The 137,970-nt window shown below is 43.6% G+C and overlaps 2 protein-coding genes across 16 annotated transcripts; one reads left to right on the forward strand and one right to left on the reverse strand.

Moving 5' to 3' along the window:
* The first annotated feature begins 1,797 nt into the window (after window positions 1-1,797).
* On the forward strand, window positions 1,798-12,240 carry LOC311133299 (uncharacterized protein). 5 transcript variants are annotated; one of them, XM_084166795.1, is made up of 15 exons: window positions 1,798-2,098; window positions 2,867-2,983; window positions 3,065-3,211; window positions 3,372-3,582; window positions 3,708-3,785; window positions 3,909-3,941; window positions 4,527-4,598; window positions 4,714-4,851; window positions 4,959-5,114; window positions 5,240-5,395; window positions 5,521-5,691; window positions 5,836-5,898; window positions 10,549-11,388; window positions 11,748-11,834; window positions 11,964-12,240. In XM_084166795.1, exons 1-12 carry the CDS (start codon window positions 2,087-2,089, stop codon window positions 5,895-5,897), a joined length of 1,353 nt encoding a protein of 450 aa, XP_084022921.1. In that variant the 5' UTR covers window positions 1,798-2,086; the 3' UTR covers window position 5,898; window positions 10,549-11,388; window positions 11,748-11,834; window positions 11,964-12,240. The 5 variants fall into 5 exon arrangements, with proteins under 5 accessions (XP_084022921.1, XP_084022920.1, XP_084022922.1 ...); XM_084166794.1 differs by having other exon boundaries at window positions 10,549-11,834; XM_084166796.1 differs by lacking the exon at window positions 10,549-11,388 and having other exon boundaries at window positions 1,889-2,098.
* Window positions 12,241-52,721: 40,481 nt separating this feature from the next.
* On the reverse strand, window positions 52,722-92,119 carry LOC311134382 (uncharacterized protein). Of its 11 annotated transcripts, XM_084168038.1 has the most exons (26): window positions 92,047-92,119; window positions 88,194-88,362; window positions 86,881-87,066; window positions 86,003-86,149; window positions 85,234-85,360; window positions 84,893-84,976; window positions 83,447-83,530; window positions 79,836-79,919; window positions 77,800-77,883; window positions 77,359-77,442; window positions 76,836-76,919; window positions 76,060-76,143; window positions 73,172-73,255; window positions 72,703-72,786; window positions 71,857-71,940; window positions 70,758-70,841; window positions 70,124-70,207; window positions 69,849-69,932; window positions 69,484-69,567; window positions 68,611-68,694; window positions 67,170-67,253; window positions 59,749-59,832; window positions 59,236-59,319; window positions 58,224-58,307; window positions 57,631-57,749; window positions 52,722-55,637 (listed from the first exon to the last, which is right to left on the reverse strand). In XM_084168038.1, exons 2-26 carry the CDS (start codon window positions 88,236-88,238, stop codon window positions 55,464-55,466), a joined length of 2,394 nt encoding a protein of 797 aa, XP_084024164.1. In that variant the 5' UTR covers window positions 88,239-88,362; window positions 92,047-92,119; the 3' UTR covers window positions 52,722-55,463. The 11 variants fall into 11 exon arrangements, with proteins under 11 accessions (XP_084024164.1, XP_084024167.1, XP_084024168.1 ...); XM_084168041.1 differs by lacking the exon at window positions 84,893-84,976; XM_084168042.1 differs by lacking the exon at window positions 59,749-59,832.
* Between the last annotated feature and the right edge of the window lie 45,851 nt (window positions 92,120-137,970).

Raw genomic sequence — 137,970 nt, forward strand, 5'->3', positions numbered from 1 at the left:
AGTGGAAGGTGTGGTGAAGAGCTCAGAGCCCGAGCCTTGCATCAATGGACATGATAAAGAAGAAGAATCAGGTCCAGTAGGAGTACCATTTTTGGAGAAAATGGATCCTTGACTTTTGGCAGATCCATTTGTGGTTTCAGGGTGTGTGGGAAAGGAGTTGGGTGCAGTTTAATCAGTGAAGGTAACCCGTAGTGGACTTGTGACATTTGTGTGTGTTTCTTCCGCCCAGAGGGAGTAGGCGCTCTGTGTCACGCAACTCAGGGCAAGATCGGTTTCTCTTAGGAACAGGGTGCCATTGAAAGGAGTGATTACTGGTGTGGCGGTAAATGTGAAGGTGGACCAGCTGAAGGGGAAGATTCCTGGTGTTTGTGATGCTCGTCGTTTGGTGCGATGTAGGCAGGGTGGCGTGAGCGGTGAGACAGAAGAGTCATTGTCTGTTCTTTTGAGTTTTGATGTTGAGTCTTTGCCCCGACAAAGTGATGTTAGGATTTTTCAGTTATCCTGTACAAGCTTTTGTGACAAACCCATTACGTTGTTACAGGTGTCAAGCTTATGGGCATGTGGCTGCAGTGTGTAGGAGGGAGGTGTGAGAAGTGTGCAGAAGGGCATGAGACAAAGGAATGTGTAGTATTGGTGAAATAAGTGTCTGGTGCAAGAGAGGCATGTTGAGGTTACCAGGTTTAGAGTAGTGCAGAGGGTGTCGTATGCTGAGGCAGTGAAGAAAGTACAGGAAGATGGGTCAAGGGTGATGGATCCTGAGAGGATCCCTGTGAGTAGTAGATCTGTGCCAGCACAGAGGGATAGGTCAATGAGTGATATACAGTATGTAGTGGTGCTGGAGAAGTGGGTATATTCTTATTCTGGCCAAAAAATATCTAACTGCCCGCCCGGCGAAGGAAAGGCACCCTGAAAGATTATATGAGAAACAGTGACAAACTCTGAATGACCTAAAAGGATCAATCCCATATTGGTATTTCACAGTCAGGCCAACCCAAGCTGTACTGTGCAGTAGGCTAATAGTAGGCCTATTATTGAAACAGATATACTGAGTCAGAAATTCACAGGCTTCAGATTTCCCCACATTTTTTCAGGTTTTCGTTCAATGTCACAATTTTGTTGTTTTTCTGTAAAAAAAAAAAAAAAAAAGAATAAGAAAAGTATGTTCTAAGTCCATAACAATGCTTAAACCACATCAGGAGACCACTTTTGAGGTCTGGGGAAAATCTACGAAATTGCACTTTTTTTTATAGAGTAGTTACCATTTAATTCAAGGCACCTAACACTGTTGTTTGATTAGCGGTGTTTCTGTAGCATATGAGATGGGGTTTGCTAAAGAAATGGCCACTGGATTGATGCAAATAATCCTCATGATATCATTCTGACAGGTAGGCATGAGCTACTTTGTAGCTAGTTAACATTTAATAGAGAAGGTTTATGGGTAAGCCTTTCCATCTACCAGAAGACGGTTAGGCCTATCATTAGCATCTCTATATTGTTTGAAACCTGGACGTTTTACTTCATATTATGAGGCACATATTACCTTGTTTCAAAGTAGCCTATAGCCAAAATCCCACCATAGACACGTGGAGGCAATACTTTTTTATAAAGATTTACTCATATGCGTTCTCCTGCCAAAGGCATTATCCTAATCATATTATCAACCCATGATTGGCAGCGTCCGATAAGTATTTGGGCGTATGAGATTTGACTTCACAAGAGTTACAGGGTGTGTTGATGAGTTGTGGTGTCCTCTCCTCCCAGGCCTGGGGTAGGGCCAGGGCCAGATAGGGTTAAATTGTGGAATAGGGGGGTGGGTTTTAATTAGGCTAGGGTTAGATGGTAAGGTATTCGTTTTTCCCCAGTTTGTGGATCAAAGTATAATGGATTTATACCCCAGTCTAGATGGTGGCGATTATGCAACTGAAAAAAGTGGGAAAACTGACCTATAACTGTGTTGGAGGGGGCGGATCACTTGGTTGTTGATTCCTATCATTCATACAGCAGTGCTGTTGTCGCTCTAGCTTGGCACGAGCTCTCGCATGAAGTAGCTCGATTTTTATCAAAGCTACGGCTGAACCATAAAAACATGTCGAAGGAGGTAACGTTAGCTACGTTTGTATTTATTGGATACTATTCCGTGTTAGCTAGCTAGTTAATTAACTTGATAGGTTGTAGCGTTTGTCATGTGTTATTTGTATGCGGCGCAGTGTTAGTTACCTAACTAGCTACCTAAACATGACAGTAGGCCATTTAGCTAGACTTCTGGCTAACTAACATTAGCTAGCGTAAAGCTCTTTGTCTGAATTGTTATATAGCGAATCATCAATATTTTAACAACTTATTATGAAGATACACTTTAGTAAAATCATTACCCCATTTGTTCACAATTGCAACTACATTTTTATGGGGCATGCATCAAATAAGGTGTACAGTTGCCATTAGCTAGCCTAAACTAGTAGTACTAACGTTAGTCGAGGGCGCGCAGTGACGCTAGCAAGAATGGCTGGCTAACGTTAGCGCTCTCTGCGAGATAACTTAGGCTTTTGTCGCTGACTTTAAATGCGCTAACTAAGGTAATTGCGTTACATTTTATGAAAACATTGCATTGTTTGTTAGCTAGTTTGTAGTACTGCTAGCTAACTATATAGTTGACCGCCCAGGCTCCCCATGTTTTCAAGCAGCCGCAGGCTTGGTTAGTAACGTTACAGTATACCATTTCTGGCCGTTGTAGTAACATATAGCTATAATGAAGATATGTTATCTATAATCATTACCTGTGAATGGAGACATGTCCTGCCGTGGGTAGTAGCTAATTATACCCATTTGCTTCTAAAACATTTTGTTTCCCTCCTATTATTCACTTCAGTCTCCCCGCGAGCCGGAGCAGCTCCGCAAGCTCTTCATTGGTGGGCTGAGTTTCGAGACCACCGAGGAGAGTTTGCGGAACCATTTTGAACGATGGGGATCCCTCACAGATTGTGTGGTGAGTATGAATTTTTCATAATATTAGGGTCTGGCTTTTCTAATTGTATCAGCAAATTAACAGTGCCATTTTTTCCCTCAGGTCATGAAAGATCCAGTCACAAAGAGATCTAGGGGCTTTGGCTTTGTCACATACAGCTCAGTGGATGAAGTTGATGCATCAATGGAGGCTCGTCCTCACAAGGTTGACGGCCGACAAGTAGAGCCCAAGAGAGCCGTGTCCAGAGAGGTAAGCTATGTCTGATGTGACACTACAAAACATAGAAACCTTTTTCACATATGTTGGGGTGGTGCTGGTGATTAATATGAAGTTGAACAATGGTGAAATGTCCTTTTTGAGGATCTTCTGATTGTCTTTGAAGTGATTGAATGTAATGTGTGTTGGACAGGAATCCTCTAGGCCAGGTGCTCACACGACGGTGAAGAAGATCTTTGTGGGTGGAATCAAGGAGGACACAGAGGAGCACCACCTTAGAGACTACTTTGATAAATTTGGCAAGATTGAAGTCATCGACATCATGACTGATAGAACCAGTGGGAAGAAGAGGGGATTTGCCTTTGTTACATTTGATGATCACGATTCAGTCGATAGGATTGTCAGTAAGTTCTCAAGTCAATACCATTGGTACAGAAAAGCTGCTGTTGTGTATTTGGATGTTTCATTTTTTTCAGTTCTCAAGTAATTTACTGATATGTTTTGAACAATTTCCTTTCTCCCCTTGCAGTCCAGAAGTATCAAACAGTGAATGGTCACAACTGTGAAGTGAGGAAGGCTCTGTCAAAGGAAGACATGAACCGGTCAGGTATGAATTGGAGAAGTTCCAGAGCAAAGCTCTTTTGCCAACTCCTTGCTTCCCAGCAACAACTGAAGGTTTAGACATGTGACTTTGAGAAAGTGACTGACCTGTTTGATGTTTGTCTTTCAGGGCCAAGAGGTGGAAACTTTGGTGGATATGGAGGTATGTAATGATGGGGGGGGGGGGGGGGATCGATACAGTTATGTATTGCGAAATTATTTTGGATGGTATTATAGTGATACTTTGTTTCCCAAGTATCGATTTGTAAAAAAAATAGTGTTTGTATTTATTTATTTTGATAGGTAGCATTAGCTGACGCTAGTTGGCTGTACCTGTGCCAAAACTCCAGTATTTTTAAAAAATCCTATAGCTTGTCCATCTTTTTAAAAAGTGAGCCAACTTATTTCCATGACTGATCAAAACTCATTTTCTCATGCTGTCTTGTCTCTGCAGCAGACACATACTGAGCAATATGTTTGGAACATCAAATTGCAATAAAATCGCAGTATCGAATCGCAATACATATAAAATCCTAATACGTATCGGCCCCTAAGTATCGTGATAATATAGTATCGTGAGGTCCCTGGCAATTCCCAGCCCTAGAGATATGCGCACTCGAGGGCTTTTATTACCATTTTAACCATATTCAGCCTCGTTAATTAATGTACTAGTTGGTTGCCCTGGTGCAATGCAGGTGGCTTCAAGTTAGTCTGACACCAGTAAAGATCAAACGTTTTTTTCCCCCAGGTGGTTTTGGTGGAGGGAGAGGAGGTGGAGGATATGGTGATAACGATGGATACAATAACTATGGAGGCAATGGTGACTTCCTCTGCCCTGTTTTTCAAAATATTCGAAAGGAGAATGTGGGGAACGCTGTCGGGGGAGGGTTTGGTGGTTTGTCCAAAAGCTTAACTTGTTATACTTTTTTCCTTAGGTGGCGGCTATGGTGGAGGCCACGGCAGGTATGGTGGCGGCAACTGGGGCTATGGCGGAGGAGGCAGCTATGGCAACCAGGGTGGTGGCTATGGAGGAGGAGGATACAACAATGGTGGTGGTGGAAACTACGGAGGTGGTAGGTCAATCAAGCAAGGGTGCGCTGCACATAGTTTTGAATCTGGGTAATTGTATGTAATGGATAGCTTGGAATTGTAAAACGCCTTTATCTGTGTCCTCTTGCAGGTAACTACGGCGCTAGCGGTGGCGGCAGCAGTGCAATTGGTGGTAGCGCTGGAGACTACAATGACATTGGCAATTACAGCAGCCAGTCGTCCTCCAGCTATGGCCCAATGAAAGGAGGTAGCAGCTATGGCGGTGGTGGAGGAAACTACGGAGGTGGTATGTAAATCAAGCAAGGGTGCACTGCACATATAAAAAGGGCCAACACTTAGTTTTGAATCTGGGTAGCTGTATGTAATGGATAGCTTGGATTGCAAAACGCCTTTATCTGTGTCCTCTTGCAGGTAATTACGGCGCTAGCGGTGGCGGCAGCAGTGCAGGTGGTGGTAGCGCTGGAGACTACAATGACATTGGCAATTACAACAGCCAGTCGTCCTCCAGCTATGGCCCAATGAAAGGAGGTAGCAGCTATGGCGGTGGTGGAGGAAACTACGGAGGTGGTATGTCAATCAAGCAAGGGTGCACTGTACATATAAAAAGGGCCAACACTTAGTTTTGAATCTGGGTAGCTGTATGTAATGGATAGCTTGGATTGCAAAACGCCTTTATCTGTGTCCTCTTGCAGGTAATTACGGCGCTAGCGGTGGCGGCAGCAGTGCAGGTGGTGGTAGCGCTGGAGACTACAATGACATTGGCAATTACAACAGCCAGTCGTCCTCCTGCTACGGCCCAATGAAAGGAGGTGGCAGCAATGGCAGTGACGGGGGCAGGAGCAGCGGCCCATATGGTGGTGGTGGTAAGTCCCATGTTGTTACACTTCCTTGAAGTTAAAATAACTAAACCTAAGTCCTTGGTGTTTTAAGGGAGCAATATAGAGGCTTTTCTCTAGTAGCTAGTCCCTTGAGTTGAGCATTTACGTGAGGTCTGGCCCATTCTCCAGGTGGTTATGGAGGAGGCTCCAGTGGTGGATATGGAGGGGACTCCGGAGGCCGACGGTTCTGAGGTAAGCACTATACTGCAAACATTGCATTCCACCTCTAGATTGGACTGTTAAATGTAGTCTTGGAGATCATACATTAGAGGAATTAAAAAATATTGCCATTTCCACTATGTGGCTTCCTTGACAGGTACAGCCTAGTACAAGATGCAGCATAGTTTTTAGAAAACAAAGCAGCACCTTCACATGTGGCCATTAAGCCTAGGCTCGAGGGCGATCATCATATACCGTGATACATGAACATTTGATTTGATACATGTGCTGAAATTGATTATTGGAGTTCTGTATGGGGGATCCAGCAGCAAACCTTTATTTTCACAGAATCTACAATCTACAGTGCATTCAGAAAGTATTCATACCCCTTGACTTATTCCACATTCTGTTGTTACAGCCTGAATTCAAAATTGATGAAATATATATTTTTCACCCATATATACACAATACCCCACAATGACAAAATGAAAGCATGCTTTTAGAAATGTTTGCAAATTTATTGAAAAATGAAATACAAAAATATCTAATTTACATAAGTATTCACACCCCTGAGAATCACATTTGGCAGTGATTACAGCTGTGAGTCTTTTGGGTAAGTCTCTAAGAGATTTGTACACCTGGATTGTACAATATTTGCTCAATATTCGTAAAAACATTATTCAAGCTCTGTCTAATTGGTTGTTGATCATTGCTATACACGGGCGGCAAGGCAGTTAACCCCCAACAACAACTGCTTCCCCGGGTGCCGATGACCTCGATTAAAGCAGCCCCCCACACCTCTCTGATTCAGAGGGGTTGGGTTAAATGCAGAAGACACATTTCGGTTGAATGCATTGTTGTGCAACTGATGAGGTATACCCTTTCCCTACAACCATTTTTCAAGTCTTGCCATAAATTTTCAAACAGATTTAAGTCAAAACTGTAACTCGGCCACTCAGGAACATTCACTGTCTTTTTTCTTGGTAAGCAACTCCAGTGTAGATTTGGCCTTGTTTTAGTTTGTCCTGCTGAAAAAATGCATTAATCTCCCAGTGTCTGGTGGAAAGCAGACTGAACCAGGTTTTCCACTTAAGATTTTGCCTGTGCTTAGCTCCATTCTGTTTCTTTTCATCCTGGAACTCCCCAGTCCTTAACGATTACAAGCATGTCCATTATGTCATGCAGCCACCACTATGCTTGAAAATATGGAGAGTGGTACTCAGTATTGTATCTGCCCCAAACATAACACTTTGTATTCAGGACAAAAGTGAATTGCTTTGTCACATTTTTTGCAGTATTACTTTAGTGCCTTGTTGCAAACAGGATGCATGTTTTGGATTATTTACAGTGGGGAAAAAAAAGTATTTGGTCACCTACAAACAAGCAAGATTTCTGGCTCTCACAGACCTGTAACTTCTTCTTTAAGAGGCTCCTCTGTCCTCCACTCGTTACCTGTATTAATGGCACCTGTTTGAACTTGTTATCAGTATAAAAGACACCTGTCCACAACCTCAAACAGTCACACTCCAAACTCCACTATGGCCAAGACCAAAGAGCTGTCAAAGGACACCAGAAACAAAATTGTAGACCTGCACCAGGCTGGGAAGACTGAATCTGCAATAGGTAAGCAGCTTGGTTTGAAGAAATCAACTGTGGGAGCAATTATTAGGAAATGGAAGACATACAAGACCACTGATAATCTCCCTCGATCTGGGGCTCCACGCAAGATCTCACCCCGTGGGGTCAAAATGATCACAAGAACGGTGAGCAAAAATCCCAGAACCACACGGGGGGACCTAGTGAATGACCTGCAGAGAGCTGGGACCAAAGTAGCAAAGCCTACCATCAGTAACACACTACGCCGCCAGGGACTCAAATCCTGCAGTGCCAGATGTGTCCCCCTGCTTAAGCCAGTACATGTCCAGGCCCGTCTGAAGTTTGCTAGAGTGCATTTGGATGATCGAGAAGAGTATTGGGAGAATGTCATATGGTCAGATGAAACCAAAATATAACTTTTTGGTAGAAACTCAACTCGTTGTGTTTGGAGGACAAAGAATGCTGAGTTGCATCCAAAGAACACCATACCTACTGTGAAGCATGGGGGTGGAAACATTATGCTTTGGGGCTGTTTTTCTGCAAAGGGACCAGGACGACTGATCCGTGTAAAGGAAAGAATGAATGGGGCCATGCATCGTGAGATTTTGAGTGAAAACCTCCTTCCATCAGCAAGGGCATTGAAGATGAAACGTGGCTGGGTCTTTCAGCATGACAATGATCCCAAACACACCGCCCGGGCAACGAAGGAGTGGCTTCGTAAGAAGCATTTCAAGGTCCTGGAGTGGCCTAGCCAGTCTCCAGATCTCAACCCCATAGAAAATCTTTGGAGGGAGTTGAAAGTCTGTGTTGCCCAGCGACAGCCCCAAAACATCACTGCTCTAGAGGAGATCTGCATGGAGGATTGGGCCAAAATACCAGCAACAGTGTGTGAAAACCTTGTGAAGACTTACAGAAAACATTTGACCTGTGTCATTGCCAACAAAGGGTATATAACAAAGTATTGAGAAACTTTTGTTATTGACCAAATACTTATTTTCCTCCATAATTTGCAAATAAATTCATAAAAAATCCTACAATGTGATTTTCTGGAGAGAAAAAAATCTCATTTTGTCTGTCATAGTTGACGTGTACCTAATGATGAAAATTACAGGCCTCTCATCTTTTTAAGTGGGAGAACTTGCACAATTGGTGGCTGACTAAATACTTTTTTCCATTTACGTCACATTTACGTCATTTAGCAGACGCTCTTATCCAGAGCGACTTACAAATAGGTGCATTCACCTTATAGCCAGTGGGATCACCACTTTACAATGTTATTTTTTTTCTATTTATTTTTATTTATTAAAAAAAAATGTTTTTCCTACTTTTTATTTTATTTTTATATATATATATATATATATTATTTATTTTTTGGGGGGGGGTTGGGGTTTGGGTTGGGGTAAGGGGGGGGGGGGGGGTAGAAGGATTACTTTATCCTATCCCAGGTATTCCTTAAAGAGGTGGGGTTTCAAATGTCTCTGGAAGGTGGTGAGTGAGTCCGCTGTCCTGGCGTCGTGAGGGAGCTTGTTCCACCATTGGGGTGCCAGAGCAGCGAACAGTTTTGACTGGGCTGAGCGGGAACTATGCTTCCGCAGAGGAAGGGGAGCCAGCAGGCCAGAGGTGGATGAACGCAATGCCCTCGTTTGGATGTAGGGACTGATCAGAGCCTGAAGGTACAGAGGTGCCGATCCCCTCACAGCTCCGTAGGCAAGCACCATGGTCTTGTAGCAGATGCGAGCTTCAACTGGAAGCCAGTGGAGTGTGCAGAGGAGCGGGGTGACGTGAGAGAACTTGGCAAGGTTGAACACCAGACGGGCTGCGGCATTCTGGATGAGTTGTAGGGGTTTAATGGCACAGGCAGGGAGCCCAGCCAACAGCGAGTTGCAGTAATCCAGACGGGAGATGACAAGTGCCTGGATTAGGACCTGTGCCGCTTCCTGTGTAAGGCAGGGTCGTACTCTCCGAATGTTGTAGAGCATGAACCTACAGGATCGGGTCACCGCCTTGATGTTAGCGGAGAACGACAGGGTGTTGTCCAGGGTCACACCAAGGCTCTTCGCACTCTGGGAAGAGGACACAACGGAGTTGTCAACCGTGATGGCGAAAATTACAGGCCTCTGTATAGGCTTCCTTCTTTTCACTCTGTCAATTAGGTTAGTATTGTGGAGTAACTACAATGTTGTTAATCCATCTTCAGTTTTCTATCACAGCCATTCAACTCTGTAACTGTTTTAAAGTCACCATTGGCGTCATGGTGAAATTCCTGAGCGGTTGGTGTCCTTCCTCTCCGGCTACTGAGTTAGGAGGGACACCTGTATCTTTGTAGTGGCTAGGTGTATTGATACACCATCCAAAGTGTAATAACTTCACCATGCTCAAAGGGGTATTCGATGTCAGCTTTTTTATTTTTACCCATCTACCAATAGGTGGCCTTTGCAAGGTATTGGAAAACCTCCCTGGTCTTTGTGGTTGAATCTGTGTTTGAAATTCACTGCTCGACCGAGGGATGTAACAGATGTGTGGGGTACAGAGATGAGGTAGTCATTCAAAAATCATGTTAAACACTATTATTGCACACTGAGTGAGTCCATGCAACTTATTATATGACTTGTTAAGAACATATTTACTCCTGAACTTATTTAGGCTTGACATAAAAAAGGGGTTGAATTCTTATTGACTCAAGACATTTCAGCTTTGAATATTTTTCATTAGTTTGTAAAAAAATATATATATATTTCCACTTTGACATTGGAGTATTGTGTGTAGGCCAGTGACCAAAAAATCTAAATGTAATCCATTTTAAATTCAGGCCTTAACACAACAACATTTTGAAAAAGTCAAGGGGTGTGAATACTTACTGAAGGCACTGTATTGAGCCCCTTGGCATATGGATTGGACTGAGTTCGAAACATCCCCCCCCAACTACACACACAATCTGCCCTCCTTGCCTTTGCTATGCAGTGTAATGGGCTTGAATTAAAGGCTTGCTCCTGGCTTTTCTCCTCTTGACCCCTCTCAAATGTAGCTGATAATGACGAAAGAAGAAAGGTGCAAAATTTAACAATGTTGTTCCGTATTATCCAACAGGCTACATTACTTAGGAGAGGCGAGCCAGAGATGTGACAGGGAAAGGAAGCAGCAGGTTTACCCCCTAGATCTGCTCAGCCAAGCACAGTTGTGGCAGGTTTACATCTGCCACATGAAGAGAAATGTACAGTAGACAAGGAAAAATCATGTGGGAAGGGGAGGAGGGGAATGGGTGGGTCAAACCGTTCTTGTCAAATGCTTCCCGGCAGGATTATATGATTTTGTTATTTTTGTTTATGTGAAGTGTAAAGCATTCCACTGAGGTTTTATGTAGGCATTTTGATTTCCCCCGCAACGATAGGGTGTTTCTTAAAGATTTAACTGCCACCAAATCAAGAGAAATCAACCGCTTTTCAGTTTTTACGTTGTATATTTTGGTTGATGGGTTCCTGTTGATTGTCTTACATGATGAGTAGTCCTCAACAGATGAGTAGATGGTATGAAGTGTTTTTGGAGAATCCTCAATGATCAGATGCTATGTTCCATATTCAGTATCAAAGCAGGTGTCATCGGGTCCGCCGGGTCGGTTTCTCCCCATAAGATTAGCATTGTTGCTAATGGACAAAATAAACGTTTTCTTAAAGGCTTTTCTGTTGGCTCATGGCTTCACAATCAATTGGAGTCTAGTTTACACACACAACTTGAGAATAGCCATTAATTTGGAGGAGCCAGCTGAGAGGCTAGCCAAGGAGGAACCAGCTGAGGGAGAGAAGTAGCAAGATCCCCACGAGGAGCCAGTGAAGCAGGGGACAGCAGCAGTCTTTGAGTACAGATGGTTGCTCTTGTAAGACTAGCGAGAGGCAGCTCGAGAAAGGAAGGGGTATTTTATATACCATGCTGGTAGGTAAAAATAGATTTTTGATCAACTCTTGTATGTGTAACTCTCACCTTTTTTGAATATGTTAGCAGTCCACATCTCAACAAATTAACTAACATGGGCTGCATAGGCATTTTATTTCAGCAAAAGTATTTAATCTTAGAATAAGAGGGCTTATAGCAGTGTTTTTGGATGCCCAATCAACTGAATGATGCAAACCTTGACCGCTACTCTTGTACTGTTGCATTTGTGACAACATAAGTGGCCCAATGTCCTCAACATTAATCACTAGGTCTGGTGTTTGTAGTGCATGAAAATTTAGAATAAAGTCACTCATTGCATTAATAATGTTTGTAAATCCTTTCTCTTTCTTCATTTTCAGGGCTGTAAGATATCTGCACCAGTGCACCTCATCTCTACACCTGTACTGGAATGACAGGTGGTTGAAGGACCAATCTTGACACCATGGGTATGCAGGATATATATATATATTTTTACATGTAGCCACCTCTGCTTGATGTGTTGGCCACACATCAGATTATTTAAAGTGTGTTTTCCCAAACTAATTTTTTAATTGCTTTAACCTTTTGTCTTTCAGTGTCATTTTAAATGGACAGAAGGGACACTACAGGAATGCTGCTGGACAGTTGTTTTTAAACTTTTGTACTAACTTGCAATAAATGTGGATTTTTTTTAAGCGTATGACTTTATTGTATAAGCTTTGCTATTGAGATCAGGTATGTTTCTAAAAAACAAGTATTGTTTGTATGTGGTGTAGAGGCAGTTCATTCTGTATAGTCAACTGTAGTACGTGGTGAGAAGAGACATCATTTTACTTGATTGAGAGTGTTATTAGACATTTTTATCACCTTCAATTTACTGGTCAAATTCCTGTGTAGGGGGTTTAACGGAAGTGGAGTAATGAGGTGTAGAGTAGCCGTAGCATTTTCAGACAAAGGAGGCATAATGTTGGGAAGAAATGCAAGCTAAGTGGGAAAGCATGCTGGAAAACTGCCCTTTTCGTCCTCATGCTAGCTAACAGCAGCCATTATGGAATGGCACGTCGTGTAGAACAACGAAGCTGATTAGCTGACACTGCGATTCCAAAAGGGCTGCGGTGGCTACTGCTAGCTAGCATGAGGATGAAAAGTGCGGTTTTCTGGGAAAACAAGCAGTATTTCAATCTTCTCGATGGAGCAGTGTGGTTAAAGTACAGTGGCATATCCCATCCCTGCATTGAGGTATGTTTTCCGACCCATATCTCGCTCCGGCTCCACAGTGTCTTAATGTAACCATGTTTGCGTTCCGACCCCAGTGCAGCTCTGTGTAAAGAAGCGTAAAAGTAGGCTCGGTATCTTCAGGCAACTACCTGGGGTGTGATGATGTCAGATTGGCACTGTCCCAGATCAGTCAACTCTTGCTGTTCAAGTTGTTTGACATTATGTTCACTGAACAAAAGTCAATATTCTCTTCATCAGGAACCGACACTGTACACTGAAAGTTGTCCTCATCCTGGACAATGAAGGGGAAAAGACTATGCCAGAGTAGCTAATCAACAGCAATGATTGGACTACCTGCTCCCACTGGCAGTGTGCTATGCATGCAGCATGTCAATATTAACAGAATATAATGATGAGTAGATGCAATGTAGCCTAAACAGGTTTGTGTCATTTTACATTCAGAAGACTACCAGGATAAAACATATTCTGAATGCTCCAACATTGACCTATTTTGTGACTCTGTTATATGATTTCTATTTGACTTCTGCCCTACAGTACTATGAAGAAACATATCCAACTGTTAAAGAGCAGAACGCATTTGAGAAAAACATCTTCAACAAGACACACTGCACAGACAATGTTTTCAAACGAATGAATCATATGCACATGAGGTTACATTATGGGCACAGGCACCAGTACTTGCTATTTCATCTCTTGCCAATAGCTTTGAGTGCTGATCTATGTTCAATTGCATGAAGGTGCCTGTATAGAACTGGTATAATGAAGAAGTTGTATCATAGACTAAACACACTTCTTCTTTACCCAGGTGAGATAGCACTCCTAGAAGGTCTTACCATTGTCTATAAAAGCAACATTGACCTCTACTTTTATGTATTTGCAGTTCACATGAAAATGAGGTAGGCTGATGGTGTTTTGCTAACAAAACACAGTGACAACATTGCCTATGTAGTAGTGTTTCTCCCACAATACACTGGTACGTTTTGTTGTTTGCTTCCCGAGTTGATACCGATGTCAGTGCTAAACTGTCTATTTGGTAAGGTATTTAGTTGTCGTACTGGTTGGACTGTGCTGTAAGCCACAGAATGAGACATTTCTAACACTGTTTGTTTCCATAGAGGTCCTAATGTGTGTTTAAGCTCCCTTTCTTTGTGTCCTGCAGGACAAATGTAGAGCGGCAGGCCTTTCTGGAGAACATGGAGGGCCTGTTCCTGGCAGTGGGTGAGATCATGGATGGGGGTAGGTAGAGAACTCCCCTCACCCCAAAGCAGGGGTCTCTGTATTCTCATCTCTACAGTGCCCTCTGACTCCCTGACCAAACCAACTTTTCCATCTAGACTATAGGACAATGGTAGAAGACATGGCTGGACAATCATACCTGGATACTGTCCACGACAGACATCACACCATGGGGTAGCCAATATAGAGGAAGACAGGAAACAATTTGTTGGCTGTTTACCACAGAGTTGACCAGTTAAATACTCTGTTACATCATTTTAGGTTTCTGAGACTGGATTGGTTCTCAGCCCAATATAAATCAACCGTCCTACTAGTCCCCATCACTAGACGATACAATAGCTCCTCAAAGTAAGGTTGTTTAGGGTAAGGGAGGAAGCCCATTTTTCTTAGCATTTAGATGTCAGCCATTGAGAGTGATATGTCCTCTTCTGTCTTTCAGAGTCATCCTGGAGAGCAACCCTTAGCAGGTGGTGTACTGTGTGGCCCTCAGGGTAAGACCACTGATGCTCTTCCTCCTCAGTCAAACACCATGGTTCTGTTATCATTGAGTACTGTGCTGCCCAGATGTCAACAACATTAAATTGATCTGGACTGTATTTGATAGTAATGTGATTTGGATATTAGTGAACAACATGGTTGAGTGCTGACTGGGTGGCTTGTCAGGCTGACAATCTTAAGCACGTACCTTTCTAATGCTTCCCGCTCTTTTTATCCCTGAAAAGCCCTCATTGTTCTGTTGGCTATTTCAACAATTATTTTATTTCACTGTTAGCTAGGTGGCGTCGCTCTACACTTGGCAGACTCTCTTGAGTGCAACGCTGATGGATGCTCCCATCTGAGAGGCATTTTACAGGCTGCAGATGTCTGCCTCTTCCACTCTGTCCATTAATCTTCATCGCCAACCATTGGCCCGCACGCCTCATAATGGTTACTGAGAGAATTTTGTCTGCAGAATTAAAATGATTAATTCATTTATGTATTTTTCCTGTAAAGTAGTATTACTGGTGTAACCACACCACCACTTTCCCCTTAAATATCACAGTTAGAAAGTCCTGGAAACTTCTGTCATTGTTTCATACTGTATGTTTTATTTTTCTAGCTGTAGTTGATGTTGAGGTGATGGACATTACCTAACTATGTTTTCCCTTATGTTTGTTGCTAATGGATTTCATCTGCTATAAAAAGGATAAGAAGGACACTTAACCAAACTGAGTTCTCACAAACTGAGTTCTTGTATTTCTCACTTTCAGGCGCTTCAGTCTGCAAAATAACAGATCAAGTGGTCCCTACTGTGATAAGAGTTGTATGCCGTCACATTCGCACCAACGCTTACTCATCTGATGATGACATTCCTCTTCCTATCCCTGTGTGTCCCAGAGATCATTGCACTGAAGTCTGATTGAGCCACCAATCAGAACCACCCAGGGACCCCACTGTGGTCTTTCTATCCTCCATTTCCTGTGTCTCATCGCCCAGGCAACAGTAAAGACTTAATTTCTCTGTTTCCATAACTGGACACATCCTTACTGTCTCTGGCTAGAGGTGATCCCAACATTTTCTTTTACATGGTGTAGTAGCTGTTAGCCATGTTAATTAATTGTATTGTGTGTGTATATATAACATGGCTATATGTTGTATTTGGCGCATGTGACAAAGATTTGATTTGAGGATGCATATGCTGCAGTTGAGAGGAATTATAATGCCACCTGTTGGGAAACAAAGCAACTACAGTGCACATGTCAGAATGGTGACGAATGATGTCTATAAACCCTTGCCTGGCTACCCAGACTCCTTGCTCTGGCCAAACGCTATGCCACGCCCACAGATGTTAGTTCCTTCTCCGCAATGAGTCTGGATCTGAGTACCTTCCCAACTCTTCACCGAATGCGAACACATTTCGGGCTGTCTGATTGGTCCAGAAACCGATGGGTTGGGCCAAAACACACGTTTAAAGTGGTGGTTTGAAAATTCGTCATTGGCTTTGATACTCTGATTGGTTAGAGACCATGCAATCACTGATTACTTTTTTTGTACAAATAATCCTGTTTACATGGACACATCAGAAATCAGGCTACCTGATGGCACTCTGATAAATGCAGAAAATCGCCAATCAAAATAAACATTCTACCACAGCGAACATGTTATTTTTGGGAAGCATATTTGATTCTGAGTTCGGACATATAAAGTTTGTATGTCTAAACAATTTCTAAGAAGCATACATTCAGTTGTTCCGAACACACTTCACTCGTGATAAAGATGGAGGCTCGCTCGGCTGGTGCTAGCATATGCGCTCATTAAATACACCGCTGGAAAGCCGATTTAAGGAGTTTACATGTCTTAATAATTCTAAAGATTGCTCAGAAAACCAGGTGTTTTAATCGGCGTATGCTTACTTTGATTTTGACCTTACGCCGATTAAGCAGAGTAAGGCGTTTACATGACTATTGCATAATATGCCTACTGCCATAATCAGTTTAATATCTAATTATTAGTGTGCATGTAAACATACTCAATGATGGAAGTCTCAGACATAGCGAAGGACAGAGCAGCGGAATAATTTAGTGTGAGTCGTCATGCTATATTAACCCTAACCCTGGATTGCTGATGCTATGTATTGGCAATTGATAGGCTTTGAAGCCACCGGTCTGCCATATTGGCCCTCCCCAGCAGGAGCAGTCCTCTATAGGAATGATTTAGAATTCTACAGTATTTCAATTAAACGTTTCAAAGACAAAATCACATGTATTTAAGTATGTTTTTGTTGTAAAAATTATAATTTAAGGAAAACATTTAAAATATATATATTTATGTTCAGCTCACATAAAATAATTTAAAAGTATGCATTAAGTTAAGATGTCTGTAATATAATAAATGTGGCAAAAACAAATTAACATTAATGAATGCATTTCTATAGCTTCCAAAATATTGATGATGGCACGGTGGCTTCAACACAGTGCCCCCAATTAGTCATCTTGTGTATATATAAATCATTGGTAGTGACAGAGGAGGAGGACACAGTATTCATACTGACTTGTGTTCAATCCAATGCATGTAGAAAAGATGCTTCACAGAAGATTTGGACACCATGAGCATGACACCTCAATAGAAAGTAGGCATGATTATTAGTCAGTAATGTCTATGTTAATGTATGTAAATTGTAAAGTATTTTTGTCCATAATGTCTTTTTCATTATGTGTTGGACCCCAGGAAGACTAGCTGTCGCCATTAGCTTTGGCTAATGGAGGTCCTAATAAAAAAATAATAATGATAAATGACAATCAGAACTGAATGATCTATCTGCTAGAATGTGTTACAGGCCGCCAGAAGAATCCCTGGTATATGGACAGCAGGCACATTTGCTCCGTGTGTGTGTGTTTCAAAATGTCTAAAATTAAGGCTGAGGGCTCTATTCAATCTGTATCGCAGAAATTCAGCATTACAGCGTGATTGAAATGTAAAGGTAATGTTCCTGCGTAAATGCTGCATATGTCAGCTCAATCAGAAATTACCTTTACATTTCTAGCTTGCAAAAGAGCCCCACAGTGGACACGTCATAATACCCATAAAACCTAGAGGTCAAACATGGAATTTCAGAACCACTTCAAACAAGGTCTGTGTTTCATGTAGGCGTTCTCTGGCGTGACAGTTTGATTTTGATAACCGTGTAAATCTCTCTCGGACAAGTTGACTTTTATCAATTAACATCATAGTAGACATCATGCAAGACTACAAATACCTGCAAGCTGCTGCACGTCATCTCTAGCTGACACCTTTGCTCTCAGCTAGCTAGCTATAGATACCTTGATCCAAAACGAAAGATATATTGAACATTTTAATTTACTGTTCCATATTTTAACTAACATTTGTTGGCTTATTTATGCATTTGGTCTTGTCTTGTACAGTCGTGGTCAAAAGTTTTGAGAATGACACAGGTATTGGTCTTCACAAAGTTTGCTGCTTCAGTGTTTTTAGATATTTTTGTCAGATGTTACTATGGTATACTGAAGTATAATTACAAGCATTCCATAAGTGTCAAAGGCTTTTATTGACAATTACATTAAGTTTATGCAAAGAGTCAATATTTGCAGTGTTGACCCTTCTTTTTCAAGACCTCTGCAATCCGCCCTGGCATGCTGTCAATTAACTTCTGGGCCACATCCTGACTGACGGCAGCCCATTCTTGCATAATCAATGCTTGGAGTTTGTCAGAATTTGTGGGTTTTTGTTTGTCCACCCGCCTCTTGAGGATTGACCACGAGTTCTCAATGGGATTAAGCTCTGGGGAGTTTCCTGGCCATGGACCCAAAATGTCGATGTTTTGTTCCCCGAGCCACTTAGTTCTCACTTTTGCCTTATGGTAAGGTGCTCCATCATGCTGGAAAAGGCATTGGTCGTCACCAAACTATTCTTGGATGGTTGGGAGAAGTTGCTCTCGGAGGATGTGTTGGTACCATTCTTTATTCATGGCTGTGTTCTTAGGCAAAATTGTGAGTGAGCCCACTCCCTTAGCTGAGAAGCAACCCCACACATGAATCGTCTCAGGATGCTTTACTGTTGGCATGACACAGGACAGATGGTAGCGGCACTTGTCTTCACCGGACAAGCTTTTTTCCGGATGCCCCAAGCAATCGGAAAGGGGATTCATCTGAGAAAATGACTTTACTCCAGTCCTCAGCAGTCCAATCCCTGTACCTTTTGCAGAATATCAGTCTGTCCCTGATGTTTTTCCTGGAGAGAAGTGGCTTCCTCGCTGCCCTTCTTGACACCAGGTCATCCTCCAAAAGTCTTTGCCTCACTGTGCGTGCAGATGCACTCACACCTGCCTGCTGCCATTCCTGAGCAAGCTCTGCACTGGTGGTGCCCCGATCCCGCAGCTGAATCAACTTTAGGAGACGGCCCTGGCGCTTGCTAGACTTTCTTGGGCGCCCTAAAGCCTTCTTCACAACAATTGAACCTCTCTCCTTGAAGTTCTTAATGATCCGATAAATGGTTGATTTAGGTGCAATCTTACTAGCAGCAATATCCTTGCCTGTGAAGCCCTTTTTGTGCAAAGCAATGATGAAGGCACGTGTTTCCTTGCAGGTAACCATGGTTAACAAGAGGAAGAACAATGATTTCAAGCACAACCCTCCTTTTAAAGCTTCCAGTCTGTTATTCTAACTCAACCCGCCTTGTCCTCGTCAACACTCTCACCTGTGTTAACGAGAGAATCACTGACATGATGTCAGCTGGTCCTTTTGTGGCAGGGCTGACATGCAGTGGAAATGTTTTTTGGGGATTAAGTTCATTTTCATGGCAAAGAGGGACTTTGCAATTAATTGCAATTCATCTGATCACTCTTCATAACATTCTGGAGTATATGCAAATTGCCATCATAAAAACTGAGGCAGCAGACTTTGTGAAAATTAATATTTGTGTCATTCTCTAAACTTTTGACCACGACTGTACATAATACTATCCTAGTAGCAGTCAGATATTTACAATGTTCCATGAATATAGGCTAGTTTATTTTTGCAAAGACGCTAGCTAGCTACCTAGAGGATATTAGCAACATACCCTTATTTTACCAGATCCTCTTCTCCTTCAGCCGGTGGAGGTCTATATTTAATACCTTACAATTTCTGCCAACTATATGAATGAGGTGAAATCTATTTAAATTCATGGTGTCAGAATGCACTGCTGTATTAAACCAATTCAGAACTAACTTGTTTGCATGTTCTGTTGCAGATTCAAAGCCAGATTAACTCATTGCAGAATGTATCCATAATCATGAATGAATAGGCATATACAGTGGGGGAAAAAAGTATTTAGTCAGCCACCAATTGTGCAAGTTCTCCCACTTAAAAAGATGAGAGAGGCCTGTAATTTTCATCATAGGTACACGTCAACTATGACAGACAAAATGAGAAAAAAAATTCCAGAGAATCACATTGTCGGATTTTTAATGAATTTATTTGCAAATTATGGTGGAAAATAAGTATTTGGTCAATAACAAAAGTTTCTCAATACTTTGTTTTATACCCTTTGTTGGCAATGACACAGGTCAAACGTTTTCTGTAAGTCTTTACAAGGTTTTCACACACTGTTGCTGGTATTTTGGCCAATTCCTCCATGCAGATCTCCTCTAGAGCAGTGATGTTTTGGGGCTGTCGCTGGGCAACACGGACTTTCAACTCCCTCCAAAGATTTTCTATGGGGTTGATATCTGGAGCCTGGCTAGGCCACTCCAGGACCTTGAAATGCTTCTTACGAAGCCACTCCTTTGTTGCCCGGGCGGTGTGTTTGGGATCATTGTCATGCTGAAAGACCCAGCCACGTTTCATCTTCAATGCCCTTGCTGATGGAAGGAGGTTTTCACTCAAAATCTCACGATACATGGCCCCATTCATTCTTTCCTTTACACGGATCAGTCGTCCTGGTCCCTTTGCAGAAAAACAGCCCCAAAGAATGATGTTTCCACCCCCATGCTTCACAGTAGGTATGGTATTCTTTGGATGCAACTCAGCATTCTTTGTCCTCCAAACACGACGAGTTGAGTTTTTACCAAAAATTTCTATTTTGGTTTCATCTGACCATATGACATTCTCCCAATCCTCTTCTGGGTCATCCAAATGCACTCTAGCAAACTTCAGACGGGCCTGGACATGTACTGGCTTAAGCAGGGGGACACGTCTGGCACTGCAGGATTTGAGTCCCTGGCGGCGTAGTGTGTTACTGATGGTAGGCTTTGTTACTTTGGTCCCAGCTCTCTGCAGGTCATTCACTAGGTCCCCCCGTGTGGTTCTGGGATTTTTGCTCACCGTTCTTGTGATCATTTTGACCCCACGGGGTGAGATCTTGCGTGGAGCCCCAGATCGAGGGAGATTATCAGTGGTCTTGTATGTCTTCCATTTCCTAATAATTGCTCCCACAGTTGATTTCTTCAAACCAAGCTGCTTACCTATTGCAGATTCATTCTTCCCAGCCTGGTGCAGGTCTACAATTTTGTTCCTGGTGTCCTTTGACAGCTCTTTGGTCTTGGCCATAATGGAGTTTGGAGTGTGACTGTTTGAGGTTGTGAACAGGTGTCTTTTATACTGATAACAAGTTCAAACAGGTGCCATAAATACAGGTAACGAGTGGAGGACAGAGGGGCCTCTTAAAGAAGAAGTTACAGGTCTGTGAGAGCCAGAAATCTTGCTTTTTTGTAGGTGACCAAATACTTATTTTCCACCATAATTTGCAAATAAATTCATTAAAAATCCTACAATGTGATTTTCTGGATTTTTTTTTCTCTATTTGTCTGTCATAGTTGACGTGTACCTATGATGAAAATTACAGGCCTCTCATCTTTATAAGTGGGAGAACATGCACAATTGGTGGCTGACTAAATACTTTTTTTCCCCACTGTATATATATATATATATATATGACACAGGACTGTCTCTATAAGCTTGGCACATCTAGCCACTGGAATTTTTGCCCATTCTTCAAGGCAAAACTGCTCCAGCTCCTTCAATTTGGATGGGTTCCGCCGGTGTACAGCAAACTTTAAGTCATACCACAGATTCTCAATTGGATTGAGTATGAAAATGTATGCACTCACTAACTGTAAGTCGCTCTGGATAAGAGCGTCTGCTAAGTGACTAAAATGTAAATGTAAAAAATGTCTGGCCTTTGATTAGGCCATTCGAGGACATTTAAATGTTTCCCCTTAAACCACTCAAGTGGTGCTTTAGCAGTATGCTTAGTTAGGGTCATTGTCCTGCTGGAAGGTGAACCTCTGTCCCACTCTCAAATCTCTGGAAGACTGAAACAGGTTTCCCTAAAAAATGTCCCTGTATTTAGCGTCATCCATCATTCCTTCAATTCTGACCAGTTTCCCAGTCCCTGCCGATGAAAAACCACCATGCTTCACTGTTGGGATGGTGTTCTTGGGGTGATGAGAGGTGTTGGGTTTGCACCAGACATAGCATTTTCCTTGATGGCCAAAAAGCTCAATTTTAATCTCATCAGACCAGAGTACCTTCTTCCATATGTTTGGGGAGTCTCCCACATGCCTTTTAGCGAACACCAAACGTGTTTTTTTCTGGCCACTCTTCCGTAAAGCCCAGCTCTGTGGAGTGTACGGCTTAAAGTGGTCCTATGGACAGATACTCCAATCTCCGCTGTGTAGCTTTGCAGCTCCTTCAGGGTTATCTTTTGGTCTCTTGTTGCCTCTGATTAATGCCCTCCTTGCCTGGTCTGTGAGTTTTGGTGGGCGGCCCTCTCTTGGCAGGTTTGTTGTGGTGCCATATTCGTTCAATTTTTTTATAATGGATTTAATGGTGCTCCGTGGGATGTTCAAAGTTTCAGATATTTTTTTATAACCCAACCCTGATCTGTACTTCTCCACAACTTTGTCCCTGGCCTGTTTGGAGAGCTCCTTGGTCTTCATTGCTTGGTGGTGCCCCTTGCTTAGTGGTGTTGCAGACTCTGGGGCCTTTCAAAACAGGTGTATATATACTGAGATCATGTGGCACTTAGATTGCTCACAGGTGGACTTTATTTAACTAATTATGTGACTTCTGAAGGTAATTGGTTGCACCAGATCTTATTTAGGGGCTTCGTAGCAAAGGGGGTGAATACATATGCACGCACCACTTTTCCGTTATTTTTTTTTTAAATTTTTTTTGAAACAAGTAACTATTTTCATTTCACTTCATCAATTTGGACTGTTTTGTGTATGTCCATTACATGAAATCCAAATAAAATCAATTTAAATTACAGGTTGTAATGCAACAAAATTGGAAAAATGCCAATGCACTGTGTATATATATATATATATATATATATAGTGAGGGAAAAAAGTATTTGATCCCCTGCTGATTTTGTACGTTTGCCCACTGACAAAGACATGATCAGTCTATAACTTTAATGGTAGGTTTATTTGAACAGTGAGAGACAGAATAACAACAACAAAATCCAGAAAAACGCATGTCAAAAATGTTATAAATTGATTTGCATTTTAATTAGGGAAATAAGTATTTGACCCCTCTGCAAAACATGACTTAGTACTTGGTGGCAAAACACTTGTTGGCAATCACAGAGGTCAGACGTTTCTTGTAGTTGGCCACCAGGTTTGCACACATCTCAGGAGGGATTTTGTCCCACTCCTCTTTGCAGATCTTCTCCAAGTCATTAAGGTTTCGAGGCTGACGTTTGGCAACTCGAACCTTCAGCTCCCTCCACAGATTTTCTATGGGATTAAGGTCTGGAGACTGGCTAGGCCACTCCAGGACCTTAATGTGCTTCTTCTTGAGCCACTCCTTTGTTGCCTTGGCCGTGTGTTTTGGGTCATTGTCATGCTGGAATACCCATCCACAACCCATTTTCAATGCCCTGGCTGAGGGAAGGAGGTTCTCACCCAAGATTTGACGGTACATGGCCCCGTCCATCGTCCCTTTGATGCGGTGAAGTTGTCCTGTCCCCTTAGCAGAAAAACACCCCCAAAGCATAATGTTTCCACCTCCATGTTTGACGGTGGGGATGGTGTTCTTGGGGTCATAGGCAGCATTCCTCCTCCTCCAAACACTGCGAGTTGAGTTGATGCCAAAGAGCTCGATTTTGGTCTCATCTGACCACAACACTTTCACCCAGTTCTCCTCTGAATCATTCAGATGTTCATTGGCAAACTTCAGACGGGCCTGTATATGTGCTTTCTTGAGCAGGGGGACCTTGCGGGCGCTGCAGGATTTCAGTCCTTCATGGCGTAGTGTGTTACCAATTGTTTTCTTGGTGACTATGGTCCCAGCTGCCTTGAGATCATTGACAAGATCCTCCCATGTAGTTCTGGGCTGATTCCTCACCGTTCTCATGATCATTGCAACTCCACGAGGTGAGATCTTGCATGGAGCCCCAGGCCGAGGGAGATTGACAGTTCTTTTGTGTTTCTTCCATTTGCGAATAATCGCACCAACTGTTGTCACCTTCTCACCAAGCTGCTTGGCGATGGTCTTGTAGCCCATTCCAGCCTTGTGTAGGTCTACAATCTTGTCCCTGACATCCTTGGAGAGCTCTTTGGTCTTGGCCATGGTGGAGAGTTTGGAATCTGATTGATTGATTGCTTCTGTGGACAGGCGTATTTTATACAGGTAACAAACTGAGATTAGCAGCACTCCCTTTAAGAGTGTGCTCCTAATCTCAGCTCGTTACCTGTATAAAAGACACCTGGGAGCCAGAAATCCTTCTGATTGAGAGGGGGTCAAATACTTATTTCCCTCATTAAAATGCAAATCAATTTATTACATTTTTGACATGCGTTTTTCTGGATTTTTTTGTTGTTATTCTGTCTCCCACTGTTCAAATAAACCTACCATTAAAATTATAGACTGATCATTTCTTTGTCAGTGGGCAAACGTACAAAATCAGCAGGGGATCAAATACTTTTTTCCCTCACTGTGTATATATATATATATATATATATATAATATAAATATATACACACACACACACACAGTGAGGGAAAAAAGTATTTGATCCCCTGCTGATTTTGTATGTTTGCCCACTGACAAAGAAATGATCAGTCTATAATTTTAATGGTAGGTTTATTTGAACAGTGAGAGACTGTCAACGCATGTCAAAAATGTTATAAATTGATTTGCATTTTAATGAGGGAAATAAGTATTTGACCCCCCCTCAATCAGAAAGATTTCTGGCTCCCAGGTGTCTTTTATACAGGTAACGAGCTGAGATTAGGAGCACACTCTTAAAGGGAGTGCTCCTAATCTCAGCTTGTTACCTGTATAAAAGACACCTGTCCACAGAAGCAATCAATCAATCAGATTCCAAACTCTCCACCATGGCCAAAACCAGAGAGCTCTTCAAGGATGTCAGGGACAAGATTGTAGACCTACACAAGGCTGGGATGGGATACAAGACCATCGCCAAGCAGCTTGGTGAGAAGGTGACAACAGTTGGTGCGATTATTCGCAAATGGAAGAAACACAAAAGAACTGTCAATCTCCCTCGGCTTGGGGCTCCATGCAAGATCTCACCTCCTGGAGTTGCAATGATCATGAGAACGGTGAGGAATCAGCCCAGAACTACACGGGAGGATGTTGTCAATGATCTCAAGGCAGCTGGGACCATAGTCACCAAGAAAACAATTGGTAACACACTACGCCGTGAAGGACTGAAATCCTGCAGCGCCCGCATGGTCCCCCTGCTCAAGAAAGCACATATACATGCCCGTCTGAAGTTTGCCAATGAACATCTGAATGATTCAGAGGAGAACTGGGTGAAAGTGTTGTGGTCAGATGAGACCAAAATCGAGCTCTTTGGCATCAACTCAACTCGTCGTGTATGGAGGAGGAGGAATGCTGCCTATGACCCCAAGAACACCATCCCCACCGTCAAACATGGAGGTGGAAACATTATGCTTTGGGGGTGTTTTTCTGCTAAGGGGACAGGACAACTTCACCGCATCAAAGGGACGATGGACGGGGCCATGTACCATCAAATCTTGGGTGAGAACCTCCTTCCCTCAGCCAAGGCATTGAAAATGGGTCGTTGATGGGTGTTCCAGCATGACAATGACCCAAAACACACGGCCAAGGCACAAAGGAGTGGCTCAAGAAGAAGCACATTAAGGTCCTGGAGTGGCCTAGCCAGTCTCCAGACCTTAATCTCATAGAAAATCTGTGGAGGGAGCTGAAGGTTCGAGTTGCCAAACGTCAGCCTCGAAACCTTAATGACTTGGAGAAGATCTGCAAAGAGGAGTGGAACAAAATCCCTCCTGAGATGTGTGCAAACCTGGTGGCCAACTTCAAGAAACGTCTGACCTCTGTGATTGCCAACAAGGGTTTTGCCACCAAGTACTAAGTCATGTTTTGCAGAGGGGTCAAATACTTATTTCCCTCATTAAAATGCAAATCAATTTATAACATTTTTGACATGCGTTTTTCTGGATTTTTTTGTTGTTATTCTGTCTCTCACTGTTCAAATAAACCTACCATTAAAATTATAGACTGATCATGTCTTTGTCAGTGGGTAAACATACAAAATCATCAGGGGATCAAATACCTTTTTCCCTCACTGTATATACAGCTGCGGAAAAAATTAAGAGACCACCGCAACATTATCAATTTCTCTGGTTTTACTATTTATAGGTATGTGTTTGGGTAAAAATAACATTTTTGTTTTATTCTATAAACTACTTACAACATTTCTCCCAAATTCCAAATAAAGAAATTGTCATTTAGAGCATTTATTTGCAGAAAATGTTGTCAGACCTCAAATAATGCAAAGAAAATAAGTTTGTTAATTTTTAAACCATACAATTCTAATGTTTTAACTTAGGAAGAGTTCAGAAATCAATATTTGGTGGAATAACCCTGATTTTCAATCACAGCTTTCATGCGTCTTGGCATGCTCTCCATCAGTCTTTCACATTGATGTTGGGTGACTTTATGCCACTCCTGGCGCAAAAATTCAAGCAGCTCGGCTTTGTTTGATGGCTTGTGACCATCCATCTTCCTCTTGATCACATTCCAGAAGTTTTCAATGGGGTTCAGGTCTGGAGATTGGGCTGGCCATGACAGGGTCTTGATCTGGTGGTCCTCCATCCACACCTTGATTGACCTGGCTGTGTGGCATGGCGCATTGTCCTGCTGGAAAAAACAATCCTCAGAGTTGGGGAACAATGTCAGAGCAAAAGGAAGCAAGTTTTCTTCCAGGACAACCTTATACGTGGCTTGATTCATGCGTCCTTGACAAAGACAAATCTGCCCGATTCCAGCCTTGCTGAAGCACCCCCAGATCATCACCGAACCTCCACCAAATTTCACAGTGGATGCGAGACACTGTGGCTTGTAGGCCTCTCCAGGTCTCCGTCTAACCATTAGACGACCAGGTGTTGGGCAAAGCTGAATCAGAGACTCATCAGAGAAGATGACCTTACTCCAGTCCTCTACGGTCCAATCCTTATGGTCTTTTGCAAACCTCAGCCTGACTCTTCTTTGCTTCTCATTGATTAACTGCTTTTTTCTAGCTTTGCACGACTTCAGCCCTGCCCCTAGGAGCCTGTTTCGAACTGTCCTCGCCGTGCACTTCACCCCAGCTGCCGTTTGCCATTCTTTTTGTAGGTCACTTGATGTCATCCTACGGTTGTTGCGTGACATTCAAATGAGTTGGCGGTCATCCTGGTCAGTAGAGAGTTGTTTTCGCCCTCTGCCGGTCTGTAGCTTTGTTGTCTCCAATGTCTGCTGCTTGACCTTGTTCTTATGAACCGCCGTCTTTGAAATTTTAAGGATAGAAGCAACCTGACGCTCACTGTATCCCTCTGCCAGTAAAGCCAGAATTGAACCCTTCTTTTCCTCACTCAAAACTTTTTTGGCATGGTCAATAGTTATTTTTTTATTAATATTACTTTTGAGGTACTATTAGCACAATTTTTGCCATCCAGCTGGTCCTATTGCAAGAGGATAGTGATGACCACAGCTGTGGTTTTTATACTTTTCCTCGTTAAATAAGATTTGGTTCATGTGATCACCTAATTCAGTAGAATGAGGTGTGCCTGTGTTGGAATTCATCAGACACTGGAATAGAATGGCTGTCATACATGTAGAGATGCTGATTTAAGAAAAATTTGCAGTGGTCTCTTAATTTTTTCCACAGCTGTATATATACATATCCTTTTTTTAAATATATTTTACTTTATTACTTTCCAACCCCACTACCCCTCCCCTAATTGGAGTAAACTAGCGAACAACAACGCTTAGGCATCTACTTCCAGCTTATACATACTATATACATTTTATGGACACAGTCAATTTTACAATAGTTCTATTTTGTTTGTTTTTACTCCTGAACTTCCTCTACCCTCAACCTCTCCGATCATTTTCATGATGTCCATCCGGTTTGCTTCTATATGCCATATCTTTCAAACTGTGCTCTTTCCCAAAAGTTCTTAACCTATATACAGTTGAAGTCAGAAGTTTACATACACTAGGTTGGAGTCATTAAAACTTGTTTTTCAACCACTCCACAAATTTCTTTTTAACAAACTATAGTTTTGGCAAGTCGGTTAGGACATCTACTTTGGGCATGACACAAGTAATTTTCCCAACAATTGTTTACAGACAGATTATTTCACTTATAATTCATTGTATCACAATTCCAGTGGGTCAGAAGTTTACATATACTAAGTTGACTGTGCCTTTAAACAGCTTGGGAAATTCCAGAAAATGATGTCATGGCTTTAGAAGCTTCTGATAGGCTAATTGACATCCTTTGAGTCAATTGGAGGTGTACCAAACTCTGCATTCCACAGTAAGAACAGCATACCAAAGGTCAAGCATGGTGGTGGTGGTGTGATGGTTTGGGGATGGTTTTCTGCCTCAGGACCTGGACGACTTGCCTTAATGGAAGGAACCATGAATTCTGCTCTATATCAGAGAATTCTACAGGAGAATGTCAGACCATCCGTCTGTGAGCTGAAGCTGAAGCGCAGCTGGGTCATGCAGCAAGACAATGATCCAAAACACACAATCAAGTCTACATGAAAATTGCTAAAAAGCAACAAATTGGAAGTTTTGGAATGGCCTAGTCAAAGTCCAGACCTAATCCCAATTGAGATGTTGTGGCAGGACTTGAAACGAGCAGTTCATGCTTGAAAACCCACACGTCACTGAGTTAAAGCAGTTCTGCATAGAAGAGTGGGCCAAAATTCGTCCACAGCGACGTGAGAGACTGATCAACAACTACAGGAAGCATTTGGTTGGAGTCATTGCAGCTAAAGGTGGCACAACCAGTTATTGAGTGTAAGGGGGCAATTACTTTTTCACACAGGGGAATAGGGTGTTGCATAACTTTTGTTTATGAAATAAGTATGTAATTGTTGTGTTATTTGTTCACTTATATTCCCTTTATCTAATGTTAGGTTTTGGTTGAAGCTCTGATAACATTCAGTATCACAAATATGCGAAAGTAGAGAAAATTAGAAAGGGGGCAAATACCTTTTCATAGCACTGTATGTAAACTTCCGACTTCAACTGTAGTTATTATGGAGACAGTATGTTTTACATTAGTTATCTTGTTATTAGTTGTTATTAGTCCCAACCTTCAGCTCCATTTCAACCCCTCCCATCTATCTCAACACCATCCATATTGGATTTCTATTTGTCATATATTTTTCAACTGTACTGTGATGTTTCACAAAAGTTCTGAACCTTTCTATTCTCATTGTTTCTACAGATTATACATTGAAAATAATTTTTTTTGCTAAAAGTATTATATTATTGATTGATTGACTATGACTCTTCCCTTGTACTTGATTGATGAATAAAGGTCACTGATTAGTAAGGAACTCCCCTCACCTGGTTGTCTAAGTCTTAATTGAAAGGAAAAAACAAAATCCAGCAAACACTAGGCCCTCCATGGAATGAGTTCGACACCCCTGGCCTACAGGGAGGAGGTCAGAGACCTGGCAGTGTGGTGCCAAGACCACAACCTCTCCCTCAACATGAGCAAGACAAAGGAGCTTATCGTGGTCTATAGGAAACGGAGGGCCGAACACGCCCCCATTCACATCGACCGTGCTGTGGTGGTGTGGGTCGAGAGCTTCAAAAATATATACAGCTGCACCATCGACAGCATATTGACTGGGTGCATCACTGCTTGGTATGGCAACTGCTCGGCATCCGACTGCAAGGCGCAACAGAGCGTAGTGCGTACGGCTCAGTACATCACTGTTTTTCGTTGACCAAATTCGACACTCTCATTGACCTCCATACTAAAATTCCTCACTTCGTGGTCTTATTTTCGTGGACAGATTTGGGGTGGAGTAAACTCTTGCTTCACCTCTTCCTCTCTGGTATGGGGTATGCAGAGGCTACTGAGTGTGCAGAGGGTAGGGAAAGGTCACAGACCTGCTCCCCAGAGAGAAGCGGTGCTGCCTTCTAATTTTCATCAGGGAACGTTAGTGACACCTCCGAGCCATCAAGGTCTCGTTTCTCATCTGCTAATTACCCCAGTAGAGCCATAGAGGCAGAGAGGTAATTTATATTGATTACACAGAAACCAGGATAATTGACTGAAATGGCACTGTTTTGGCATGCTCCTATGCTTTACATACACACAGAACGAGAGCATCTGCATGGTTGCGTGTGTATGTGTGTCTTGCAGGTTGGTGCCTGTATCTAATAACAGGGAATGTTTACAAGTGTGTCTGAGTGAATGTATGTCAGAGGTCTATAATTAATGCCTATGATATGTGTATTATTGACAACAGGAATGTCCTATGGTTGGAGGTCTGTCTGTTCAGGTCAGAATTAATAAAGGAATGGCAGTGGTTGTCCCACCTTCAAATCAAAATGTATTTGTCCCCGAATACAATGGGGTGTAGACTTTACTGTGAAATACTTGCTTACAAGCCCTTCCCAACGATGCAGAGTAAAAAACATATAATTAAGAAAATAAAAATAGTAACACAAGGAATAAAATACAAAATAATGGAGTTATATACAGCGAGTACCAGTACCAAATCAATGTGCATTTGAAGTAGACATTTACATGAAGGCAGGGTAAAGTGACTAGGTATCAGGATAGATAATAATAAGAGTAAAATAAAGAACAAAGTAGCAACAGCTTATGAGTGTAAAAGTGTGTGCGTGTGTATGTGTGTTTGTGTTGTGTCGGAATGTGTGAGTGTGTTATGTGTGTGTGTGTGTGTGCATGTAGTTTATGGGAATGTGTGGGTTTTGTGTGAGATTGTCAGTCTAGTTTGTGTGAGTGAGTGAGTGTGTATACATCAAAATCAAATCTAAATCACATTTTATTTGTCACGCTTCGTAAACAACAGGTGTAGACTAACAGTAAAATGCTTACTTATGAGTATTTTTCAATAATGCTGAGTTAAAGATAAAAATAGAAATAGTGGCACGAGGAATAAATACAGTGAATAACAAATAACAATGATGAGTAAAAATTGCATGGCTATATACAGGGAGTACCAGTACTAAGTTGATGTGCAGGGGTACAAGGTAACTGAGGTAGCTATATACATATAGGTAGGGTTAAAGTGACTAGGTGACAGGATAGATAATAGATAGTAGCATCAGCGGGTAGCCATTTGATTAGCAATTTAGCAGTGTTGTTTAGCGTTTTTATGGCTTGGGGGTAGAAGCTGTTCAGGGTCCTGTTGGTTCCAGACTTGATGCACTGGTACCGCTTGCTGTATGGTAGCATTGAGAACAGTCTATGGCTTGGGTGGCTGGAGTCTTTGACAATTTGTTGGGCCTTCCACTGACACCGCCTTGTATAGAGGTCCTGGATGGCAGGGAGCTCGGCCCTAGTGATGTACTGGGCCGTACTCACCACCCTCTGTAGCGACTTGCAGTCGGTTACCTTGCAGTTGCCATACCCAATGGTGATGCAGCCAGTTAAGATGCTCTCAATGGTGCAGCTGTATAACTTTTTGAGGATCTGAGGGCCCATGCCAAATCGTGCCCTCTTCACAACTGTGTGGGTGTGTGTGGACCATGTTAATTCCTTAGTAATGTGGACAATTTAAGCTCTCGATCTGCTCCAGTACAGCTTCATCAATGTGGATGGGGGCGTGCTCGCCCCTCCGTTTCCTGTAGTTCACGATCAACTCCTTTTGTCTTTCTGACATTGAGGGAATGGTTGTTGTCCTGGCATCACTCCCCCCTATAGGCTGCCTCATCGTCATCGGTGATCAGCCCTACCACCATTGTGTCATCAGCAAACTTGATACTGGTGTTGGAGTCGTGCGCCGCCACACAGTCGTGGGTGAACAGGGAGTACAGGAGGTGACTAAGCACACACCACTGAGGGATCCCCGTGTTGATGATCAGACTGGCGGATGTGTTGTTGCCTACGCTCACTGCCTGGGGTGGTCGTTCAGGAAGTCCAAGATCCAGTTGCAGAGGGAGGTGTTCAGTCCCAGGGTTTCGAGCTTGGTGATGAGCTTGGAGGGTTGGTGTTGAAGCTTGGTGTTGAATGCTGAGCTGTGGTGAATGAACAGCATTCTTACGTACATATTTATTTTGTCCCGGTGGGTCAAATCAAATCAAATTTTAATGGTCACATACACGTGTTTAATAGATGTTATTGCGGGTGAAGCAAAATGCTTGTGTTTCTAGCTCCGACAGTGCAGTAATATCTAACAAGTAATATCTAACAATTTCACAACATATACCCAACACACAAATCTAAGTAAAGCAATGGAATTAAGAATATATAAATATTTGGACGAGCAATGTCAGAGCGGCATAGACTAAGATACAGTAGAATAGAATAGAATACAGTATATACATATGAGATGAGGAATGCAAGATATGTAAACATTTATTAAAGTGGCCAGTGATTTCTAATCTATGTATATAGGCAGCAGCCTCTAATGTGCTAGTGAAGGCTATTTAACAGTCTGATGGCCTTGAGATAGAAGCTCCTAGCTTTGATGCACATGTACTGACCTCGCCTTCTGGATGATAGCGGGGTGAACAGGCAGTGACTCGGGTGGTTGTTGTCCTTGATGATCTTTTGGCCTTTCTGTGACATCGGGTGCTGTAGGTGTCCTGGAGGGCTGGTAGTATGCCCCCGGTGATGCGTTGGGCAGACCGCACCACCCTCTGGAGAGCCCTGCGGTTGCGGGCAGTGCAGTTGCCATACAAGGCGGTGATACAGCCAGACAAGATGCTCTCAATTGTGCATCTGTAAAAGTTTGTGAGGGTTTTAGGTGCCAAGCCAAATTTCTTCAGCCTCCTGAGGTTGAAGAGGCGCTGTTGCGCCTTCTTCACCACACTGTCTGTGTGGGTGGTCCATTTCAGTTTGTCAGTGATGTGTACGCAGAGGAACTTGAAGCTTTCCACCTTCTCCACTGCGGTCCCATCGATGTGGATAGGGGGTGCTCCCTCTGCTGTTTCCTGAAGTCCACGATCATCTCCTTTGTTTTGTTGATGTTAAGTGAGAGGTTATTTTCCTGGCACCACAGCTCCAGAGCCCTCACCTCCTCCCTGTAGGCTGTCTCATCATTTTTGGTAATCAAGCCTACCACTGTTGTGTCGTCTGCAAACTTGATGATTGAGTTGGAGGCGTGCTTGGCGGCCCATCAGGAAGTTCAGGACCCAGTTGCACAGGGCGGCGTTCAGACCCAGGGCCTCGAGCTTAATGATGAGCTTGGAGGGTACTATAGTGTTGAATGCTGAGCTATAGTCAATGAACAGCATTCTTACATAGGTATTCCTCTTGTCCAGATGGGATAGGGCAGTGTGATGGCGATTGCATCGTCTGTGGATCTATTGGGGCGGTAAGCAAATTGAAGTGGGTCTAGGGTGGCAGGTAAGGTAGAGGTGATATGATCCTTGACTATTCTATCAAAGCACTTCATGATGACAGAAGTGAGTGCTATGGGGCGATAGTCATTTAGTTCAGTTACCTTTGCTTTCTTGGGTACAGGGACAATGGTGGCCATCTTGAAGCATGTGGGGACAGCAGACTGGGATAGGGAGAGATTGAATATGTTCGTAAACACACCAGCCAGCTGGTCTGCGCATGCTCTGAAGACGCGGCTAGCGATGCCATCTGGGCCGGCAGCCTTGCGAGGGTTAACACACTTAAATGTCTTACTCGAGTCGGCCACGGAGAAGGAGAGCCCACAGTGTTAGGCCTACTGCTGCTAGGTAGCTCTCTCTCTGCTCTCCCCCTCCCCTCTGTCTGTTCTTGATTGCAGGAGTGAAGTCTGGTGTGCGGGAGTCAGGGTTCCAGCTGCAGCTCATTCACCATAATCACCTCAGCCTTAAAGACCCGGTCAAACTTGCCACTCATCGTCAGATCATAGTCAAGACGACCATGTTAGTCTCGCTGCTGACTCAACCTGCTTGTTTTTGCTCTTTGTGTTTTTGGCCTGTTCTATTTACTTTTCTCCTGTGCCACAGATTATTGGAACCTGACTCCTGCCTCCGCTTCACTCCTGCCACCACCATCCTGCTTTCCACTACTGGACCTCCCTTTTGGACTCACCACGGACACTAGGACGTTACGGTACCACTCCTGCTCAGAACCTGGATCTGTTACCCTCCCTGTAGACCTGGACTTGCTCTTCCCCTATTTTTGGAAACCTGGACAATTGAACATTGTAAATAAACCTGTTAAACCTTCTCTGGCTCGGTGTAGTTGTCTGCATTTGGGTTCATATCCAGTTAAATCGTGACACACAGTCCTTGGTAGCGGGCGAAGAAGGTGTTTAGCTTGTCCGGAAGCAAGACGTCGGTGTCTGCGACATGGCTGGTTTTACTTTTGTAGTCCATGATTGTCTGTAGACCCTGCCATAGACGTCTCATGTCTGAGCCGTTGAATTGCGACTCCACTTTGCCCCTATACTGACATTTTGCCTGTTTGATTGCCTAGCAGAGGGAATAACTACACTGTTTGTATTCTGCCATATTTCTAGTCACCTTGCCATGGTTAAATGCGGTTTCTGGATAGGGTAGGTTTTAATAGTCAGGGAGGGAAGTGTGGAGTGCAATAGAGATTGCGTCATCTGTGGCGCTGTTGGGGCGGTATGGGAATTGGAGTGGGTCCAGGGTGTCCTTGATGATAGTGTTGATGTGAACCATGACCAGCCTTTTCAAAGCATTTCATGGCTATAGATGTGAGTGCTATGGGGCGATAGTCGATTTTAGTCCTGTATTGATGACTCTTTGCCTATTTGTTGGCTCATCGGAGGTCGTAGCGGGATTTCTTATAAGTATCCGGATTAGTGTCCCGCTCCTTGAAAGCGGCAGCTCTAGCCTTTAGCTCAGTGCGGATGTTGCCTGTAGTCCATGGCTTCTGTTTGTTTGATGTATGTATGTCACTGTGGGGACGACGTCATCGATGCACTTAGTACCCCTTTCCTGCAGTCATATGACCTAGTGGCCTCATGGCTGGAATGTTATGAATATTTTTTTATAATTTAATAATTAAATATTTGTAGTTTTTTTTTAAACGCTGAAAATCCGGTGTTTCTATGTCAAACAGTTTTGTTATATGTCAGTCTTCTGTGATGTATATAAAGTGTAAAATTGGGATGCAAACTCAAAATGTAATACATTTCAACTCAATATCTGACATGGTACAAGTGTCTTTTTCTTTTTTTAAAGCCCATAACCATGTGTGTGAGGTGTATACTTTTGTTTAAAAGTAGATTTGTTTAAGACTACCAAGAAACACTCTGTGTGACCCTGATTTAGCCCACTGCAGTAAAAGGTTAATGAAGCCGGTAACTGATGTGGTAAACTCGTCAATGTTATCGGATGAATCCTGAAACATATTCCAATCTGTGTTGGCGAAACAGTCCTGTTCTAAGCATCCGCTTCATTGGACTACTTCCGTATTGAGCCAAAGGGATGGCAAGGAAGGGCCTTGTATGCGTTTCTGTGTTTGGAGTAAAGGTGATCAAGAGTTCTGTCACCTCTATTTGCACAGGTGACATGCTGGTAAAAATGAGGTAAAATAGATTTCAGTGTCCCTGCATTAAAATCACCGGCCACGAGAAACGTCGCCTTTGAATGTGCATTTTCTTGTTTGCTTATGGCCCTATACAGGTCGTTCAGTGCGGTCTTAGTGCCAGCATCGGTTTGTGGTGGTAAATAGACGGCTACGAAAAATATAGACGAAGACTCACTTGATAAATAGTATGGTCTGCAGCTTATCATGAGGTATTATTTTGCTATTAACAGTTTTGATTGTTTTACAGCATAGAAACAACACAGGAATGACAGTACATACAGAACAGAAAACAGGGGAGAGGAAGGGGTGGGAATGGGAAGGGTAGTGCATCATATAAGACTCATACATTATTTACAATATTCTAATTGGCAGATATTCAAGTATGGACTACAGGATTCAAACTTTTATGTGTACATTTCCAGAGTCCAAGAACTTGCCTACAGTGTCCCAGTGACAATGTAAACCTAGATCGAAGTCCTTGAGCAGGCAAGCTGCACGTTCCATGTATAAAAGGTCTAAGTAGTCCTCCAGTCAGCGGTCCACAGTAAAGCAAGTTGGCTTACATTCTTTCCAGTTAAGAAGAATGATTCTCTTGACTGAAAGACAACCCAATGATAACAAACGATTCTTAACATTAGACAGTATATTTTCTGGGCTTTGACCAAGTAAACATGAGATGGGGCACATTGGAAATTTGTCATATAAAATGTCAGACAAAACTGAAACTACTTCAGACCAAAATATTTTTACTGCAGGGCATTCCCACAACATGTGAAGTAAATAGCCATTGCTATCACAGTTGTGCCAGCATAAGTGAGATTTTTCTCCATCTTCGAGTTATGTACAGGGTTGATATATGCTCTACATAATATCATGAGGTATTCTAACTCAGGTCAGCAAAAACTCTAGACTTCCTTAACATTAGAGCTTGCACACCAGCTGCTGTTAACAAAGAGACACACCCCTCTTCCCTTCGTCTTACCCGAGTCTGCTGTCCGGTCTTGACGATGCATAGAAAAACCAGGGAGATGTATGTTCATGTCCTCGTTCAGCCACGACTCTGAGGAACATAGGATATTACCGTTTTTCAGGTCCTGTTGATATGATAGTCTCGAACGGAGCTTATAAAGTTTGCCAACAGAACAGAGAGCAATGTTGGCCTATTTGTTTGCCAAGGTAGTCTCGTCAGGATGCCGCCTCGCCTGCCTCTTTTTTGCCGCCACTTCCTCTTTTGAGTCCCGGGGATTAGGGCCTGGTCCGGAGTAAGCAGAATGTCCAGAATCTAGCTGTTTTCAGTCATAAGAAATGATGGCGGATACATTATGAACCAAAAAAGTTGCTCCGGTACCGTTTGCTCGATGCTCCGGTACCGTTTGCCGGACCAAATCTTGGTTTCTGCTTGCTTAAACCGCAGATACAAATAAAAAGCTTGTGCCTAAATTTAGATTCCCTATATAACTACTGTCACTTGCACTATATTCTATTAAACGATTCAGTGATCCTACACATTGATTCAGTGACGAACAGTGAACAGTGTGGAAGCATAAATCTTTGTTTCTCTTAGCTCATTTGCCAAGCCAAATGAACCAAAGGTTTTGTTTAACACCACCGGATCCACCATCATTCGTCCAAACAAGATGAGTGAATGGCCACGCTGTGCTATCAGGGATATTGTAGCAGGGGTCTGCCTGATAGCATTTTGCTCCCATCTGTGCTGCTGTGTTATTATGGCCCTGGAAGCTGTGCAAACCCAAGGCATGCGATAAAGGGAAGAGAAAGACATTTGTTAGTGAATGTGTGTGTGTGTGTGTGTGTGTGTGTGTGTGTGTGCCTGCGTGAGTGAGTGAGAGAGAGAGCATGTGAAATGGGATTCTGGGATTGTGTCGAAGTGTGAGCGACCATAATGTTCAAATCCACAGCATAACGGTTGTTGGCACACAGGGATTGCGTCAGTGTGTATGTGTCAGTGTGTGTGTCTGTACACGTGTTGTTTTTATGAGACGTGGGACTGGGCCAGTTTAAACTGTGCTTTATGACTGTGGCTGTTTCTTCCGAGTGTCGTTGACAGATTCTCACTGAATAGTGTGTCGTTTCGGGCCCTGGGCTGAAGAGACAGCCAAAAACAACACTGCCACCACAACATCCCTCCCTCCCTCCACGGCTATAATTCACCACTCGAGCCACCAGGCGCCCCAGTTTTACAGAAAAATGTGTAGCAATACCACAAGTAGTAATGTGAACATAAATTACTCTCAAATCTCATCTGTGGTCATTGCGCATGTAAATGTATTTGCTTGTAATAGTGTGAGGTTGCTAAAGTACAAGTTGGTTAGACGAGGGAATAGCAGGCAAGCTGGCCAGTTATTCCCTATTCCACCCAGTGTATTTCAGGAGCTGTAGGAGAGACAGAGGGAAAAGTAATTTACTACTGGACATAGTGGTGCAGGAAAAGATACATCTCCATTAGTTTGAAAGATAGAGAAAGAGAGATGCTATGACAAAGCTACCATACCTGATGTCTACACGTATCAGTCACACTCAACATAAAAGGGTTTTTACATAGAGTCAGAGTAATGCTTTTGAGCTCCTGTGGAGTTGCATAGCTACACCCTAACCCAGTTACAGTCTGGGAACCCAGAGGAAAGGAATTCCCTGCACCAAGACTCTGAAGACTGGAAACCAGAACAAATGGGCCTCAAGAAAGACTGATTGGAATTGATATTCATCATTGTGGCATTGGTGTATAAAAATTCAAGACTATACTGCCATTATTCCATTGCATTTGTATTGTTTTAATTGTATAGGGCTTTCTTTTATTTCCTAACCCATTTGGGATTATGGTTGGTTGGAGTCTGTTATGTCTGTTTACTACTAAATGATCAAACAGCAGTAGATATGTAACTGATTACGAGATTGTGACCAACTAATGTTGAACAGAAACTCTACTTGTTATAGTCATGAATCAGTGAGCTGTTTTAAATTATATTTGTGTCTGTGATAAAACAGAAAATAGTGATGGGTTTATGGTCACATCTTGTATATGATTTATGTATATGTTGTTGGGTGTTATACAAGGTGAAGGCTGCCGCTCTGATGCGGCTGGTTAACTGGGTCTTGCTATTTGATGGTCACGTGCTCAGTCTTGTTTCTGTCATAAATTCCTCCTCTCTGGCTCCATGCCCAGAGATCTGTTTTCATGGGACTCTAACACAGCCAAGGGAAGCAGAAGAAGAGCAAAAAAATAACACTGCCATTTGCCTATAAGTTTCTCATCTTGAAGGCTTTCTCTTTTCTCCTTCTCTCTCTGTCTCTTTTGCCACCATCCCCTCCCCCATCCCCCTCACTGTGAATTCCCCAGCAGCAATGCAGTACCCATTAACAGAGCCCCCCTCTCCCACCTCCTCTGACATATTTATTGCCGTTGCCACGCCATTGGCCACCAAGCTGACAGCTGTGATTTAAAGCTTGCCCCTCATTGGTCCTGGCTTGACAGGCAAATGTATTGCTGCGCTACGATTCGATGCTGCCTGCCTTTGAGGTGAATTACGGCCTTGTCTGTGATAGGACATAGAAGCAGTGTCATGTTACTGTCGTAAAACCTGCATCCCTGGGGGAGGGGAGGGAGGAGGGAAGGAGGGTGTAGTATGCCTGTCGAGACTTAGAAAGAGAGAAAAGGGAAAAGAGATGGGAGACACAGAAAGAGATGGAGAGAGAGACCACAAGAAAGAGGGAGGGGAGGGTTTCTATATTTTGCAGTCTGTTATTATTATCTTCTCCTGCAGCCTTTGTTGAAACACATCCCTTCCTTTGAACATCTAACACACCCTCAGTATCCCCTAGGAGGTGGTTCATACTGCCTTTGTACCTCTTCAAGAGTAGAGTATTCAGTTTCATGTTATATCCTACAGTTAATCTACGGTTCCAGTCTACATCAATACTTGTGCATCCATTTTTCTGGCCTTTCCTTACAGGAGTTTACCTTCTACACTAAAATGCCTTTGTTTCTATTCTAACATACTGTACACTGAACAAAAATATAAACGCAACATGCAACAATTTCAAAGATTTTGCTGAATTACAGTTCATATAAGCAAAACAGTCAATTGAATTGTATTCATTAGGCCCTAATCTATGGATTTCACATGACTGGGCAGGGGCGCAGCCATGGGTGGGCCTGGAAGGGCATAGGCCCACCCACTGGGAGCCAGGCCCAGCCAATCAGAATGAGTTTTTCCCCACAAAAGGGCTTTATTACAGACAGAAATACTCCCCAGCACAATGTGCACCTGTGTAATGATCATGCTGTTTAATTATCTTGGCAAAGGAGAAATGCTTACTAACAGGGATGTAAAACATTTGTTCACAAAATTTGAGAGAAATAAGCTTCTTTTGTGCGTATGGAACATTTTGGGGATCTTTTATTTCAGCTCATGAAACATGGGACCAACACTTTACTTGTTGCCTTTATATTTTTGTTCAGTGTAATATGATAGAAATTCAAATGAGGGATAAAAGAAGGTGTGAAACTGCACTGGTGTTTTATAGAGTAGAGATGAGTGCCAGGTTTTATGACTCAGAGCTAAATTAGATTCTCTCATCCTACCGGCAGAGTGGAGTTTGAAGGCCTCTGTTCCTCTCCTCTCCTTCCCTCTGATTCCATTATCCAGTCCTCCTCCCACTCCGTTCCTCTCCTTCCTGCTGCTGCCTTCCAGCCCAGAGCCATCCCTTCTGTGGGCAGCCAGGCAGTGTATGACTGATAAAATGGCTGTGGTGCGCTGTAAATTACTGTCGCATCGCCGATCAACGGGAGAAAACTGCCAAAGTCACTCTTACTCCCTCTCTATCTGTCTGTTGGTCAGGTTGTCCGTCTTTCTCTGCAGTTTAGCAACGATCCATTTGCCTGTCGGTGGGTATCTTTTTCTCCATTCCTCTCTGTTTCTGTGGACCTTTCTCCAGCTCTCTCTCTTTCTATCTTTAGTCCCCCTCTCTGTTTTTATCCTTCCTCTTCCCTGATCACACTAACCACCATAGGCCTGAGTCTATTCATAAATTCTGACATGATGTCCAGTAGACAAACGGTGAGTGCTGTGAACTGCCAATCCGGCTCGAAGGACCAAGTAGGAATGATGCCCCCTATTGGGAGACAATGGGGCCCTTCATTGTCCCGTGTAGCTCAGTTGCTTGCAATGCCAGGGTTGTGGGTTTCATTCCATGCCACCACTTCACATGGGCGTCAAACCTCTCTAACCTGTCAGCATTTACATTTTAGTCATTTAGCAGACGCTCTTATCCAGAGCGACTTACAGTTAGTGCATATATTATTCTTTTTTAAATTCTTTTTTTCATACTGGCCCCCCGTGGGAATCGAACCCACAACCCTGGCGTTGCAAACGCCATGCTCTACCAACTGAGCTACATCCCTGCCGGCCATTCCCTCCCCTACCCTGGACCAATTGTGCACCGCCCCATGGGTCTCCCGGTCGCGACCGGCTACGATTCGAACCAGGATCTCTAGTGGCACAGCTAGCACTGCGATGCAGTGCCTTAGACCACTGCGCCACTCGGGAGGTCAGCAGAGGGGAGGGGCGGGTCCATGTCTCCAGTTCATCTCTGTCCTACACACACATTGAGGTCAGACACTATGTCCAACCCCTGATGGAGACAGTCATCAAGAGATACATAAAGACACATAGAAGGGCTATTCACACCTAAATCATAATGACATATCTTCATTGTAAGCTTCAAGGTAACATCGGTTAGGTATGCTAACATTGGATAGACAGCCTTGTCCTTTCACCACTGACTTAGACATTACATTTCTTCACTAAAATGGCCTAACATTAGCACCATTTTGTGCCTGACGCAGCTGCTGCGCCTGCTATTGAATGGTCCCACCCAAAATGGCTTCTGTTTTTCATCATCCTATGAGAAGAAGACCCTCATTCTCATTCAGAGATTCACCCCCGTTTACCATTGATTTATGGTTTAATATAATTTTGATTTATAACTTTGTTAGACTAATCTCAGCTGAAAGAATAGCTAAGAGGTCTGTCAGTGAAAGTGCCTGCTCTCTTACATTGTCCTAGTAAATGGCAAATATAACAAAATGATGAACCTGCAGTGGCTATGATATCATGGTTTCAATACTGCAGGGAAGCAGCCAGAAACCACAATATAATATGATATAATATATAATATGTGCCATTTAGCAGACACTTTTATCCAAAGAGACTTACAATCATGTGTGCATACATTTTGGTATGGGTGGGTAATTGAACAACATTCCGTTCCTTCTCATGATTAGCCAATCATACAGTAACTAGCCTTAATCACAGACACAATGGGACTAGTAGTTGTGGTACCACACAGTAGTAGAAGTAATAGATATAGTAGTACTTCTCCAGTATGGTGGTGTTAATGGCACAATTTTTCTAGCTCTACAACACATGAAAGCAGCAAGGTGTGTCATTTTTCCTTGTTAGGAATTTACAGGGACTTTAAAAGCATGTGAAATTACAGTTCTCCGTTAAGATGACATCTCTGCTCGCCCTCCATACACTAGTGTTGACCAGTCTAAATCATGGTAGAAGTTGAAGCTAATGCATACTTACCCTCTAAAATAACTTTTTTTCTAGATCAGGCACAGAGTGGTTAGTTGTTGATACAGTGAGCTCCAAAAGTATTGGCACAGTGACATATTTTTTGTTGTTTTGGCTCTGTACTCCAGCACTTTGGATTTTAAATGATACAATGACTATGACTGTGTCAGCTTTAATTTGAGGGTATTTTCATCCATAATGGTGAACCGTTTAGAAATTACATAACTTTTTGTACATAGTCCCTCCATTTTAGGGGACCAAAAGTACTGGGACAAATTCACTTATATGTGTATTAAAATAGTCAAAAGTTCAGTATTCAGTCTTATATTCTTAGCACCCAATGATTACATCAAGCTTGTGAATACAAACTTGTTGGATGCATTTGCTGTTTGTTTTGGTTGTGTTTCAGATTCTTTTGTGCCCAATAGAAATTAATGGTAAATAATGTATTGTGTCATTTTGGAGTCACTTTTATTGTAAATAATAATAGAATATGTTTCTAAACACTTCTACATTAATGTGAATGCTACCATGATTACGGATAATTCTGAATGAATCGTGAATAACGATGAGGGAGAAAGTTACAAAGGCATAAATATCATACCCCCCAAAAATGCTAACCTCCCCTTTTAATGTAATGGTGAGAGGTTAGCATGTCTTGGGGGTATGATATTTGTGCGTCTAAATTGGGCTAAATTCCCAATCTGGCCCTCATACCATAATGGCCACCTAATCATCCCCAGCTTCCAATTGGCTCATTCATCCCCCCCCCCCCCCCCCCCCCCCCCCCCCCCCCCCCCCTCCGCCCCTGTAACTATTCCCTAGGTCATTGCTGTCAATGAGAATGTGTTCTCAGTCAACTTACTTGGTAAAATAAGGGTAAAATAAATAAATACAAATCATGGAAGCATCCACATTAATGTAGAAGTGTTTAGAAACATATTTTTTATTTTTTATTTAATTTTTTTATTTCACCTTTATTTAACCAGGTAAGCCAGTTGAGAACAAGTTCTCATTTACAACTGCGACCTGGCCAAGATAAAGCAAAGCAGTGCGATAAAAACAACAACACAGAGTTACATATGGGGTAAAAAAAACATAAAGTCAAAAAATACAACAGAAAATATATATACAGTGTGTGCAAATGTAGCAAGTTATGGAGGTAAGGCAATAAATAGGCTATAGTGCAAAATAATTACAATTAGTATTAACACTGGAATGCTAGATGTGCAAGAGATGATGTGCAAATAGAGATACTGGGGTGCAAAAGATCAAAATAAATAACAATATAGGGATGAGGTAGTTGGGTGGGCTAATTTCAGATGGGCTATTCTTATTTACAATAAAAGTGACTTCTGTAACAAACTAAAACAAACAGAAAATGCATCCAACGAGTTTGTAGAGTCACAAGCTTGATGTAATCATTACGTGCTAGGAATATGGGACCAAATAAACGTTTTACTCTTTTAATACACATAAGTGAATTTGTCCCAATAGTTTTGGTCCCCTAAAATGGGGGGACTATGTACAAAAAGTGGTGTAATTTCTAAACGGTTCACCCGATATGGATGAAAATATCCTAAAGCTGACAGTCTGCACTTTAACCTCATAGTCATTATATTACAAAACCAAAGTGCTGGAGTACAGAGCCAAAACAACAACAAAAATATTTTGGAACTCACTGTCCTTATGACCGAGGGACATTTTGTTCAACAAAATATTTGGCCAGATCTTCTACACAATCTCTCCCCCATTTGTGAAATGGACCAGTTCGCTCATTCTCATGTCTGGAGAATTTACAGCCAACATATTTTTATGTGTGTGTGTATGTGTGTGTGTGTGTAAATGCTGACATGAAGCCACAGACCCCTCCAGGACATGTATCGGCGACCTTAAATGTCGTCTTTAATTACCACAGACAGTGACCAAGGCGATCCTGTGATGGATGACTAAGGGCCAATCACTGTATTTGCAGAGCCGCTGATTAATTTATTAATTAACCAGTAAATGAGAGGCCACCCCTGTACCTCATGGTGGGAGGAGTGGGGTGTCTGAGTCTGGGGTGCTTTTAAATTATTTGTACTGATTTATGACAGTGAGGGATCCAGGCTCAACCCTTGAGAAAGGAAAGGAGGGTTTAACCCTCTGATTTCAGAAACGTCTGAAAGATCAATGAGATAAATAAAAGCTTTATTATCAGAATTCTATAATCTATCCCACCGCAATGTGTCAAGTGTCCAACCAAACTGTCTGCATCCTTACCAGGTGTCCGTTATCTAGAGAAACACTGAAAACGCTACCCAGACACCTGCTTTATGAAAAGACGTACACACCCTAGCAGTGACCCTTCCCCCCCATAAGAAGATATAATTTCCCCTCACTTAGGATGGCTCTGTGTTAAGTGCTCGGAGCCCCAGGGTGCTGTAAATTAGTCTATGGCTGAACCCCTGAGAAAGGGAGAGACAGCGGAATGGATAGAGAGAGAGCCCTCTATGAGTGATGCCTCAGTGAGCTGGTTTCATTAGACCCCAAAAAGTCTGATAGCATTGCAGTCAGTGTGGAAGAGAACATCTGAGGTGGTGAAGCTTAAAGGGAAAAATCATATTGGCTGTATTTCTGTATTTTGAAAGTTATATATCTTGAAAACTTGATTGCTGATATCAGTGGTGATTTTAGCATGTACATTTTGGTGGGGCAAACTCCCCAAAAATGTTTGGGATTCATGCCAGCAAAGCCACTACACTACACAGCACAACACAACACTAAACAATACATTAATTGCACTTTAACGGTGACAAACGGTGCCCACAAACTGTTAGGGCCTACATAAAGCTGTCCCAACAGCAGTCCCAAAAGCAGCCCCAACACCTTACCACTGCTACACCTGGCTATCAGCGGAGCCTTGTCTGGCAGCGAAACAGTTCATTCAGCCTCATTTTACTGCCTTTAAAAAAAACATAGCTGATATGGCTGACTTGCAAATGTGGTTTCTACTGACAATTGAGATGTACAAACTATGCCATAAGGGGACGACGAGCGGATAAGAGGCAATCCGTAATTTCGGTTAAGACAGTAATGAGCGAGCTAGGACGGACGTAGTCAATATAACTATTTGTTCAGCACCTTTGAAATGTACAGTGACAGAATTCAGAACATGGGCCAGTATTACACTATTCTCCCTGTACACCAAGTCAGAACCGTAGGATAAATAAAGGGGGCATATAAGCAGACAATGAAAGCTCTTACAATATTTGATGATTACTTTTCTCTAAAACAGGCTATAGGCTACATGTGCACCACCAAGTCAGAACAGTAGGCTAAGTTATGAGGTTAAAAGGGACCAAATTATTAGGGTGAGGCACATGGGCTACTAAATGCTTACTACACAACATGCAATTTGTATTACTTTCTTAGCTACAGTATACATATCTCCCTGGCATATTACATAATTTATGCAGCAGCATACAATGCATTGTTGGACTCACCTTGTTGTGCTGTGCTCACTTGAACAGGAAGGTGGCGCGGCGGTCCTTCGTGGACAAATTTTGTCATCAAACTTTATCATCAAAGTCTGGCATTCTCTGGATATATGGTGCTTTCAAGACAACTGGGAACTCTGAAAAAAATAAGGTAGAATCATGACGTTAGTGATCTTCAGGTCGGAGCTCTAGAAAGAGGCCCGAGATCCCGACTTGGAATTCTGAGTTGGATGACCGTTCAAAACGTATTTGCCCGGTCGGAGCTCGTTTTTTTCAGAGTTCCCAGTTGTCTTGAACTCACTGAAGTCTGAGATTTACCAGTTCCGAGATTCCAGTTGTTTTGAACGCAGCAGAAGTCATGCTGGATTGACACCATGGCCAATGTTGAATGTTTATCCTTTTAAGCTTGGAAAAGAGACCCTTAAACCCAGACTTGGACCACACACCCACTCCACAGAATAGCAGGCTAGTGATTGCATTGCAATGCATGCAGTTAGCCACTGATTCCTTTCAAACCACTCATTGTTGAATTTGCGATTTCCAACTTGTTGTGTAATGTTTATGTCCAATGGCCCATGAGCACCGATACGTTTTATCTATAATTTATCTTCATATGACAAGGATTGAAAAGGATTTGCGAACTGGCTGAGTCAATTCAGTGGCTAGCTTTGCACTTGGCTAGCTAACAGTAGCTGCTAGGGGTAAGTCATAACCTACACTTGTGTTTTGTTTTTTACATATTGATAGCCCGAGTCGCTCAAGGAATTCGGGACATGGGTGACTAGTTAACGTTAGTTTGGCTCTCTCTGTGTGTTCGTGCCGTGAAAGGAGGGGTTCTTCTTTGTCTGAAAGCAATGGCTAGCTAGTTTGCTAACTAACTGGCTGAATAAGTTGACGACGGACTCGCTCAAGCTGTCGGGACTAACCCACAACGTTAGACACGGACACGAACGATCTGCTTGTGTGTTGATACACTGGTGGTTGTTGTGGCTGAGTATTGGCGCTAAACCCTGCTGCTGGAGACCGGCATGCTAGCTGGCTGTGGCGTCTTATGACGAGGTGCCCGGACGTTTTTCACGGAATAATACTGCACCTAGTTAGCTAGCTGAATAAACTAGGTTAGTCTATTCCTAGAAAACATTGAACCGCTGTAGTTTACAACAATTATAGTCTGAGGTGGAAGTTGGGAGAGTTATATTTGGGAGTTGTGGTGAGGGAGGCCCCGCTCTCTCCTTTCCCAGATGTTTAGTTCATCTTATTCCGATCTCCTCTGCATTATTGTAGCCATCTGCTGCAGCCTGTCAACTATGCCTCTGCCTATCCCTGTTCTCTCCTCTCCGCACAGGCTTCACAAACACCTCACACCGCGTGGCTGCTGCCTCTCTAACCTGGTGGTCCCTGCACGCACGACCCACGTGGAGTTCCAGGTCTCAGGCAGCCTCTGGAACTGCCGTTCTGCTGCCAACAAGGCAGACTTCATCCCAGCCTATGCTACCCTCCAGTCCCTCGGCTTCTTGGCGCTGACGGAAACATGGATTACCACTGAAAACACTGCTACTCCTGCTGCTCTCTCCTCGTCTGACCATGTGTTCTCGCATACCCCGAGAGCATCTGGTCAGCGGGGTGGTGGCACAGGAATCCTCATCTCTCCCAAGTGGACATTCTCAATTTTTCCCCTGACCCATCTGTCTATCTCCTCATTTGAATTCCATGCTGTCACAGTCACTAGCCCATTTAAGCTTAATATCCTTGTCATCTATCGCCCTCCAGGTTCCCTTGGAGAGTTCATCAATGAGCTTGACGCCTTGATAAGCTCCTTTCCTGAGGATGGCTCACCCCTCACAGTTCTGGGGGATTTCAACCTCCCTACGTCTACATTTGACTCATTTCTCTCTGCCTCCTTCTTTCCACTCCTCTCCTCTTTTGACCTCACCCTCTCACCGTCCCCCCCTACTCACAAGGCAGGCAATACGCTTGACCTCATCTTTACTAGATGCTGTTCTTCTACTAATCTCACTGCAACTCCCCTCCAAGTCTCCGACCACTACTTTGTATCCTTTTCTCTCTCCCTCTCCTCCAACACTACTCACTCTGCCCCTACACAGATGGTAATGCGCCGTCGCAACCTTCGCTCTCTCTCTCCCGCTACTCTCTCCTCTTCCATCCTATCATCTCTTCCCTCTGCTAAATCCTTCTCCCTCCAATCTCCTGATTCTGCCTCCTCAACCCTCCTCTCCTCCCTTTCTGCATCCTTTGACTCTCTATGTCCCCTATCCTCCCGGCCGGCTCGGTCCTCCCCTCCAGCTCCGTGGCTTGATGACTCATTGCGAGCTCACAGAACAGAGCTCCGGGCAGCTGAGCGGAAATGGAAGAAAACTAGACTCCCTGCAGACCTGGCATCTTTTCACTCCCTCCTCTCTACATTTTCTTCATCTGTTTCTGCTGCTAAGGCCACTTTCTACCACTCTAAATTCCAAGCATCTGCCTCTAACCCTAGGAAGCTCTTTGCCACATTCTCCTCCCTGCTGAATCCCCCCCCCCCCCCCTCCCTCTCTGTGGATGACTTCGTCAACCATTTTGAAAAGAAGGTTGACGACATCCGATCTTTGTTTGTTAAGTCAAATGACACTGCTGGTCCTGCTCACACTGCCCTACCCTATGCTTTGACTTCTTTCTCCCCTCTCTCTCCAGATAAAATCTTGCGACTTGTGACGGCAGGCCGCCCAACAACCTGCCCGCTTGACCCTATCCCCTCCTCTCTTCTCCAGACCATCTCCGGTGACCTTCTCCCTTACCTCACCTCGCTGATCAACTCATCCTTGACCGCTGGCTATGTCCCTTCCGTCTTCAAGAGAGCGAGAGTTGCACCACTTCTCAAAAAACCAACACTCGATCCCTCTGATGTCAACAACTACAGACCAGTATCCCTTCTTTCTTTTCTCTCCAAAACTATTGAGCGTGCCGTCTTTAGCCAACTCTCTTGCTATCTCTCTCAGAATGACCTTCTTGATCCAAACCAGTCAGGTTTCAAGACTGGTCATTCAACTGAGACTGCTCTTCTCTGTGTCACAGAGGCTCTCCGCACTGCTAAAGCTAACTCTCTCTCCTCTGCTCTTGTCCTTCTAGACCTGTCTGCTGCCTTTGATACTGTGAACCATCAGATCCTCCTCTCCACCCTCTCCGAGCTGGGCATCTCCGGCGCGGCTCACTCTTGGATTGCGTCCTACCTGACCGGTCGCTCCTACCAAGTGGCGTGGCGAGAAGCTGTCTCCGCACCACGTGCTCTCACCACTGGTGTCCCCCAGGGCTCAGTTCTAGGCCCTCTCCTATTCTCGCTATACACCAAGTCACTTGGCTCTGTCATATCCTCACATGGCCTCTCCTATCATTGCTACGCTGACGACACACAACTAATCTTCTCCTTTCCCCCTTCTGATAACCAGGTGGCGAATCGCATCTCTGCATGTCTGGCAGACATATCAGTATGGATGACGGATCACCACCTCAAGCTGAACCTCGGCAAGACGGAGCTGCTCTTCCTCCCGGGGAAGGACTGCCCGTTCCATGATCTCGCCATCACGGTTGACAACTCCGTTGTGTCCTCCTCCCAGAGTGCGAAGAGCCTTGGCGTGACCCTGGACAACACCCTGTCGTTCTCCGCTAACATCAAGGCGGTGACCCGATCCTGTAGGTTCATGCTCTACAACATTCGGAGAGTACGACCCTGCCTTACACAGGAAGCGGCACAGGTCCTAATCCAGGCACTTGTCATCTCCCGTCTGGATTACTGCAACTCGCTGTTGGCTGGGCTCCCTGCCTGTGCCATTAAACCCCTACAACTCATCCAGAATGCCGCAGCCCGTCTGGTGTTCAACCTTCCCAAGTTCTCTCACGTCACCCCGCTCCTCCGCACACTCCACTGGCTTCCAGTTGAAGCTCGCATCTGCTACAAGACCATGGTGCTTGCCTACGGAGCTGTGAGGGGAACGGCACCTCCGTACATTCAGGCTCTGATCAGTCCCTACACCCAAACGAGGGCACTGCGTTCATCCACCTCTGGCCTGCTGGCTCCCCTACCTCTGCGGAAGCATAGTTCCCGATCAGCCCAGTCAAAACTGTTCGCTGCTCTGGCACCCCAATGGTGGAACAAGCTCCCTCACGACGCCAGGACAGCGGAGTCACTCACCACCTTCCGGAGACATTTGAAACCCCACCTCTTTAAGGAATACCTGGGATAGGATAAAGCAATCCTTCTACCCCCCCCTTTACTCCAATCCACCCCCCCCCCCCCCAAAAAAAAAAAAAAAAAAAAAACATTGTAAAGTGGTTATCCCACTGGCTATAAGGTGAATGCACCTATTTGTAAGTCACTCTGGATAAGAGCGTCTGCTAAATGACGTAAATGTAAATGTAAAATTTGCCAGTAGATTGTCGACTTGATTCATGATGATGACTGCTAGCTAAGATTTTGAAAGGATGATGTTGACATGATCAGTCCAATCAAAGCTATGGTAGATATAACGTGATTTGACGTCATTTTATCTGTTGCCAATGACCTTGAGCCTTCTTGGATGGGCACTTCTAATGTAACTCTATGGCAGCACCCAAGGGGCTTGAATATTCGAGCTCTCCCTGTAGATTTTGCGGTGAGGTAGTGTCCCCATGAGTGACAGAACACTGATCCAATCAGGGCGCAACTAGAGAACATTACCAACCCCTATGCTCCGTATTTTCCGCTGGCTGCCCCACCACCACAGAAAGCACCGAGCTAGGCTGAAACACCTGCATTTTGGAGCTGCCTTACTCAAGAAAGCAAAAAAGAGACCATGTTTGTATGTGGCTTTATTAACTCAATGAATTATTTATTTTTTTACATTGTTTGCAAACTGATATATGACACATATTAATACCTAAATAACATGCAAAACAGGCAAATAAATATATAATAATATTTTTGTATTATTCTTATTTTAGCTAAACAGGTGGGGCTCAAAACAAATACAAAAATATCGTTTTTGGGTGGAGTTTAAGAGAAACAAAGAAAAGCAGGATCAATGAGTTAGTGCCTTATCCTATTTGTACTCACACCATTCATAGGGCATTTGGGAAAGCACAGGCAGCTAGACTATAGAAAGGCAGGCCTTAGAGGAGGACACCCCTGACTAACTCCATGTTCTGTCCTTCTCCTCCTCGCCATTATGATCAGCCCTCCTCCTCCGCAGGTGTTGATGGTTTGAGGGGGATGTGGAGTGGACAGAGAAGGACCAAGGTCAGTGTTTCTGGGGAAATACCTGTAAATTCCAAAGAACTTCTGGATCACAGCAAACACAGTTTAATTTAATGTAAGGTGGGCCATTTCATTTGACTTGAAGAGATTGGGAGCAGTTATGCCAACACATGGACAGAGGAAGGTCCGAACAATTGCCAAGGACTTAAGCCACCCAAGCCATAGACTGTTCTCTCTGCTACCATCCGGCAAACGGTACCGGAGCATCGGGTCTTAGACCAACAAGCTCCGAGACAGCTTTTATCCCCAAGCCATGCCCATGACTGCTGAATAGTGAATGAAATGGTTACCCGGACTATCTACATTGACCCTATGCACACTCAAAAGACTACCCACACACACACTATCTATCATACAAACCCACACACACACAAACACACTGCTGCAACTTTTTTTTTTTTTACTCTCCTCTATCCTGATGCCTAGTCACTTTACTCCTGCCTACATGTGCATACCTACCGCAATTACCTCGTATCCCTGCACACTGATATGGTATTGGTATTCTCTGTAGCTTCATTCTTATTTTCAACTCTGCATCGTTGGGAAAGGGCTTGTAAGTAAGCGTTTCACTGTAAAGTCTACACATTTTTACATTTACATTTTAGTCATTTAGCAGACGCTCTTATCCAGAGCGACTTACAGGAGCAATTAGGGTTAAGTGCCTTGCTCAAGGGCACATTTACGTCATTTAGCAGACGCTCTTATCCAGAGCGACTTACAAATTGGTCCATTCACCCCATAGCCAGTGGGACAACCACTTTCCAATTTTTTTTTATTTTTTTTATTTTTTTACACAATTTGTATTCGGCGCATGTGACAAATAAAAATTGATTTGACACCAACTACTGCTTGGGGTAGGGTCTCTATAGGACAATTATCGCCACAAGTCATCCCAATTAATTTTAGGATTAGCTAGAGATTAAAAAAAATTATAATCAGACCCAGTAATGAGTACGTAACTTAACATAGCAATGTTTCAATAAACCTTCAAAAGAACATACAGTTGAAGTCGGAAGTTTACATACACTTGGAGTGATTAAAACTTGTTAACAAACTGTAGTTTTGGCAAGTCGGTTAGGACATCTACTTTATGCATGACACAAGTAATTTTTCCAACAATTGTTTACAGATTATTTAACTTATAATTCACTGTATCACAATTCCAGTGGGTCAGAAGTTTACATACACTAAGTTGACTGTGCCTTTAAACAGCTTGGAAAATTCCAGAAAATGAAGTCATGGCTTTAGAAGCTTCTGATTGGCTAATTGACATTATTTGAGTCAATTGGAGGTGTACCTGTGGATGTATTTCAAAGCCTACCTTCAAACTCAGTGCCTTTTTTCAACAACAAAAAAATGTAGACCTCCACAAGTCTGGTTCATCCTTGGGAGCAATTTCCAAACGCCTGAAGGTACCACATTCATCTGTACAAACAATAGTACGCAAGTATAAACACCATGGGACCACGCAGCCGTCATACCACTCAGGAAGGAGACGCGTTCTGTCTCCTAGAGATGAACGTACTTCGGTGCGAAAAGTGCAAATCAATCCCAGAACAACAGCAAAGGACCTTGTGAAGATGCTGGAGGAAACAGGTACAAAAGTATCTATATCCACAGTAAATCGAGTCCTATATCGACATAACCTGAAAGGCCGCTCAGCAAGTAAGAAGCCACTGCTCCAAAACTGCCATTAAAAAAGCCAGACTATGGTTTCCAACTGCACATGGGGACAAAGATACTTTTTTGAGAAATGTCCTCTGGTCTGATGAAACAAAAATAGAACTGTTTGGCCATAATGACCATCGTTATGTTTGGAGAAAAAAGGGGGACTTGCAAGCCGAAGAACACCATCCCAACCGTGAAGCACGGGGGTGGTAGCATCATGCTGTGAGGGTGCTTTGCTGCAGGAGGGACTGGTGCACTTCACAAAATAGATGGCATCATGAGGAAGGAAAATTATGTAGATATATTGAAGCAACATCTCAAGACATCAGTCAGGAAGTTAAACCTTGGTCACAAACAGAGGAAATAAAACTCAAGTCTTTTATAAAGTATTTTATTTCAGCATAATGGTAGGAAGCCTCTCCCCTTACTCCATACAATTAAAACTAATTGGATCACAAGGGTACATTTAGTTTCCCAATTTTTACAATAATCAATGTAATTTTTTTAAGAAGGTATTTTTATGCACGTATTTTGCTTACACAAAAGAATAATCAATATAAGATCCCATCTTAACTGAGGACCATAACTCTGCATGCAAGACTAATAAAGACAAAGAAAATACTAACTTGTGATAGCTAATGTAGATGCTGTTGCTTACCTAATATTTCTATCAATATAATTCACTACAAATAGAAGGGGACCTGTATAAAAAAGTCATTTTCTTGAGGTACTACCGCCTCTAATCTTTAAATTACTAAAACGTTCTGGGCTCTCAATACAGTACTGATCCAAATGGTTCTGCCATCTTCGTCAAGTTGAGGAGTAAGAGGCTTGTCTAAAGTCTAAAATCTAGAACTGTTTTGAAAAAGAAAAATATCCATATTTCATGATTTTTTTATATTTTGTTTTTATCACTCCAGTGTTTACAATATTATCAGAAGAAAAAGGTCCTTGAAACATTACCAGAATCGTAAAATGCGGTAGGGCAGAGAGAGGAGCTCTTCTCTAACCGCGCCATCCTGTCTGATCCTTAGAAGAAAATGAATCTCACTGTATTAACTGATCAGACTCAAAGATTCCAATGCATTTTCACCATGATGAGATTGAGAACAATACTTAAAAGACCAGAACTGAGAGGGCTTTAACAGTTAATGGCAACCAACCTTGCCCTGTGGCCTCACTAGTGGGTAGTGGTGGTTACAGGTGGCATCCTTTCCACATTTCTTGGGGCAAGGGGTTGCCAAATCATACAGTAAGCTGCCGTTTCTTAACCCTGGTACTAGAAAACCCCTATGTTTGCTGGATGGCATCATCTAATCACTCAGGCATAATTAAACAGTTAAATATCTTAACTACTGCAGACTGTACATCGCAACATTTCTGGAATATACATTTTGCATTACTAAATAAACAAAAGTACATTGGTTTCACTAACAGTAGTAGCCTGGCGACATTGAGAAACATTAATTAAATTCAATGATTCGGTTTAAGTGAAGTCCAGCACACATTGGGGGGTCCTCAGGACCAGGTTTCAGAGATCCTCCCCTAAGCTTCTCTACTAGCCCACAGACAGGCTGCTGTGGAACACCACCAATAGACCCACTGATTTACCCGGACAAAAATAGATAAACGTCAGAGTAGATAGACATTAACTAAAGCATCTCTGTGCTCTGTAGCCATTACACTTGGAGGGGGTAAACCACAGACATGTTCAAAAGTTCAGTACAGGTTACAGTCATTCATTACAATATCATTTTACACTACAATGATTATTTAAGAGTGAGATCTTATTCGAGTTAAGGCTAACCCCTGAAAGAACATGACAGAAATCCTTTATACACACCTACCCCACATCTCAGTAAAAGGCATTTGTTAGTGTGTAGCAAAGTGAAACAAGTGTTGATTTAGCTATGAGAAAAATGATCGGTACGGCCATTAGCTGGCCAAAGCACTGCCTGACAAATTGAAGTTAGCACTATTAGCATCTCACTGGAATTGTCAAACTCCCCGGGTTCCTGAATAATTACACGAGGGGTTACATTATTAACAATAATAACCAGCACTATATCAATTCTCAAAGAACAGAGGAAGGAATTTTAGCCTATGCCTTAGTGCCATTTTAGTAAGCAGTGTTCTATAAGGGTGACAGCTTCAGAAAAACATACCCAGCTTTTAAAAAGGCAGTGGCTTGTCCTTATAATCATATATGATAATAATTAAACCATGAACTAAAAAACAAAAAGGCAAATTAAACAAATACAAAACATATAAAACATAAGCACGCTCTAAGGCCACAAGATTGTGTATACCTCCTGCTATGCTCTCAACATGAGGATCTGTACAAACACAAAGTAATGGGACTTGCTGAAGCTGCCATCTTGTGCCGTTGTTTTCCACGTACATCTGAATGAGAACTGACTGTAAAAGAGAGCCTGCGACCTGCTCCCATAGACCTCAGTACATACATAATACACCGTTAAAGGGTGTAATGGAACTTGCTAACGCTGTCATCCTGCCTCTGCCACTTCCTGAGTCATCAGCAACTCTATCCAACAAGAACCACAACGTCCTCTACCCTGACACTTCATCTTTGACCTTTTAGGACATCCTCCACTTGCCTATACCGTCATAAAATCATTAACTTTATGAACCCCTTTTTAGTTTTATAGCTCTGACACCTGTACCATTGTCTGACAACTCCTTTTTTTTCCTTTCACAAACTACATTTTCTACAAACGTCATGTGTTGTATGTATGCATGTATGTATATCCATCCCAGTTCATCATTGCCATTGTGTAATGCCCCCCCTACCAGAGTGTACCACCAAAAGCACAAACGATAAATCTAAATAATAAAAAAACATAACTTTCAAAAAATAGATTAAGTACAAAAGAGACCAACTATTGAAGGAAACTCGCTCTCAAAAGAAGACAAAAACATCTGTCCCGCTGTCATAGTAACCTCAGGACTGGAGTTGCAGGATCAGTCTTTGCCAGAGTGTGGTGCCACTGAGCGCAGGGTTGAGTGACAAAGACCCGGTGGCCTGTCTTGTCTCTCTGGGAGATGGTGGTCGCGTGTGTATGTGTGGAGGGAGGATGGGGATGGGGGGAATGTCAGTCAGACAGCCAGCCGACCAGGGGGGGGGTGAAGGGGGCTCCAGGTGGGTGGAGCGGGCGGGGGCTCCTGGGAGTAAGGGCGGGGCTCGCAGCACGGCTGGTTCTCTACCTTGGCCACGCCCCGGCCCTGGCACAGCCGCCGATGTCGCAGCAGCCGGTCTGTCCGTGAGAAGTTCTACAACACATACATGGAGGATTTATGCAGCATTCATTTAAACAGATGAGTGTGGACACATGCCCAATACAATTAAGACCACTGTGTCTGTCTGGTCAATGGGCCTTTCTGGTGCATGTGGGTCAAATCCCAAATAAATTGCCACATGCGCCGAAGACAACAGGTGTAGACCTTACCGTGAAATGCTTACTTACAAGCCCTTAACTCTATTCTCTTAAAACTGCATTGTTGGTTAAGAAAATATTTACTAAATAAACTAAAGTAAAAAATTTAAACAAAAGTAACAAAATAATAACGAGGCTATATACAGGGGGTACCGGTACTGAGTCAATGTGCGGGAGTACAGGTTAGTCGAGGTAATTTGTACATGTGGGGGTCAATGCAAATAGTCCGGTTGGCCATTTGAAGCGGTTAAGGAGCCTTTTGGACCTAGACTTGGCGCTCCGGTACCACTTGCCGTGCGGTAGCAGAGAGAACAGTCTATGACTTGGGTGACTGGAGTCTGACAATTTTTTGGGCCTTCCTCTGACACCACCTGGTATATAGGTCCTGGATGGCAGGAAGCTTGGCCCCAGTGATATACTGGGCCGTACACACTACCCTCTGTAGCGCCTTACGGTCGGATGCCGAGCAGTTGCCATACCAGGCAGTGATGCAACCGGTCAGGATGCTCTCGATGGTGCAGCTGTATAACTTTTTGAGGATCTGGGGACCCATGCCAAATCTTTTCAGTCTCCTGAGTGGGAAAAGGCGTTGTCGTGCTCTCTTCACGACTGTCTTGGTGTGTTTGGACCATGATAGTTTGTTGGTGATGTGGACACCAAGGAACTTGAAAAACTCTCAACCCGCTCCACTACAGCCCGTCGATGTGAATGGGGGCGTGTTCAGCCATCCTTTTCCTGTAGTCCACGATCAGCTCCTTTGTCTTGCTCACGTTGAGTGAGAGGTTGTTGTCCTGGCACCACACTGCCAGGTCTCTGACCTCCTCCCTATAGGCTTTCTCATCGTTGTCGGTGATCAGGCCTACCACTGTTGTGTCGTCAGCAAACTTAATGATGGTGTTGGAGTCGTGCTTGGCCACGCAGTCATGGGTGAACATGGAGCACAGGAGGGGACTAAGCATGCACCCCTGAGGGGCCCCAGTGTTGAGGATCAGCGTGGCAGATGTGTTGTTGCCTACCCTTACCACCTGGGGGCGGCCCGTCAGGAAGTCCAGGATCCAGTTGCAGAGGGAGGTGTTTAGTCCCAGGGTCCTTAGCTTAGTGATGAGCTTTGTGGGCACTATTGTGTTGAACGCTGAGCTGTAGTCAATGAACAGCATTCTCACATAGGTGTTCCTTTTGTCCAGGTGGGAAAGGGCAGTGTGGAGTGTGATTGAGACATCTGTGGATCTGTTGGGGCGGTGTGCGAATTGGAGTGGGTCTAGGGTTTCCGGGATGATGGTGTTGATGTGAGCCATGACCAGCCTTTCAATGCGCTTCATGGCTACCAACGTGTGTGCATGTCAGAGTATGTCCACACATTCTCTTACCTGCTGGCACTGCTCATAAGGAGAATACTTATTTTTAATGTGGGCAGGCATCTGTATATGTTTGTATTTGTGTGCGTCACTGTGTGTGTATGTGCATCACCAATGTAATACGTTCTCTTACGTGCTGGCACTGCTCACCCTAAAAAATATATATTTTCTAACCTGGTAGGGCATGTCTTTGCTACGTGCCTGTATCAGCGTGTACATGTGCCTCTGTGACACCATTCCCCTATGTGCTGTCACTGCTAACCCTGCGGCAGATGTTTTGTGACGCAAGAGGGCATGTCCATGCGCGTCTCCTCGCTTCGTGTGCATGTGTTCCTCAGTGCCAGCACGCAAGGCACGTTATTTTACGTGCTGGCACTGCTCACACTGAGATGGCATCTCTCCAATGCAGGTGGCCGTGTGTATGTGCACCTGCCTGGGTATGTGTGTGCCTCTTTCGTGTCTAAGTTATTTTACCTGCTGACATCGCTCACACTGATAAGGCTTCTCTCCGCTGTGGACACGCTTGTGTCTCTCCAGATGGTAACGCTGGATAAACCTCATGTCACACATGTCACAAGCAAATGGCTTCTCCCCTAAAAGAGCACACAAACAGATTCATCACATCAAATCCACAGAGTCGAACCACAACAAACTGTACATGATTTACTCTTACTGGGTTAAAGTCTACTTGTTACCAGAACCATCTACAAATGTTTGTTAAAGTGATGGGAAACTGTTTCTTTAGTTCTTATGACATTAAAACTAAGACAAACTACTGAATATGAGCCCATTTCTGGACAGGAATTAAGGATGATAAGGAACTAAACTTCTGGTAACATTTTAAGATGTCTTGTCATCAACTCATTATGTGTAGATAAAAAGTGGAATCTGATTTCTTTTTAAATCAAACCAACTCGATGCCCCTGAAAAGTTTTACTTGATAGTTTGAGGCTGGTTCAACATCTCATCAAATGACTTGACAATCCAAACTCGAGTTTGTTGTGGTCATATTTGTTTTTATTAAAATAGCCTTTTTGGGGATAAGGGTACGGTAAATGGGGGCATACCCGTATGAGTGTGGCTGTGTCTCTCCAGGTGGTTACGCTGAATAAACCTCATGTCACACATGGAACAAGCATACGGCTTCACCCCTATACACACAGAGCAATGCATTAGCTCTCTTTCTCCAAAAGAGTACAACACATACAAAATTGAAGAGCTCAAGTTAGCACTACAAATACTATTGTGAGAATTGTTTGCTACCATAAGCATGTAACAATTACAGTAAGAGTGCTTTATGTGTCATATCACGATGTGGACCCTGAAGATGGGGGCTATTGATCACAAGGATGAGAAGATGTGGCAATCTAACCTGTTTTATCAGCTCTAATGAAGACTACTTTTTTTTGTTTCATCATAAAAAACACTAGTAGCTAATTAAGAACAAACACATGCAATTGTGAACAACTTGTGAACTAAGCACTGAATAACAGTACTAAGAACAAAATCTGTAATTGTGTGTCAATAAAGCCTTCGCAGAACGCATAATCCCACCACAAAAATAACTAGCTAGATAAAATAATAATTAGACAATGCAAAGAATAGTTGTAGTTTCAAATTGTACTCAATTCTTCACTAAACGATCATAGCACTAGCTACTTAGCTGCAGACAATTTCTCACAACAAGCCTACAATATGATATTGTTTTACTTATGGAAGTGCCTGACCAAGTCATGTTCGGAATAGATTCATTCTTCTAATAAATTGTTTTTGTTACCTCAACATCCAAATGATAGCTAAATTAGCAATTAGCTGAAGATCTTTAGGGGTCTAGCTTTAAACAATTTTAGAGGTAGAAAATGAAATGGAACTTGTACTAGAATGTATTATTAATTAATTAATTTGTGTTGCTGCAGTGTTTTAAACTTAAAATCAACAAATTACTAATTTATCATTACAAAACTATGTAGATGAGAAATTGTTATTTTCTAGCAGTCCTTTGTTACGTTTGTAAAAATCCATTACTAACATCCTTTACTAGCTTGTATATGTGTGATGGGTACGGTGAGCGGACTGTACCCGTATGAGTGAGGCTGTGTCTTGTCAGGTGGTAGCGCTGAACAAACCTCATGTCACACATGGTGCAAGCGTAAGGTTTCACACCTAAATGCACAAATCATTGAGATATTATTTTTGTGCCTCGCACTAATTTACGTCCAATAGGAAGTTGAAGTACAGTATATCCATTTATGCTAAACTGATTTTACCACTAATTTCATTTCATGCAATAACTTACAAGGGATTCAGATGGAAGAATCAGGGAGATGTTTTCTCCAACAATTTTTTAAAATGTATTTTTCAATGTTTTAATCCACAACCACAACACATCACATGAGCTGATGATGTAATCTAACAGTAAAACTATCCCTTCTCATCCAAACGTTTCTGGAAAACCTAACTTGAAAACAATATATATTTCACCTATATTTCTTTGTGCATGATGACTAGCATATACATCCTGCTAACCCTGTATACAAGGGTTGATGTGTGGCCTGATCTTGGGTACAGTGGGTACGGTGAGCGGACCCCTACCCAAATGAGTGAGGCTGTGTCTTGAGAGGTGGTATCGCTGGTAAAACCTTTTGTCACACATGGTGCAACCATATGGCTTCACCCCTATACACACACAAGGGCATCAATACGTTACTTTGTGCCTCTTGTTAGTCTTTCACTATTAGGTTTACGATAAAGTTCAGACAAATAGAGCACAACAGACAATATGCACCAAGTGCTGTTATCAACATTTTGCCTTTACGCAACAGGACTGGTGGTGCCAACTTTTCGTGAGGTAAGAAACCAGCTATTGGTAGCACAATGTCACTAAAATTGTACATAAAGTAGACAATTGATTTCCATGATAACGTCACAACACACATTTGTAATGCATGTGATCATCATCAGCACAGTGAGTGTGTAAGCTGCTGTTCTGACTAGGCCAAATCACTGCAGGCAAGTCACTTAATTTTGAAAAACTCAGATAAAAAATAAGAAAATGGAGAAATCCTTAAATAATGCTGAATTTACCTTAGTCACTTTTAGGGGGAAAATGAGAGGTGGACTCAATAAGATCTAATGACTAGTGCAACGTCGCCAAGTTGGCAACACTGAGCAGGATTAGGTGTTTTCAGATTGTAGACATCTTTAACCGTTTCTGCAGCTTCCAATAACAGCCATTACACTAACACATCATAACTGTCTGGTTTAAAATACACACACAATTTTGGAAGACATCTCCACAACTGGGAGTTATTCCAATTTGAAACTTAGGAGGCATGAGTTCCTGAGTGTTCAGTGTCATAATGTTTTTGACAATTAAGATTTATACCTTTTTTTAAATGCTTAGATCCACCACACATCTCATGAGCGGATGTAATCTGGTAGTAAAACTAGCCTTTCCCATCCTTAAGTGAAATTACATGATTTACTTTTTGGGGTATCAAACCTAACATGTAAAGAACATATTTCACATACAGTGCATTCAGAAAGTATTCACACACCTTGACTTTCTCCACATTTTGATGTGTTGCAGCCTGAATTTAAAATGGATTAAATTGAAATGTGTCATCACCGGCCTACACACAATACCTCAATGTTTTTTTTTTTAAAGCTTCTACAAATTAAAAATTAAGTTGAAATGTCTTGAGTCACTAAGTATTTAACCCTTTGTTATATCAAGCCTAAATAAGTTCAGGAGTAACAATTTGCTTAAGTCACATAAGTTGCATGCAATTTGTAGGTCGCTCTGGATAAGAGCATCTGCTAAATGACTTAAATGTAATAGTGTTTAACATGATCTTTGAATGACTACCTCATCTCTGTACCCCACACATACAGATAATTGTAAGGCCCCCCAGCCGAGCAGTGAATTTCAAAACAGATTCAACCACAAAGACCAGGGAGGTTTTCCAATGCTTCGCAAAGAAGGGCACCTATTGGTAGATATATACACTGCTCAAAAAAATAAAGGGAACACTTAAACAACAATGTAACTCCAAGTCAATCACACTTCTGTGAAATCAAACTGTCCACTTAGGAAGCAACACTGATTGACAATAAATGTCACATGCTGTTGTGCAAATGGAATAGACAACAGGTGGAAATTATAGGCAATTAGCAAGACACCCCCAATAAAGAAGTGGTTCTGCAGGTGGTGACCACAGACCACTTCTCAGTTCCTATGCTTCCTGGCTGAGGTTTTGGTCACTTTTGAATGCTGGCGGTGCTTTCACTCTAGTGGTAGCATGAGACGGAGTCTACAGGTAGTGGCTCAGGTAGTGCAGCTCATCCAGGATGGCACATCAATGCGAGCTGTGGCAAGAAGGTTTGCTGTGTCTGTCAGCGTAGTGTCCAGAGCATGGAGGCGCTACCAGGAGACAGGCCAGTACATCAGGAGACGTGGAGGAGGCCGTAGGAGGGCAACAACCCAGCAGCAGGACCGCTACCTCCGCCTTTGTGCAAGGAGGAGCAGGAGGACCACTGCCAGAGCCCTGCAAAATGACCTCCAGCAGGCCACAAATGTGCATGTGTCTGCTCAAACGGTCAGAAACAGACTCCATGAGGGTGGTATGAGGGCCCGACGTCCACAGGTGGGGGTTGTGCTTACAGCCCAACACCGTGCAAGACGTTTGACATTTGCCAGAGAACACCAAGATTGGCAAATTCGCCACTGGCGCCCTGTGCTCTTCACAGATGAAAGCAGGTTCACACTGAGCACATGTGACAGACGTGACAGAGTCTGGAGACGCCGTGGAGAACGTTCTGCTGCCTGCAACATCCTCCAGCATGACCGGTTTGGCGGTGGGTCAGTCATGGTGTGGGGTGGCATTTCTTTGGGGGGCCGCACAGCCCTCCATGTGCTCACCAGAGGTAGCCTGACTGCCATTAGGTACCGAGATGAGATCCTCAGACCCCTTGTGAGACCATATGCTGGTGCGGATGCAAGACAATGCTAGACCTCATGTGGCTGGAGTGTGTCAGCAGTTCCTGCAAGAGGAAGGCATTGATGCTATGGACTGGCCCGCCCGTTCCCCAGACCTGAATCCAATTGAGCACATCTGGGACATCATGTCTCGCTCCATCCACCAACGTCACGTTGCACCACAGACTGTCCAGGAGTTGGCGGATGCTTTAGTCCAGGTCTGGGAGGAGATCCCTCTGGAGACCATCCGCCACCTCATCAGGAGCATGCCCAGGCGTTGTAGGGAGGTCATACAGGCACGTGAAGGCCACACACACACTACTGAGCCTCATTTTGACTTGTTTTAAGGACATTACATCAAAGTTGGATCAGCCTGTAGTGTGGTTTTCCACTTTAATTTTGAGGGTGACTCCAAATCCAGACCTCCATGGGTTTATACATTTGATTTCCATTGATAATTTGTGTGATTTTGTTGTCAGCACATTCAACTATGTAAAGAAAAAAAGTATTTAATAAGATTATTTCATTCATTCAGATCTAGGATGTGTTGTTTAAGTGTTCCCTTTATTTTTTTGAGCAGTATATATATATATATCGAACCCACTACCTTAGCGTTACATATATACACACACACACACACACACACAGTACCAGTCAAACGTTGACACCTACTCATTCCAGGGTTTTTCATAATTTTGTACTATTTTCTACATTGTAGATTAATAGTGAAGACATCAAAACTATGAAATACCACATATGGAATCATGTACATGGTCCTCTGTAGCTCAGCTGGTAGAGCACGGCGCTTGTAACGCCAAGGTAGTGGGTTCGATCCCCGGGACCACCCATACACAAAAATGTATGCACGCATGACTAAGTCGCTTTGGATAAAAGCATCTGCTAAATGGCATATTAATGTAGTAACCAAAAAAAGTGTTAAATCAAAATATATTTTATATTTGAGATTCTTCAAATTAGCCACCCTTTGCCTTGATGACAGCTTTGCACACTCTTGGCATTCTCTCAACCAGCTTCATGAGATAGTCACCTAGAACGCATTTCAATTTACAGGTGTGCCTTGTAAAAGTTAATTTGTGGAATTTCTTTCCTTCTTAATGTGTTTGAGCAAATCAGTTGTGTTGTGACAAGGTAGGGTTGGTATACAGAAGAACAGCTCAAATAAGCAAAGAGAAACGACAGTCCATCATTACTTTAAGACATGAAGGTCAGTCAATTCTGAAAATTTCAAAAACTTTGAAAGTTTCTTCTTCAAGTGCAGTCACAAAAACCATCAAGCGCTATGATGAAACTGGCTCTCATGAGGACCGCCACAGGAAAGGAAGACCCAGAGTTACCTCTGCTGCAGAGGATAAGTTCATTAGAGTTACCAGCCTCAGAAATTGCAGCCCAAATAAATGCTTCACAGAGTTTAAGTAACAGACACATCCAAACATCAACTGTTCAGAGGAGACTGCGTGAATCAGGCATTCATGGTCGAAATTGCTGCAAAGAAACTACTACTAAAGGACACCAATAAGAAGAAGAGACCTGCTTGGGCCAAGAAACACGAGCAATGGACATTAGACCGGTGGAAATTTGTCCTTTGGTCTGGAGTCCAAATTGGAGATTTTTTGTTCCAAACGCCGTGTCTTTGTGAGACGCGGTGTGGGTGAACGGATGATCTCTGCATGTGTATTTCCACCGTAAAGCATGGAGGAGGTGTGATGGTGTGGGGGTGCTTTGTTGGTGACACTGTGATTTATTTAGAATTCAAGGCACACTTAACCAGCATGGCTAACACAGCATTCTGCAGCGATACGCCATCCCATCTGGTTTGGGCTTAGTGGGACTATCATTGGTTTTTCAACAGGACAATGACCCAACACACTTCCAGGCTGTGTAAGGGCTATTTTACCAAGAAGGAGAGTGATGGAGTGCTGCATCAGATGACCTGGCCTCCACAATCCCCCGACCTCAACCCAATTGAGATGGTTTGGGATGAGTCGGACCGCAGAGTGAAGGAAAAGCAGCCAACAAGTGCTCAGCATATGTGGGAACTCCTTCAAGACTGTTGGAAAAGCTTTCCAGATGAAGCTGGTTGAGAGAATGCCAAGAGTGTGCAAAGCTGTCATCAAGGAAAATAGTAAAAATAAAGAAAAACCCTGGAATGTGTGTCCAAACTTTTGACTGGTACTGTATGTATGTATGTATGTATGTATGTATGTATGTATGTATGTATGTATGTATGTATGTATGTATGTATGTATGTATGTATGTATGTATGTATGTATGTATGTATGTATGTATGTATGTATGCATGCATGCATGCATGTAAACTCAGCAAAAAAAGAAACATCCCTTTTTCAGGACCCGGTCTTTCAAAGATATTCGTAAAAATCCAAATAACTTCACAGATCTTCATTGTAAAGGGTTTAAAAACGGTTTCCCATGCTTGTTCAATTAACCATAAACAATTAATGAACATGCACCTGTGGGACGGTCGTTAAGACACTAACAGCTTACAGACGGTAGGCAATTAAGGTCACAGTTATGAAAACTTAGGACACTAAAGAGGCCTTTCTACTGACTCTGAAAAACACCAAAAGAAAGATGCCCAGGGTCCCTGCTCATCTGCGTGAACGTGCCTTAGGCATGCTGCAAGGAGGCATGAGGACTGCTGATGTGGCAAGGACAATAAATTGCAATGTCCATACTGTAAGACGCCTAAGACAGCACTACAGGGAGACAGGACGGACAGCTGATCGTCCTCGCAGTGGCAGACTATGTGTAACATCTGCACAGGATCGGTACATCCAAGCATCACACCTGCGGGACAGGTACAGGATGGCAACAACAACTGCCCGAGTTACACCAGGAACGCACAATCCCTCCATCAGTGCTCAGACTGTCCGCAATAGGCTGAGAGAGGCTGGACTGAGGGCTTGAAGGCCTGTTGTAAGGCAGGTCCTCACCAGACATCACTGGCAACAACATCGCCTATGGGCACAAACCCACCGTCGCCAGACCAGACAGGACTGGCAAAAAGTGCTCTTCACTGACGAGTCGCGGTTTTGTCTCACCAGGGGTGATGGTTGGATTCGCGTTTATCTTCGAAGGAATGAGCGTTACACCGAGGCCTGTACTCTGGAGCAGGATCGATTTGGAAGTGGAGGGTCCGTCATGGTCTGGGGCGGTGTGTCACAGCATCATCGGGCATAGCTTGTTGTCATTGCAGGCAATCTCAACGCTGTGCGTTACAGGGAAGACATCCTCCTCCCTCATGTGGTACACTTCCTGCAGGCTCATCCTGACATGACCCTCCAGCATGACAATGCCACCAGCCTTACTGCTCGTTCTGTGCGTGATTTCCTGCAAGACAGGAATGTCAGTGTTCTGCCATGGCCAGCGAAGAGCCCGGATCTCAATCCCATTGAGCACGTCTGGGACCTGTTGGATCGGAGGGTGAGGGCTAGTGCCATTCCCCCCAGAAATGTCCAGGAACTTGCAGGTGCCTTGGTGGGGTCACATCTCACAGCAAGAACTGGCAAATCTGGTGCAGTCCATGAGGAGGAGATGCACTGCAGTACTTAATGCAGCTGGTGGCCACACCAGATACTGACTGTTACTTTTGTTCAGGGACATATTATAATTAATTTCTGTTAGTCACATGTCTGTGGAACTTGTTCAGTTTATGGCTCAGTTGTTGAATTATGTTCATACAAATATTTACACGTTAAGTTTGCTGAAAATAAACGCAGTTGACAGAAAATAAACGCAGTTGACAGTGAGGACGTTTCTTTTTTTGCTGAGTTTATGTATGTATGTACTTTTGACTGGTACTGTATATAAAAATATACAGTACCACACATACATACAAACATACATAAATAAACAAACAATGCACCCAGTCACAACAAAGATACAGGCGTCCTTCCTAACTCCGCTGCCGGAGAGGAAGGAAACCGCTCAGGGATTTCACCGTGAGGCCAATGGTGACTTTAAAACAGTTAGAGTTTAATGGCTGTGATAGGTGAAAACTGAGGACGGATCAACATTGTCCTCCACAATACTAACCTAATTGACAGAGTGAAAAGGAAGCCTGTACAGAATACAAATGCTCCAAAAAATGCATCCTGTTTGCAACAAGGCACTAAAGTAATACTGCAATAAATGTGGCAAAGCAATTCACTTTCTGTCCTGAATACAAAGTGTTGTATTGGATTTGCCCCAAACATATTACTGAGTACCACTTTCCATATTTTCAAATCATAGTGGTGGCTGCATCATGTTATGGGTATGCTTGTAATAGTTAAGGGCCTTGGAGTTTTTCAGGATAGAAAAGAAACGGAATGGAGCTAAGCGCAGGCAAAATCCTAGAGGAAAACTTGGTTCAGTCTCCTTTCCACCAGACACTGGGAGATTAATTCACTTTTCAGCAGGACAATAACCTAAAAACACAAGGCCAAATCTACACAGGAGCTGAAATCCAATAAGAAAGTGTATTTTCCTGAGTGGCAGAGTTACAGTTTTGAATTAAATATACTTGAAAAATCTATGGCAAGACCTGAAAATGATTGTCTAGCAATGATCAATAAAAATTTTAAAATAATAAATGGACAAATGTTGCACAATTCAGGTGTGGAAAGCTCAGACTTGCCCAGAAAGACTCACAGCTGTAATTGCTGCCAAAGGTGCTTCTACAAAGTATTGACTCAGGGTTGTGAATACTTATGTAAATGAGATATTTCTGTATTTTATTTTGAATAAATGTGCATACATTTCTACAAACATGTTTTCACTTTGTCATTATGGGGTATTATGTGTAGATGGGCAAGAAGAAGAAAAAAAAAATCTATACATTTTGAATTCAGGCTGTTACACAAAATGTGGAATAATTCAAGGGGTATGAATACTTTGAAGGCACTGTATACATTTATTTGAGCAAGACTAGCATATCAATTCTGCCAACCCTGTATACTGGGGTTCAGGTGTAGCCTGATCTTGGGTAAGGTGGGTACGGTGAGCGGACCCATACCCAAATGAGTGAGGCTGTGTCTTGCCAGGAGGTAACGCTGGTAAAACCTCTTGTCACACATGGTACAACCGTACGGCTTCACCCCTATACACACACAAGAGCATCAATACATTACTGTAATGCCTCACACTCCATATTGAAGTCTTCCAATATTAGGTTTACCATAAACTTTAGGCACAAAAACAGTAGGACTGACAATATGCACTAAGTTCTGTTATTATCAACATTCTGCCTTCACGCAACAGGACCGGTGTTGCCAACTTTTTTGGGGGGGAAAAAGCTATTGTCTACACAATTTGTCACTAGAAGTTGTTAGATGACAGATTTTCAAGGCATGTGATGATCACATAGGCTGTCGCAAATTTCAGAAAACTCTGAGGCAAACGCTCTGAGAATGCTTTAAATATTGCTGAATTTGTCCTGACTCAGTCACATTCAGGGGGCAAAAATAATAGGGGGGAGGGGGATCCAAATCGTTGCTAGATCTAGTGACTAGTGCAAAGTGGCAAAGTTGGCAATACTGAGCAGGATTGGATGTTTTCAGATTGTAGACATCTTTAACCGTTGCTGCAGGTTCCAATAACATCCATTCCAATAGCAATTATCATAACTGTCTGGTTTGAAAATACAAAAATGTTTGATAGACATCTTCACAACTGTTAGTTTTTAATCTTATTGATGCATGAGTTACGGAGTGGTCAATGTAGTTGTTATTTAGCCAATTTCTTGGCAATTAATTTTGCACACATCACATGAGCTGATGTCATCTGGTGGTAATATTAGCTTCATTCTCAAGGGTAATTACATTGTAGACTTTGGGGGTATCAAACCTAAATTACAAAATAATATATTTCACCTATACATTTCTTTGGCCATGACTAGCTTATAAATCCCGCCAACCCTGTATACCAGGGTTGGCGTCCTGATGCCAACTTTGATACTGTGTCCTGATCTTTAAGGGATGGTTCACCCAAATTGCTAAATGACATTGGTTTCCGTACCCTGTAAGCGGTCGATGGACAAGGTAAAGCAGCAATCCATGCTTTGGTTTTATTTCCCTGGCACGGTTTCCAAATGCTACTGTTTTAGCATTTATAGCACAAATCCCATTCAAGTCATGTACCTGATATTAGCATTTTTCGCGCATCATGTCCAAATCACCCAAAAGTATGAAAAATGTATTGTGAAGGTCAAAGTCACTTCGATGATTTGAACATGATGCGTGAAAAATGCTAATATCGGTACAATGACTTGAATGTGATTTGTGCCACAAATGCTAAAACTTCAGCATTTGGACACAGTGCCAGGGAAATTAAACCAAAGCATGTACTGCTGTCATACCTTGTCCATAGACTGCTTACAGGGTAAGGAAACCAATTACATTTTGTAATTTGGGTGAACTATCCCTTTAATGACAGGAGTACGGTGAGCAGAACCATACCCATGTGTGTGACGCTGTGTCTCGCCAGGTGGTGGCGCTGATAAAACCTCTTGTCACACATGGTGCAACCATACGGCTTCACTCCTATACACAAAGAACGTTTTATTATTTTTCTGTTTCACATACTCCATCGTTTGAATCGATTGAATATTATGTGTATGAGTTTATACTTCATTGATTGTTTATTAAATCACTGTTGTAAATCTATGCAATTATAACAGAGGATTAACACTGAAGAAATGTCATTACACCGCCACTTCGATAACTCGCAGTGGTCGTTGGAGTCGAACAAAGCACACGTTTATTTTTTATTTTTTAAGTGTGAATTGAGGCTGAGCAATAAAACGTTATCTGTACAGAACCCAATTTTAAATGGTCGAAAATATAGGACTTTCCATCCACTGGGTTCAGAATGTAAAAGTGAACTTGTCATCAAGTGCGATTTTTCTCATACCTAAAAACACCACTTTACACAGAATACAAGAGCTAATAATGAACAGAGTGCTGTTTTTGTTATCAACATGCTGCTTTCACGCAGCAGAATGGACCCGTTTTCGGATGGTAGAATTACTAACTATTGTTTATGAAGGTCGCAAGAAAAAAATTATGATAACACTTGCTCAATTTAAATAGTCTCGGGTTGAAAATACAAGACAATTTGGAAGAGATCCGAATCTGCATGCTATTGAGGTGCGAGTTATCGAACAGTCGGTGTAGTTGTTTTTCCCAAAATAACAAAACACATCACATGAGCTGATGACATCATCTGGTAGTAATACAAGCCCTTCTCGTCCTTAGGGGAAATTGAATTATGGACGTTTTGGATATCAAACCTAACATGCAAACATTTCACCAATAGCCTTAATGACATACCCATGTGAGTGACGCTGTGTCTCGCCAGGTGGTGGCGCTGAAAAAACCTCTTGTCACACATGGTGCAAGCGAACGGCTTCACCCCTATACACACAGAACAATACATTACTAAGGTTCTCAGAATTTATCCACTGAAGTCTTCAAATATTATGTGTATTCAGTTTAACTCAATTGTTTAAAAGTCACTGCTGTCTATAAAAAATTATGGGAAATGGTGTTTTCATATCCAACCTATCCGCAAACAATATATCTTATCTATACATTTCTTTGTGTACGACTAGCATATAAATCCAGCCAACCCAGTATACTAGGATTCAGGTGTAGCCTGATCTTAAATGACATGGGTACGGTGAACGGACCCATACCCATATGAGTGATGCTGTGTCTCCGCAGGTGGTGGCGCTGAAAAAACCTCTTGTCACACATGGTGCAAGCGAACGGCTTCACCCCTATACACACAGAACATCATTATTTGAATGCCGCACTCTCCATTGATTGAAGTGTTCCAATATTAAGTTCAGGTATATACCAGATTTCTGAGTTTTGGGGGGAGGGGGGGTCTGGTGCTTTGAGAATATGTATACCAGGGTACAGGTGTAGCCTGATCTTAATGATGTGGGTACGGTGAACGGACCCATACCCATATGTGTGATGCTGTGTCTCCGCAGGCGGTGGCGCTCAAAAAACCTCTTGTCACACATGGTGCAAGCATACGGCTTCACCCCTATACACACACAGAACATCATATTATTTTTCTGTCTCACTGTATCGATTGAAGTCTTCCAATATTAAGTTCAGGCATATACATTTATACTACATTGATTTCTTATAAAAATCACTGATGTCAATAACCTTCAGGGTATTCACCCTGCGGAATCTAAATACTCCACCACCTCAATAGCATGCGGTTTTGGTTTTTTTTAATCAAAAAAGGTGTTGACAAGATGCACGAATTAAGGGTGGCCAATAAAATGTAGAATGTAAGAAATTGTACTTGGATGACGACAAGTTTGTGATCATTTACCATTAACTTAATACCAAATACAGTACGATAAACAATATGTACCTAGCTGTGTTATTGTTATCAACATGCTAATTTCAAGAAAAGGATTGAGTGTTTTTAAAGGTGTTTCTTTGAGATGCAAGAACACCAATTATGGTAACACTTGCTCAATATTATTGGAGTTAAAGCATTTAAACCTTGCCAACTCTGTATACTCGGGTTCAGGTTTAGCCTGATCTTAAAGACATGGGTACGGTGAGCGGACCCATACCCATATGAGTGATGCTGTGTCTCCGCAGGTGGTGGCGCTGAAAAAACCTCTTGTCACACATGGTGCAAGCGAACGGCTTCACCGCTGTACACACAGAAAATACAAACGTTTTTAAGTCTCACTCTCCATCGAATGAGGTCTTCCAAAATTAAGTTTAGGCATATACATTTATATTAAATTGATTTTGATAAACCACTGATGGTGGTGTGTTCGAATGGTCCTCAGAATCTCGTATTTCCCAGTTGGTGAAGTCGTCGTTATGACATGAGTGCGTTCAAGTGCTTTTGAAGTCGGCACTCACAACAATTCTTCAACCAATGAGATTTAAGCTTGATGGCGAAGAACCAATGTTGCTAGCTTGCTTACATTGACAATGTGTCAAACCACACTGCATGGGTCAACCTAGCTACATTGTAAACGGCTTTGTTTTACCATATTTTGGTCTAAAAGTTTAATGTCAGTGATCTGTCGCAACTAACATTTCAGGCCCAAGTTTCCCAACTCTTGTAACAATTTGGAGGGTCGTTCAAGTGGTTATTTCAGAGTCTGGACCTCATATTTTTGGATTTCCAACAGCACTCGAACACACCGTAACTTCCAGGGTATTCACCCTGAAGAAACCAATTTCACTACCACAATAGCTTGCGTTGTTGGGGTCTATCAAAAAGGTGTTAGTAAAGTGCGCTAATTAAGGATGGCCAATAAAACAATTAGATTAGGATGAGACAATTTTACAAGGCGTCCATCCACAGAGCTGAGAATGTAAGAAATTGCACTTGGATGATGAGAAGTTCATGATCTAATACCATAAACTACACCACATTCAGTACCATCAACAATTGTTATCAACAGCGCAACATTCTTATCAACATGCTCACTTCAAAACAGCAGGATTGGAAGTTCAGATGGTAGCACCCCTTAAAAACATCTCTACAACTATGATTTATCCAACCATCTAAAATCGTATTTCATCATAAACACATTTTCTTGGCCATCCTTGATTCGCGCAGTAGCTAGCATATAGGCTAAACCCTTCCAAACCTGTATACTAGGGTTCAGGTGTGGAATAATGACATGGGTACGGTGAACGGACCCATACCCATATGAGTGACGTTGTGTCTCCGCAGGTGGTCTCTCTGGAAAAACCTCTTGTCACACATGGTGCAAGCGTACGGCTTCACCCCTATACACACATAGAACATCATTATTTTTATGCCGCACTCTCCATCAATTGAAGTGTTCCAATATTAAGTTCAGGTATATACACATTTATAATAAATTGATAGCTTATAAAACCCTGATGTCTATCCATGCGATGACTTCCTTGCTATTCATCCTGAAGAATCTGATTACACTACCAACTCAATAGCTTGCGGTTTTTGGGGTTAATCAAAAAGGTGTTGGTATGGCGTGCAAATTTAGGATTAGCCAATGAAACAATTTGTTTATGATGAACCACAATTTACAAGGCGTCCATCCACAGACTTCAGAATGTAGGAAATTGCAATTGGATGAATTGCACTTCATGATACAACACATTAGATGAACTGATTATATTATCTGGTGGTAGTGCAAGGCTTTCTTAAAGTGCTCAATTTACAAAGTTGTGAAAAGAAAGTGGTTTTAGTTGGTGTTTATGACCTAGTGCTACTGGGAACTTCGAAAGTACAACAGCAATGATGCAATATTACAGTTTGTAATTCATCAAAGGCGTTAACTTGTAAAGGACTGCAAATCACAATCATTATTTATAGAAATGCCAGTCTTTAGTCATCACTACTGCAATGTGTCAAGAAAATTAAATAGTGTACTAATTTATCATAAATAACGGATCAAATCAAATATTTTTGCAAAGTCTTACATACTGAACGTGTGCCTGTGACATTTTTACTAACATCCTTTACTAGCTTGTATATGTGTGATGGGTACGGTGAGCGGACTGTACCCGTATGTTTGAGGCTGTGTCTTGTCAGGTGGTAGCGCTGAACAAACCTCATGTTACACAGGGTGCAAGCGTAAGGTTTCACACCTAAACCCACAGAGCATCAATACATCATTTCAGTGCCTCGAATTTTAGGTATGAATATACTTGGACGTTAAATTCATTGGTAGTTAACCACTATACTTGCCATTATGTACTGGGGATTAACAAACATCTTTAAAATGTTTCCCCCAATGAAGTGAGATATTTTTAGATGTGTTATTCAAAGCTTTTGTCCACAACACATCACATGAGCTGATGATGTCACCTGGTGGCAAAACTAACCCTTCTCATCCTTAAGGGAAATTAAATTATGGACTTTTATGGATATCAAACCTGCAAAAAAATGTGTGCATATCTTTTTTGGTGCATATATCCTGCCAACCCTGTATACTATGGTTGAATTACAGGGATACAGTGAGCAGGTGCATACCCATATGAGTGAGGCTGTGTCTTGCCAGGTGGTAGCGCTGGAAGAACCTCTTGTCACACATGGTGCAACCAAATGGCTTCACCCCTATACACAAAGAGCACGAACTTTAGTGTAAGAAAGGTCAACTGCCAAAAATGATCGATCTTAACTTTAGCTAAATAAGCTTAGCAAAGTTTTGGTCTTGTTCACCAGACAATTTTCTTTGACAGAACATATTGTTACAGTGGTTGGTCAAAAAAGTGCAATCTACTAATCCAATTGGGACACGAGTTCAGCGCCCAATGAGTAGGCCATATTGGGCCGTTTCTATGTTCAAAGGGTAATGCTAAGAAAGGTAGTGCCTTAATACACTGCCATAATACACCGCAAAACCACTGTTGTAGCCTAAGCGTGGCTTCGCGCTGCCAATGGTTTACCTAATAACAATTGCAATTTCCGAGTCAGGTTAGAATTTTGGGTGAAAAGGCTGGTGGACACATGACTTCACGTCATGCTGTTCATATGAACATTAGATGTGAAAATTTTAGGCAGTTGGTACATATTTAAACATAAAATACATTGACACAACCATGTGATTTTTGCCATGCTATTGTGACATCATAAACTCCTGAAGCTGTCTGATTCTCCTGCTACAATCCTGAACTCCATCAAAGTAGGTATGGCCAAAATATATGATATTTTTCAAATTTGACGGTATGCCGGTATTTTAAGTTTTGAATAGTAACAATTCTAAAAATATATTTTATGAGTACCTACACTGAACAAAAATAGAAAACACAACATGTAAAGTGTTGGTCCCATGTTTCATGAGCTGAAATAAAAGATCCCAGAAATGTTCCATATGTACAAAAAGCTTATTTCTCTCAAATGTTATGCACAAATTTGTTTACATCACTGTTAGTGAGTATTTCTCATTTGCCAAGATAATCAATCCACCTGACAGGTGTGGCATATCAAGAAGCTGATTAAACAGCATAATCACACAGGGGCACCTTGTGCTGGGGACAATAAAAGGCCACTCTAAAATGTGCAGTTGTCGCAACACAGACGTCTCAAGATTTGAGGGAGCGTGCAATTGGCATGCTGACTGCAGGAATGTCCACCAGAGAATTCAATGTTAATTTCTCTACCAGAATTTGGCAGTACGTCCAACGGCCTCACAACTGCAGACCACATGTAACCACGCCAGCCCAGGACCTCCACATCTGGCTTCTTTACCTGCGGGATCGTCTAAGACCAGCCACCCGGACAGCTGGATAGTATTTAATGTGAAATCCATAGATTAGGCCTAATGAATTTATTTCAATTTACTGATTTCCTTATATGAACTGTAACTCAGTAAAATTGTTGTATGTTGCGTTTATATTTTTGTTCAGTATAGTTCATGACCCTAGGGTGAAAACACATACATGATTTCAAATGGGGCTTTCGCTATTCTGATAGTTTTATACTTTTCAATCCAACAAAAAGAAAAATTTCTGCACTTTTGTTATAATTTCTACACTGTGCCACGCAGGGCTGCATGATATGTGCAAAAAAAACAGGCCTAGTTAATTGGTGAACTGTTGGAATCATGGAAATAGAATGCATGTTCTAATTCTATAGTTAGAATATAGTTGGCAGCACCTTGAATACATTGTTGTTTGAAATGAAAACGAATGAATAAACAAGGGAGGAATTATTGACAGGGTAGGAACCAAAGTGCTAGTCAGTGTTTCCAGGTGACCCTAATTAGATATTACATGTTGTTTTCTTCAATCATGTAGCTAGCCAACATATTCTTGCTTCGCCTATTTCCTCCTAATACAGCCTGGTACCAGCACTGGTACCAGGCTGTATTAGATTGCTACATTTGCACTGACTCTTAGTACATTTAGCATGCTAGCTAGCCAGCTAACTAGCTATATTAGTATTAGTGGCTAACAAGATTTATTTTAGCCACAACTTGCTAAAAAAAAGACAAACTAGGAGACAGTTTGCAGACAGTAAGATACACAGAATAAGTGTAATTACAGTATGCTTGTGGAAAGCAGCATGTCACCAACATCTTGTTTAATCTATTTGACCATGCAGACTGTAGTGCAGAGAATGGCAAGAAAGTGCTTGTGACTCAGTGGTCGAGCAGCTGTTCTCTCGAGTGACAGGGGGCACGGCTTGGTGTGGAAAGCAGCATGCAGCAGGAGGAGAGGGAGAAAGACGACTCAAGTAGCAAACAGAGTAAACGCGCTGGGAGTTGCGCATCACATTTAACAAACCAAACTTTGAAATACCGTTATTTTAGGTAAAGTAAAAACCCAAACCGGTCCGTTCATCAATACCGGTATATAGTAAAATACGGTATACTGCCCAGCCCTACATCAAAGATGGCTTCCATAGGACATTTTTGGAAAGACCAATGTAGCCAGCCTAAAGTTTTGGCTCTTAGCCAGACCCCAGCTCAATTCCAACATGGGGGTATAAAGATTTTAATCGGACCTGGGGCTTAATTAAAAATGGGTTCATTTCACCAACAAGCCTAATTTCTAAACATGATATGATGCTGATTAACTAACGCTGTGCAATGATTTGAGGGTTGGATGAGAATCTATCATAGTCCTCTAAACTGGTTACCTTGGAAATCTTTTACCTACGTAGAACAATATTCAACATCATTCTCTAAGAAAACCTGTTCTGAAAGGAAACATGACTAAGCATAAATGCAGTCTAATTTCTAAATAAAATGCCTTTAACACAAACTCGAGTTTGATGCAGCCATATGGATCAATTTAATTCCATTATACCCCAACATGACATGGGGGACTAATTTAACCACAATGCAGTGGGGCTCACGCATGGCATCCGATGCCAGATTGAAGCAAGAGGGAGGGATTCAAAGTGAGGACACATACCCGTATGAGTGAGGCTGTGTCTCTCCAGTTGATAACGCTGAATAAACCTCATGTCACACATGGAACAAGCATACGGCTTCACTCCTAAACACACAGAACATACAAATATTAGCCATCTTTCTGTTGCAGTTTTTTTTTTAAATGCATTCCCTGATTCTTTATTCTATACAATTACATGGTCGATTTCCTGCTTTACAATTTAAACAATAGTATAAACAATCACTTACAATGAAAAACCATACGTTGATAAAGAGTGTCCATAACCTTAAGTACTTGCGAATACATTTCTCCATATCATGCAATGATTGTCTCTAAAGTTACAAAACATAACTGATGATGTCATCTGGTGATAATCTCTCCCCTTGTTACAAATAGTCAATTATATCAGGAACTTGGTTAGAGATCACTGACCAAAAATAAATAAATATTTTTTATTTTATGAAACAATACATTCTTAATACATAATCACATCATTCTGTAATATTTGATAACATGGGGATTTTTCTTTTTAGTGGACAGTAGTTTCCAACAAAGCCTCTTAATTCCAAATCACTGAGATTGAGAAGGGGATGGGATTACCAACAAGGACATCCAACAATGAATTTTCTGTCTAACTGTACTAAAAAGTAGCCTAACCATACAAACAAGATGTCTGAACATTTGACAATGCATGGGGCCATTGGGGGCTTAACATTTATATTCATCTGAATAATTTTGCGTAAGCAGCTCTAGTAAAAATGTACTGAGAGTAAGATGGTAAGTGAGCGGACCCATACCCGTATGAGTGAGGCCGTGTCTCGCCAGGTGGTAACGCTGGAAGAACCTCATGTCACACATGGAGCAAGCGTACGGCTTCACTCCTACACACACAAAGCGCCAAACTTTAGAATAAATCTACACCAAGAGAGCACCTGCACCAGTCATGTGAATATATAAAGGCTTGTTTTAAGAACATCATGCATGTATTAACTGGGTTTGTACTGTGCCAGACACCAAAATATGGATTTTTTTTTATGTTGGAACTCAGTGGCCTAGTAAAGATAATTGAGGTTTTAAAGTGGCAGCGGTGCAACCTGCCCTAAATGTTGCAAAAGAACAAGCTGTTCCTATAAAAATAACTTATTGGTCTCTATCTGCAATATTTAATTATTTGCAAATGTTCAACAATCCAAACTCAAGAATCATGATCATGCATGTTCTTAGTTAAGATTATTATTTCACTGGTGGGACTTAAATACCCTCTCTGTGTACCTGGTGTAGCCAACATATGTGAGATGGGTATGGTGAGCGGACCCATACCCGTATGTTTGAGGCTGTGTCTCGCCAGGTGGTAACGCTGGAAGAATCTCTGATCACACATGGAGCAAGCGTATGGCTTCACACCTATACACACAGAGCACCAACTTCAGAAAAGCCTGCATCTTGCCCTTTGATAAACTAGAGTCCTTTACACACTCATCGAATAAAGGCAGACATGCCAGAACAATGGCGGAAATTAAACGTCACAATAGCCATGCAAACTTGCACTGAGACATAACATTATTCAACACAGTTGATATACATTCAAAACAAAATCACCAGCATACCTCAGTCGTTTGAGTATAGAAATATAGCTAATTAATACACTCTCACCACACGCCAGTCTACACAAGAACTTAAGGAACCTGTGTATTGGTGCTTAAGTGCAGCATCAGTGTTTATAGGCCATTGTAAAAAAGGGTACGGTGTGCAGACCCATACCCGTATGAGTGAGGCTGTGTCTTGCCAGGTGGTAACGCTGGAAGAATCTCATGTCACACATGTTGCAAGCGTATGGCTTCACCCCTATACACACAGAACATAAATATTGTAGCTAGCCACCAATGTCTTGGTTTTAAAATATCCACCAAGTTGTCACTATGATGTCAAGCCTTGTAGGCTAATATACTTTTCTAGTATGATAATGGCCTTCAGCTACAGAACTCTATCTGAAGATACTTAATGATAAAATTAGGAAAATACATGCAGATTGATTTAAAATTGTGAAGCATTGTACAAAGCGCCTGAGATTACCAAGATAAAAAAATTATACCCAAACTCGAGTTGGTCATGTACAGTGGGGAGAACAAGTATTTGATACACTGCCGATTTTGCAGGTTTTCCTACTTACAAAGCATGTAGAGGTCTGTAATTTTTATCATAGGTACACTTCAACTGTGAGAGGCGGAATCTAAAACAAAAATCCAGAAAATCACATTGTATGATTTTTAAGTAATTAATTTGCATTTTATTGCATGACATAAGTATTTGATACATCAGAAAAGCAGAACTTATTATTTGGTACAGAAACCTTTGTTTGCAATTACAGAGATCATATGTTTCCTGTAGGTCTTGACCAGGTTTGCACACACTGCAGCAGGGATTTTGGCCCACTCCTCCAAACAGACCTTCTCCAGATCCTTCAGGTTTCGGGGCTGTCGCTGGGCAATACGGACCTTCAGCTCCCTCCAAAGATTTTCTATTTGGGTCAGGCCTGGAGACTGGCTAGGTCACTCCAGGACCTTAAGATGCTTCTTACGGAGCCACTCCTTAGTTGCCCTGGCTGTGTGTTTCAGGTCGTTGTCATGCTGGAAGACCCAGCCACGACCCATCTTCAATGCTCTTAATGAGGGAAGGAGGTTGTTGGCCAAGATCTCGCGATACATGGCCACATCCATCCTCCCCTCAATACGGTGCAGTCGTCCTGTCCCCTTTGCAGAAAAGCATCCCTAAAGAATGATGATTCCACCTCCATGCTTCACGGTTGGGATGGTGTTCTTGGGGTTGTACTCATCCTTCTTCTTCCTCCAAACACGGCGAGTGGAGTTTAGACCAAAAAGCTCTATTTTTGTCTCATCAGACCACATGACCTTCTCCTATTCCTCCTCTGGATCATCCAGATGGTCATTGGCAAACTTCAGACGGGCCTGGACATGCGCTGGCTTGAGCAGGGGGACCTTGCGTGCGCTGCAGGATTTTAATCCATGACAGCGTAGTGTGTTACTAATGGTTTTCTTTGAAACTGTGGTCCCAGCTCTCTTCAGGTCATTGACCAGGTCCTGCCGTGTAGTTCTGGGCTGATCCCTCACCTTCCTCATGATCATTGATGCCCCACGAGGTGAGATCTTGCATGGAGCCCCAGACCGAGGGTGATTGACCGTCATCTTGAACTTCTTCCATTTTCTAATAATTGCGCCAACAGTTGTTGCCTTCTCACCAAGCTGCTTGCCTATGGTCCTGTAGCCAATCCCAGCCTTGTGCAGGTCTACAATTGTATCCCTGATGTCATTACACAGCTCTCTGGTCTTGGCCATTGTGGAGAGGTTGGAGTCTGTTTGTGTGTGGACAGGTGTCTTTTATACAGGTAACGAGTTCAAACAGGTGCAGTTAATACAGGTAATGAGTGGAGAACAGGAGGGCTTCTTAAAGAAAAACTAACAGGTCTGTGAGAGCCGGACTTCTTAGTGGTTGGTAGGTGATCAAATACTTATGTCATGCAATAAAATGCAAATTAATTACTTAAGAATCATACAATGTGATTTTCTGGATTTTTGTTTTAGATTCCGTCTCTCACAGTTGAAGTGTACATATGATAAAAATGACAGACCTCTACATGCTTTGTAAGTAGGAAAACCTGCAAAATCAGCAGTGTATCAAATACTTGTTCTCCCCACTGTATGTTAATTCACTTCATTGGGGAAACCTGGTTACCACTACAATGCTATTCTATATGAGGGCTATGGTGAGGGGGGGCCTACCCGTATGAGTGAGGCTGTGTCTCGCCAGGTGGTAACGCTGGAAGAATCTCATGTCACACATGTTGCATGCGTACGGCTTCACCCCTATACACACACAGAGTATCAATATATTAGCTAGTGATCCTATTATATAAAGTAGAACACACACACCAATTCCCAAGTCCCAAACTACATCAATACATTTCACTAAAACGTAAGGACTGATTAGTTCTACTACTAGAGGTGTAATGTTTGTTGCAATAGTGAGCAATTACTTCCCGATTATGTCTTAACCTTTGGAGACAAACACTCCAACATGCATTTAAGGTTAAAACTAAATGTTTAATGCCCAATCAAGTTCAATTAACACAAGCAAAAGCTCAATAGCAACAAACGTCAAGATTCTACCACAGAAACGTTAGCTATAAAAAAAAAAGAGGAAGTTAACTCACAAAATAAGTTATTTGGCTAGGAACTTGTTTTTATCTACAAAACTCAGAAAATAATCATCAGTAACAATCTGTACCAACTTCAAGCCATTATCAATTACATTTGAGCTACCTAGCCATGAACAACTACCAGTAAATCATGTGCAAGGCTTGGACATCGAGAGAGTGAGAGACCAGACTTTTGCCACATACAGTGGGGGAAAAAAGTATTTAGTCAGCCACCAATTGTGCAAGTTCTCCCACTTAAAAAGATGAGAGAGGCCTGTAATTTTCATCATAGGTGCACGTCAATTATGACAGACAAAATGAGAAAATAAAATCCAGAAAATCACATTGTAGGATTTTTATGACTTTATTTGCAAATTATGGTGGAAAATAAGTATTTGGTCAATAACAAAAGTTTCTCAATACTTTGTTATATACCCTTTGTTGGCAATGACACAGGTCAAACATTTTCTGTAAGTCTTCAAAAGGTTTTCACACACTGTTGCTGGTATTTTGGCCGATTCCTCCATGCAGATCTCCTCTAGAGCAGTGATGTTTTGGGGCTGTCGCTGGGCAACAAGGACTTTCAACTCCCTCCAAAGATTTTCTATGGGGTTGAGATCTGGAGACTGGCTAGGCCACTCCAGGACCCTGAACTGCTTCTTACGAAGCCACTCCTTCGTTGCCCGGGTGGTGTGTTTGGGATCATTGTCATGCTGAAAGACCCAGCCACGTTTCATCTTCAATGCCCTTGCTGATGGAAGGAGGTTTTCACTCAAAATCTCACGATACATGGCCCCATTCATTCTTTCCTTTACACGGATCAGTCGTCCTGGTCCATTTGCAGAAAAACAGCCCCAAAGCATGATGTTTCCACCCCCATGCTTCACAGTAGGTATGGTGTTCTTTGGATGCAACTCAGCATTCTTTGTCCTCCAAACACGACGAGTTGAGTTTTTACCAAAAAGTTATATTTTGGTTTCATCTGACATTCTCCCAATCTTCTTCTGGATCATCCAAATGCACTCTAGCAAACTTCAGACGGGCCTGGACATGTACTGGCTTAAGCAGGGGGACACGTCTGGCACTGCAGGATTTGAGTCCCTGGCAGCGTAGTGTGTTACTGATGGTAGGCTTTGTTACTTTGGTCCCAGCTCTCTGCAGGTCATTCACTAGGTCCCCCCGTGTGGTTCTGGGATTTTGCTCACCGTTCTTGTGATCATTATGACCCCACGGGGTGAGATCTTGCGAGGAGCCCCAGATCGTGGGAGATTATCAGTGGTCTTGTATGTCTTCCATTTCCTAATAATTGCTCCCACAGTTGATTTCTTCAAACCAAGCTGCTTACCTATTGCAGATTCAGTCTTCCCAGCCTGGTGCAGGTCTACAATTTTGTTTCTGGTGTCCTTTGACAGCTCTTTGGTCTTGGCCATAGTGGAGTTTGGAGTGTGACTGTTTGAGGTTGTGGACAGGTGTCTTTTATACTGATAACAAGTTCAAACAGGTGCCATTAATACAGGTAACGAGTGGAGGACAGAGGAGCCTCTTAAAGAATAAGTTACAGGTCTGTGAGAGCCAGAAATCTTGCTTGTTTGTAGGTGACCAAATACTTATTTTCCAACATAATTTGCAAATAAATTCATAACAAAATCCTACAATGTGATTTTCTGGATTTTTTTCCCTCAATTTGTCTGTCATAGTTGACGTGTACCTATGATGAAAATTACAGGCCTCATCTTTTTAAGTGGGAGAACTTGCACAATTGGTGGTTGACTAAATACTTTTTTTCCCCACTGTAAGTCTAATAGTTTCAAACATTTTAAGTGTCAGAATGGCCAAATACATATAACTATATAGTATGTCTGCATTTCTACCTACACTACATGACCAAAAGCATGTGGACACCTACTCGAACATCTAATTCCAAAATCATGGGTATTAATATGGAGTTGGTCCCCCTTTGCTGCTATAACAGCCTCCACCCTTCTGTGAAGGCTTTCCACTAGATGTTGGTGCAGGGACTTGCTTCCATTCAACCCCAAGAGCATTAGTGAGATCGGGCACTGATGTTGGGCGATTAGGCCTGGCTCGCAGCCGGCGTTCCAATTAATCCCAAAGGTGTTCGAAGGGGTTAAGGTCAGGGCTCTGTGCAGGCCAGTCAAGTTCTTCCACACCGATCTCGACAAACCATCTCTGTATGGACCTCACTTTGTGCACGGGGGCATTGTCATGCTGAAACAGGAAAGGGCCTTCCCCCATACTGTTGCCACAAAGTTGGAAGCACAGAATCGTCTAGAATGTCATTGTATGCTGTAGCGTTAACATTTCCCTTCACTGGAACTAAGGGGCCTAGCCCGAACCATGAAAAACAGCCCCAGACCATTAATCCTCATCCTTGAAACTTTACAGTTGGCACTATGCAGTCGGGCAGGTAGCATTCTCCTGGCATCCGCCAAACTCAGATTTGTCTGTTGGACTGCCAGATGGTGAAGCGCGATTCACTTGGCATTGCACATGGTGATCTTAGGCTTGTGTGCAGCTGCTCGGCCATGGAAACCCATTTCATGAAGCTTCCGACGAACAGTTATTGTGCTGACGTTGCTTCCAGAGGCAGTTTGGAACTTGGTAGTGAGTGTTGCAACCGAGGACAGACGATTTTTGCACTACGCAGTCTTGTTCTGTGAGCTTGTATTGCCTACCACTTTGCGGCTGAGCCACCTAGACGTTTCCACTTTACAATAACAGCACTTACAGTTGACCAGGGCAGCTCTTGTAGGGCAGAAATTTGACAAACGTACTTGTTGGAAAGGTGGCATCCTATGACGGTGCCACATTGAAAGTCACTGAGCTCTCCAGTACGGACCATTCTACTGCCAATGTTTGTTTATGGAGATTGCATGGCTGTGTGCTCGATTTTATACACCTGTCAGCAATGTGTGCGTCTGAAATAGCAGAATCCTCTAATTTGAAGGGGTGTCCACATACTTTTGGCCATGTAGTGTATATGAATGCCACAGTTTTTGTCCTAGCATAAAGATATTTGTCTCGTCCTGAGCTCCTGAGGCTGGCAGACTGTCATGGTAAGACATCTATCATTTTACACTCAATACATTTCTACTGAGAGGCTGCTCTATGACAAACAGGAGTAAAATGGGTCGCTTGTTTTATGTGAGATGGGTACGGAAAGAGGACTCATACCCGTATGAGTGAGGCTGTGTCTCTCCAGGTGGTAACGCTGGAAAAACCTCATGTCACACATGGAACAAGCGTACGGCTTCACCCCTATACACACACAGAGCATACAAATATTAGCTATTCAATCTGCACAGAATGAACAAATATTTTATACCAATTGCAAATTTCTAACTGTCAATTCAAATTAGAGTAAGATTTGTTAGATTTACAAGGATAAACATATGGCCAAATGAAGAACACACACAATACTGGACACTAACCAGGTTTCCATCCAACCTTTTTATGCAAGTAAAGGACATAGTCATAAATGTCATGACAGGCCTGATGGAAAATGTTTCCGTAAATATTTTTGTGTCGGTAAAATGAATTATGCGAGAAATGTAAGTGGACACGCTTTTATGTGCAAACATTGATATAATAACCATCATATTGATAGGCATTTCACTGTACTTGTGCATGTGACATTAAAACTTGAAGATGAAATAAGTTATGATGAACTTCACAGGGTGGTGAAAATGCAAGGTGATGAGCTTGATGCTCCTTTCCAATAGAGGGTTTTATTCTGGTGACATGATCATCGATTCTTAGCTGCCGTTTGACAAATACAAATTATCTTGCTCTTTTTTCCATAATCATCATGTAGGCTATACATTGCTACGTACCAATACCAGAGTGGGCACACTCGCTATATAACTGCTTTTTTTTGTGAGAAAACCATCAGTAGAGTTGAAAATGCGATCGAAACACTTAACTTTAAAAAAAAAATTGGGTACACGGAAACATCTCTGGTGGGAAAATGTGCATATTCTTTTTATGCAGATTTTAGAATAGTCTAATGAAAATCTGTCGCTAGTTGGATGAAAACCTAGCTTATGATCCGATTTTTGAAAGTACCACAAAAGACAAACAAGATGACTAGAATCTAAAGCAAATAGTTTATTTCAAAATAAAAATGCAAACTTGGAAAGCATTGTTTTCTTTTCCAATTTAGGAGAGGCTACAGGCCACTCTTTAAAATGGTTTACTTACCAATATTACTTAATATCTCAGAAAATCATAGTTTCTTGATGTCCATGCATTAAATTATATTCAAAATCTCATACTGCAAACAAAAAGCTACTGGTAACTTGCAACACCTTCACCTAGCTAAAGCAACATTGTCCTAAAACTGGGACCTTTGTGTAACCTCCTGTGGTCAATCTATAAACATTTGTACCAAGTAGACCTTTCATTTGTAAGCTTACTGGTGTTGGGGGACCAATTTGAACATTTGTGATGATAACCCCTCTCCTTCATATAGTTGAGGTGAAAGGAATTGTGAGCTTTGCTGGAAATTACTGTCCAAATGACTTTTTTTAAACACTGAAAGCCCTGTATACTGGGGTTCCGGTGCAGCACTACAGATGTAGCCTGTTTAGATAGAGATGGGTATGGTAAGAGGACGCATACCCGTGTGAATCAGGCTGTGTCTCTCCAGGTGGTAACGCTGAATAAACCTCATGCCACATATGCCACAAGCATACGGCTTCTCCCCTAAACCGAAGAGTACCAGTTTTAGTGAAAGGTCCCCACAGACAACACCAAAAACTGTGAATCAAAATCTGACACTAGACAGGCTGTTTTAGGAGGCCATCTCATAAACTTAAAATCACCAGTCACTTAATCCAAACTGGTGTTTCTGTTGGCCTTATGTATTGTCTTACTGTATTAGCTAGGCATTTTAAACATCTCCCTAACTGGTAATGGAGCACCTCCAGAAGTTAGCTGGCCATTGTGGTCTTGACACATACCTGTATGAATGAGGATGTGTCTCTTCAGGTGATATCCACTCCTAAATGCGCCATAACAGTGATTGCAGATGAAGTTTTTCTGCACTTTAGATATTGGACAGTTACCATTCTCATCCACAACAACCACCTATGCAGGATAGAATAGAGGCTCATCAAAAAATTGTAGGCCTAAATACACCACAGACAAAACTCAAAGATATACATCTACTAAATCATCACTACAAGTATGCCCTCACTTTTGTATAGAAGGAAACATATGATACATTGGTTTTATTCAGTATGAGAAACGCTAGTGCTGACCAAAATGCTAGTAAAAAAAACTCCAGCCAAATAGTCCTGGTTAAAAGGGTAATATATTATTTCTAGCTCCTTGTAAAAATGTAAAAAATTGGACCATTTTGGCCATTTAAATGACTTAGTACCCAAAACCTAGAGAAGGGTTAATCCCTCCCACCCCCCATATGTTACTGCTCCCCCTTTCCCACACAATAACAGTTAGTGTTCCCCTTCCCCCTCTTTCCTCTCCAGAGAACCCCACCCCCTCTACATCTCCTATGCACTCCTCCCCCCACACAAACAAAATATGTGCACTCAAAGGCACCAACTCAGCTAGAGACAAAAAAGTACGTCTTACACACATAAAAGCACACAGAGAGCCAAACGCCCACAGACGTGCACACAAACACACTTTCAGTCTGTTTTTATAACACAATCTCTCCGAAACACAGAAAGAGTCCACAGAAAGAGTTTAAAATTCAGAGGCACTGACCTTCCCTCCCCTCCCGTCTTGCTCTCTCACTTTACAGGGCGTTCCTGACTTCCTGTTCTTCTTTTTCAGCTGCATGTCCTCGTTGGCCCTCATCTCCTTCTCGTCCAGCAGGCGGGGGGTGTGGAAGTCGCCCTCCTTCCGGATAAGCTGAGGAGCACAGAGAAGAGGGAGAGAGGGCTTTGCGTAAGCCTGCCTGGTGGAGAAAACATACTTTTTTTTTCTCCTGATAGCCTGAAATTTACAAATAGGAATTACCGTACAGATAGCCCCACATTTCAAAACAGAAACAAAACGAGAAAGAAAATATTCCTTGATTTCCTTGATAAGGTTTTCTAAATATATGAAAAAATTAAAATGTGAAGCACAGGATATTTTCTAATCCTTTACAGGATTATTACATTTAAATGTTTTACAATTCAGTCATTTAGCAGACGCTCTTATCCAGAGCGACATACAGTTAGTGAGTGCATAAATTTTTCATACTGGCCCCCCGTGGGAATCGAACCCACAACCCTGGCGTTGCAAGCGCCATGCTCTACCAACTGAGCTACAGGAGGATTATGCTGGGAAAACTAATAATAAACAGTAAAAATAAAAATAACCTTGGCAAAAGACAGTAATACAGAAGGTAACCTCCCTTCATGCCTACTTCTCAAATGATGTACATATCTGGCAGCCTCTTTAAATCATTACTGAAGACTATAATTTAGTTATATTAGCAGCCCACAATAGGCAAGTGCTTGACCTACATAACAAATGCAAGTTACTGCTGAGACCTATCCAATGCGAAATATGTCAATTTCTCATTTGTTGTTCTTTCAGCAGGTGACAATAATAAACCCCTCCTCCCCCTCTGCATTGCCCCGGCGCCTCCTAACCAGGGGTGGACAGCTCATTCCAGATGGCAGGATCATGTGGCTCTGAGGACCGCGGTCTGGGCCATCCCTCTGGGGCGGTGGTCCATGGCCGAGTGGCGCCATCATCTTCTTGGGCGGACCGGCCATGGAGCTGGCCTGCATCAGGGCCATACTGGAGAGAACAGCCTCACAGCCAAGCAACCCTGCCTGGGAACAGAACCGAGCCTGAGTCAGGGAAATCCACTATCAGACATTTAGAAAATATACAGTGAGCTCATTTGTTGTTTTGGCTCAGCCCTCCAACACTTTGGATTTGAACTTATACAATGACTGAGGTTAAAGTGCAGACTGTCAGCTGTATTTTGAGGGCATTTTCTTCTATATAGGGTGAACCGTTTAGAAATTACAGCACTTTTTGTACCTAGTCGCCCCCCCCCCCCATTTTAGGGGACCATAAGTATTGGGACAAATTCACTTGTGTATAACGTAGGCAGAAGTTTTGTATTTGGTCCCAAAGTTAAACGCACAAATATCATACCCCCAAGACATGCTAACCTCTCACCATTAAAACAATATCAGAGGTTTTCATTTTTGGTGGGGGAATGATATTTGTGCGTCTAACTTTCACTCATCATTATTCACGATTCATTGAGGTCAATCCGTTATCATGGTAGCATCCACATTAATATAGAAGTATTTAGAAACATTATATTCTTATTTATAATAAAAGTGACTCAAATGACAATACATTATTATCATTAATTTCTATTGGGCACAAAATAATCTGAAACACAAACAAAACAAACAGCAAATGCATCCAAAAAGTTTATAGAGTCACAAGCTTGATGTAATCATTGAGTGCTAGGAATATGGGACCAAATACTAATCTTTTGACTACTTCAATACACATAAGTGAATTTGTCCCAATACTTTTGGTCCCCTAAAATGGGGGACTACGTACAAAAAATACCCTTAGATTAAAGCTGACAGTCTGCACTTTAACCTCAGTCAATGTATCCTTTAAAATCCCAAGTGTTGGAGTACAGAGCCAAAACAACACGGTTCCAATACTTTTGGAGCTCACTGTATAAATAGAACCAGTATGGGTGTAGAGAGGAGCTAAACAAAGGAGAAAACAAAAACTCAAGACTGCCAGAGGCCGAGTTAGTTACACCAGAAACGGTATGAAGCCCAATGATAAAACAGATGTCAAATATTTTTTTAAATAACATTTGATGACGACAACATCCTGAGTGACAAAAGATAATGTAGCCTAATTGTAGGCATGTTGTTTGTAGCCATTTTATCATTATATATTTTTTTGGAAAACAAACCCATTTCATATGGTCGCGGACTGAGCTGCTGGGCAGGTGTGACATTGCAGTGGGAACGGTATATGTGAGGGCGGGGACAGGGGCGGGGACAAGGTCATCCAGGAATCCGTCAATCAGGATGGTCAGTCTGACGGGAGGCCACACCCACCTCACTCATCTAGCACTAAAACTGAGGAAGAGGACGATGTGGACAAAACATGAAAACACATTCAATAATACTGAAATTATTTTTTTGCGCTAAAACCAGTTAATCAAATTGTAACTACTCCAAATCACACAAAACCCAATTACTCAAAAATAAACATCACCATAATAACTGTAGAAGGTCCTTTGGTTAACTCCTTGTTTGCCTTTTTCACCAAAGGGGTATCCTACAAATAAAGCTAGATCTACTCAGGGTTTTCTAAAGCTAACCAGCTTCAGTTAGCATCACATTCCATCTCATACTTCATCCGTATTACGACGGTGGATATCACTTGTCCGCCTACCGCTAACTGTAGCAGGCTTGTAACTGCGCGTGCATGTCGCACTTGGCTTGTCGAACCCCAAACTCTTAATTGAGACAACGCTGAAACATCAATCCATGGGCGAGTCAGTGCCACAATTTAATTTGTGCCGAAATCAAAATGAAAAGTTACCTTGCAAATTCAGCAGGCTATGGCGTGAAATAGGCTTTTAGAAGTGCTGTCTTAATTTTTTTACTTATCGTTAAATGCCGACTTGTGTGCTTATCAATGCACAACCACAAGCCCCCTTTCTTCCCACTCCTATCGACAAAATAATAGTCATACAAAACAGTTACTGTGCGTGAAGTTTAAAATGCATTCTGTGATTCTGTGATCATGTGATTAACATTACTAAAAAAAAAATTACACAAACATTTGGTTAATAAAATATTTCAAATCAGTTGTCTTCCTCAAATGAAGGGGGTGATGACAATATTTGCAAGAGGGAGGGAATCTGATTTCATGGTACTCAACTCGTGGCTCAGTCACTTCAGTAAGTGGAGTTAGCAGTGAGTTAGCCTGCCCGGAGCAGGTTAGTTCTGAAGGATTCGTTGCCATAGAAATGTACCTGACTAAAAGGTGAGCCACTTTCATATGACCGGTTATCCCGAGTTTAACTCAAGAGTTTACCAAAGTTACCTCGCTAACTCCTCAAAACTGCTTCATAGGATACCCATTTGGTCACTTGGCTATGAATTAAGATTTTGAAAGAGACGCTCAAGTGTCACACCAACACAACACATCTAGCTAGCTAATACCCATAATGGGATGGTCAAGCAATTCAGGTACCCAATTCCAATACCAATTGTGTACATTAACATTGCTAATGTTAGCTAGCTGTTGAAAGGGGTGACCACAATATACCATGAATTTGGGACAAAGAAAGGGCTGATACTGCAAGTTAGCAAGCAAACAGGTTTGAGAATAGGGTTGCTCCATATGATTTTAATCACTTTCTGACTGCACCCCTTTTGATTTGGGCGAAACCTTTCATACATGTTTACCCATGGTGGAAATAGTTGTCAGAAAGTGACTTTTTGGACCTGAATGCCAAAACATTGAGGAGATAGAGGTGCTCAAAGTCGACCTATTTTGCATACCCTATCCTACCATGGGACGTCCATGTCTTCATCACGGAAAACGATAAACAGTTGAGTTTTATATAATTTGAAAGCTTACAAACAGGGTTGTCAAACTATTCTTTGATTTCTTGAAGAAACAAAATGTCTATAATTTAAGCTTTATTACATTTCTCATTTTCACAAATGTTGTAGCTTAGACCCTATCTAAAGTGTTTGTGTTGTGCCTGTCATCGGTTGAGACAGCATACTCTTGAATACAGGGTGGGTGTCATTTCAAACATAGAAATTAATTCCTAGACTGGACCTATCCCTTCAGACCCCTGAAATTTAGCTGATGCACCATTGACATTTAAATAATTTCAATAGGTTTCCTATGAAAGATACAGTTTAATTTATAACAATGGATATTCCCACTCAAGTCAACATTCTGATGTAAAATCTTTGAAATTGTTGCATGTTGCGTTTATATACCACGGCTAAGGGCTGTTCTTATGCACGCAACGTAGAGTGCCTGGATACAGCCCTTAGCCGTGGTATATTGGCCATATACCACAAACCACGAGGTGGCTTATTCTTATTATAAACTGGTTACCGATGTAATTATATATTTAAAATATATTTTGTCATACCTGTTGTATACGGTATGATATACCACGGCTGTCAGCCAATCAGCATTCAGGGCTCGAACCACCCAGTTTATAAATAGCGTTGCTTAGTGCATAAGAACAACCCTTAGCCGTGGTATATTGGTCATATACCACACCCCCTCAGGCCTTATTGCTTAAATATACAATGAGCTGAAACGAGCCACATACGATTCCCCACAAGGCAGCTTCTTGTCATTGTTGCTAGCTATCTGACCATTTAGAATCATAACACACTGGCCACATCGAAGTGTGCACATCATTGTCGTGATGTTGTCAGCCAACCAGTCTACATATTTCCACACTGAGGTTGGAATAATACTGTGAACATGATAATAATGCCCCTTTAGTGCAAGAGCTGTTTAAAAAGTCTGCCTGAAATTTCGGTGGGATGGAGTTTTGGCATGCCTGGTGAAAGAGTTCCAACCCTCTCTGCCAATAACAGCTCGTTTTCATTTTTCCCCTCCCCACTCAGACAGCCTTAGCAAAATTATTGCTTTAGAAATTGCTCTTTGCTAAGAAGCTATTTTTCTTTTTGACCATTTTAATTGAAGACAATCACAGTAAAGTACTTAATCTTTACCCAAAAAATATGTTATATTGAGACAAAAACGCCTGCATTGGACATTTAAGCACCTCAAATCTCCTGAATGTTTTGTCATTCAGGTACAATAAGTCACTTTCTGACCACTTCTACCATGGGCAAATATGCATGGAAGGTTTTGATCAAATCAAAAGGGGTGCAGTCAGAAAGTGATTTTAATCATATGGAACGACCCCATAGGCACATAACTGAAAAACATTTTACAAAAATGAAACCAATGGCACCCACATAGCCGGCAAGCTAATGATCCAAGGAAAACCTCAAACTCTCTTGTATCAACCATTGCTAACACTACATATATATTTGTCATTTCGCAGATGCTCTACCAACTGAACCACACCGGACCTACTGCACCAGCAACCTTTTGATACACTAGCAGCTGATTACAAATAGTAAAGTTAACTAGCTATTTTCCCTGGCAGCAGCTAGCTAGGTAACGTTAGCGTGGCAAGGTTATTGACCATCAAGTAGTGTGAACAACATTTACGTTTGCTAGTTAACTGCCACGGTAGAAATAGTACTTGAAGTTATATTTAAATGACTAACCCAAAAATTGAAAGTATTTCCTCATAACTCACGGAAACAAAACATCGAGCGAATACGAGCTAGCTGTTTCGGGCTAACGTAACAACGACGCTAACGTGGCCTCCACGCACATCAAATTGTACAAACTTCAGTTGCCATCCATCTACAAATCGAAATATGATATCGCTAGGCAATTTCGATGTGATTAGATCCGGATAAATACAGCTAGTTAGATAAAACAACAGTTCGAGGATTGCAATCCAACGAGGAACAAGACAGCAGTTGCAGCAAGACTTAGCGATAAATACCTGATGGTTGATGCGTCCTGTAGTTAGCTACCGTTCTCCCCCTCCCCTGTTGTCTACGCTAACACAAGTCGTGTCACTTATTTTTTGCTTAGAGACGGAGGCAGAATTTCGAAAATATCGTCTGATACACGACTAAACATACAACACATCAAAACATTGGTGATATTCAAACGCTGTTATTTACCTTAAATTTTCCTCGTCTGTCGTGGTTCGTCGCCCGAGTTCCAATTTCTTTGAGTTTACAAACACAGGAAACGCCACCGGATCTGCTCCCCGAGGAGAATCCTGCCATGTGATTGGAGAAAATGGGTTTGCACGTCTACCATGTTGGTGAATGTGAAAACGTTACTCCATTTTAGTTGGTTCAATTAGCTGCCTCAACCACAGATAATTTCAGTTTAGAAGGGGATTCTTTTTTTCCTCAACAGTGCCTGGATTCATGCACACTGATTTTCTTCCACAAAAACATGATTTTCAGCCTTCGCCCTTCCCAAAAAACATAATCAGGCAGAGGCTATGCTAAAACATTGGAGTTCCAATAGGATGTGTGAATCAAAGTATGCAATTTCCAATTTTGTAACTCTGATAACTACAATAATATATGCCCTTTAGTAGACACTTTTGTCCAAATGTGGGAATCAAACACACTACCTGGCATTACAAGCGCCATGCTCTAGCCTCTCAACTGAGCTACAGAGGACCACAAGAGCATTGGCTTTAGAATGTGACCATTTGCTTTGACCAATGCATAGCCTATGGGAGTGTGGTAAATTGAGCCATTTTTAACATTCAGCATCACTAAATAGTATTCTTTCTAACAAAGACATCTACATACACTACCGGTCAAAAGTTTTAGAACACCTACTCATTCAAGGGTTTTTCTTTATATTTTTTTATATTTTCCACATTGTAGAATAATAGTGAAGACATCAAAACTATGAAATAACACTTGGAATCATGTAGTAACCAAAAAAGTGTTAAACAAATCAAAATATATTTTATATTTGAGATTCATCAAATAGTCACCCTTTGCCTTGATGACAGCTTTACACACTCTTGGCATTCTCTCAACCAGCTTCATGAGGTAGTCACCTGGAATTCATTTCAATTAACAGGTCTGTCTTCTTAAAAGTTAATTTGTGGAATTTATTTCCTTCTTAATGCGTTTGAGCCAATCAGTTGTGTTGTGACAAGGTAAGGGGGGTATACAGAAGATAGCCCTATTTGGTAAAAGACCAAGTCCATATTATGGCAAGAACAGCTCAAATAAGCAAAGAGAAACAACAGTCCATCATTACTTTAAGACATGAAGGTCAGTCAATACGGAAAATTGCAAAAGTCGCAAAAAACATCAAGTGCTATGATGAAACTGGCTCTCATGAGGACCGCCACAGGAATGGAAGACGCAGAGTTCTGCAGAGGATAAGTTCATTAGAGTTACCAGCCTCAGAAATTGCAGTCCAAATAAATACATCTCAACATCAACTGTTCAGAGGAGACTGTGTGAATCAGGCCTTCATATGGAGTTGGTCCTTTACCAAATAGGAATATCTTCTGTATACCCCCCCTACCTTGTCACAACACAACTGATTGGCTCAAACGCATTAAGAAGGAAAGAAATAACACAAATGAACTTTTAAGAAGGCAGACCTGTTAATTGAAATGCATTCCAGGTCACTACCTCATGAAGCTGGTTGAGAGAATGCTAAGAGTGTGCAAAGCTGTCATCAAGGCAAAGGGTGGCAATTTGATGAATCTCAATAACATACAGCTGGCGGGTTTTACGCTGTATCGGATGGATAGAATGGCAGCCTCTGGTAAGACAAACACTGCTACTCCTACTGCCCTTTCCTCGTCTGATCATGTGTTCTCGCATACCCCGAGAGCATCTGGTCAGCGGGGCGGTGGCACAGGAATCCTCATCTCTCCCAAGTGGACATTCTCTCTTTTCCCCCTGACCCATCTGTCTATCTCCTCATTTGAATTCCATGCTGTCACAGTCACTAGCCCATTCAAGCTTAACATCCTTATCATTTATCGCCCTCCAGGTTCCCTTGGAGAGATCACCAATGAGCTTGACGCCTTGATAAGTTCCTTTCCTGAGGATGGCTCACCCCTCACAGTTCTGGGTGACTTTAACCTCCCTACGTCTGCCTTTGACTCATTTCTCTCTGCCTCCTTCTTTCCACTCCTTTGCTCTTTTGACCTCACCCTCTCACCGTCCCCCCCTACTCACAAGGCAGGCAATACGCTTTACCTCATCTTTACTAGATGCTGTTCTTCTACTAATCTCACTGCAACTCCCCTCCAAGTCTCCGACCACTACTTTGTATCCTTTTCTCTCTCGCTCTCCTCCAACACTACTCACTCTGCCCCTACTCAGATGGTAATGTGCCGTAGCAACCTTCGCTCTCTCTCTCCCGCTACTCTCTCCTCTTCCATCCTATCATCTCTTCCCTCTGCTAAATCCTTCTCCCTCCGATCTCCTGATTCTGCCTCCTCAACCCTCCTCTCCTCCCTTTCTGCATCTTTTGACTCTCTATGTCCCATATCCTCCCGGCCGGCTCGGTCCTTCCCTCCTGCTCCGTGGCTTGACGACTCATTGCGAGCTCACAGAACAGGGCTCCGGGCAGCCGAGCGGAAATGGAGGAAAACTAGACTCCCTGCGGACCTGTCATCTTTTCACTCCCTCCTCTCTACATTTTCTTCCTCTGTTTCTGCTGCTAAAGCCACTTTCTACCACTCTACATTTCAAGCCTCTGCCTCTAACCCTAGGAAGCTCTTTGCCACCTTCTCCTCCCTGCTGAATCCTCCTCCTCCTCCCCCTCCCTCCTCCCTCTCTGTGGATGACTTCGTCAATCATTTTGAAAAGAAGGTTAACGACATCCGATCCTCATTTATTAAGTCAAATGACACCGCTGGTCCTGCTCACACTGCCCTACCCTATGCTTTGACTTCTTTCTCCCCTCTCTCTCCAGATGAAATCTTGTGACTTGTGACGGCCGGCCACCCAACAACCTGCCCGCATGACCCTATCTCCTCCTCTCTTCTACAGACCATTTCCGGAGACCTTCTCCCTTACCTTACCTCACCTCGCTCATCAACTCATCCTTGACCGCTGGCTATGTCCCTTCCGTCTTCAAGAGAGCGAAAGTTGCACCCCTCCTCAAAAAACCTACACTCGATCCCTCCGATGTCAACAACTACAGACCAGTATCCCTTCTTTCTTTTCTCTCCAAAACTCTTGAGCATGCCGTCTCTAGCCAACTCTCCTGCTATCTCTCTCAGAATGACCTTCTTGATCCAAACCAGTCAGGTTTCAAGACTGGTCATTCAACTGAGACTGCTCTTCTCTGTGTCACGGAGGCTCTCCACACTACTAAAGCTAACTCTTTCTCCTCTGTTCTTATCCTATCTGCTGCCTTTGATACTGTGAACCATTTACATTTTAGTCATTTAGCAGACACTCTTATCCAGAGTGACTTACTGTTAGTGAATGAATACATTAGTTTTTTCATACTGGCCCCCCGTGGGAATCGAACCCACAACCCTGGCGTTGCAAGCGCCATGCTCTACCAACTGAGCTACACGGGGCACCTCCTCGCCACCCTCTCTGAGTTGGGCATCTCCGGCGCTGCTCACTCTTGGATTGCGTCCTACCTGACAGGTCGCTCCTACAAGGTGGCGTGGCGAGAATCTGTCTCCGCACCACATGCTCTCACCACTGGTGTCCCCCAGGGCTCAGTTCTAGGTGCTCTCCTATTCTCTAAGTCACTTGGCTCTGTCATATCCTCACATGGTCTCTCCTATCATTGCTACGCAGACAACACACAATTAATATTCTCCTTTCCCCCTTCTGATAATCAGGTGGCGAATCGCATCTCTGCATGTCTGGCAGACATATCAGTGTGGATGTCGGATCACCACCTAAAGCTGAACCTCGGCAAGAAGGAGCTGCTCTTCCTCCCGGAGAAGGACTGCCCGCTCCATGATCTCGCCATCACGGTTGACAACTCCATTGTGTCCTCCTCCCAGAGTGCAAAGAACCTTGTCGTGACCCTGGATAACACCCTGTCGTTCTCCACTAACATCAAAGCAGTGACCCGATCCTGCAGGTTCATGCTCTACATTCGCAGAGTACGACCCTACCTTACACAGAAAGCGGCACAGGTCCTAATCCAGGCACTTGTCATCTCCCGTCTGGATTACTGCAACTTGCTGTTGGCTGTGCTCCCTGCCTGTGCCATTAAACCCCTACAACTTATCCAGAACGCTGCAGACCGTCTGGTGTTCAACCTTCCCAAGTTCTCTCATGTCACCCCGCTCCTCCGCACACTCCACTGGCTTCCAGTTGAAGCTCACATCTACTACAAAACCATGGTGCTTGCCTACGGAGCTGTGAGGGGAACGGCATCTCCTTACCTTCAGGCTCTGATCAGACCCTACACCCAAACGAGGGCACTACGTTCATCCACCTCTGGCCTGCTAGCCCCCCTACCTCTACGGAAGCACAGTTCCCGCTCAGCCCAGTCAAAGCTATTCCCTGCTCTGGCATCCCAATGGTGGAACAAGCTCCCCCACGACGCCAGGACAGCGGAGTCACTGACCACCTTCCGGAGACACTTGAAACCCTACCTCTTTAAGGAATACCTGGAATAGTCTAACAGTAATCCTTCTACCCCCCCCCCCCCCCCCCCCCCCCCCCCCTCCCCCAGTGGTAGTTGTCCCACTGGCTATCCTAAGTTGAATGCACCAATTTGTAAGTCACTCTGGATAAGAGCGTCTGCTAAATGACTTAAATGTAAATGTAAGACAAGGGGTGGTGGTCTACGTATATTTGTAAACAACAACTGATGCACAATATCTAAGGAAGTCTCGAGGTTTTGCTCACCTGAGCTAGAGTATCTCATGATAAGCTGTAGACCACACTATCTACCAAGAGAGTTTACATCTATATTCTTCGTAGCTGTCGATTTACCACCACAAACCGATGCTGGCACTAAGACCGCACTCAATGAACTGTATTTGGCCATAAGCAAACAGGAAAACGCTCATCAAGAGGCGGCGCTCCTAGTGGCCGGGGACTTTAATGCAGGGAAACTTAAATCTGTTTTACCTCATATCTACCAGCATGTTAAATGTGCAACTAGAGGGGAAAAATCTCTAGACCACCTTTACTCCACACACAGAGACGCGTACAAAGCTCTCCCTCGCCCTCCATTTGGCAAATCTGACCATAATTCTATCCTCCTGAATCCTACTTACAAGCAAAAACTAAAGCAGGAAGCACCAGTGACTCAGTCAATAAAAAAGTGGTCAGATGAAGCAGATGCTAAGCTACAGGACTGTTTTGCTAGCACAGACTGGAATATGTTCTGGGATTCTTCTGATGGCATTGAGGAGTACACCACATCAGTCACTGGCTTCATCAATAAGTGCATCGATGACGTCGTCCCCACAGTGACTGTACGTACATACCCCAACCAGAAGCCATGGATTACAGGCAACATCCGCACTGAGCTAAAGGAGCGGGATTCTAACCCGGAAGCTTATAAGAAATCCTGCTATGCCCTCTGACGAACCATCAAACAGGCAAAGCGTCAATACAGGACTAAGATCGAATCGTAGTACACCGGCTCCGACGCTTGTCGGATGTGGCAGGGCTTGCAAACTATTACAGATTACAAAGGGAAGCACAGCCGCGAGCTGCCCAGGACACAAGCCTACCAGACGAGCTAAATTACTTTAATTCTCGCTTCGAGGCAAGTAACACTGAAACATGCATGAGAGCATCAGCTGTTCCGGACGACTGTGTGATCACGCTCTCCGTAGCCGATGTGAGTAAGACCTTTAAACAGGTCAGCATTCACAAGGCCGCAAGGCCAGACGGATTACCAGGACGTGTACTCCGAGCGTGCGCTGACCAACTGGCAAGTGCCTTCACTGACATTTTCAACCTCTCCCTGTCTGAGTCTTTAATACCAACATGTTTCAAGCAGACCATCATAGTCCCTGTGCCCAAGAACACTAAGGTAACCTGCCTAAATTACTACCGATCCGTAGCACTCACATCTGTAGCCATGAAGTGCTTTGAAAGGCTGTTCATGGCTCACTTGAACACCATTATCCCAGAAACCCTAGACCCACTCCAATTTGCATACCGCCCCAACAGATCCACAGATGATGCAATCTCTATTGCGCTCCACACTGCCCTTTCACACCTGGACAAATGGAACACCTATGTGTGAATGCTATTCATTGACTACAGCTCAGCGTTCAACACAATAGTGCCCTCAAAGCTCATCACTAAACTAAGGACCATGGGACTAAACACCTCCCTCTGCAACTGGATCATGGACTTCCTGACGGGCCGCCCCCAGGTGGTAAGAGTAGGTAACAACACATCCGCCACACTGATCCTCAACACGGGGGCCCCTCAGGGGTGCGTGCTCAGTCCCCTCCTGTACTCCCTGTTTACTCATGACTGCATGGCCAGGCACGACTCCAACAGTTTGCCAATGACACAACATTGGTAGGCCTGATCACCGACAACGACGAGACAGCCTATAGGGAGGAGGTCAGAGACCTGTTCGTGTGGTGCCAGGACAACAACCTCTCCCTCAAAGGCAAAGGAGATGATTGTGGACTACAGGAAAAAGAAAAGGACCGAGCATGCCCCCATTCTCATCGACGGGGCTTTAGTGGAGCAGGTTGAGAGCTTCAAGTTCCTTGGTGTCCACATCACCAACAAACTAACATGGTCCAAGCACACCAAGACAGTCGTGAAGAGGGCACGACAAAACCTATTCCCCCTAAAGATTTGGCATGGGTCCTCAGATCCTCAAAAGGTTCTACAGCTGCACCATCGAGAGCATCCTGACTGGTTGCATCACTGCCTGGTATGGCAACTGCTCGGCCTCCGACCGCAAGGCACTACAGAGGGTAGTGCGTATGGCCCAGTACATCACTGGGGCCAAGCTTCCTGCCATCCAGGACCTCTATACCATGCGGTGTCAGAAGAAGGCCCTAAAAATTGTCAAAGACTCCAGCCACCTGAGTCATAGACTGTTCTCTTTGCTACCGCACGGCAAGCGGTACTGGAGCGGCAAGTCTAGGTCAGAGGCTTCTAAACAGCTTCTACCCCCAAGCCATAAGACTCCTGAACATCTAATCAAATGGCTACCCAGACTATTTGCATTGCTGCTACTACATGTACATATTACCTCAATTACCTTGACTAACCGGTGCCCCCTTACATTGACTCTGTACCGGTACCCGCTGTATATAGCCTCGCTATTGTTATTTTTACTGCTGCTCTTAATTATTTGTAAATTTAATTTCGTATTATTTTATATTGTATTTTTAGTGCTTTTTTTTTGTATTCTTTCTTAAAACTGCATTGTTGGTTAAGGGCTTGCAAGTAAGCATTTCACTGGAAGGTCTTCACCTGTTGTATTCGGCGCATGTGACAAATACAATTTGATTTGATTTGTTTTGATTCCATGGTCGAATTGCTGCAAAGAAACCACTACTAAAGGACACCAATAAGAAGAAGAGACTTGCTAGGGCCAAGAAACACGAGCAATGGACATTAGACCGGTGGAAATGTGTCCTTTGGTCTGGAGTCCAAATTGGAGATTTTTGGTTCCAACTGCCATGTCTTTGTGAGATGCGGTGTGGGTGAACAGATAATCTCTGCATGTGTATTTCCCACCGTAAAGCATGGAGGAGGAGGTGTTATGGTGTGGGGGGTGCTTTGCTGGTGACACTGTCTGTGATTTAATTAGAATTCAAGGCACACTTAACCAGCATGGCTACCACAGCATTCTGCAGCGAAACGCCATCCCATCTGGTTTGGGCTTAGTGGGAATATCATTTGTTTTTCAACAGGACAATGACCCAACACACCTCCAGGTGGTGTAAGGGCTATTTTACCAAGAAGGAGAGTGATGGAGTGCTGCATCAGATGACTTGGCCTCCACAATCCACTGACCTCAACCAAATTGAGAGTTTGAGATGAGTCGGACCGCAGAGTGAAGGAAAAGCAGCCAACAAGTGCTCAGCATGTGTGGGAACTCCTTCAAGACTGTTGGAAATGCATTCTAGGTGAAGCTGGTTGAGAGAATGCCAAGAGTGTGCAAAGCTGTCATCAACGCTGGCTATTTGAAGAATCTCAAATATAAAATATATTTTGATTTGTTTAACACTTTTCTGGTTACTACATGATTCCATATGTGTTATTTCATAGTTTTGATGTCTTCACTATTATTTTACAATGTAGAAAATAGTAAAAAAATTAAGAAAATCCTTGAATGAGTAGGTGTTCTAAAACCTTTGACCGGTAGTGTATATTTCAGGCTGTTCTGTATCCCTAGAAATAATCAGAATTCATGTAAACATTACAGTTTTGAAAACATATCTTGTCCAAAAAAAGTGGTCTCTTGGCACAACTTACACCGGTTATGGGCTAAATTGAGTCGCAGGACAGGGTAAGTTAAGCCGCCTACACATTTCTGTACTGAATGAAATATTACCACTACCTTTCTAAAACCATGTCTATCTTTATTTCCCAACCACAATTCACTTACCCTTACCCTATTCCCATTGGCTCAATTTAGCGACCAGTGTTTTTTACCTAACTTGCTCACCACTTTTTCCATGTGGTTTCTTCCTTCACAGACTCCATGAAATTATTATCTCTTCCTAAATATTTGGTCAAATGATACATTTTGTGTAGGCTATGGTTTCCTAGAAACAAGGGTGGCTCAACTTACCCCACTCCCTCCTACTCCAGTTTGTAGGTGCACTGTGCAAGAGTGAGCTACCAGCAGGCAGCCCACAGAACTAAAGCCTACGCATCAGATCAGATTGTGGAGCTAATTTAAGTTTTCAGGTCTCAGGCAATGTTATTCATCATATAGTATCAGTGGTGTAAAGAACTTAAGAAAAATACTTTAAAGTACTACTTAAGTAGCTTTTTAGGGTATCTGTACTTTACTTTACTATTTATATTTTTGACATCTTTTACTTTTACTTCACTACATTCTTAAAGAAAATAATATACTTTTTACTCCATACATTTTCCCTGACACCCAAAATTACTCATGACATTTTGAATGCTTAGCAGCACAGGAAAATTGTCCAATTCACACACTTATCAAGAGAACATCCCTTGTCATCCCTACTGCCTCTGATCTGACGGACTCACCAAACACACATGCTTTGTTTGTAAATGACGTCTGAGTGTTGGAGTGTGACCCTGGCTATCTGTAAATAACAAAAACAACAAAATGGTGGCATCTGGTTTGCTTAATATAAGGAATTTTAAATGATTCATACTTTCATTTTGATACTTAAGTATATTTTAGCAATTACATTGACTTTTTATACTTAAGTACAGTGGGGGGAAAAAGTATTTGATCCCCTGCTGATTTTGTACGTTTGCCCACTGACAAAGAAATGATCAGTCTATCATTTTAATGGTAGGTTTATTTGAACAGTGAGAGACAGAATAACAACAAAAACGCATGTCAAAAATGTTATAAATTGATTTGCATTTTAATGAGGGAAATAAGTATTTGACCCCCTCTCAATCAGAAAGATTTCTGGCTCCCAGGTGTCTTTTATACAGGTAATGAGCTGAGATTAGGAGCACACTCTTAAAAGGAGTGCTCCTAATCTCAGTTTGTTACATGTATAAAAGACACCTGTCCACAGAAGCAATCAATCAATCAGATTCCAAACTTTCCACCATGGCCAAGACCAAAGAGTCTCCAAGGATGTCAGGGACAAGATTGTAGACCTACACAAGGCTGGAATGGGCTACAAGACCATCGATAAGCAGCTTGGTGAGAAGGTGACAACAGTTGGTGCGATTATTCGCAAATGGAAGAAACACAAAAGAACTGTCAATCTCTCTCGGCCTGGGGCTCCGTGCAAGATCTCACCTCGTGGAGTTGCAATGATCATGAGAACGGTGAGGAATCAGCCCAGAACTACACGGGAGGATCTTGTCAATGATCTCAAGGCAGCTGGGACCATAGTCACCAAGAAAACAATTGGTAACACACTACGCCGTGAAGGACTGAAATCCTGCAGCGCCCGCAAGGTCCCCCTGCTCAAGAAAGCACATAAACATGCCCATCTGAAGTTTGCCAATGAACATCTGAATGATTCAGTGGAGAAGTGGGTGAAAGTGTTGTGGTCAGATGAGACCAAAATTGAGCTCTTTGGCATCAACTCAACTCGCCGTGTTTGGAGGAGGAGGAATGCTGCCTATGACCCCAAGAACACCATCCCCACCGTCAAACATGGAGGTGGAAACATTATTCTTTGGGGTTGTTTTTCTGCTAAGGGGACAGGACAACTTCACTGCATCAAAGGGACGATGGACGGGGCCATGTACCGTCAAATCTTGGGTGAGAACCTCTTTCCCTCAGCCAGGGCATTGAAAGTGGGTCGTGGATGGGTATTCCAGCATGACAATGACCCAAAACACACGCCCAAGGCAACAAAGGAGTGGCTCAAGAAGAAGCACATTAACGTCCTGGAGTGGCCTAGCCAGTCTCCAGACCTTAATCCCATAGAAAATCTGTGGAGGGAGCTGAAGGTTCGAGTTGCCAAACGTCAGCCTCGAAACCTTAATGACTTGGAGAAGATCTGCAAAGAGGAGTGGGACAAAATCCCTCCTGAGATGTGTGCAAACCTGGTGGCCAACTACAAGAAACGTCTGACCTCTGTGATTGCCAACAAAGGTTTTGCCACCAAGTACTAAGTCATGTTTTGCAGAGGGGTCAAATACCCCTCATTAAAATGCAAATCAATTATAAAATTTTTGACATGCATTTTTCTGGATTTTTTTGTTCTTATTCTGTCTCTCACTGTTCAAATAAACCTACAATTAAAATTATAGACTGATCGTGTCTTTGTCAGTGGGCAAACATACAAAATCAGCAGGGGATCAAATACTTTTTTCCCTCACTGTATATTTAAAACCAAATACTTTTAGACTTTTACTCAATTAGTATTTTACTGGGTGACTTTCACTTTTACTTGAGTAATATTCTATTAAGGCAACTTTACTTTTACTCAAGTATGACAATTGGGTACTTTTTCCACCACTGTATAGTATATACACTGCTCAAAAAAATAAAGGGAACACTTAAACAACACAATGTAACTCCAAGTCAATCACACTTCTGTGAAATCAAACTGTCCACTTAGGAAGCAACACTGATTGACAATAAATTTCACATGCTGTTGTGCAAATGGAATAGACAACAGGTGGAAATTATAGGCAATTAGCAAGACACCCCCAATAAAGGACTGGTTTTGCAGGTGATGACCACAAACCACTTCTCAGTTCCTATGCTTCCTGGCTGATGTTTTGGTCACTTTTGAATGCTGGCGGTGCTTTCACTCTAGTGGTAGCATGAGACGGAGTCTACAACCCACACAAGTGGCTCAGGTAGTGCAGCTCATCCAGGATGGCACATCAATGCGAGCTGTGGCAAGAAGGTTTGCTGTGTCTGTCAGCGTAGTGTCCAGAGCATGGAGGCGCTACCAGGAGACAGGCCAGTACATCAGGAGACGTGGAGGAGGCCGTAGGAGGGCAACAACACAGCAGTAGGACTGCTACCTCCGCCTTTGTGCAAGGAGGAGCAGGAGGAGCACTGCCAGAGCCCTGCAAAATGACCTCCAGCAGGCCACAAATGTGCATGTGTCTGCTCAAACGGTCAGAAACAGTCTCCATGAGGGTGGTATGAGGGCCCGACGTCCACAGGTGGGGGTTGTGCTTACAGCCCAACACCGTGCAGGACGTTTGGCATTTGCCAGAGAACACCAAGATTGGCAAATTCGCCACTGGCGCCCTGTGCTCTTCACAGATGAAAGCAGGTTCACACTGAGCACATGTGACAGACGTGACAGAGTCTGGAGACACCGTGGAGAACGTTCTGCTGCCTGCAACATCCTCCAGCATGACCGGTTTGGCGGTGGGTCAGTCATGGTGTGGGGTGGCATTTCTATGGGGGACCGCACAGCCCTCCATGTGCTCGCCAGAGGTAGCCTGACTGCCATTAGGTACCGAGATGAGATCCTCAGACCCCTTGTGAGACCATATGCTGGTGCGGTTGGCCCTGGGTTCCTCCTAATGCAAGACAATGCTAGACCTCATGTGGCTGGAGTGTGTCAGCAGTTCCTGCAAGAGGAAGGCATTGATGCTATGGACTGGCCCACCCGTTCCCCAGACCTGAATCCAATTGAGCACATCTGGGACATCATGTCTTGCTCCATCCACCAACGCCACGTTGCACCACAGACTGTCCAGGAGTTGGCGGATGCTTTAGTCCAGGTCTGGGAGGAGATCCCTCAGGAGACCATCCGCCACCTCATCAGGAGCATGCCCAGGCGTTGTAGGGAGGTCATACAGGCACGTGGAGGCCACACACACTACTGAGCCTCATTTTGACTTGTTTTAAGGACATTACATCAAAGTTGGATCAGCCTGTAGTGTGGTTTTCCACTTTAATTTTGAGGGTGACTCCAAATCCAGACCTCCATGGTTTGATAAATTTGATTTCCATTGATCATTTTTGTTTGATTTTGTTGTCAGCACATTCAACTATGTAAAGAAAAAAGTATTTAATAAGATTATTTCATTCATTCAGATCTAGGATGTGTTATTTTAGTGTTCCCTTTATTTTTTTGAACAGTGTAGTTCACCAAACCAACTCCTCCAGTTCTAGTTATTTAGAAGAACATTACACAACTTCGACCTCCAAGAAGTTCGTGATGCATTTCTGTGTAGGCCTAACCCTATTTGTCAGTAGCTAGGTTTCCATCCAATTGGCGACAGACATCATGCGAATATTCTAGAATCCGCATTAAAGAAAATAGGCAAATTATCCCACCAGTGGTAGGCCTACGTTTCCATCAAATGGACTTATTGCGGATAAAAATCAGTGCGTGATACACATCGATCATCATGGCACCAGAATAAGACCCTTGATATTTATTGGAAAGCAGCATCAAGCTCATCACCGTGCACTTTCACCAACCTGTGAAGTTCATCATAACTTATTTCATCGGTAACCTAATAAACTGCATGTTTTCCCGTGTCATAGTGGGAGGACCACACACCATATCATCGCGTGACTCCAAATTTACTTAGATGTGGTTATTATATCAATATTTGAGCATAAAGGCGTTTCCAACGCCATTTCCCACATAATACATTTTACCAACACAAAATGATCCCACCATGTTGAACAAACAAATTAGGGTACTTTGGGGCGGGACGCTCCCTGTGGTAAGACCCACCCCCCACAAGATGATGTCATATTTGTTTATATTATGCTAATTAGATTTCCACGTGGTGCGGACATCGACCTTAGGGGGTTAATTGAGTTGTCTACTTCCTCTCATTTGGCTGAACTAAATGCCTTTGAGCGTAGACATAAAATCTATCACAAATGCAGGATCAGATAGCTGTGTGCATTTCCATCGGGGTGTATCACAGGTGAGTGTACTCTTCGCCACTTGTCTTCCACATAGATAGGATCCAGGGGGCAGGGTTGACTGAACAGTAATGCAAACACACACAGTTATACAGCTAGCTGTACATCTTTATTTAAACTTTGCTGCTGATGGCATTATTGTTGCAAACTCTACCTAGTTCTCACACTGCTACATATTGTGTCTGCAAAAATAGTTCAGGAATCTATGAGGTGTCTCCACAGCTGCACCGAATATCAAACTTCAATAGAGGCTTATGAATGAAAGAAGCATTGGGTTTTTGAAAGGTCTGCATGTATTCTAGGATTTTGTCTGAATCATCTCTTCTGATAACTACAGTGGGGAGAACAAGTATTTGATACACTGCCGATTTTGCAGGGTTTCCAGAAAATCACATTGTATGATTTTTAAGTAATTAATTTGCATTTTATTGCATGTCATAAGTATTTGATACATCAGAAAAGCAGAACTTAATATTTGGTACAGAAACCTTTGTTTGCAATTACAGAGATCATATGTTTCCTGTAGGTCTTGACCAGGTTTGCACACACTGCAGCAGGGACTTTGGCCCACTCCTCCATACAGACCTTCTCCAGATCCTTCAGGTTTCGGGGCTGTCGCTGGGCAATACGGACTTTCAGCTCCCTCCAAAGATTTTCTATTGGGTTCAGGTCTGGAGACTGGCTAGGCCACTCCAGGACCTTGAGATGCTTCTTACGGAGCCACTCCTTAGTTGCCCTGGCTGTGTGTTTCGGGTCGTTGTCATGCTGGAAGACTCAGCCACAACCCATCTTCAATGCTCTTACTGAGGGAAGGAGGTTGTTGGCCAAGATCTCGCGATACATGGCCCCATCCATCCTCCCCTCAAAACGGTGCAGTCGTTCTGTCCCCTTTGCAAAAAAGCATCCCCAAAGAATGATGTTTCCACCTCCATGCTTCACGGTTGGGATGGTGTTCTTGGGGTTGTACTCATCCTTCTTCTTCCTCCAAACACGGCGAGTGGAGTTTAGACCAAAAAGCTCATCAGACCTCATGACCTTCTCCCATTCCTCCTCTGGATCATCCAGATGGTCATTGGCAAACTTCAGACGGGCCTGAACCTGAGCTGGCTTGAGCAGGGGGACCTTGCGTGCGCTGCAGGATTTTAATCCATGACGGCGTAATGTGTTACTAATTGTTTTCTTTGAGACTGTGGTCCCAGCTCTCTTCAGGTCATTGACCAGGTCCTGCCGTGTAGTTCTGGGCTGATCCCTCACCTTCCTCATGATCATTGATGCCCCACAAGGTGAGAACTTGCATGGAGCCCCAGACCGAGGGTAATTGACCGTCATCTTGAACTTCTTCCATTTTCTAATAATTGCGCCAACAGTTGTTACCTTCTCACCAAGCTGCTTGCCTATTGTCCTGTAGCCCATCCCAACCTTGTGCAGGTCTACAATTTTATCCCTGATGTCCTTACACAGCTCTCTGGTCTTGGCCATTGTGGAGAGGTTGGAGTCTGTTTGATTGAGTGTGTGGACAGGTGTCTTTTATACAGGTAACGAGTTCAAACAGGTGCAGTTAATACAGGCAATGAGTGGAGAACAGGAGGGCTTCTTAAAGAAAAACAAACAGGTCTGTGAGAGACAGAATTCTTACTGGTTGGTAGGTGATCAAATACTTATGTCATGCAATAAAATGCAAATTAATTACTTAAAAATCATACAATGTGATTTTCTGGATTTTTGTTTTAGATTCTGTCTCTCTCTGCCTATGATAAAAATTACAGACCTCTACATGCTTTGTAAGTAGGAAAACCTGCAAAATCGGCAGTGTATCAAATACTTGTTCTCCCCACTGTAGGTACTCTTATCTCAACCTGTTGATCATTGAGAAAGTTACAGACGCACAAATATCATACCCCCCAAAAACACAATACATTATTTACCATTCATTTCTATTGGGCACAAAATAATCTGAAACAGAACCAAAACAAACAGCAAATGTATCCAACCAGTTTGTAGAGTCACAAGCTTGATGCAATCATTGCATGCTAGGAATATGGGACCAAATACTAAACTTTTGACTACTTTAATACACAGTGAATTGGTCCCAATACGTTTGGTCCCCTAAAATGAGGGGACTATGTACATAAAGTGGTGTAATTTCTAAATGGTTCACCTAATATGGATGAAAATACCCTCAAATTAAAGCTGACAGTCTGCACTTTCACCTCATAGTCATTGTATCATGCTGGAGTACAGAGCCAAAACAACAGATGTGTCACTGTCCCAATACTTTTGAAGCTCACTGTTTATGGGCATTGTCAAACCATTGATCTCAGGTTGTCCATCTGGGAGGCCCCGGTGCACAACTGAGCAAGAGGACAAATACATTAGAGTGTCTAGTTTGAGAAACAGGTGCTTGACGGGTCCTCAACTGGCAGCTTAATTAAATAGTACCCACAACACACAAGTCTCAACGTCAACAGTGAAGAGGCGACTCCGGGATGCTGACCTTCTAGGCAGAGTTGCAAAGAAAAAGACATATCTCAGACTGGCCAATAAAAAGAAAAGATTAAGATGGGCAGTCTGAGATATGGCTTTTTCTTTGCAACTCTGTCTAGAAGGTCAGCATCCCGGAGTCACCTCTTCACTGTTGACGTTGAGACTGGTGTTTTACGGGTACTATTTAATGAAGCTGCTAGTTGAGGACCTGTGAGGCGCCTGTTTCTCAAACTAGACACTCTAATGTATTTGTCCTCTTGCTCAGTTGTGCACCGGGACCTCCCACTCCTCTTTCTATTCTGATTAGAGCCAGTTTGCGCTGTTCTGTGAAGGGAGTAATACACAGCGTTGTACGAGATCTTCAGTTTCTTGGCAATTTCTCGCATGGCATAGCCTTCATTTCTCAGAACAAGAATAGACTGACGAGTTTCAGAAGAAAGTTGAACTCACAATTGCTGATGCTCCAGATACTCAACTAGTCTCAAGAAGGCCAGTGTTATTGCTTCTTTAATCAGCACAACAGTTTTCAGCTGTGCTAACATAATTGCAAAAGGGTTTTCTAATGATCAATTAGCCTTTTAAAATGATAAACTTGGATTAGCAAACACAACGTGCCATTGGAACACAGGTCTGATGGTTGCTGATAATGGGCCTCTGTACGCCTATGTAGATATTCCATTAAAAATCAGCCGTTTCCAGCTACAATAGCCATTTACAACATGAACAATGTCTACACTGTATTTCTGATCAATTTTATGTTATTTGAATGGACCAAAAAATTGCTTTTCTTTCGAAAACAAGGACATTTCTAAGTGACCCCAAACTTTTGAACGGTAGTGTACCTCATTTACATAACTATTCAGACCCTTTGCTATCAGACACGAAATTGAGCTCAGGTGCATCCTGTTTCAATTGATCATCCTGGAGATGTTTCTACAACTTGATTGGAGTCCAACTGTGGTAAATTCAATTGATTGGACATTATTTGGAAAGGCACACACGTTTCTACAACTTGATTGGAGTCCACCTGTCCCACAGTTGACGGTGCATGTCAGAGCAAAAACCAAGCCATGAGGTCGAAGGTATTGTCTGAGCTCCGAGACAGGATTGTGTCGAGGCACAGATCTGGGGAAGGGTACCAAAACATTTCTGCAGCATTGTGTCACGTCTACTCCCGCTCCCCCTCTCCGGCGCTCGAGGTCGCCAGTTGACTGTTCATTATGCACACCTGTCACCATCGTTACGCACACCTGCGCGGTATTATGAGACTCACCTGGACTCAATCACCTTCCTGATTACCTCCCCTATATATGCCTTCCCTAGGCGTCATTGATTCTGTTCCTGTGTTTCATGTCTGTACGCTACTCGTGTTTCTTGTTTTGTTCCATGTTTCATTTATTATTAAATTCACTCCCTGTACTTGCTTCCCGAGTCTGAGCGTACACGTTACACATTGAAGGTCCCCAAGAACACAGTGGCCTCCATCATTTTTAAATGGAAGAAGTTTGGAACTACCAAGACTCTTCCTAGAGCTGGCCGCCAGGCCAAACTGAGCAATCAGGGGAGAAGGGCCTTGGTCAGGGAGGTGACCAAGAACTCAATGGTCACTCTGGCAGAGCTCCAGAGTTCCCCTGTGACGATGGGAGAACCTTCCAGAAGGACAATCATCTCTGCAGCACTCCACCAATCAGGCCTTTATGGTAGAGTGACAAGATGGAAGCCACTCCTCAGTAACAGGCACATGACAGCCCACTTGGAGTTTGCCAAAAAGCACCTAAAGGACTCTCAGACAATGAGAAACAAGATTCTCTGGTCTGATGAAACCAAGATTGAAGTCTTTGGCCTGAATGCCAAGCGTCACGTCTGGAGGAAACCTGGAACCATCCCTACGGTGAAGCATAGTGGTGGCAACATCATGCTGTGGGGATGTTTTTCAGCGGCAGGGAAAGATGAAAGGAGCAAAGTACAGAGAGCTCCTTGATGAAAACCTGCTCCAGAGCACTCAGGACTTCAGACTGGGGCGAAGGTTCACCTTCCAAGAGGACAACAACCCTAAGCACACAGCCAAGACAATGCAGAAGTGCCTTCGGGACAAGTCTCTGAATGTCCTTGAGTGGCCCAGCCAGAGCCCAGACTTGAACCTGAACCAGGGACACATGCTCAGCGCGCGTAGCGTAATACACCAGAATGTCATCGATGTAGACCACTACACCGTGACCAAGCATGTCCCGAAACACCTCGTTCACAAAGGACTGGAAAACGGATGGAGCATTCATCAAACCATACGGCATCACCAGCTATTCGTAATGCCCCGTGGTTGTGCTGAATGCTGTCTTCCATTCGTCCCCCTCTCGGACACGCACCAGGTTATATGCACCACGGAGATCTAATTTTGTGAAGAAGCGCGCCCCATGCATTGACTCGATCACAGATGGGATGAGGGGCAGAGGATAACTATAACGTATTGTCCCCTTGTTCAATGCTCGGTAATCAATGCACGGGCGCAGACCTCCGTCTTTCTTCTTCACAAAAAAGAAACTTGAGGAGGCGGGCGAAGTGGAGGGACGTATGAAGCCCTGGCGCAGGGACTCGGAGACGTATGTCTCCATCGCCTCCGTTTCAGCCTGCAACAGGGGATATACATGACTCCTAGGAGGCACAGCATCTACTCGTAGGTTTATCGCACAAGGTTTATCGCCCCGATGAGGTGGTAATTTGGTCGCCTACATTTTGGAAAACGCGTGCGCCAAATCAAGGTATTCGGGGGGGATGCGCACGGTGGAGGAAGTGTCTGGACTTTCCACCGTGGTTGCACCAACGGAAACAGCTAGACACCTACCCTGACACTCTCGCGACCACCCCATGAGAACCCTCTGTGGCCATGAAAAGTTGGGGTTGTGTAGTGCTAACCAGGGAAGACCCAACACAACAGGGAAATCGGGGGACAAAATAATAAAAAATGTGACGTGCTCTCTATGGATCCTTTGGGTAACGATCGTGACTGGTGCTGTAACTTCCCTAACGAACCCTGACCCTAATGGTCGACTGTCAAGTGCTTTGATTGGCAGTGGAGTGGATAGGGGAACCAATGGAATACCTAGACTTAGAGCTAATGACCTGTCCATAAAGTTCCCAGCTGCGCCTGAATCTACCAGCGCCTTACACTGGGAAACTACGGGGTAGTCAGGGAATGTGACGTGTATGGTGCAGTGTGCAGCAGAGGGCTCTGACCGAGTGTGGGTTTGCGCTACCTGGGGTGATGCGAGAGTGCCCTAGCTGCCGCCTCCAGACCCGGAAGAACCCTGATGACAGCGTGCAGTATAATGTCCTCTTCTGCCACAAGAGTAACACTGAAGCTGTCCTCCTCCGTTTCCCCGGATCGCTGCCCCACCCAGCTCCATCGGAATGGACTCAGAGTTGAGGGGGGGGTGAAACGGGCAGGCCACTCCCAGGACGTCCTCTAGCAGCCAGCAGGTTGTCCAACTGGATGGCCATGTCCACCAGCTGGTCAAAAGTTAACATGGCATCCCTGCAGGCTGGCTCCCTTCCGACGTCCTCTTGCAGGCTGCACCGGAATCCATCGATCAGGGCCCGCTCGTTCCACCTGGACCCAGCCGCTAGGGTCCGAAACTTCAGGGTGAAATCCTGCGCGGTCCTCATCCCCTGCCTCAGTTGGACCAGACGCTCGCCCGCCTCTCGTCCTTCGGGCGGGTGGTCGAAGACTGCCCGGAAGAGGCGAGCGAACTCCCCGTAGTTGTCCGACGTGGTTCCTCCTTCTCTCCAGACCGCGTTAGCCTACTCCAGGGCTTTCCCCGAGAGGCAGGAGACGAGGGCGGACACCTTCTCCCGCTCTGATGGAGCCGGGCTGATGTTCACGAAGTAGAGGTCCAGCTGCAGGAGGAATCCCTGGTAGCGGCCAGCCGTCTCGTCAAACTCCCTCAGTCGGGATAGATGAATCCCTTGGGGTGCTGGAGTGTGGGTGGTCGGATCCAGTCACTCAGCTGGTCCCAACGGGTCGGGTCCTCTCCTGTCCAGGCGTTGGATGACCTGGAGAACCCGATCCATCGCTTCTCCCAAGCTGGCTAGCTTCCTGGAATGCTCGTGGACCCGTGCCACGACTCCAGGCATGGGCTCTTCTCCTGCTGAGTCCATGGCGGGTGTATGGTTCTGTGGTGATGTGTTTTGAAGGAGTCAGGCGCAGGAGGGTAAATCACAGAATAACAGGTTTATTCCATTGACACAGCGGTAAGCAGCAATGCGTCAAACACTCCATTGCGGAAATATACAGCGCACTGGAAACAACAAGGCACACGGGTGAATATCCCGGCAATACAAAATACAAGAGCTCCACCGAGCTAAACTAACCTCCACAATAATCAATCACACACAAAGACAAGGGGGCAGAGAGAACACTTATACAGGTACTGATTAGGGGAATTGAAACCAGGTTTGTGTAATAAACAAGACAAAACAAATGGAATGATGAGATGAGGAGCGGCAGTGGCTAGAAGACCGGTGACGACGAATGCCGAAGACTGCCAGAACAAGGAGAGGAGGCAGCTTCGGAGGAAGTCATGACAGGTGGACAGGATGTAGCTGTATTCTATGCAGTGTCTGTTCAGGGAAAACGCACACAAAAAAAATCTATATTGTAATAAGATTAATATTTTGCAAATGTTTAACTTGATGGAGAAAATTCACTGGTATTCTGACTGGCATGCCCAGCAGATGTGACTTGAATAAAATCTAAAATGGATATATCCGACATAGTAATGAAGAGTTGGATAATACATATTAGTTGACATTTCTTTAGTCCATTCATTCTTTGTTCGCTACAACTCAGATTTAGGAGCTGATTCATACTAGTTCCTCACTTTCTTTTCTTGCAGTCTGGTCAATCTGTTGTTGAGTGTATCTATATGTCTGTTTGACCCATGGCAGGTAATGGCAAGATTACTGTTATTTCCTGCTCAACCTTCTCAGACACAGTGTGTGGCTGCAAGGATGGATACGACATGACCTCAACGGGTGTTCGCTAGAAACAAGTGCCTACAGTTGATTCAATCAGTATCGCATTGGGTAATTATGCCGTTGTATTTGAAAATAATATATTTTTAAATGTATTTCCTGTCTAAAGCCACAAGGACATGGAAATGTAATCTACAGTTTAATATTGTACAAGACTTTACAGTTCTATTTTTAGTTTTCAGTTGGCTAAAATTTCCATGGTTACTGAGTAAACGAGACCGGGTGTCAACATGTGTAATCTGCGATTGTACATGCTATGACTCTAGAAAACAGCATGTACAGTACACATTCCATTCTTGTCCCGACTCGTTCTGTATTGTGCAACATTTTGGTTGGGTGCCCACAAATTGCATTCGTTGCCCACATGTACTACTGAGAGACTTCAAGCGATGTCTGAAAGCTGACCCATTATAGTGTTGATCAAAACATGACCAACATACGTCTTTTTCTTAGATTCAACTCATTCTCCAGTGGAGTCTGTGGAGTCCGTGGAGTCCATGATATTAATAGCAATGTAAGACTGCATGCCTCTGATCAAGTTTAGTTGCTAATTGTTTATGTTAAATTGTGACTTGAAATTTGGCTGTATGGCATCTATGTGGGGAGATTTGCCCCTTTTTGTCCAATGAGCTCATTTCTGGGAAATAGGAAACACGTTAGAATAGGGAACACATTTTAAGGTACTATGCCCTTATTAGGCCCACATTGAGACAGTTTATTAAGAGTCTGTTTCTTATGTATCTTGCTCTTTATTAACTATTAGTACATAATTACTATGGTTAACAATGGGGTTATTAAAGATTGTCCAGTAATACATGACTTAGTTATAATGTTTGAATAAGTTAACACTGGATTAGGCCTAATATATGGCTGATAAGACACGATAAAGGCATTGTTAGCAACCCCTGCTGATTTTGTACGTTTGCCCACTGACAAAGACATGATCAGTCTATAATTTTAATGGTAGGTTTATTTGAACAGTGAGAGACAGAATAACAACAACAAAAATCCAGAAAAACGCATGTCAAAAATGTCCAGAGTGGTGCAGTGGTCTAAGGCACTGCATCGCAGTGCTAGCTGTGCCACTAGAGATCCTGGTTCGAATCCAGGCTCTGTCGTAGCCGGCCACGACCGGGAGACCCATGGGGCGGCGCACAATTGGCCTAGCGTCGTCCAGGGTAGGGGAGGGAATGGCCGGCAGGGATGTAGCTCAGTTGATAGAGCATGGTGTTTGCAACGCCAGGGTTGTGGGTTCGATTCCCACGGGGGGCCAGTATGAAAAATAAAAATGTATGCATTCACTAACTGTAAGTCGCTCTGGATAAGAGCGTCTGCTAAATAATGTAAATTGATTTGCATTTTATTGAGGGAAATAAGTATTTGACCCCTCTGCAAAACATGACTTAGTACTTGGTGGCAAAACCCTTGTTGGCAATCACAGAGGTCAGACGTTTCTTGTAGTTGGCCACCAGGTTTGCACACATCTCAGGAGGGATTTTGTCCCACTCCTCTTTGCAGATCTTCTCCAAGTCATTAAGGTTTCGAGCCTGACGTTTTTGCAACTTGAACCTTCAGCTCCCTCCACAGATTTTCTATGGGATTAAGGTCTGGAGACTGGCTAGGCCACTCCAGGACCTTAATGTGCTTCTTCTTGAGCCACTCCTTTGTTGCCTTGGCCGTGTGTTTTGGGTCATTATCATGCTGGAATACCCATTCATGACCCATTTCCAATGCCCTGGCTGAGGGAAGGAGGTTCTCACCCAAGATTTGATGGTACATGGCGCCGTCCATCATCCCTTTGATGCAGTGAAGTTGTCCTGTCCCCTTAGCAGCAAAACACCCCCAAAGCATAATGTTTCCACCTCCATGTTTGACGGTGGGGATGGTGTTCTTGGGGTTCATAGGCAGCATTCCTCCTCCTCCAAACATGGCGAGTTGAGTTGATGCCAAAGAGCTCGATTTTGCTCTCATCTGACCACAACACTTTCACCCAGTTCTCCTCTGAATCATTCAGATGTTCATTGGCAAACTTCAGACGGGCCTGTATATGTGCTTTCTTGAGCAGGGGGACCTTGCGGGCGCTGCAGGATTTCAGTACTTCACGGCGTAGTGTGTTACCAATTGTTTTCTTGGTGACTATGGTCCCAGCTGCCTTGAGATCATTGACAAGATCCTCCATGTAGTTCTGGGCTGATTCCTCACCGTTCTCATGATCATTGCAACTCCACGAGGTGAGATCTTGCATGGAGTCCCAGGCCGAGGGAGATTGACAGTTCTTTTGTGTTTCTTCCATTTGCGAATAATCGCACCAACTGTTGTCACCTTCTCACCAAGCTGCTTGGCGATGGTCTTGTAGCCCATTCCAGCCTTGTGTAGGTCTACAATCTTGTCCCTGACATGCTTGGAGAGCTCTTTGGTCTTGGCCATGGTGGAGAGTTTGGAATCTGATTGATTGATTGCTTCTGTGGACAGGTGTCTTTTATACAGGTAACAAACTGAGATTAGGAGCACTCCCTTTAAGAGTGTGCTCCTAATCTCAGCTCGTTAACTGTATAAAAGACACCTGGGAGCCAGATATCTTTCTGATTGAGAGGGGGTCAAATACTTATTTCCCTCATTAAAATGCAAATCAATTTATAACATTTTTGACATGCGTTTTTTTGGATTTTTTGTTGTTGTTATTCTGTCTCTCACTGTTCAAATAAACCTACCATTAAAATGATAGACTGATCATTTATTTGTCAGTGGGCAAACGTACAAAATCAGCAGGGGATCAAATACTTTTTTCCCTCACTGTATATGCACACTTTCGACACCTTGTAGAGTCCATGCCCTGACGAATTGAGGCTGTTCTGAGGGCAAAAGTGGGGGTGCAAGTCAATATTAGGAAGGTGCCCTTAATGTTTTGTATACTCAGTGTATGTGTACCTTAAAATAAAGTGTTTCCAAAAATATTTAGCTAACTCGCTGTCATTCTGTCTGCATTTCTTTCTGTAGTGTCATCGTGCCCCTTGTGGTCCTTGTTTTCATTATCTCAATCCTGTCCATGGCCTTGATTTGCTTGCCCCAAAAGATTTACAAAAAAGGTGAAGCGCTCGTTCAACCACATTGAAAGTATACTTTATGTAATTGGACTATTTTATCTTATCAGACAAGTAGTGTGGCACTTATAGGTGCTCAGGTGAGGCATCCCCAGTTCGGTCCTCAACAGGCAACAATCTTAACATTGAAGTTGAATCAGTGCACGGAATACCACAATTATGTTGTTCTGTTTGGCACATCTTACTCAAAATAAATGAATTAAACGCAATACTGCATGTTTCCTCTCTTAGGAGTATACCAAAAGCTGCCACAGAGTGTGTGATGTCACATGAATGAGGCTGGAAGTTGGAGCCAGGATTCCGAGCAACTTTGGAAAAAACTAAACTGGCTTGAATTAACAAAGATAATATGAATGAAAAACACATAGGAGACTTTTGTAACCTGAGGTCTTTCTCTCAGCCCTGCTGGTTAGTGGGTACTTTGCCTGTACTTTGGTGCTTCACACTTTAGTTATTTTTTAATTTACAAAAACGAAATGATAGAACTCCTCTGTAAACAACATAAAACACCCTCATACAAGAAGCAAGATAAACACTCCACTAGCATATCACTTTAAAAAAATTTTTTTATACCTGTCATTAATTGTATTACTTTCTATACCTGTGATAAGGTGGTGTTGAAGGAGTCAGGCGCAGGAGGGTAAATCACATAAACAGGCTTTAATCCGAAAAATACAGGTTTACGAGAGCTCCACCGAGCTACTAACCTCCACAACAAACAATCACCCACAAGGACAAGGGGGCAGAGGGAACACTTATACATGGACTAATTAGGGGAATAGAACCAGGTGTGTGTGATTGACAAGACAATTGATATGATGATTGGGGCGGCAGTGGTTAGTACTCCGGTGACGACGAACGCCGAAGCCTGCCCGAACAAGGAGGGGAGGCAGCCTTGGCGGAAGTCGGGACAGTACCCCCCCGCCCCTTGAGCCGCGCGCCAACCCAGGCCTCGGGGACGGCCAGGAAGACTCGGAGCAGGGCGAGCCGGAAGGCGACGGTGGAAATCCCGTAACATGGAGGGATCGAGGATATCCCTCACCGGTACCCAGCACCGCTCCGTGCCCCTCCCACTCCACGAGGTACTGAAGGCCCCCCACCCGACGCCTCTAATCCAGGATGGCACGGACCAGAGCATATGAGCGGAGTGGGGCGGTGAGAATCTCAGCTCCTCGCTCACGGAGCTGTTCACCCCTCCGCTCCCCCCGCTCAAAGCCACATCAGGCCAGTCCGCTCATTATCGCTCAGCGCTCAACGCAGTTTGCATCGCGCTCCACTCAAATCGTCCCCCGCTCACTCCAAAAAAGGAACAAAATCTGCATGTATTTCACTTTTAGCTTAAACCACAGCCTTACTTTATCTCCCCGAATTTGTTGCATACAGACTCATCTCGGATTATCCATTCTGTCTTGAAACGGGGATCTAACACTGATGCTAAAATGAGATGTTAATCAGTATAGTATATTCCATAGCGAATTGACACGTTGTTTGCCAATGTTTCTGCAAAAGCAGCGATGCCCATTGGAAGTGCAGCGTGAGTGTCATCGGTGAGCAGGGATTTGATTTCTGTGATAGCAGGGAGGATCATCCCCAGGTTCCCCAGCTCCTTCTGCATTTTGTCTGTGAGGTCTGCCAGTGGTGTCAGCACACTGACAAGGTGCGTCAGCTGCCGTACTTGATTCAGGGTGATGTTATCAACATTAGACTTGAGTTTGTTTTGCCATAACGGGTCTTTTTGGAACATCCGGATGAACGACTGAATCATCTGCAGCTGGCTGCTCCATCGAATGGCGCAGGCATTTGTGGGGCGGACACCTAATTGGTCGGTTTCCTCTGTGCTCTTGCATACACTTTTCACCAGGTGCCCGACTTTCACTAACAGCCTATTAATGTTGTCGTGCTCGTTAACGGCGTCTTTGATCGCCAGCTGAAGCATGTGAATGGGGCATCTCATATGTAAATTTGACAAAGTAAAGTACTGATTTATCATAGTTTCTACATTAGAGGTTATCACTTCCACATGGACTTGCGAGGGCGCAGGTGGTCCCTCATCCTCCTCTTCATGTTCTGCGCTGCTGCTGGCATCCGCAGTCACTTCACCCTCCGCCTCCTCTTCAGTGCCAGGGAGGAGGTTAAACGCCTTTATCATGTTGCTGGCACTGTCAGTGACGACCCGAATCACACGTCGTTGCACGTTCCAATATTTAAGTACACTTTCATACTTTTGGTAAATACGATCTGCGGTATGGTGCCCCTGTATGTGCTCACAGCCCAACAAAACCGTGTGCCCCCGGAACGTCCCATCAATGAAACTGGCCATGATGCCAAGGAAGCTGTGCCCTCTTCTACTGGTCCAAATGTCCGCTGACAGAATGAGCCCATCACCATTTTGCAGTAGGTCTTGCAGTTTGGCTTACATCTCTTCCAGAGCATGTGGCATGAGCGTGTCCCGTACGGTGTTGTAGCATGGGGGGTGTAGCCCGGTTGAGCTGCGCTGGCGAAGTGTTGCATCCCTTCGCGTTCTCCTTTACTCAGCGGTTCATAGTCCATGAAAATCATTTCAAAAATGCTACATCCAGCTCTCTTTTTCTCTCCCTTGTTATGGTTGGGCCTTTGTGTGCAGTGAAGAAACTTGTGAATTCCTCAACCCTTTTCTCTTGTTGCTGCTGCTGCTCCTCTCGCTCTATAAAATACAAATTCATGGATGACACACATTAAATTAAACAGATGGATTCTGGGTCAGGCTTGAGCATGCTTCAGACTCGTGGTGCGAGCGAGCGAAATTGGAGCGGGACATAGGGCGACGCTCCGTCCTTTTAAAAATGCCGCTCTGCGCTCTGTCCAAAATCCGCCCGCTCGCGCTCCACGCTCGCTCCCGCTCGCACTCCACGCTCGCTCCCGCTCCTCTCCGCTCATATGCTCTGGCACGGACAGAGTACGCCGGGACCCCTCGATGTCCAGAGGAGGTGGAGGAACCTCCCGCACCTCAGACTCCTGGAGCGGACCAACCACCACCGGCCTGAGGAGAGACACATGAAACGAGGGGTTAATGCAGTAATCAACCTATACGTAACCTCGTAGATTCTCCTCAGGACTTTGAACGGCCCCACAAACCACGGGCTCAGCTTCCGGCAGGGCAGGCGGAGGGGCAGATTCCGGGTCGAGAGCCAGACACGATCCCCCGGTACGAAGACCAGGGCCTCACTGCAATGACGGTCAGCGTTGTCCTTCTGACGACGCACGGTGCGCTGGAGGTGAACGTGGGCAGCGTCCCACGTCTCCTCCGCGCGCCGAAACCAGTCATCCACCGCAGGAAACTAGGTCTGGCTCTGGTGCCACGGTGCCAGAACCGGTTGGTAACCTAAAACACATTGGAATGGTGTTAGGTAAGTAGAGGAGTGGCGGAGAGAGTTCTGGGCATATTCTGCCCATGGCAAGAACACCGACCACTCCCCCGGCCGGTCCTGGCAGTAGGACCGCAGGAACCTCCCCACATCCTGATTTACTCATTCCACCTGCACATTTGACTCGGGGTGGAACCCAGAGGTCAGGCTGACCGAGACCCCCAGACGTTCCATGAACGCCTTCCAAACCTTGGACGGGAACTGGGGACCTCGGTCGGACACTATATCTTCTGGCACCCCGTAGTGCCAGAAGACGTGAGTAAACTGTGCCTCCGCAGTCTGCAGGGCCGTGGGGAGACCGGGCAGAGGAAGGAGGCGGCAGGACTTGGAGAAGCGGTCCACAACGACCAGGATGGTGGTGTTACCTTGGGAGAGGGGAAGATCAGTCAGAAAATCAATACTAAGATGAGACCATGGTCGTTGTGGAACTGGTAATGGTTGTAGCTTACCCGCTGGGAGGTGCCTAGGAGCCTTACTCGGCGCACACCGAGCAGGAGGAGACGTACACCCTCACGTCCTTAGCCAAGGTAGGCCACCAGAACTTTCTGCTCAAGCAGCGCATTGTACGGCCGATACCTGGGTGACGTGTGTCCCGAAAATCAGACGATCATGGATAAGAGCAGGCACGTACCGCAGCCCAGCTGGACACTGCGGTGGAGATGGATCTTTGCGTAATGCCTGCTCTACAGTATATCCGCGTTCATCGGCCATACTACCGCGCCACAATGCGGAAGGCCGGGAGTATGGGGGTGTTGTCTCTGGGCCTCTCCTCTGTGTCATACAGCCGGGACAGTGCGTCTGCCTTCACGTTCTTCGTACCCAGAATGTATGACAACGTAAAATCAAACCGGGTGAAGAATAGGGCCCACCTGGCCTGGCGAGGATTCAGCCTCCTCGCTGCCCGGATGTACTCCAGGTTACGGTGGGCCGTCCAGACGAGGAAAGGGTGTTTCGCCCCTTCGAGCCAATGCCTCCACACGGTCAAGGCTCGGACAACAGCTAACAGCTCCCGATCACCAAAGTTGTAGTTCTGCTCCGCCGGGCTGAGCTTCTTCGAGAAGAAGGCACAGGGGCGGAGCTTGGGTGGTGTACCCGAGCGTTGAGACAGGCAGCTCCTATCCCAACCTCGGACGCATCCACCTCCACTACGAACCATAGTGATGAATCGGGGTGGGCCAGTACTGGGGCTGAGGTGAACAGACCCCGTAGTTTGCTGAAGGCCAGGTCAGCCTCAGCAGACCAGCGGAGCCGGGATGGCCCACCCTTCAACAGGGAGGTAATAAGAGCTGCAACCTTGCCAAAGCCCCAGATAAACCTCCGATAGTAGTTGGCAAAGCCAAGGAAGCGCTGCACCTCCTTAACCGTGGTTGGAGTCGGCCAATTACGCACGGCTGAAATGCGATCTCCCTCCATCTCCACACCTGAGGTGGAAATGCGGTAGCCAAGGAAGGAGACGGACTGCTGGGAAAGATACGCTTCTCTGCCTTAGCATAAAGGTCATTTTCCAACAGTCGGGCCAGCACCGTGCGAACCAGGGACACATGCTCGGCGCGCGTAGCGGAATACACCAGGATGTCATCGATGTAGACCACTACACCGCGACCAAGCATGTCCCGAAACACCTTGTTCACAAAGGACTGGAGAACTGAGGGAGCATTCATCGAACCATAGGGCATCACCAGGTATTCATAATGCCCCGTGGTTGTGCTGAATGCTGTCTTCCACTCATCTCCCTCTCGGATACGCACCAGGTTGTACGCACTCCTGAGATCTAATTTGGTGAAGAAGCGCGCCCCATGCATTGATTCAATCACTGAAGGAATGATGGGGAGAGGATAACTAAATATTATCGTCTCCCTGTTCAGTGGTTGATAATCAATGCACGTTTGCAGACCTCCGTCCTTCTTCTTCACAAAGAAGAAACTCGAGGAGGCGGGTGAAGTGGAGGGACGTATATACCCCTGACGCAGGGACTCGGTGACATAGGTTTCCATAGCCACCGTTTCAGCCTGTGACAGGGGGTATATGACTCCTGGGAGGTACAGCGTCTACCCGGAGGTTTATCGCGCAATCCCCCGCCCGATGAGGTGGTCATTTAGTCGCCTGCGTTTTAGAGAACGCTTGTGCCAGATCGAGGTATTCAGGGGGAATGCGCACGGTGGAGGTACTGTCTGGACTTTCCACCGTGGTTGCACCAACAGAAACACCTAGACACCTACCCTGACACTCTCGCGACCACCCCGTGAGAACCCTCTGTGGCCATGAGAAGGTGGGGTTGTGGAGTGCTAGCCAAGGGATACCTAATACCACAGGGAAAGCAGGAGATTCAATAATCAAAAAAATAACCTGCTCAAAATGAGTCTCCTGGGTGATCATGGTGACTGGTATCATGACTTCTGTAACAAACCCGGACCCTATTCGTCGACTATCGAGTGCTCTGATGGGGAGTGGAATGGATAGGGGAACCAATGTTATGCCTTGGCGGCGTGCGAATGCCCTGTCCATAAAGTTCCCAGCTGCGCCTGAATCGACTAGTGCCTTACACTGGGGAACTACCATGAGATCGGGAAAGTGGATAGGTAGGGTACAGTGCGCAGCAGAGGGCTCTGAACAAGTGTGGGTGTTCGATACCTGGGGTGATGCGTGAGTGCCCTGCCTGCTGCCTCCCGGCCCAAAAGAACGTTGACTATGCCGTGTGGTGTATTGTCCCTTCGTGCCACCAGAGTGGCACTGTCGCTGTCCTCCTCCGCTATCTCGGCCGGCGTCTCCACCCAGCTCCATCGGCTCAGGATCCGATTAGTCCGGGGTGGAAACGGGCAGACCCCTACCAGGACGTCCTCTGGCTGCCAGCAGGTTGTCCAAACGAATGGCCATGTCCACCAGTTTGTTGAAGGACAACATGGTGTCTCGGCAGGCTACCTCCCGTCGGACGTCCTCCCGCAGATGGCACCGGAAACGGTCGATCAGGGCCCGCTCGTTCCACCCGGACCCCGCAGCCAGCGTCCGAAACTCCGACGCAAAGTCCTGCGCGGTCCTCGTCCTCTGCCTCAGATGGACCAGTCGCTCACCTGCCTCTCTACCCTCGGGCGGGTGATCAAAGACCTCCCGAAAGAGGCGAGCGAACTCCCTGTAGTCCTCCAACGCGGCTCCTTCTTCGTTCCACACCGCGTTGGCCCACTCCAGGGCTTTCCCACAGAGGCAGGAAACGAGGACGGACACCTTCTCCTGCTCCGAGGGTTCCGGCCTGATGCTGGCTAAATAAAGCTCCAATTGGAGAAGGAATCCCTGGCACAGCGCCGTCGTCCCATCAAACGCCCGGGGTCGGGATATCTGGATCCCTCTGGGTGCTGGGGTGTAGGTGGCTGGATCCGGGTGGCCAGCTGGTCTCGACAGATCGGGTCCTGTCTTCTCCAGGCGTTGGACGACCTGAAGAACCCGATCCATCGCTTCCCCCAAGCTGACCAGCATCGTGGAAGGCTTCTGGACCCGTGCCACGACTCCAGGCATGCGCTCTTCTCCCACTGACTCCATATTCAGGTGGGTGATTCTGTGATAAGGTGGTGTTGAAGGAGTCAGGCGCAGGAGGGTAAATCACAGAAACAGGCTTTAATCCGAAAAATACAGGTTTACGCAGAAATGCGTCAAACACACTCCAGGGCACAAAACAGGTGCACTGGAAAATACAAGGCACACGGGAAAAATACTCCCGTCGATACCAAATACAAGAGCTCCACCGAGCTACTAACCTCCACAACAAACAATCACCCACAAGGACAAGGGGGCAGAGGGAACACGTATACATGGACTAATTAGGGGAATAGAACCAGGTGTGTGTGATTGACACGACAATTGATATGATGATTGGGGCAGCAGTGGTTAGTACTCCGGTGACGATGAATGCCGAAGCCTGCCCGAACAAGGAGGGGACGCAGCCTCGGCGGAAGTTGTGACAATAACATTATCTTAAGACATCAAGGGCCATTTGCATGTGGAAATGTTATACTGTTTTAAATACCTGTTTTTCTCAAATATGTGTTTATCAAGCATGCGTACGTGTGTGGGTGTGTGGAAGTATTTTAGTCCTGCTTCCTAAAACAATCTCCTTGTGACCTTTTTTTATGTCAACGATAGAAACTGTTTGGCATATTATTGTTATGCCTTGCAATGGAAACACAACTGTATTATTGTGTGCTTCCGAACAGGTGCTTGACCACTGTTAAGATATCTGGTATGGAAAAGAGGATACTGAGGCATTCCGCTTCCATTCTTCTGTTATACTGCCTAGTGAAATTAAGAGGGAATGGTGCCCTCATAGGGAAAATAGTGTTGAGCGCAATACACAAGCAGCCTCTCGCAGGATCTATAACCCAACATTACAGTAGTGAGCTGAAGCTCTCAGAAATGTGAATTCAGTTTTAAGTATTATAATGTAAATACTTACATTCAACAGTATTGAAGGTTTTAAATCAAAACTAGGTTGGCGAGCGGTAGGTTACATCATTTTTAGAAAAAATATATTGTATACTTGTATGACAATTACTTAAGCATCAGATTTTGTTTACTGAATTCGGGTATTTGTCTATGCCATGTTGTATTGCAACTGTTATATTGTTCAAATTATAGGCCTATTTTAAAAGTAGTCTTTGTTATACTATATTGGCCTAAAGGGATAGCCTTCTCAGACAGAAGCTTAAGCATCAGTTATTACTGAAACCGTGTATTTGTCTATATGACACTTTTTATAGCAAGGGTTAGAGTTCAAATGACAGGCCTATAGGAATTGTAGTCATTGTTTTACTAATAGCCTACCGCCATAGCCTACTGCATCATCAAACATGGGAGACAGATTTTTTTTGTCTTAAGTTATTTTTTATTTTTTATAATCTTATAATGTACTATTCATTTTACTCTTTGGAAGCCTGTTTGTTTATTACTCTGTTTGTATGAAAACTGTGCAAATAAATATCTCTGAACTGCCGAGCGTTTTTGTCTTATTAAGTTCTGACCACTAGGTGGTGCTAAGAACCTTGACATAATTCCTTTTTACCTAATAGCTTGTGATTGCAAGGTCTGAGAGGGCCAGGTGCAATGTAGAACATAATGTGCTAAAACAAGGTAAGCGATTAAAGTAGACATATTAGACCTATTACTAATTGACCATACATTTATGAGTATAGGCCAAATGCAAATAATATAGCTTCAAAGTGGAAGCTTGGAAACTTCACTTTCTGCTGTGATCCATTGTCTTTTCAGTTGCTGTTGATGCAGATGGAAATATTTTATACATCTGTAGTGTAGACTCACTAGACATATAGGTAACTGCCAAAATAAAGGAAACACCAACATAAAGTGTCTTAACAGGGCTTTGGGCCACCACGAGCCAGAACAGTTTCAATGCACCTTGGCATAGATTCTACAAGTGTCTGGAACTCCATGGGAAATTTCATCATTTGGTGTTTTGTTGATGGTGGTGGAAAAAGCTGTCTCGGGCGCCGCTCCAGAATCTCCCATAAGTGTTCAATTGGGTTGAGATCTGGTGACTGAGACTGCCATGGCATGCTCATCAAACCATTCAGTGACCACTCCTGCCCTGTGGATGGGGGCATTGTCATCCTATGGGAGCATAGCCATGGTAGCCAAAATAATGGCCTTCCCAGCATTTTTAAACATGGCCCTAAGCATGACAGGATGTTAATTGCTTAATTAACTCAGGAACCACGCCTTTGTGAAAGTAACTGCTTTCAATATACTTTGTATCCCTCATTTACTCAAGTGTTTCCATTATTTGGGCAGTTACTTGTATGTCTGTGATGATGAGCGAAAAAAATCTTTTTTTTAAAAGAAGAACATAGGCTGCGTTTACACAGGCAGCCCAATTCTGCTTTAAAAAAAAACAAATTTGTGGAAAAAATATTAGAATTGGGCTGCCTGTCTAATCGCAGCCAAAGAGATAAAAAATAACTCTTGACTTGGGGACAGATCTTGTCCCGCCCCGTGAGATGCACATACAGGTGTGGCGATATTACTTGTGACTGTGGATCAAGACATAACGTAAGGGATAATCAACGACGGGCTATGAGTTCTATGGAAAATAATGAACGACGTGGAAGCTATGTTCCACGACGCACTAGCAGAGTGGAACTAACCTTCCACGGAGTTGCATTATTTTCCAGAGGACCCATAGTGCCCCGAGTTGATTATCCCTTTTACAGTTGAAGTCGGAAGTTTACATACACCTTAGCTAAATATATTTAAACTCAGTTTTTCACAATTCCTGACATTTAATCCTAGTACAAATTCCCTGTCTTAGGTCAGTTAGGATCACCACTATATTTTAAGAATGCGAAATGTCAAAAAAATAGTTGTGAGAATGATTTATTTCAACTTTTATTTCTTTCATCACATTTCCAGTGGGTCAGAAGTTTACATACACTCAATTAGTATTTGGTAGCATTGCCTTTAAATTGTTTAACTTGGGTCAAACGTTTCGGGTAGCCTTCCACAAGCTTCCCACAATAAATTGGGTGAATTTTGGCCCATTCCTCCTGACAGAGCTGGTGTAACTGAGTCAGGTTTGTAGGCCTCCTCGCTCGCACACGCTTTTTCAGTTCTGCCCACACATTTCCTATAGGATTGAGGTCAGGGCTTTGTGATAGCCACTCCAATACCTTGACTTTGTTGTCCTTAAGCCATTTTGACACAACTTTGGAAGTATGCTTGGGGTCATTGTCCATTTGGAAGACCCATTTGCGACCAAGCTTCAACTTCCTGACTGATGTCTTGAGATGTTGCTTCAATATATGTAGATGCCATCTATTTTGTGAAGTGCACCAGTCCCTCCTGCAGCAAAGCACCCCCACAGCATGATGCTGCGACCCCCGTGCTTCACGGTTGGGATGGTGTTCTTCGGCTTGCAAGCACCCCTTTTTTCCTCTAAACATAACGATGGTCATTATGGGTAAACAGTTCTATTTTTGTTTCATCAGACCAGAGGACATTTCTCCAAAAAGTACGATTTTTGTCCCCATGTGCAGTTGCAAACCGTAGTCTGGCTTTTTTATGGCAGTTTTTGGAGCAGTGTCTTCTTCCTTGCTGAGCGGCCTGTCAGGTTATGTCGATATAGGACTTGTTTTACTGTGGATATAGATACTTTTGTACCTGTTTCCTCCAGCATCTTCACAAGGTCCTTTGCTGTTGTTCTGGGATTGATTTGCACGTTTTGCACCAAAGTACGTTAATCTCTAGGAGACAGAACACATCTCCTTCCTTGGCTGATTTCTTTTGATTTTCCCATGATGTCAAGTAAAGAGGCACTGAGTTTGAAGGTAGGCCTTGAAATATATCCACAGGTACACCTCCAATTGACTCAAATGATGTCAATTAGCCTATCAGAAGCTTCTAAAGCCATTACATAATTTTCTGGAATTTTCCAAGCTGTTTAAAGGCACAGTCAATTTAGTGTATGTAAACCTCTGACCCACTGGAATTGTGATACAGTGAATTATACGTGAAATAATCTGTCTGTAAACAATTTTTGGAAAAATTACTTGTGTCATGCACAAAGTAGATGTCCTAACCAACTTGCCAAAACTATAGTTTGTTAACAAGAAATTTGTGGAGTGGTTGAAAAAAAGAGTTTTAATGACTCCAACCTAAGTGTATGTAAACTTCTGACTTCAACTGTATACCATGGCTATAACTTAACACATTTGCAGGTAGAAATGTGTTCATTTGCAGGTAGAAATGTGTTCAACATCCACTGAAGTAGCTAGCAAGTTTAATAGAAAGCTACAGTAGGTGCCTTGGTAACCAAACAAACAGATTTGCTAGTTTAGCTAACCTAACCCATCAGTCCTAGCTTGCTATTATGAACATCGAATTCAACAATGTCAATAATGTTTTCAATTCGACGTATGCTTTCAAAAGCAGCTCAATAGTACATGTAAGAATTAACTATAGCCATTGAATTCTACCTTGCTGATATACCATGCATTATTTAAGCAATAAGGCACGAGGGGGTGTGGTATATGGCCAATATACCATGGCTAAGGGCTGTTCTTATGCATGACACAACGCGGGGTGCCTGGATTCAGCCCTTAGCCTTGGTATATTGGCCATATACCACAAACCCCCGAGGTGCCTTATTGCTATTATAAACTGGTTAACAATGTAATTAGAGCAGTAAAAATGAATGTTTTGTTATACTTGTGATATACCACGGCCGTCAGCCAATCAGCATTCAGGGCTCGAACCACCCAGTTTATAAAGGGAATTATACATAGGAGGGTTCTAATCCTGAATGCTGATTGGTTAAAACTACATTCCAGCTGGTGTCTATGCCACAAGTTACCACCAGCTAAATCAATGACATTAAAATGCCTATTTACTCTGTTCCATCTGACTGCACAATCCACTGTCTCATCAACCCAACCAGGCAATTTATAAACTTGATCTCCAGTATAAAAAGCATCTAGACATTATCTCACATTTCCTTTAGACTAACATTTAGTTTTCAACAGCGGAGATTTGTATAAACCTTGCTGTCTGTCTCTCTGACATTTGCAACATTGTTTCAATATTCAAATTCGATCTCCAGATGTCCATAGTAATGAAAGTGTCGGGAGTCGGGTTGAGACAGACAGGCAGGCAGGCAGGCAGGCAGCTTTTCTCAGCCAGTCGAAATCATGAATCAGCATCATTTTTATGGATATATACAAAGAACTATCAATAGAAAACAGTGCAGCTAGTTTGAAGTGATTGTGTTAGTTTGAAGTGAATGTGTTAGCTGTGTTGTTGACTAGCTCCTCTGAACAACAGTGTCCTGATGAGGGAGCACATTTTCTATGCCAGGCAAAATCACGCATCATTAGCTCATTGTTATGTATGTATCCAAATAAATGTCACTAGAAAACAGCTTAAACAAATGCAAATGCAGCGACTTTGCTGTTATTCTGGCTGCATTGTTTGAAGTGACTGTAAGTTAGCCGTAGTTGGCTAACTAGCAAGCAAGGGATAAGAACATTGCCAGCCAGTATGGCAATGGAACATTTAGAACGAACGACTGGGTCGCGTCCATAGATACAGAAAAAAAAGACTGAACGACTGGGTCGCGTCTCTGGCAACCGAACCGATAGCTACAATGACCAACCGGCTTGAGTAGCAACCCTAGATTTGTCGGGACTATATCTTGTGGAAGGATGAAATAGTATGAATAAATTAATCAAAATTCAAAGGCACTTAAATATTTTGTCTTGCCAACTCACCCTCTGAATGGTACACATACACAATCCATGTCTCAATTGTCTCAAGACTTCTTAATTAACCTGTCTCCTCTCCTTCATCAACACTGATTGAAGTGGATTAACAAGTGACATCAATAAGGGATCATAGCTTTCCCCTGCATTCACCTGGTCAGTCTATATCATGGAAAGAGCAGGTGTTCCTAATTTTTTGTACACTCAGTGTATACTTCTACTACTACTATTACTATTATCAAGGCAGAGGTCAATTCCATTTCCATTCAATTGAAAAGCAATGCAGAATAATTTGAACCCTGCCTATCATAACTCAAGATCTATAAGGCTGTTTTAGTTAATCTTAGACTATATATAAATCTGTTTATTATTTGAGTGTTTATATTTTTCCAGCCTATCCCCCAGTTTACAAAAAAGTGGCAGGGCCAGGCTATTGCACTGGCAGAATGTGGCTCACATATAGGTAGCCTAGCGGTTAAGAGCGTTGGGCCAGTAACTGAATGGTTTCTGGTTTGAATCCCCGAGCTGGCAAGGTTGAAAAATCTGCCTTTCTGCCCTTGAGCAAGGCAGTTAACCCCCAACAACTGCTCCCTGGGCACAGATTATGTCAATTTGTGTACTTGTGTGATGGAGGGAGCAATGTCAAATCAAATTGTATTTGTCACATGCTTTGTAGACTAACAGTGAAATCATTACTTATGGGTATGTGACGAGGTGTGAAAGAAGGAGTCAGGCGCAGGAAGTAAAATACCGAAGTCCAGAGTTTAATCCGTTTGCATAAATCAAACGCCCCAAGCGTTAAAACGAAACTGTACAAGGGAAAACATCCACCTTGGCAATAACACTGTGAAATGTAGCTCAACCGAGCTACACGCTCTCACAACAAAACAATCACTCACAAAGACAAGGGGAACAGAGGGAACACTTATACACATACTAATTAGGGGAATGAGCACCAGGTGTGTGTGATTGACAAGACATGACAAGTGGAGTGATGAGAATGGGATCGGCAGTAGCTAGTACTCCGGTGACGACAAACGCCGAAGCCTGCCCGAACCAGGAGGGGGGGCAGCCTTGGCGGAAGTCGTGACAGTACCCCCCCCCCCCCCCCCCCCTCTCCTGGGGACCCAGCACCGTTCCTCCGGACCGTACCCCTCCCACTCCACGAGATACTGAAGGCCCCCCACCCGACGCCTCGAATCCAGGATGGAACGGACCGAGTACGCCAGGGCCTCCTCAATGTCAAGAGGAGGTGGAGGAACCTCCCGTACCTCAGACTCCTGGAGCGGACCAGCTACCACCGGCCTGAGGAGAGACACATGAAACGAGGGGTTAATACGGTAATCAGGGGGGAGTAACAACCTGTATGTCACCTCGTTTATTCTCCTCAGGACTTTAAACGGCCCCACAAACCGTGGGCTCAGCTTTCGGCAGGGCAGGCGGAGGGGCAGATTCCGGGTCGAGAGCCAGACCCAAAAATCCCGGTACGAACACCGGGGCCTCCCTGCGGTGGCGGTCAGCGTTGGCCTTCTGACGATGCACGGCGTGCTGGAGGAGAACGTGGGCAGGGTCCCAAGTCTCCTCTGCGCACCGAAACCAGTCATCCACCGCGGGAGCCTCGGTCTGGCTCTGGTGCCACGGTGCCAGGACCGGTTGGTACCCCAAAACACATTGGAAGGGTGTTAGGTTAGTGGAGGAGTGGCGGAGAGAGTTCTGAGCATATTCTGCCCATGGCAGGAACACCGACCACTCCCCCGGCAGGTTCTGACAGTAGGTCCGCAGGAACCTACCTACATCTTGATTCACCCTTTCCACCTGCCCATTGCTCTCGGGGTGAAAACCAGAGGTTAGGCTGACCGAGACCCCCAGACGTTCCATGAACGCCTTCCAGACTCTAGACGTGAACTGGGGACCTCGGTCGGACACTATATCCTCTGGTACCCCGTAGTGCCGTAAGACGTGAGTAAACAGAGCCTCCGCAGTTTGTAGGGCCGTGGGGAGACCGAGCAGAGGAAGGAGGCGGCAGGACTTTGAAAAGCGGTCCACAACGACCAGGATCGTGGTGTTACCTTGGGAGGGGGGAAGATCAGTGAGAAAATCAATACTCATGTGAGACCTAAGAGAGGAGAGGAGAGGTGAGTGATTCTGTGACGAGGTTTGAAAGAAGGAGTCAGGCGCAGGAGGTAAAATACCAGTCCAGAGTTTAATCAGTTTGCATAAATCAAACGCCCCAAGCGTCAAACGAAACTGTACAAGGGAAAACATCCACCTTGGCAATAACACAGTGAAATGTAGCTCAACCGAGCTACACGCTCTCACAACAAAACAATCACTCACAAAGACAAGGGGAACAGAGGGAACACTTATACTAATTAGGGGAATGAGCACCAGGTGTGTGTGATTGACAAGACATGACAAGTGGAGTGATGAGAATGGGATCGGCAGTAGCTAGTACTCCAGTGACGACGAACGCCGAAGCCTGCCCGAACCAGGAGGGGGGGAAGCCTCGGCGGAAGTCGTGACAGGGTCCTTTTCCAGCAATGCAGGGTTAAAGATAAATAATGACATGAGGAATAAATACACAGTGAATAACGACAAAAAATAACATGGCCATATATAGGGAGTAGAACATAACATGGCTATATACAGGGAGTATCAATACCGAGTCGATGTGCAGGGGTACGAGGTAATTGAGGTAGCTATGTACTGTACATATAGGTAGGGGTAAAGTGGCTAGGCAACAGGATAGATAATAGACAGTAGCAGCAGTGTGCAGTACATTCGGAAAGTATTCAGACCGCTTTACCTTTTCCACATTTTGTTACGTTACAGCCTTATTCTAAAATTGATTAAATAAAAAAATGTCCTCATCAATCTACACACAATACCCCATAATGACAAAGCTAAAACAGGTTGTTAGACATTTTTGCAAATTTGTTAAAAATAAAAAACAGAAATACCTTATTTACATAGGTATTCAGACCCTTTGCTATGAAACTTGAAATTGAGCTCAGGGGCAGCTCTGCAGCACTCCACCAATCAGGCCTTTATGGTAGAGTGGCCAGACGGAAGCCACTCCTCAGTAAGAGACACATGACAGCCCGCTTGGATTTGCTAAAAGGCACCTAAAGGACTCAGACCATGCGAAACAAGATTCTCTGGTCTGATGAAATCAAGATTGAACTCTTTGGCCTGAATGCCAAGCGTCATGTCTGGAGGAAACCTGGCACTATCACTACGGTGAAGCATGGTGGTGGCAGCATCATGCTGTGGGGATGTTTTTCAGCGGCAGGGAGACTGTCGGGATCGAGGGAAAGATGAAAGGAGCAAAGTACAGGGAGATCCTTGATGAAAACCTCCTCCAGAGCGCTCAGGACCTCAGACTGGGGCAAAGGTTCACCTTCCAACAGGACAACGACCCTAAGCAAACAGTCAACACAACGCAGGAGTGGCTTCGGGACAAGTCTCTGATTGTCCTTGAGTGGCCCAGCCAGAGCCTGGACTTGAAACCGATCGAACATCTCTGAAGAGACCTGAAAATAGCTGTGCAGCAATGCTCCCCATCCAACCTGACAGAGCTTGAGAGGATCTGCAGAGAAGAATGGGAGAAACTCCCCAAATGCAGATGGCCCAGGCTTGTAGCGTCATACCCTAGAAAACTCAAGGCTGTAATCACTGCCAAAGGTGCTTCAACAAAGTACTGAGTAAAGGGTCTGAATACTTATGTAAATGTGATATTTTATTTTTAACACATTTGCAAAAATTTCTAAAAAACTGTTTTTGCTTTGTCATTATGGGGTATTTTGTGTAGATTGATGAGGGAAAAAACAATGTAATCCATTTTAGAATAAGGATGTAACGTAACAAAATGTAAGAAAAGTCAAAGGGGTCTGAATACTTTCTGAATGCACTGTATGTGGTGAGTGTGAAAGTGTGTGTGTGTGTGTGTGTGTGTGTCAGTATGCATGTGTGTGTGTGGGCGTATGTAGTGTGTGTAAGTGTGTGGGTAGAGTCCAGTGTGTGTGCATAGTTGGTGCAACAAAGGGTCAATGCAGGATTTCCGGGTAGCCATTTGATTAGCTATTTAGCTGTCTTGTTTAGAAGTCTTATGACTTGGGGGTAGAAGCTGTTCAGGGTCCTGTTGGTTCCAGACTTGGTGCATTACTACCGCTTGCCATGCGGTAGCAGAGACAACAGTATGTGGCTTGGGTGACTGGAGTCTTTGACAATTTTTGGGGCCTTCCTCTGACAGGATCTGAGGGCCCATGCCAAATATTTTCAGCCTCCTGAGGGAGAAAAGGCATGTGTTTGTACGCTACCAGTCAAAAGTTTGGAAACACCTACTCAGTCAAGGGTTTTTCTTTATTTTTTACTATTTTTTACTTTGTAGAATAAAACTATGAAATGACACATGTAGTAACCAAAAAAGTGTTAAACAAATCAAAATATATTTGAGATTCTTCAAATAGCCACCCTTGTACTTGATGACAGCTTTGCACACTCTTGCCATTCTCTCAACCAGCTTCACCTGGAATGCTTTGCCAACAGTCTTGAAGGAGTTCCCACATATGCTGAGCACTTGTTGGCTGCTTTTCCTTCACTCTGCGGTCCGACTCAACCCAAACCATCTCAATTGGGTGGAGGTCGGGGATTGTGGAGGCCAGGTCATCTGATGCAGCACTCAATCACTCTTCTTCTTGGTAAAATAGCCCTTACACAGCCTGGAGGTGTGTTTTGGGTCATTGTCCTGTTGAAAAACAAATGATAGTCCCACTAAGCCCAACCCAGATGGGATGGTGTATCACTGCAGAATGCTGTGGTAGCCATGCTGGTTAAGTGTGCCTTGAATACTAAATAAATCACAGACAGTGTCACCAGCAAAGCACCCCCACACCATAACACCTCCTCCTCCATGCTTTACGGTGGGAAATACACATGCAGAGATCATCCGTTCACCCACACCGCGTCTCACAAAGACACGGCGGTTGGAACCAAAAATCTCCAATTTGGACTCCAGACCAAAGGACACATTTCCACCAGTCTAATGTCCATTGCTCGTGTTTCTTGACCCAAGCAGGTCTCTTCTTCTTATTCAAATATATTTTGATTTGTTTAACACATTTTTGCTTACTACATGATTTCATATGTGTTATTTCATAGTTTTGATGTCTTCACTATTATTCTACAACGTAGAAAATAGTACAAATAAAGAAAAACCCTTGAATGAGTAGGTGGGTCCAAACTTTTGACTGGTACTGTATATTGCAAATAATTTAACAACACCTTTCTTAATTCAGTCCAGTGGATCTTTATATTATGCAGATTCTGAACAATCATGTAACAATTGCATTGCAGTTGTGATTGCAATTGGTTTTGTTGCCATTTAGGCCTAGTAGTTAGCCTATTTTGGTGTTAGCCAAGTGGACTGTAATTCCTTAGGTGCTGGTTACTAAAGATGTGTTAGCTCCCAGGTGATGATAACCCTGTGGTCAACGCAACTTGGTTAAATAGAACATGTCAATAAAATAAATGCTTATCAAGTGTCTAGCCCAGTCACATCTAAGCGGTACTCTGTACTGTGCTGACATTCATCATCATTCAAGTATTACAAGTCATCTGTGATTCCACTGTCTATCATCTGTGCAAACCAGCAACCCTGAGTGAACCAGCACCTAATAAATGAGTCCCCTTAGCTCTCCCCAACAGACTGGGTAGGGCATAGGCCTATATTTGATGTCAAGATATCGCAACCTTTAGTAAACTATTAGTCACACTTCCAGTTCACAATTTCAGTTTGCATATTCACAATGCCTGTCTTTAGTGTAATTTGCATTGCATACAATTGACACATTGAAAACTGAGTCGCCCTTTTTATTCACCATGCATTTGATTGAGTAAAGGCAAATATCAGTTTTCCATCTAGTTATAAATCAAGAAGTGTTAGGAGACACCAACATTTCCAACTGGCATCAGTGTTTTTTAAAGTAGGCCTACAAAGTGTGTCTCTGCACACAATGTACAGAGATAGGACAAGGGTCAATAACAATAATGTGAATTTAATGTCAAACCAGGTCCGTCTTGTCAACAAGCACAATTTAGTCGAAGCACTGGCGGTAACCATATAATCCAAATAATTCAGGTAGCTAGTATACAACGCCCCCCTCAGGCAGAACATTTTATATTGTGAACTGTCTGGGACTCCTTTGCCTGCTTGCTACTCAAATATATTTGTATTATTAAGTTAAAGTCAAAATTAACTGCAATGGCCTGCACATGTCTCAAACACATTAGCATTGTAAAATGCAGTGGTGGAAAAAGTACCCAATTGTCATACTTGAGTAAAAGTAAAGATACCTTAATATAAAATGACTCAAGTAAAAGTGAAAGTCACCCAGTAAAATACTACTTGACTAAAAGTCTAAAAGTATTTGGTTTTAAATATTCTTAAGTATCCAAAGTAAATGTAATTGCTAAAATATACTTAACTATCAAAAGTAAAAGTATGAATCATTTCAAATTCCTTATATTAAGCACACCAGATGGCACAATTTTGTTATATTTTTTATTTAGGGATAGCCAGGGGCACACTCCAAAACTCATAATTTACAAACAAAGCATGTGTTTTTAGTGAGTCTGCCAGATAAGAGGCAGTAGGGATGACCAGGGATGTTCTCTTGATAAGTGCGTAAATTGAACCAATTTCCTGTCCTAAGCATAAGCATTCAAAATGTAAGGAGTACTTTTGGGTGTCAAGGAAAATGTATGGAGTAAAAAATACATCATTTTCTTTAGGAATGTAGTGAAGTAAAAGTAAAAGTTGTCAAAAATATAAACAGTAAAGTAAAGTACAGATACCCCCCACCCCAAAAAACCCTGACTTAAGTAGTCATTTGAAATGTTTGTTAAATGTGTTTGTTTAAGAATGTAGTTAAAATCTCAGACACTAACGTTAGCAGACGACAACCAACTCGAACCAACGCCTCTCTTTCAATATGTCAAGGGGTGCTGAAGGTGGGTGTGGTGCAGGAATCAAGCGCAGGACGCAGAAGCTCAGTCCAAAAGACTTTAGTGAAATATTCACGGAGTAAATGAGCACAATAAGCCCGGAGGCGAAATAACGGCGCACACAGGCGTCAAATAAACGGCGCACTAACATGTGCGAAAACCTCTCCAAACACTGGAGGGAAGTACGTAGCTCAAACACCAAAACAGAAGAGCAATCACACACAAACACAGACACACACAACGAGACTTAAATAGGACACTAACGAGGACTAACTAGACACAGGTGTACAACATCAAGACAAAACCAAACGAACATGAAACATAGATCGGTGGCAGCTAGTACTCCAGGGACGACGACCGCCGAAGCCTGCCCGAACCAGGAGGAGGAGCAGCCTCGGCCGAAACCGTGACACAATAGTGCACCTGTGGGACTGTCAAGGAGCTGCGGTAGGCAACATCAGAAACGTAAGGCCAAAGTAAAGTTACAGGAGGTTTGTTATGAACTTGTGTTGATATATCCAGTTATTATAATGCAATGTTCATTTTACTTTTTAATAAAAGTAGCCTAAATGTGTGTTTTGGTGTGCTAGTTTAGGCTGTGGTGTGCACATGGTGAATTTGCTGTAGCCAAGGCTAAAATGCTTGCTGATGAATGTTGCCAATTTGACAGGTGTTGCCAATTTTGCACCATTATTACTTGTGGAGGTTGCAGGGAAGTGATGGGAGTTGGCTAACCCATTTGAGGGTATTCCCAATGTGGAGAACTGGAGACACAATGCATTATATTTGGATACAGTAAGCATATGGCTACTTGATTATTGTGGTAATAATGCATATTGGACCACTCCTTTCTGCTGATGCCGCTTTTTGCAAGTACATGACCAGATGTTTTATTAGGCTATACTCTATTGAGTCTATACAAAAGTTTTAAAGTGTTTTCAAAACTCAAAAGGGGTGCAGTGTCAAAATAAGTCTACTACCCACACCCCATCTGTTGTGTAGATCCAGCTATATTCCTCAAACCCAAATGAAGGGGAAAGATAGACACCATCTAATTGAATCATTGTAGATGGTGCCTGTGGGGTTGACTAATATAGTTAGATCTGCACAACAGATGGCATGCGAGACATGGACTCATCTAGACCACTTAAGTTTTGAAAAAAATAAAATAAACGTTGATTTTGGAGTGAACTATTAGTTTAATACTCAATTTTGTTGACTTGGGCTTACAAGAGTAGGTTACCTGTTGTTGGCCTGACAGCCAGGCTATATTCTATTCAAACCCCTGCTGAGTATTACAAGCTGGGTATTCAATGGCTGTCCCTGGAGAAATGAGGAGTCTACTTTGGTGTTCACCTCAGTGCCAGCCGTCAGCCAGCACACAATGCCGACTGTCCATCTTTGTACCTTGATCGCAACGTGTGGCCATTTGAATGCAGCTCTATGCTCATTTAATGCCGCTATTTATACAGTTCTCTCGGTCTTCTTGGAAGTGGCACAGCTGAGTCTTTGAAAACGCTGCCAGACCATGTCACCTTTTCATCCTCCTCTCTCTGCGAATAGACAGGCTAGACCACAGAGGAAGCAGCCAGGTGGTGATGTCCCAGTGACGATGACTCAGTGGAATGCATTGATGATGCTAACCATCATCTCGGCTCATTTTGTTCAAGTCATCCCTTTCCTCATTGTTGACAGATCACCATTGATAAACTAGGGAACTTTCCTGTGTAAATTGAAGAGAAAATAGGCTACACACAGATCTCACTGGTTCAGGTACTGGGCAGAATGTTTTTTTTTCAACCACTTCAATGAGTAATGTCCTCAACTCTGACATGCTTGTGAAGTCGGTTTATTAATGAGACACAGAAATGTACATTTCGTAGTTATAGCTTATAGCCTGAGGTTTTGCATTTAGTGTTATAGTGGACGTTGTATGTTATTCATTGTTTATACATTGTCTGTATATTCTGTGTAACGTCTGTCTGTATATTATGTTTATTGTGGCAGATCCATTTTACCAGGTCAAATTCCTGTTAAATTCAAATGTACTTGGCGAATAAAGGTTATTCTGATTCTACATTGCTACAGTAAGTCATAGAGAAACTGCTCTAGTGAAACGTTTGTGTATTTTTTTTTTAAACGTTAAAAATACTTTGTGCAGACAAAGCTGTGTGTGCGCATGCGTGCACACCTCCAGGTGTGAGGCAAGGGTGGGTACTGGTTAGACAGGGCCGGTGAGGCAGGAATGTGTGGAGTGTATTGCGAGCCAGGGTTTTCTCTCCCTGCTGCAGCACCATGAAGGCCCCTGGGACGTC

The sequence above is a fragment of the Coregonus lavaretus genome, assembly GCF_964263955.1.
Source record: "Coregonus lavaretus genome assembly, chromosome: 8".
Classification (NCBI taxonomy): domain Eukaryota; kingdom Metazoa; phylum Chordata; class Actinopteri; order Salmoniformes; family Salmonidae; genus Coregonus; species Coregonus lavaretus.

Excerpts from the sequence above, each read along its gene's own strand:
- LOC311134382 (XM_084168038.1), bottom strand. The coding sequence starts at position 88,238 with ATGTCACACCTGCCCAGCAGCTCAGTCCGCGACCATATGAAATGG. Across the intron at positions 76,920-77,358 it reads ACACAGCCTCAAACATACGG|GAGTGAAGCCGTACGCTTGC; the intron begins GTATGGGTCCGC and ends TTGTGTGTGTAG. Across the intron at positions 69,568-69,848 it reads ACACAGCATCACTCATATGG|GGGTGAAGCCGTTCGCTTGC; the intron begins GTATGGGTCCGT and ends CTGTGTGTATAG.
- LOC311133299 (XM_084166794.1), top strand. Across the intron at positions 3,212-3,371 it reads AGAGAGCCGTGTCCAGAGAG|GAATCCTCTAGGCCAGGTGC; the intron begins GTAAGCTATGTC and ends TGTGTTGGACAG. Across the intron at positions 4,852-4,958 it reads TGGTGGAAACTACGGAGGTG|GTAACTACGGCGCTAGCGGT; the intron begins GTAGGTCAATCA and ends GTCCTCTTGCAG.